General features: G+C 45.4%; 4 protein-coding genes and 1 long non-coding RNA gene across 8 annotated transcripts in view; 2 read left to right on the top strand and 3 right to left on the bottom strand.

Moving 5' to 3' along the window:
• The window catches only part of LOC120759944 (centrosome-associated protein CEP250-like), a 36,708-nt gene extending 19,480 nt beyond the window's left edge, over nucleotides 1-17,228 (top strand). The window contains exons 26-34 of one of the 2 annotated variants that reach the window (XM_040079689.2): nucleotides 311-465; nucleotides 1,844-4,360; nucleotides 5,909-6,064; nucleotides 6,439-6,552; nucleotides 6,713-6,763; nucleotides 7,788-8,074; nucleotides 15,290-15,430; nucleotides 16,264-16,422; nucleotides 17,108-17,228. In XM_040079689.2, coding sequence (XP_039935623.1) covers nucleotides 311-465; nucleotides 1,844-4,360; nucleotides 5,909-6,064; nucleotides 6,439-6,552; nucleotides 6,713-6,763; nucleotides 7,788-8,074; nucleotides 15,290-15,335 — 3,326 coding nt within the window. In that variant the 3' untranslated portion in view covers nucleotides 15,336-15,430; nucleotides 16,264-16,422; nucleotides 17,108-17,228. Of the gene's footprint in view, nucleotides 1-310; nucleotides 466-1,843; nucleotides 4,361-5,908; nucleotides 6,065-6,438; nucleotides 6,553-6,712; nucleotides 6,764-7,787; nucleotides 8,664-15,289; nucleotides 15,431-16,263; nucleotides 16,423-17,107 lie in introns of those variants that run through there. The other variant, XM_040079690.2, reaches the window with a different exon arrangement.
• An 18,504-nt stretch (nucleotides 17,229-35,732) lies between these two features.
• On the bottom strand, nucleotides 35,733-52,981 carry MAP1LC3A (microtubule associated protein 1 light chain 3 alpha). The gene is made up of 4 exons (XM_040079898.1): nucleotides 52,869-52,981; nucleotides 43,013-43,068; nucleotides 37,254-37,360; nucleotides 35,733-36,726 (listed from the first exon to the last, which is right to left on the bottom strand). The coding sequence occupies exons 1-4, from the start codon at nucleotides 52,906-52,908 to the stop codon at nucleotides 36,564-36,566; spliced, it is 366 nt and encodes a 121-aa protein (XP_039935832.1). The 5' UTR covers nucleotides 52,909-52,981; the 3' UTR covers nucleotides 35,733-36,563.
• Nucleotides 52,982-57,603: 4,622 nt separating this feature from the next.
• On the bottom strand, nucleotides 57,604-63,494 carry DYNLRB1 (dynein light chain roadblock-type 1). Its single transcript, XM_040080223.2, has 4 exons — nucleotides 63,379-63,494; nucleotides 60,608-60,683; nucleotides 59,169-59,336; nucleotides 57,604-58,105 (listed from the first exon to the last, which is right to left on the bottom strand). The coding sequence occupies exons 1-4, from the start codon at nucleotides 63,379-63,381 to the stop codon at nucleotides 58,062-58,064; spliced, it is 291 nt and encodes a 96-aa protein (XP_039936157.1). The 5' UTR covers nucleotides 63,382-63,494; the 3' UTR covers nucleotides 57,604-58,061.
• Nucleotides 63,495-66,087: 2,593 nt separating this feature from the next.
• Nucleotides 66,088-123,975, bottom strand: ITCH (itchy E3 ubiquitin protein ligase). Of its 3 annotated transcripts, none has more exons than XM_040079831.2 (25): nucleotides 123,838-123,975; nucleotides 99,078-99,168; nucleotides 96,504-96,642; nucleotides 94,567-94,691; nucleotides 93,211-93,348; nucleotides 91,079-91,121; nucleotides 88,885-89,054; nucleotides 87,533-87,767; nucleotides 86,257-86,352; nucleotides 84,275-84,449; nucleotides 83,335-83,401; nucleotides 81,742-81,826; nucleotides 80,132-80,260; nucleotides 79,422-79,494; nucleotides 77,966-78,037; nucleotides 77,230-77,318; nucleotides 76,417-76,576; nucleotides 76,003-76,136; nucleotides 73,781-73,921; nucleotides 71,945-72,065; nucleotides 70,900-71,004; nucleotides 70,578-70,674; nucleotides 70,129-70,201; nucleotides 69,320-69,458; nucleotides 66,088-68,558 (listed from the first exon to the last, which is right to left on the bottom strand). In XM_040079831.2, exons 2-24 carry the CDS (start codon nucleotides 99,145-99,147, stop codon nucleotides 69,359-69,361), a joined length of 2,637 nt encoding a protein of 878 aa, XP_039935765.1. In that variant the 5' UTR covers nucleotides 99,148-99,168; nucleotides 123,838-123,975; the 3' UTR covers nucleotides 66,088-68,558; nucleotides 69,320-69,358. The 3 variants fall into 3 exon arrangements, with proteins under 3 accessions (XP_039935765.1, XP_039935766.1, XP_058278673.1); XM_040079832.2 differs by having other exon boundaries at nucleotides 66,088-68,500; XM_058422690.1 differs by having other exon boundaries at nucleotides 66,088-69,458.
• A 3,268-nt stretch (nucleotides 123,976-127,243) lies between these two features.
• Nucleotides 127,244-130,840, top strand: LOC120760166 (uncharacterized). The gene is made up of 3 exons (XR_005703327.2): nucleotides 127,244-127,337; nucleotides 128,926-129,105; nucleotides 130,411-130,840. It is a non-coding gene; the product is annotated as an uncharacterized LOC120760166 (long non-coding RNA).
• Nucleotides 130,841-142,775: the final 11,935 nt, after the last annotated feature.

Raw genomic sequence — 142,775 nt, 5'->3', positions numbered from 1 at the left:
GGCCCTGCCAGAGCCTCCAGGCTATTGGCCTCTCTGCAGCAGGGCTGTGCAGGCATCCCGGCTCCTTTGTCTTTTTGGATTGCTCCCTCTGGACAAGCCCAAGGGCAAATGCACTTTCCTGTTCCTCTGAACCTTGCCCTTTTCATTCCTGCTTTTCTGTCTGCCTGGAAGTTTTCTTCATTTCCATCAGTTTTGGAGCCCTTGTGGGCTTAGGGCCTGGCAAACACCAGCAGGCAAAGACAGTGCTGTTGTGTCTGCAGGATGCACATCAGTTTGCCTTTGCTTTTCCCCTTCTCCTTTCCTGCTGCAGCAATGTGGAGAGCAGAGCACCAGAAGACCTCTCTAGAAACTGCCCTGAAAGAAGAGGCCATTGCCCTGAAGCAAGAGGCTGTGACTTTTCGTCAGGAGGTGGCATCTCTGCAGGGGAAATTGGAAAACCTGGAGAAGGAAAGGAATGACGTGCAGGTGAGATTGGCAGATGCCACAAAGGGCCATTTCCTGGCTATGATTGGACCTTGTGTTACCAGTTCTAAGGAGCACCTTTTTCCAGTTTAACTTTTCTAATTTTATTGTTCTGATTAAGGGGGAAAAGATGTTGTAGTCATGACAAGGCCAGGTAGTGCTGGGGCTGCTGATTTTCCTCCATGACAGAGTTTTGTGCCCTAGAAGCTTTAGTTCTAAATGTCCCCACTGTCTCTCTTGACACTGAGTGATTTGGGCGATTCCTTGTGTCCAAACCCATGTTCATATTTCTCAATATCTGGACCTGGAAGGAGGGGTGTGAGAAGACCAAGTTTACTGTTAATAGAAAGGTGTCTGGCCTTGGCCATCAGAGAGCAGCCAGTGGGGAGAGAAGAGAGGAAAGCCAAGTGCTGATCCAGCTAAGGACGTGTGCGTGCAAGGGGAGAACTCGTGCTGAGTGGCAGCAGAGAATGACAGACTGATCTGGCCATTGCTGCTCTGAGAGGGCAGTGGGGCTCTCAGGGATGGTGCCATGGAAACTCTGGACAGGAGAGGTCCAAAACCACTCCTGTTGGCCCAACCCCAGGGAATGAAGTGCTGAGGGTGTTTGCTTTTCCCTTCTTTCCTGCTGGAGAGCACAGCCTCATGGCACTGCCAAATCCTGTTTAGCGTGGACTTGGAATCCTGGCTGCACTTTTGGCAGCTCCTCCCCAAAGGAACACTGGAGTGGAGCTGCAAGGGGTCATGGAAAGGCAGAAAGGAATCTGGGATGGGCTGAGTGATCTGGGAAAGATGCAGCATCAAGGGAGGGCCCAGCAAAGGTCTGCAGCATCCTGAGGGGCAGAGAGAGAGGGGCAGCGCGTGCCTGCCCTGCAGCAGAAGTCCAGATCTGGTATGAAAAGCAAACCCAGAGAGGGAATGAGTTGTTGGAATCCTAGAAACTTAGAATTTGGGGGTTTGGTGTATAGTGGTACATGTGAGTCAAGATGGAGGATTTGGGGTGTTGTTTAAGTCCTTCTTCTTCACCTTCTTCTTTCTTCTTCTTCTTCATGGGTTTGGGTGGTTTTCCGTAATTGGGTGAAAAAGGTCCGCATTGCAGGCCTTGGATGGTCATTATTGGGTGAAAAGTATAAATAATATAAATGTCATCTTGTTATTGGGAGGTGATCACTTAAATAACCTTGGAAAGAGTTAGAAGCGCTCCGGTTTGTCTTCGTTTTCTAGGAGCTCACTGTGCATGAGCCTGTAAATACTGTATATAGATAAAATATAATGAACATTCCAAGTCTGAACTTGAGTTTGATGTTTCCTGAGTGTTACTCATCCTGACCTTGGCAGAGAAGAAGTTGAAACCTTTACCCTTTTTCTCCCTGTTTTGCAGCATGAATGGGATAGGCTGCAGGCAGATAAAGAAAAACTGGAGTATGAGATAAAACTTCTGGAGGAATCAGTCACAGCCTCTGAAACCCGAGCGAATGCAGCAATAGACAAGAATCACTCCCTTGAACAAGAACTCCAAACTGCACTGTCCATGTTAAAAATTAAAAATGAGGAAGTGCAAAACCAGGGGAAGAAAATGGAAATTCTTCAGAAAGAGGTAGCAGAGAGCAAGGCTTTGCAGGAGCATCTCACTCATGTGACTGCAGTCCTGTCAGAGAGGGAGGGAGAAATGAAGGTGTACCAAGAGCAGATGAGAATGTTGGAAAAGCAGAAAGAAATGCATAAAACTGCTCTTAATCAGGTTATTAAGGACATAACAGAAAAAGAACAGAAGACAGAATCCCAACAGGAACAGATACAGGAGCTGGAAAAGCAGCAAGAAAAGCAAAGGATTGTTTTAGGCAAAATGAGCCAAGAGCTGGAAGAGAAGGACCAGGAGATCAGATCCCAGAAAGAACTGATAAGGGAGCTGGAGAAGCAGTTAGAATTGCAGAACTCTGCTGTCAGCAGGGTGAGCAAAGAGCTGGAGGAGAGACACCTGGAGATCAAATTCCAGGAGGAGAAAATAATGATTCTAGAACAGCATGGTGCAGTACAAGTCAGAAATCTGCTTGTGGATCTTGATGCTATGAAAGGAAACCTGAAGGAGAAAAGGTTGGAGCTTCTTTCTCTGACTCAGCAGATTCAAGAACTGGAAAAGGAGAGAGAAGATGTGAAATCTCTAAATGCTAGCCTTGAACACCTGAGGACTGTTCTTAAGGACAGAGAGAGTGAGTGTGACACTCAAAGGGAAGAGTTAAGGCTCTTGCAGCAGCAAAAGGAACAGCAAGATGGGCATCTGCAAGAGCTTCTTGGTAAAGTAGAAATCATGACACTTTCTTTATCTAGAAAAGAACAAGAGCTTGAGTCGCAACAAAAGCAAATGCAGGAAGGTGAAGAAGTCATGGAAATGCAGTTAAAGACTGTCCGTGACCAACTGGAACAGACCATAGCAACCTTAAAAGAAAAAGACAGACTTATGGACATCCAAAAGCAACAAACAAGGAGCTATGAGGAAAAAACAGAAGAACAGATGAATGTCTTGCACAGAGACTTAGAATACTCTAGGACAGTACTGAAAGAAAAGGATTTAGTGATTGAATCTCAGAAGGAACTGATTGAGACCTTCCAAAAACAAAAGCAAGACTCCGAACAGCAGAAGCAAATTCTGCAGTGTCTTCAAGTGGAACTAAAGGAAAAAGAGCAGGAAATTTTGTCCCTTAGAAACCAATGTGAGGCATGCAAGGAAAAGGAGGAAAAGCACGAAGCTGAGCAAAGAAATTTCCACACAACATCACTGACTCTGAAAGAAAAAGAGGAAAAGATTTGTGTTCTGGAGGACACCATCACAACACTTCAACAGCAGAAGGAAGAGACAGCGGTGCAGATGAAAGCCATACTGCAAAAACTAGAAGATGTTGAATCTTCTCTTAAAACTAGAGATCAAGAGATAGCGTCTTTGCAAGAGCATGTCCGGGACCTTCAAGAGCAGAAGGAGGTGGCAGGCAAGCAGGCCAAAGGTCTAGAGCAGGATCTAGACAAAGCAAGCCAGATGCTGCAGAAGAACCATTTGGAGTTCCTCAAGCAGACAGAGCAAATGAAGGCGTTCCAGCTTCGTGAAGAAAGCATGAAAGTAGCACTAACATCATGCCAGAAGCAAGTGACTCTGCTTGAGGAAGTGATGAGGAAGAAAGATGAAGACAATGATGCTCTTAGGCAAAAACTCCAGCATGCAGAAGAAGAACTGAAGACTTTGCAGAATCTCCAGCTTAGGCTAACTGAGAAGAATGAAGAGGTTAGACATGATGGAGAGCAAGAGTTCCCAAAAGAAGCCTTCCCTGAGAAAGAAGGAGAGATTAAGGCTCAAAGTGAGCAAAAGCAGTTAGAGGAGGAGATAAGAGCTCTTCGGGAAGATCTCCAGCATGTTCAGCAGACTCTGACAAAGAAGGATAAAGAGATCAAGTACCAGACAGACAGAGTCAAGTATTTAAAGGATACTCTGATAGAGAGAGAACAAGAGCTTAGGAGGCAGAGTGAACTCCTGAAAGAATTAACATTGGCTTTGCAATGGAAAGATGAAGGGGAAACCCTAAAAAAACAAATCCAAAAACTTCAAAAATGGGAGGAAGAGGAAGTAGAGAAGAGGAAAATTCTCCAGGAGAGAGACCATTTCTTGCAAAGGCAGAAGGAAATTACCCAACAATTGGAAGCTGAGAGGGAAACCAATGGCAAAGAGTTGGAGCATGTGGCTGCTGCTTTGAAGCAGAGAGAAAGCAGAGAACACGCATGGAGAGAGAACACTCAAGTCCTGAGTGCTGCACTGAACAAGAGTGAAATGGCCAATGGGAATCTGAAGAGAGAGATAACCATCCTGCAGAGAATGGTTTCAGAGAGAGACACAGACCGATTTCATCAACAGGTAGGCACTGGCATTGACCTTCAGTCCACTGCAGTGTCCCTGATTTATCCCAGTGATGTTTCCCATAAAGAGGTGGGACTCTATATCCCTCTCAGCTGGGCAAAGCAGCCTGGGCTGCAGCAGGCAGCCTTGTCAGTGTGCCTGGCTCCAGCCACAGACCACTGAGTGCCAGATTGTTTCCTGGCATGCCCGGAATGACTGATACAACTCTGGAGCTTGCTGCTCAAATCAGCTCCAGGCCAAAAGCTGGGCATGGGGAGCTGCTTCTCCTGTGCCCACACGAGGGGTGGCGACATGTGGCGATTTGGTATGAGAAGGAATGGAGCAGGTGAGCAGAGTGATGGACTGAATGCAGCGGAGTTTTGTACCGAGGGCTGAACAGCAGCTGCACTGCTGGTGCTTCAAGGATGATTCCTGAGATGGAGGTTTCTGAGGGACAGCTTTTCCAGTGTATTAAAAGAATGGGATTTCTACTATTGCCTGGTCAGGTTAAATGCTTAATTATGCATTCAGGACATGTTTGTACTGCCATACAAAAATCATGGAGGCAAACTTGTATTTCTCTAAAGTGAACTGATTCAGGTCCAGCTAGTGAAACACCTGCAATACCTGTGCTGCAACTTTGCCAAGAATCTGCCTGTATTCTAGTGTCCAGTATTATATTGGCATGTATAAAAAGTGCTACTAAGGAAACACAGTATTTATGCATTATACATTTATTTATGACTTGAAGAATATTACTTGCATTCTGATCCAGGATGCTGACAAATATATAGATCTGTTGATGAGAAGTAAAGATGTGACAAGGGCAAGGAATGTGAAAAGAGCTTGAGATTTCAGTTGCATCCATGTAGGTCAGGTATGCAAGAACATTCAGTCAGATAATGTAGTTGCAGCCACACAGACAGGAGTAGGTGGCTCCTGACTAAATTCAGAGCAATGCATATGGCCTGATTGATAATGTGATATTTTCAAAGAGCAGTTCTGTAGGAGGATATAACAGGTGAGGAGAATAGAGAACAAAACTCTGTGTTTTATCACTGGAGAAATATGTGCTTCACCCACATCTTGCACATTTGGTTGTCTAAGGACAGAGAGTAGAATTGCAGGTAAGAGAATTTACAGTGATGATCAAAGAGGATGACCAAAGATGATAAATAACTTCCCTAAGAGGAAGATGTAAATGTTTTAAGTATACGCAACTGACAAGAAATGGCTGAGAGAGAGAAAGATGGAGACACTACAGAGCTTTGTAAAACCATGAAGTTACTGGATAGGAAATTAACACTTCTAGTCTCTCAAAACCAGAGTGGGGAACACTGAACAAAACTAGCAGGAACCAGATGCAGAACAAATGACTCAGTTCTCCAAGGGGATTTGGAGGAGGGCCCCTAGAGAGAGGGCATCTTGTTTTGGCAAGAAGGAGGAGAAGTAGATCCTTAGCACCATCTATTCCTGCTGTGGTCACTCTCCCTGATGTATTGATCTTGACACCCTTCTAGCATTTATGTGGCATCAGCTCATGGAATCTTCTCTCTGAATGCCCAGCAGGCTGTTGCTGAAGGGGAGCAGCTGTCATGGCTGTCAGAGAAGAGGCTCATGTTGCAGAGCTTGGAATGTCTGCAGCGAGCAGTAGCAAAGTTGGAAAATGAAAGCGTGGAGCTCAAGCAACAAAACACTGAACTTAGGACGACTCTTGAGCAGGTAAATTGGGCTTTTGCTGCCTGTGCAGAGCCTCAGGCTCCTCTGGCACACAACATGTTAGCCCAGAGGTGCTTTGGAGACCTCTGCTTGTTCCCTTGCCTCTCCCTGTGCCTGCTGTGGGCACACCCTTTTGTTTGTTCTCTCTCTTGTGGCAGCCTGTGGCTTTCACAAAGGCACCTTCACTCTGTTGCCTCCCTCCCTGGCCCCGTGTCCCCAGACACACACAGCCCCCAAAGAGAGATTTTTGTCCCCAGTGTTGTCTGGTGCAATTCAGGGTCTCAGAGCAGAGATCTCCTTGCCTTGATGCCCAGAGTTCCTTTTGCTCTGTGTTTGCTGACTGGTTTCTCTCACCCTGTCTCCCATCCAACGTGCAGGTGGAACACGAACGGAGGAGACTGAAGAGATGTTTTAGGGGTCGGTTACTCCCAGATGCCTCTGGAATTTCTCTCTCCGAGTCTGAGCAGTGCAAATTGCCCACTTCTAGAGAGGTGAGAACAACATTTTCCTTGGTGTGAGAAGGCTTTGGTCATACAGAGGAATGATGGGAAATCCCAGTGGCAGCAGCCCTCGAGTAGAGACCTGATAGAAGTTGAATATCACCTGTGGCCATGACCAGACTGAAAGAACATCCTTTCATTTTCTTCACAGGAGGAGTCTCATGCTCACTGCAGTCAGCGCTTAGCTGACTTACAGAACCAGGTGAGCAGTAGGAAAACTTTCATCAAAGACTGCTGTGGCTATACTCATGGGCACAGCTGTGCTTGCTGCTACAGTCCAAGTTGTGTTTGGCTGTCAGGAAATGAATACAGCAGGTATTGTCAGTCATGCACCTGTTGGCAACAACCAAACAACATCCTTTACCTTGGTCTTATCTCTGGCTCATCTAAAGATCAGGCAAGATCGGGAGAGATAGGATGAAATTCAGAACACTGGAAGTCACTTAAAAATATCAGAATCATAAAATGCTTAAGGTTGGAAAAGCCCTCTGAGATCATCTAGTCCAATTACTAAGCCAGCATTGTCAATTACAACAGTAAACTATGGCCCAAAATGCCACAGCCACATGTTTTCTGAACACTTCCAGGGACAGTGATTCCACTACTTTCCTGGGCAGTCTGGACCAGGATGTTCTCCTTTGTTGCCTGTTTCAATTTTCCCTTGACTCTGTAACAGTGGACCTTGCATCTTAGCAGGAATCCAAGGATTGAGGCAATGCCAGAGGCTCATTATTCCACTGGGCTTAGTTGTCCACATTGTGCTCTGCCCCTACGTGGAATGCTCTGAAGTTTGGGAGAGGGAGAGTTTGCTCCCTGGCCCTAAGCTGCCTGTCCAGCAGCTCAAGTAGAAGAGTCCTCCAGTAGCTCAGGGGAGCAGTAGCCCTCATGCTGAGGCACAGCCTGTGGAGAAAGGGGTCAGTGGCCCAAGTCTGGGCTTTGGAAATCAGAGTTGGGTTCCTACATGCTGTTAGAACTCTCTCTAATAGACCTGTGGTGGCTGAGGGATGTACGTGGGAAGGGTTTTCGAGCCATGAACTGAGCTTGTTGATCATCTGAGCTCTGTTCAGGGGCACTCTGGGAGCCTGTTCCTTTCCCCTTCCCCAAGGGCAGAGTGTTGGTGAGGGCTGGAGCTGGAGGCTGTGTCTGCCCCGACAGCCGGTACCGTGGGGCTGCGGCTGCTCCTGCCAGCATGGGCTTGTCTGAGCTGCGCCTTGTGCCTCTTTCAGGTGTCCCTGCTGCAGTCACAGCTGGCCCGGGACCGACAGCACCGGCAGAACTACATTGAGAGCTGTGCAAGGACCAGCCAGGAGCTTTCAGACCTTCACCAGGAGCTGTCCTGCTCCTTTGCCGCTGTACTCAAGGAGACCAAAGCTGCTGTTCTGGAAGCAGAGACTCGGAAGCTGGATCGGTCTCTGAGCCTTAACTCAGCACTAACATCCCTGGACCGTCAGTCTCTGGGGAAACAGCCCGAGCATCCAAGAGCCAGACCTGCCAGAATCGATCATGACCTGAGGTAACAGCACCTCTTGTCTGCATTTGAATGGAAGGATTTCTGCTAAAACAAAGAGCTTATGGATGTGAGAAATGGGGTCAACTCCTCAGCGCAGGGCTGCTCTCTGCCTTTAACATCTGTTGGTCTCACATTCAGCTGGTGTCAAACCTCACCTTATGCTGAGGATTAGGATCTATGAAGCATTATGTCATGAAGTAGATGACTTCTGATGCCAAAATGTGAATATGTGAGAAAAATGACATAGGTAAGGAGAGAGAATGATGTATGGAGAAGGAAGCCCAAACAAGTAATTAGTAACTCCTGAACAGTAAGACTTGCGGGTTTCATCTGTCTGAGGGCAGCTACTTAAAATAAAAGGGCACAGGGTGTCCTACAAACAATTAAAGTAACGTAACAATTTGTGATGTTTGCATTTGCAAGCATATCCTAGGAACAGACATTTTAATTTTTTTTAATAAAATCTTTTTCAGAAGAAAATTATATACTCATTTTTACTGGACAGTGAGGCTATTGCGAGCTCTTACACAATTTTCCTTCTGGAGGGCAGAGGTGTTCCTGCAACAATTAATGAGAATTTGAGGTGTTACCAAACAAAGGGGTGAAGAGCACACAGCAGGGATTAAAGTTTAGTGAGAAATGAGGCTTCCCTTCCCCTCTCCCTTTTCTTCCCTTTTTCCCTTCAAAGCACTGGTAGCTTTGCCCCAGCAGCCTGCCCAAGGGACAGCTGGGCTGCTCTCCACAGGCTGTCAGTGCCCAGCTCCAGCCCTGCCACAGCCCAAGGCCATGGATGCCGTGGGGAGAGGATCCTGGTCAAGGGGAGGTGCTCTCCACCAGCAGCTGAATCCCCTCCCTCTCATGCTGCCCATGCTGCCTGGGGTTGCAGCCATGGGCTTTCTGGGCCACTGCAGGGCAAGGTGTCCTCTGACTCTTATCCCCACCTGTCATGCCAGCAATCCTGTATCTATAGGGTCTCTAGGTCATCTATAGGGTTTCTGAGGAGCTGGCCAGTCACACAGCTGAAGGAAGCTGGAACCCTCTGCTTGGTTCCCTCTTACATCTGCTTCCCTGCCCTAAATCCTCTTTTCTAGCTCTCCCAGCTGTGACAGACTGCAGGGAGGAAGAGCAGAGCAGGATGTGGCTGGGGGGATGTCTCACCTCTCACCACCAAGTGCAGGGTGTTGCTGACAGCAGACCATTCTATCGAGGCGTTGATGGTGTAGCACTGGCAGCTGTAGCGGCCGCTGTCCCCTTTCTGCACGTGGGAGAGGTTGTAATCACCTTGTTCCCCTGAGAGAAGCTGGGCTCGGCTCTGACCCTCCAGGTACAGGTAACAGCCGGTGCTGGGCTGTGCAGAGGTGCAGCGGAACATCACAGCAGCTCCAGCAGTCACCTCGTGCCCAGGCAGGACAGAGAGGTCGGGTCTGGGCAGACGGAGCTCTGTGGGGACAGGAGAGGGAATGAGAAAGTGGAGAGGGCTTTGACGTGGTGCCAGAAGCACCAGGATCTCTGAAGCCACAAGCAGAGATGAAAATGGTCCCCACCTCTCCAAGCCAGGGAAGAAGAGAAAAATGCTGCCCATCATGTGGACATGGAAGCCAAGTGGCTGCGTACATGCCGGTGTGCCCCTGGGGCATGTGACCCCCCAAGTGGGGAAGCAGCACATCCCTCACCTGCATCCACCAGCATGGCCATTCCCTATTGCCAGGTAACCCCACAGCTGCATCCCATGGCTATGGTCTGATGTCCCTGGGCCTGTAACCATATACCCATGCCCCTGCCCCATAGCCATGGTCCCCTCACCACCTCTATATGTCTTCCTGCTTCTCTGCATCTGCTGTTTCTGAGATAAAAAGCCACATTTTCTGTGAGTGCAGCAGGGAATTGAAACTGTTGGGCCAAGGAGGTGCCAGGGCTTTTGTGCAGGGGGGCAGAATTGGGCACCAGGCACTGGGCAGCAGCAGCAGGCAGGGGTCTCCCTGCAGTGCCCATCATGGCCCTCAGGCAGCCAAAGGCATGAGTGGGTCTGGGGGTTTTCACTGGGGGTTTGTGGGGGGACACAGGGCATGGCTGGAGCATTGTGGGGGTCATGGGGATGTTGGTGGGCAGGGGGCTCCAGGGGTGGTGGGGAGAACTGAAGGGTGACTGAGGGAGGTGGGGACTGCGGCGGTCAGGGCTCACAGGGAGGGGGGTTCAGGGGCTGCTGGATGTCTTGGTTTTGACTGGGAGAGAGAATTTCCTCCCCAGAAGCTGCTCCAGGGCTGTGTTTGGGATTCAGAGTGAGAACAGCGTTGGTAACGCACTGAGCTGGAGCCCTGTCGAGCTCACTCCAAGTCAAGGACTATTTGGTGTCCCATGCTCTGCCACCGAGGGCAGAGAATGGCCAGGAGACCCGACACAAACTGCCCAGAGGGATATTCTGGACCACAGAACTTCTTGCCCAGAACAGAAACTGGGAGAGAGTTGGCCAGGAGCCACCAGTCACTGCTGGGGGATGGGTGGGGCATTGGTCAGTGGGTGATGAGCGACTGTCGGGCACTGCTGGTTTCTCTCGGGTTTTATTCCGTTCTCTCTCCTTTTCATTACTATTTTTAATAGTAGTAGCAGCAGTAATGACAATATATTTAGTCTTGTTTCAGTTATTTGACTATTCTTATTTCCACTCATGGGTTTTACCTTTTCCTAATTCTCCTCCCCATCCCACCAGAGCAGTGAGCGGCTGTGTGGGACTGAATTCTTGGCCGGGGTTAAACACGACAATCCTTACTGGTGCTCAACTAGGGCACAAAGAGTTGAGATAATAATAGATCAGAGTGTGTAAAAGTTGTTGTAAGCATGTCTTGTTTAATAGCTGTGGGTCACAGTTTGCTCTCGGAGTTACTGCCCGTGCGCTCACGGGTGCATTTTATAGAACCTTCCTGGTGTGTGTGGTCCCGTGGGAATGTTCATTCTCCCTGGCTCTGGGCTAAGGTTATTCTGTTGTGGTTGGTGACACCGGGCTGTGGTACGAGAGAACGGCTGGAGCGGAATCCAATCTGCCGGCTGTGCTCAGCATTGCCGTTCCTGCTGGCTTCGGGAGCCATCCAGTGGGAACTGTCAATAATTGCACCTTTAGGATTTTCTCCGGCGAGAGCCAATGAGACGAATCTTCCAGCGTGGCTTTACCTTTGCCTTGCCTTGCCTTGCCACCCTTTCCCAATGCTCTGTGCATACCCAAACCCTGAGGTGAAGTCCAAGAGGATGGGCACGCAGACAGAGGGGTCTGACAAAACTGGGGGTGTGGTTTAAACTTGTTCCTTTTCCTTTTCTGCATAGCTGCCTTCCCCTGCCCGGGTCACTCTGCTGCACCTTGCCAGGTTTCTTAGGGGCAGAGCCCAGCAGGTGCATGGCCTGGGCTGTGCTTCAGCTCTCAGGCAGCATTTTTATTACAGAAACTTCCCTGTCTGAGCATCCCAGAGGCACTGTGGCAGTCACACTCCCACCACCAGACTGTTCCTGCTGGCACCAAATCCCCTTTGCAGTGGGCAGCTCAGGTGAGCCAAAGGGTGCCCCCACTGACTCCCCCCACACCCCCCACTCTCACACAGTCAGACCAGGTTTCCCACAGCAGGGTCTCACAGGTCTCATTCCACAAAACAGTTTATTCACAGCACAGGAACACAGAAACAGCTCGAGCCAGTGCCTCCAGGGAGAGGCCTGGAACCCCTGGGCTGTTACACCTTCACAGTCCAAGCACAGCAAAGTCTCAGCATTTCCTCCCGAGGCTTGGCATCTGCCCTGTCTCTGAGTGGCCACTGACCCAGCTGTGCCACAGGTCCCCAGGCTCTTTGTCCTTCCAAGGATCAGCAGATCTTGGGCTCTTGCCTCGGGCTCCTGCCAGCCAGAGCTCAGCCTGGAGCTGGCAGTGCAGCTGCACCCCGAGATACCTGCCCAGGTGTATTCCTCAGGACGTGTGCTTTGCAGCTGCCAAGGAACTGCACACAGGGACTTCTACTCGGCCTCTCAGCACCGAGCACCGCCCCAGGTGCGGGTGTGTGTGAACGCGCTGCGGGACTCACGGCCCTCGTGGCTGAGCAGGACATGCGGCACGGGGAAGCTGCTCCAGACCTTGCCAAGCTGGAGAAGAGCTGCAGCTGGAGCGTGTGCCAGAGACTGCTTTGGGAGGAGAGGAACACCAACCCTGGGCTGTGCCAGACAGGTTGCTCTGCCTGTCTCTTGCCTTTGTGCAACGAGCGAGGCTGGCAGGGCTCTGGAGTGTAAAACCTGCCCCAAAGAACCAGATGGGCTGGAGGAACAGACACCGGAGACTTCGCCAAATCCAGCCAAGAAGGGGTAAGGAATGAGAGTGTCACCAACTGGGACAAAAAAGCCTTAACCAATACCAATTTGATGTGAATAAGCAGACACTTTTTTATTCAGGTGCTGGGGAATAACTCCTCTGGAAACATGTTCCACTTAACAAACAAACCCCACCCATTTGATATACTTTTTCTGCTGAATCATTGTTATGTACATTCTTTTACACACTATGCATACTATGCACGCTCGTAAATTTAACCTTGACATTGATTGGTTCTAATAGTTAACAACTTCATCAATATTCTTATTCTAAAACAATCATTGGTCATTTTTCCTGAGGTCTACTGATTGGAATCCTTAATATTAAAATCAAGATGGGAAGGGCAGTGGGTTTCCAAGCAGTGTTACTGGTGAGTGTGACCACCACAGAAGGGTCCAGTAACTTAGGGGGGGTGGTTCTACTGTTACACATTCCAAACGCAGCACTCCTGATAGTTCTATACCTTATCTTTCACAATTTTCTACTTATAAACATAGCTAACCCTTTTATATTATTTGATTACTTGATCAAAATATTCATAATAAGGAGCAGCAGAAGCCAGGGCAGGGGAGACTGGCAAAGGCGGCAGAAAGGTGTCTGGGCTGAAGGGGAGCCTGAGGAAAGGGGAGAAGAGGACTTTCCCTCAGCCCATGCTTCTCTTCTGTTGCTCAAAACATGACCAAGGGATCTCACGTTGCCAGAGATGGGCCAAATATCCAGTTTGCTGCAATTTCCCCAGTTGTGCCTGCTTGGCCACGACAGTGAAGAAGGTCTAAAAAAGGAAAGGGGGCAAAGCAGAGCCCAAAGTGGGCATGTTTGGAGTGGCAATTCCTCTCATTCCTTCCTGCTGACAAGGACACTCTGCCTCACAGAATGACAGGACAGGAGGAGGGAAGGGGTCTGTGGACAGGAGTTGTCACAGTGTAATGGTTTTAATTTAATAAAACCAGGCAGAAACACCAATTAATATAGGGGTTTTAGTATTTATTTTCCTTTTGTGGGAGGGAGAGATTAGGAGGAAAAAATACCAAAGCAGGCTTAAGCCTAAAAATGAACAAAAAAAGTTTTGTAAACATACACTAAAAGAATGAAAAAAAGTTGAGAAAAAAACCCCTAAACTAAAACAGAATGACACTTTAAAACACACTTCTCTCCTCTTACAAACTATTAACTTTCTTATTGAACAACATAGAAAGACACAATTTAGGATTTTCAGTTAGTTTCACTATTTAGACATAATTACTCATTACTTTTTAGGAGAAGAATCTCTCTAAGATCTTTTCATGAAGACATTTGCCACAAGACAAAATAGTCCAGTGCTCCCAATGTCACACATCTGCTGCTGCCCGGAGTTTTCGCAGACAGCGATGTTCTGTCAGCAGAGCTTCTCAGTGTATCTGGGGTACTATTTACGGATACTTCTTCTAGTCTAAAATCATCTTTGTCTCAAAGATTGAGACCTCCTTTTAACCCAGGAGCAGGGGCTATAAATTTCCTAAATAAATCCCAATTACATCAGTCCACACTTTTGATTAGAATTAGCATTCTCCCCACCAACACTAAGATGCTGCAAAGAACAGTGAATTTCTCCATAATTTACCTTAGAGAAGTCTGGTTAAAAATGTCCACTTCACCAATCCTATTCCAATATTATTAGTTCTTTCACTTCTAATCTAAGCGACTTCATTCAGTGTCTGTTTTACGTACCCTTGTGTTCTCTTTCTTCTTTCTCTCAAGGAAGAATTGTGCTTTAAAAGTTCCATGTTGCTAGGAAAGGGTTAAATCTGCCCGGGCCTGCAAGGGCCATGTGCAGGCCCCAGGCTGCATGAGGCTGAAGGAAATGCAAAGCTGTGCTGATGGAAGAAGCTGGTAGACATCCTTTTTTCCACCCCTTGGTTTCATCCAGGGCGGCTCAGCTCAGAGTTGTTATGAAGCTGCCGGCTTTTTCTTTCTCTGCTGCTAGAGGTGATTAAGCTGGGCCATGGCTTGGCCCTTTCTGCCACGGTCCGAGCACGTGGCCAGCATTGCCAAACTGCAGCTGATTTCTTCCCTGCCCGCAGCGGAGGAAAGGGGCTCAGCAGGCCCAGGCGCTCTCTGTGAGGGCAGCGGCCCTCAGAGGCCCAGCTGGGCCCGGCCCGGCCACCCAGAGAGGCAGCAGGGCCCAACCCGGGCCAGCCCGCCGCCCACGGTGTTACCTCATGGCTGATTGCAGAGCGAGAGAGAGCCTGATCTGCTGCAGATTAGTTTTAAATGTCCCCTCCGAAGTCTCATTGACATTTCCCATTGGTCAACCCAGCTGCCAATATCCTGGCCAGCTTTTTGATAGGTCCTTGTCCTCCCCCCCCCAAACCACTGCACAGCCAGGGCAGGGAAAAACATTTCACATTTTTCAATAACCAGAAAAAAAATTGTGCCAACCCATGATACACAGCCAGGTCACACGGAGGGGGTCCCACAGGGCTGTCCAAAGGGGCCTCCAGGTGGGCCCCCCTCCCCCCCAGGTGTGGTGGGCTGTTTCCATGTGACACAATGTCAGCGCCGTGATGTGACAATGCAGTGATGTGACAGCACCATGATGTAACAATGCCCCATCACTGGGAGACCTCTGGAGCACCAGGAGTCAGTGTGGGATTGTAGCACTACGAGAGCTCTTGGAAGGAGCTGTGGAGCTCCATCTCACTGCTGGTGTCCTGCCAAAAGGCAGAGGCACTGCTGAGTGCACCTGGAATTGGGGGGAGGAGAGCAGTGGGCTGATAGAGAGAGCTCAGCTGGTGAGGCTGGGGCTTGCGGGGTCTTCTCTAGGACCCTCAACTCCTTCTCTTGCACCTGCTGTGCAGCAGGCTCATTGAGCTAATGCCTGAGTGTCTGTGTCTTCCCAGCTCAGCCCCTGAACTCCACACCTGGGAGACTGAGCCACCAGGCTGATGGATTCTAACCTGCTGGACCTCCCACTCGAAGTCAAGATCTATGTGAAGCCCAAGTCCAGCACTGTCTTCTGCAGGGGAAAGCTGGGGGAAAAGGTAAAGGAAGTAAAAGAGAGCAGAAAAGCTCTCCTCTTTCATGGGGTCCCTATCCTGCACAGTTCTTGTGGCCACCTCATCTACAGCAGGAACTGCAGCCCTACAGTCAGGCAGGACTGGGCAGCGGAGGGAAGCTCCAGGCTCCCTGGAACACAGAGAAGAAGCACTTGTCAGTGTCCTCACTGGTTTCTAGCACTGTGCATGTGTGTGGCCAGGTCCCTGCCTGCAGCAGGTGGCTGTGTTTGTCCAGGTGCCACGGCAACGAGCCCTTCCAGCTCATCCTGCCATGTCCAGCCAGGCTCTGGTGCACCTTTGAGGGAAACTCCAACCTTCTCCTGCTTATTCTGTTGGCATATTTGGAACAGCTTGGGTTTCCCTGGTTGGGGAATGCACACACTGTCCTCCTCCTCCAGCTTGCACTGCACCTTCCCAAGGCAGAGACTTGCCAAAGGCGAAGGCAGAGGCAGCTGACACAGCCCTTGCACCTGCCTAACCCAAGGAGACTGGGTTCCTCTATTCTCTCCTGGCTGCATTCGAAGCACTGCGCTTGACCTTTTCAGATGGACGGTTTATTTGTGGGTGGGTCAGCAGTTCTTCCTGGTGGCCTAAGGTGTCTATTTGCTGGTGGAGTTGCTGCTGGGGTTTGTCAGCCCATCACAGCCCAGACTGGCCCAGCATGGCCCCACATTCTTTCTGTGAGGGCCTCCGTGCCTTCAGAAGGATGGAGAAGACTGTTGGTCTTCAAAGTACCTTGCTGTTTTCACAAGCACCACATGGCACCTCTCTGCTGCTCCCTCCTGCCTCCTTCATACTCTGGGAAATGTCTCTTACAGCTTCACGGGCCATGTCTTTTCAATCTTGATGATCCCTACATCCGCCGCATGAGCCTGCAATACAACTGCCTGCATGACCCTCACCTTCAGGACTACCACAAGCGCAAGGACATCCTGTGGATGCTGAAGAGACAGGGCGTCATCACCAGGGACAACAAGGTAGGTTTGGATATCAAGTTGATCAAGAGCAGCCCTCTTCAAGCGGGGCTCCCACAGCCCTTCCTGCAGCTGCCTGCTGCTCTCAGAGGCCAGGGCCGTGTGCTGGTGTCCCTGGGAGCAGAAGCAGCGCCAACATCCCCCAGTCCAGCCCTTCTCAGCCTGCCCCACACTGCTGTTCAGCCCTGGCTGGGGGGACATCAGTGCCTCCAACACCAGGGTGTGGGGAAGGGCTTGGGGGCAGCTCCCCTCCCACTGGGGTCGGGCTGTTTTGGGGAAGGCCGTCTGCACGGCTTGACAGGGCTTGGGGGATTCTGCCCTCATCCCTCCACAGGTGGTTTGCACTGTGAAGGAGTTCAATGAGTACAGGCACTACCTAACCAGGATCAAGCTGCAGTCAGAGCAATTCTTGAGGCAGCAAGAGGTAGGCAAAGTGTTGTGTTCAGGGGCACGGGACTGTGCAGGGCTGTGCTGCTGGGCCGGGCGCTGGGGCGGGGAAAGGACTCTGCGGCTGGGCGCTGAGCTGGGCACGGGCAGCAGGGCCATGTGCAGGCACACGCGGTGCTGAGGGAAGCCCTTCTCTCCTGCCCTCATGGCCTGGCTGAAGCAGGGTGCTGGCCTGGGCCCTGGGGAAGCCTCAGCATGCAGGGGCCCAGAAACATGAGCACAATATGGTGTCACCTTTCAGGAAGGTCTTCTGCCACTTCTGACCAAATCAAAGGATAGTCCCCAACTGCCGGGAGCCACTGACACTTCCAGCCAGGCGGAGCGGTGGCCACAGGCTCAGAAACCTTCTTGCCCATGTCCACAGAAAAGTAAAGAGAGCCCCCTGAAATCAGGGAGATTGAGAAGAGGCAAAATAGGTTTGGACAAGGGCCAAACCTATTCCAGAGCTGAGCTGGGCACTGCTGCTGACTCCCAGAGGAAGCTGGACAACACTGCTGACAGCCTCTTTAAAGCTGTCTTTGAGCAGCTGACTGCAGCAGAAGCCCAGAAGCTCCAAGAGCTGGTTGAGACTGTTGTGCACGAAATCTTTGGGAGGCTCAGAGTCCCCCTCGAACACTATGTCAACTTTTTAAGGAGGGCTGCTCGGAGGATCAGAGGAATAGTTTTTAGTGGCTGTGTGAAAACAGAGACATCTCTAGACCACCGTCAAGAAATGGAAATGGTGGGCAAAGAGCTTGTAGCAACGGTGTTGGAGATCTTGGGGAATCATCTGGAGTCCAAAGCTTCTGAGCCAGGGAGGGCAGCCAGGCGGAAGGAGAAGCCTTTTGATGGAAGAGCCATCCGAGCAGACAAATCCAAAGATGCTGAAGCAGACAGAGCACGTTTACACACTTGCTTTGATAAACTCACCAGACAAGTGGTTAAGAATGTTCGCTGCCTCTTGAAATCCATGGTGGCTTCTCAGTTTGAAGGAGGCTCCTGCTGTGACTACACTGAAATCCTGAAGCTTCCCAAGGGTAAGGTCTCCAACAGACAGATGCAGTCAAGATTCCATGGAGCACCTGAAGAACAGAGCTGGGAAACAAGCACAGGAGTAAAGCTGCCTCCCTTAGGAACACAGCTGCAAGCAAAAGGGACTGGCTATGCCAAAACCATGGAGACCAAGAATCCTGCAATGGTGAAGGAGAGATTGGTGAGAGAAGCAGATCCAACAACCTCAGGCAACACTTTGGATATAAGGACCATGGCAAATCAGATTGTTCAGTCCATATTAGAGCGCCATGTTTGCCATGGGCCTGCACCAACCTCCAGACAGAATTTTCAAGGACCTATCCCAAGTCCAGCCACATCCCAAGGTGGAGAGGAGAGCTGTGCTGCTGAGAACACTCTCCCCTCCGTGGACCCAAAGTTTTCCCAACAGCCCATCCCTCCAGAGGGTCCGAAGCCCCCTGCCCAGGCCGGAGCACGGCGCAGATCAGTGCACCCAAAGCTCATCTGAGGTGAGCGAGGTGTGTGGCAGGAGAGCTGTAGGGCTTCTAGATGGCAAACCTGACACCCTTGTTCCATCAATAAAGACTTTACTCCTAAGGCTTGCTTATGCTTCCTCCAAACCAGGTCAAACTGCATCTAAGCGTTGCATTTTCCCTGCTGTAACTTGTCCCATCCCCTTCCCTTCTACAGCCTCAGCCAATTTTATAGGGAATCTGAGCTAGGGAGGTGAGGAGTAGCCAGCATTTTTGTCTCACACAGCAAGCTTTGCTGTTGGGCGAGTAGAGGGACGCATGGAGGCAGCTTGGGTTTCACTCGTGTGAAGGACAACGATGTCTTTGTCTTGCAATCCTTTTTGTAGGGCCCTTTCTCCTCAGACCGAGCTGCCCCAGAAGCTCTGCATGAGCACTTGCTGTTGCTGTGCTGGGGATCGACAGCAGCTTCTCTGTCTGAACACTGATCTGCACCTTCGGGTCTTGCCTGCCAGGGGAGGGAGGCAGGGAAAAGGTGGAGGCCCAAAGTTTGTCCTGAGTTTTTTCCTTTTGTTCATGTCCTGTCCAGGATTGGAATGGCCAACCCACATCCCCTTGGGATAGCATAATGCAGCTGCTCAGCAGTGGTGGTCTGTGAGCAAGGGCTGGTGGAACAGTAGGGGGGTTAAATGGGCTGGAAGACAGGATGCGAGTGTACAGCTGCCATCAAGGGCCTGTCTTTCCCCAGGTGATGAGATAAGGAACAGATGGGGACCTACAGAAGCTCTCGCCGCTGGGGCTGGGCCTGCCCTGCAGGAAGGGCTTGGAGCCTGTCTGCAGCCCTGGTCTGCGCCCGGCAGGGCTCGTTCCATCTCCTGCCTCAGGCTGCGCGTGGGGTCACTGGGGAGAGTCGCAACAGTCCCGGTCCTGCCGCAGCTCCAGAGCGGAGGGGCCGAGGTGCCTCTGTGGGCGCTGCTCCCCTCGGGGGCTGGGCAGGGTCTTGCACAGGTCCCGCTCCTGCCGAGGCTGCCTTGTCTCGTCTCTGGCTGCAGCCCGGGGTCCCTCAAGGCAGGCGTGTACCACATTTACCTCATCAAAGTGTGTGAATATCTAAAAAGGGGGTGCCAAGAGGCTGGAGCCAGGCCCTGCTTGGCAGTGCCCAGCAATGGAACAAGAGGCAATGGGCAGAAACCCTTAAGCAGTAAGTTCCACCTGAACATGAAGAAGAATTTTTTCCTGTGTGGAAACTGAGCACAGGAACAGAATGCCCAGAGAGGGTGTGGAGTCTTCCTTATTGGAGATTTTCCAGAACTGTCTGGACACAATCTGTTGTTGTGTATTATTTGGGTTTATATTGTATTTCATTTTTATATTGGGTTTTGTAATGGTTTCTTCTGTACCCCCCTGTTCCCCTGGAAAATGTATCATCCCGAAGTTTGTCCCTGCCCCTTTTCCCCGCCCATCCTCTCACACTGGAATGTAATCCAACTCTGTTCCACTCCCACCTTATCCCCGATTGGGTAGTGGCTTGTTCCCACCTCTAGCCCCTTCCACCTGGATAAAAGGCGTGAAGAGCATGTGGAATCTTTCTTGGCTGGGGAACAGGGGCCGGGCTCCTGACCCAGGTAGGGGCAGGACCACAGGAGAAAGACTGAATAAATCCCTGATTCCCTCCGGATCAAGTGCAGAGACCCTTCTTTTTGCCATCGACGGTGCCTGTTGTCTCTAAAGGGAAAGGTTCACAGCTGCTCTGGGATCTTCAGGGCCCTGAGGAAAAATCCTTCCAACTGTGGTTTGTCTCTCAAGCTAGCCAAGGCAAGAACGGAGCCAGAGCGCTCTGTGAGAGAGAGACTAGCCACAATTATCAGCAGAATTAAGAGGGTGTCATCCTTTAGCTTGTAGTCACTGTTACTGTATGGTAACTTTAATTCTGCGTTGTGGTTGTTGCCTTAATATCTTTTGGAGAGAGCACATTTCTTAATAGATCTCATTGTGTTTGTTTGGATTGTTGTGAAGTTTTTTAGTCAACAGACATTTGTGCAACATTGTAGAGATTATATTGAGATTGATGGCCCACAGAATTTGAGAAATTGGATGCCAGAAAATAGAGATGAGATCATTCTAGCTATGTTAAAATGGACACTCGACAAAGCATGTGGTATTGTAGAAGTAAGCTTATGTACCTTTTTATTGGGATGGTCACATGTCTTTTGTGTGCAAACCAAGTTGCAACCTCCATCAAATAGATGAGCGTCAGAATGTGTGGGTTACATGGGCAAATGAGACAGGCCAGAGTTCTTTCTGTTTATGACCTCTGCAGGGAACCCTTTTTGACCTTGTCTGATAGGGATTCCTGGGATAAATGTGTCAAAGTTTAAAAATTATAGCACAGGCAATTGCAGAAAAGAGATGTCAGATGCGCGTTGTGTGGCTGAATTGATTTCCAAATTAACAAAGCCATTGCCATGGGGCCCACAAGAATTGGACCTTTTAGGGTCTCAGCCCATTTGGCAATTCATCAAAAAATTGGACACAAACATGTTTTCGACTTGGTGGGCCTACATTTGCAGGTGTTCAATTTAATAACTCACATAAATGGTCAGGATGGACAAATGTGACTTCCACGTTACTGTGATACACATTTAAAGGCACAAACAGCTATTGTGGAAGTAACACTACCTCCAAATCACCTCAGGATTTTGGATGCCTTGGAATGGAAACTATCAAAAGTCAGATGAGTCTTTCGAACAAGGGCACTCCCAAAGCTCTTCCCCCAAATGTGTTTTTAATTTGTGGAGACCGTGCCTGGCAGGGAATTCCCTCAAATGTATTTGGAGGTCCATGTTACTTGGGGAAACTAACTCTGTTAGCCCCTTCCATAAGGCAATTGCTTAACATGATCAGGGCCAATCAAGTGCAAAAGAAGAAAAGGTCATTAGGATTAACACAAAAATGTAATGATGAAGTTAATTTGATGAGTGTTACAGCCAGAACCCTATTAGCTATATTTACACCAGGTGCAGCTGTTGGAAATCCTTTGAATAATTTAGCATGTTTAGCTTGTTGGGCTAAAAACCAAGCAAATGAAACTACTATGGTGATAGAAGAATTGTTAATGGATCAAAATAGCTTGAGGCATGCAATTTTACAAAATAGAGCTGCTATTGATTTTTTGTTGTTGGCACAGGGACATGGATGTGAGGATTTTGAAGGAATGTGTTGTATGAATTTGAGTGATCACAATGAATCCATACATAAGAAATTGCAATATTTACGACAGCACATTCAGAGTATCCAACAAGAGCAAGGCCTGTTAGATAGCTGGTTGACCAACTGGTTTGGCAACATTCAAGGTTGGCTGAAAGAACTAATTAAAGAAGGCCTGAGATTTTGTGGATATTTGCTAGTATTTGTTCCTGTTGGATGCCTGGCACTATCTTGTGTGAAGAAAAGTTTAGAGAAGGTAGTGAATCAAGAATGGAGTGTTCAAAAAGAAAAAGGGGGAATTGTAGAGGAGTTTGTGGAAGAGCGAGGCCACAATCTTGTGCTAGGAGGTTTGAACAACCCTTGCTATCAGAGAACAGTATGAGACCTTGTACTGTTCCTGTGCTGTTCCTGCACTGCCTGAATTAGCAAGAAAGTAGCAAATGTAATAACTTGTTGGTACTTCTCAAGGATGCTTTCTCAAGGGTGCTGAAGACATGTAACAACTTGTTGTTCCTTCTCACGGATACTGAAGACAGAAATGCTGATCACAAGACAGAACAAAGTGACCATGCAGCCAAAAGATGTAGACCAATGGACAGTCATTTAGAGCATCTGAACATGAGTTTTTAACCAATCAGCTATTGTTTAGCAGTGCTTGCTTTAGCCTTTAACGGCACAAATACAGGGTTTTTAGAATAATAAAGATATATCAAACCTAATAATATTGATGTCCGTTTGATACTCGGCTCCTTTCTTGCAAGATCAAGGATCATGGATTGTGTTATACGGGGGTTCATACTAAGGGGGAACATGGTGTAGGTGGATCAGAAAATCTGTACTTTCGAAATACCTCAGGCAATGGGGAAAGAGAAAGGGTGTGATAAAGCTGGGAAATTAGAATAAAAGCAGGCTACTTTTTTCAACTAATTGTGAGAGATCCTGTTGGACACAACCCTGATGGATTCTCTCCCTTTCTTCATTAATAAAGTATCTACTACAGGACCAGAAGATCCAGCAGAAAGACTTGCAGAGTAAGTGCTATCCTTTGCCATGGTGTCATTGCAGGATTGCAGGGCAAAGCTGGAAGAGCTGGGGGCAGGTGTCCTTTGACTCACACAGGTCTGCCCAGTGAGGATCAGACTCTGAGTTTGGGCAGCAGCCTCCTTACTCCTGCCCTCAGTTCAGTTCTGTTCTGTAAACTTCACTGCATTTCCCTGCAGGGACATCCTCATGCTCTCAACAGCACAGTGTTATAAAGTGAAAGGGCAGAGCTTAGACAAGTCCCTGCCTTTAACAAATTTCTGGCTTTTAGACAGCAGCTTTATTGAGGCAGCCAGCACCCCAAAAACCCACTATTCCTTGCAAGTTCTTAATAATGACCAGTTAGGCCTATTACAACATGGATTATTTATTGAGTAGACCAAGGAAAAAAGACCTAAAACTTTAAACAGAATACTTATGACACAAAAGGAACTCCTAGTAGATAAAAATACAGTACATGATAATATAAAGGTACCTATATTACAGCTAGTGAAGAAATAGTATAGATTAGGAGTCAGTGTCACTTACAAATGAATGATAGTGGTGTGCAGAAAATCTCCTAATTCCAATGTCTTAGCATCGAGGACAACTCTCCAAAAACTCAGAGAGTGTATAAGAGATTTCTGATTTCATGAAAATCATAGTGGTTTTTTATAGCTGTAAAAAGGGCTTCACTGTCAGTCAATAAGTTTGGTTTATCCTTTTCTCACAGCAAGACAGGATGTTTATTGCTGGCTAAGGAGGTTTTCAGCTGAGATAATTCATCCCATGACAAATCATTCTGGTCTACCTTAGCCATATGGGACAGGGAGGTAAGCTTTTGCTGCATCAGGGGGTGAAAGCCCAGCAGGTGCACGGTCTGGGCTCTGCTCCAGCTCTCAGGCAGCATTTTTATTACAGAAACTTCCCTGTCTGAGTGTCCCAGAGGCACTGTGGCAATCACACTCCCACCACCAGACTGTTCCTGCTGGCACCAAATCCCCTTTGCAGTGGGCAGCTCAGGTGAGCCAAAGGGTGCCCCCACTGACTCCCCCCACACCCCCCACTCTCACACAGTCAGACCAGGTTTCCCACAGCAGGGTCTCACAGGTCTCATTCCACAAAACACTTTATTCACAGCACAGGAACACAGAAACAGCTCGAGCCAGTGCCTCCAGGGACAGGCCTGGAACCCCCGGGCTGTTACACCTTCACAGTCCAAGCACAGCAAAGTCTCAGCATTTCCTCCCGAGGCTTGGCATCTGCCCTGTCTCTGAGTGGCCGCTGACCCAGCTGTGCCACAGGTCCCCGGGCTCTTTGTCCTTCCAAGGATCAGCAGATCTTGGGCTCTTGCCTCGGGCTCCTGCCAGCCAGAGCTCAGCCTGGAGCTGGCAGTGCAGCTGCACCCCGAGCTGTTTCCCAAGGACCCTGTGGTAATCAATCACTGCACCTCCAACAGGTTGCTCTGCCTGTCTCTTGCCTTTGTGCAACGAGCGAGGCTGGCAGGGCTCTGCAGTGTAAAACCTGCCCCAAGGAACCAGATGGGCTGGAGGAACAGGCACTGGAGACCCCGCCAAATCCAACCAAGAAGGGGTAGGAAATGAGAGCAGATGGGAACACAAAATCCAGGGCAGGGGAGACTGGCAAAGGCGGCAGAAAGGTGTCTGGGCTGAAGGGGAGCCTGAGGAAAGGGGAGAAGAGGACTTTCCCTCAGCCCATGCTTCTCTTCTGTTGCTCAAAACATGACCAAGGGATCTCATGTTGCCAGAGATGGGCCAAATATCCAGTTTGCTGCAATTTCCCCAGTTGTGCCTGCTTGGCCACAACAGTGAAGAAGGTCTAAAAAGGGAAAGGGGGCAAAGCAGAGCCCAAAGTGGGCATGTTTGGAGTGGCAGTTCCTCTCATTCCTTCCTGCTGGCAAGGACACTCTGCCTCACAGAATGATAGGACAGGGGAGGAGGGAAGGGGTCTGTGGACAGGAGTTGTCACAGCCAGGTCACACAGAGGGGGTCCCACAGGGCTGTCCAAAGGGGCCTCCAGGTGGGCCCCCCTCCCCCCCAGGTGTGGTGGGCAGTTTCCATGTGACACAATGTCAGCGCAGTGATGTGACAATGCAGTGATGTGACAGCACCATGATGTAACAATGCCCCATCACTGGGAGACCTCTGGAGCACCAGGAGTCAGTGTGGGATTGTAGCACTACGAGAGCTCTTGGAAGGAGCTGTGGAGCTCCATCTCACTGGTGGTGTCCTGCCAAAAGGCAGAGGCACTGCTGAGTGCACCTGGAATTGGGGGGAGGAGAGCAGTGGGCTGATAGAGATGGCTTAGCTGGGGGCCCTGGGGCTTGGGGTGTTGCTCTAGGGCCCAAGAACCTATGCTCTCTTGCACCTGCCATGCAAGATATTGAGCTACTGCCTGAGTGTTTGTGTCTTCCCAGCTCATCCCCCAAACTCCACACCTGGGAGAATGAGATATGGCCGAAATGGATTCTGACCTGCTGGACCTCCCACTTGGAGTCAAGGTCCCTGTGAAACCCAGATCCAAGACTGTCCTTTCCAGGGGAAAGGTGGGGGAAAAGGTAAAGGAAAAAGAGAAAGGTAGAAAAGCTATCCTCTTTTATGTGGTCCCCATCATGCAGAGTCCTTTAGGCCACCTACAGCAGGAGCTGCAGCCCTTCAATTAGAAAGGTCTGGGCAGCAGAGGGAAGCTCCAGGTTCCCTGGAACACATAGAAGAAGCACATATTTGTTCTCTTCATTGGTTTCTGGCAGCTTTTCACAAGCACCACATGGCACCTCTCTGCTGCTCCCTCCTGCCTCCTTCATACTCTGGGAAATGTCTCTTACAGCTCTACCGGCCGTGTCCTTATTTCACTCTGGATGATCCCTACTGCCACCACCAAAGCCCGGCATACAACTGCCTGCATGACCCTCACCTTCAGGACTACCACAAGCGCAATGATGTCCTGCAGCTGCTAAAGAGACAGGGCTTTGTCACCAGTGAAAACGATGTAGGTTTGGATATCAAGCTGATCAAGAGCAGCCCTCTTCAAGCGGGGCTCCCACAGCCCTTGCTGCAGCTGCCTGCTGCTCTCAGAGGCCAGGGCCGTGTGCTGGTGTCCCTGGGAGCAGAAGCAGCGCCAACATCCCCCAGTCCAGCCCTTCTCAGCCTGCCCCACACTGCTGTTCAGCCCTGGCTGGGGGGACATCAGTGCCTCCAACACCAGGGTGTGGGGAAGGGCTTGGGGGCAGCTCCCCTCCCACTGGGGTCGGGCTGTTTTGGGGAAGGCCGTCTGCACGGCTTGACAGGGCTTGGGGGATTCTGCCCTCATCCCTCCACAGGTGGTTTGCACTGTGAAGGAGTTCAATGAGTACAGGCACTACCTAACCAGGATCAAGCTGCAGTCAGAGCAATTCTTGAGGCAGCAAGAGGTAGGCAAAGTGTTGTGTTCAGGGGCACGGGACTGTGCAGGGCTGTGCTGCTGGGCCGGGCGCTGGGGCGGGGAAAGGACTCTGCGGCTGGGCGCTGAGCTGGGCACGGGCAGCAGGGCCATGTGCAGGCACACGCGGTGCTGAGGGAAGCCCTTCTCTCCTGCCCTCATGGCCTGGCTGAAGCAGGGTGCTGGCCTGGGCCCTGGGGAAGCCTCAGCATGCAGGGGCCCAGAAACATGAGCACAACATGGTGTCACCTTTCTGCCATCCTGGGCCAAATTAAAGGATAGTCCCAAACTGCTGGGAATCACTGACACTTCTTGCCCAGCAGAGCAGCAGCCACAGGCTCAGAAATCTTCTTGCCCATATCCACAGAAAAGCAAAGAGAGCCCGCTGAAATCAGAGAAATCGAGTAGAAGCAAAATAGGTTTGGACAAGGGCCAAACCTACTCTAAAGCTGTGCTGGGTCAGGAAGATGCCAGCACTGCCACTGAATCCCAGAGGAAGCTGGACAACACTGCAGTGGAAGCCCAGAAGCTCCAAGAGCTGGTTGAGGCCATTGTGTACAAAGTGTTTGCAAGGCTGGTGGTTCCTCTGGACCAGCATGTCAACTTTTTAAGGAATGTTGCTCAGGGGATCAGAGAAAGCATTTTCAGCAGCTCCATGAGAACAGAGCCTGCAGAGACAACTCTAGACCACCGCCAGGAAATAGAAGCGGTGGCCAAAGAGCTTCTAGCCATGGTGTTGGAGAGCTTGGCAGACCATCTGGAGTCTGAATCCTCTGAACCAGGGAGGGCAACCAGCCAGGAGCAGCCTGTTGATGGAGGAGCCACCCAAGCAGACACATCCAAGGAAGCTGAAACAGCCTCAGACAGGGCTCGTATACCAGCTGCCCTTAACAATCTCACCATCCTAGTTGTTGAGAATGTTCACTGGCTCTTGAAATCTATGATAGCTTCTCAGTTTGAAGGAGACTCCAGCTGTGAGTGCACAGAAATCCTGGAGTTTCCCAAAGGTAAGGTCTCCAAAAGATGGATGCAGCCAGGATTCCCTGGAGCATCCAAGCAGCAAAGCCAAGAAGTGAGCATGAGACTAAAGTTGCATCCCTTAGGACCACAGCTCCATGCAGAAGAGGCTGGCCATGCCAAAACCATGGAGCCTGAGAATCCTGCAATGGTGAAGGAGAGATTGGTGAGAGAGGTGAAGGAGCAACCTCAGGCAACACTTCAGATACAAGGACCAGAGCAAAAGAAGATTGTTCAGTCTATATTAGGGCAGATTTGTAAGAGTCTGCCTGTACCGCCCCCTGAAAAGGATTTTCAATGACCTGTCCCAAGTCCAGCCACGTCCCAAGGTGGAGAGGAGAGCTGTGCTGCTGAGAACACTCTCCCCTCCATGGACCCAAAGTTTTCCCAACAGCCCATCCCTCCGGAGGGTCTGAAGCCCCCTGCCCATGCCGGAGCACGGCGCAGATCAGTGCACCCAAAGCTCATCTGAGGTGAGTGAGGTGTGTGGCAGGAGAGCTGAAGACCCCCCGGATGGCAAACCTCACACCCTTGTTACATCAATAAAGACTTTACTCCCAAGGCCTTGCTTGTGCTTCCTCCAAACCAGGTCAAACTGCATCTAAGCATTGCATTTTCCCTGCTGTAACTTGTCCCATCCCCTTCCCTTCTACAGCCTCAGCCAATTGTATAGGGAATCTGAGCTAGGGAGGTGAGGAGTAGCCAGCATTTTTGTCTCACACAGCAAGCTTTGCTGTTGGGCGAGTAGAGGGACACATGGAGGCAGCTTGGGTTTCACTCGTGTGAAGGACAACGATGTCTTTGTCTTGCAATCCTTTTTGTAGGGCCCTTTCTCCTCAGACCGAGCTGCCCCAGAAGCTCTGCATGAGCACTTGCTGTTGCTGTGCTGGGTGAATATCTAAAGATGGAGTGCCAAGAGGCAGGAGCCAGACCCTTCTTGGCACTGGCCAGCAATGGGACAAGAGTGTTATAGTTAGGTGATGTGATGGCTGGCCCTCATAATTAAGGGATGAATATTATGTGCATGTGTCTTGGTTTGAAAAGACAGGTATCTGCTAGGGAGAGGTGGGATCTCTCTAGGAATGGGGGATTCCAATCCCTTCCCTCCAAGTTATTATAATTTGGAAGATTAAAAAGGCTTTTTCAGCCAGAGCTATGGGGAAAGGAATAACAGTCCTTTACTAATAAATATAACAGGACAGACAAACAACAACAGCAATAATAATAATAATAAACAGAACCAAGAATCCCGAGGGGCTTTGTCTCACAAGCCTGGGGCAGTCTGATCTCTTGGGATCCCAAGAGCACCAAGCCAAAATGGTGGAAACTCCGGGGCTGATGGCTGGAAACGGTGGGTTGTCCCAGCAGGCAGGGGGGTGTCCTGGCAGGCAAAGTGAGCAGTGCTGAAGGAGTTGCGGTGGCTGGACCTGGGCTGACCCAGCTCCAGCAGGGCAGGCGAGGAGCTCCAAATTCCTGGGCGCTCCAACAGATGATAGAATTCCCAGGATCGGACCCTCTGTTGACAGTGGACTCCTCACGCAGCCAGCAGTCGCCTGACCGTCCTCTCCAAAACCACCCTCAGCTCTCGAAGCCCCCAAGCCTTTCCCTCCTCTCTAAACTAAGTGATCTACTTCTTTTGTGTGGGTCAAGCACCCTTTAAGCATCAGTATTTAGTCTCCTAGCAACTTATGAGGGGGAAAAATTCCACAGGAAAATTTAAACCCCCACAGCATGTTAAGAGAAGTTTTATTGATGTATAGTTATGTTATTGTGATTTGGTTTTGGACATCCTCTGTTATCTCCATGGCTCCCTTTCCCCCCATATGGTTGCCAAGGGATGGCCTTTGGGTCACTGGGGAGGCAAGTGGTTTTGTAGAGAATTCTGCAAGTGTGGAAGTGTGAGAGCCCGCAGGCAGTGGGAGCAGGGACTGGAGAAGTGGCCAAGTGGGGCCTTGCAGGAATTGGTTAAAAAGGCACCTCAGGTATATGATTGTTAAGGGTGTCAGGATCTGCTGTTGTACCGGGAGCTCACAACACTGTTTGCTGTGCCCTTGTGGAACTGAGAACTGCATTCCCTAGTAGACATGGGAACTTCTCTACCTAATTTGAATTCTATGCCAAAGGGGGAATAATTGTTCAAATGCTTTTTTTTTTAAGTGGGAAAGATGAATAGGTGCATTTTTTTCAACCACTACTGGAGAATGTATGTGTGTATATGTGAATTGCCTCTCTGTGTGTTAAGTTTTGCTGGCAAATAAGAGTAACATGGGGAGCTTGCTAAATGTGTGAGATGGGTTTAAAAAGCATGAGTTTCTTATTATTCCTAGTTGTGATTGTGGTTTGCTAGGAGGGGATTTGATGACTAGAGTTGGGAATACAAGTTGGTGTTGTAAGGGGCAATGGGGAGGCTAGCAGTGTTGGAATATGGGAAACTGGATGTGGTGCCTCTCCAGATTACTTTGAGGTGACCCGGAAAACAGGTGTCTAAAAACCAATATCCTCTTTCAAAGGAAGGAAAGAAGGGGTTGCAGCCTGTAGCTGAGCTAAAGGTGGGTCTTTTGAAGCTGTGTATGTCTCCCTATAACACTTCTATCCTGCCAGTTATGGTGCAGGACCTAAGAGTAGGCTACTAAACCCAGGCACTTCACCATCCCAGATCCTTGTACCATCTTGAGCTGGGATCCCTGCCCACACTGCTAAGGGATGCTTTCTGGGGATACACACTTACAGAGCATAGTAAACAGTAATTTTTTGCCTTTGAGTGAGAACAAGAGGGAGAAGACGTTAATTTTTTCCATCCTTAGGAATGAGGTTATTGCAGTATGTGAAGGACTTGCTCCTGTTGGGAGAATGGGAGGAGGTGTGTCATGATTTGACACTGGCCAAACACCAGGCACTCAGGAAAATCATCCACTTAGCCTCTCCTGCTGCAGTTGGGCAGAGGAGAGGGAAAAAATTATTGAAGGGCTCATGAGCTGAGATAAAGACTGGAACTAAAAACACTGTAAGGGCAAAACAGGTTCAAATTTAAAGGTATAAATTTATTATTAACAGAGTCAGAGGAGAATAATGAGAAGTAAATTAAGCTTTTAAAACACCTTTACCCCCCAGCCCTTCCTTCCTTCCCACCAACAGTGCAGGGAGATAGGTCATAGGGTTTTGGGTCAGTTCCTCACCCAGGACCTTTTTCTGTTCACTCAGGTAATGGACTCCCCCCTGCTATGCTGTGGGGTCCCTCCCACAGGCAAACAGTTTTCCCAAAACTGTTTGGGGAGGGTCACTCATCCGCAGGTTGTTGTCTTTTAAGGACAGGCTGCTCTAGTTTGAAGCGAGGACACTCTATCTATACCTGGGAGCAAGGGCCCTCTCTCTCTATTTGGGTCTCCCACTGGATCACAGCTTTCTCTGCAGTCCACCCACTCTGGCGTGAGCATGCTTCCCACAGGCTGCAAGTAGATCTCCACATCCCCCGTGGACTTCATGCATTAAAAGACAACAGTTTGTCTCACCACAGTCTTCCCCACAGCTTGCAGAGGCATCTCGACTTGGGTGCTTGGACCATTTCCTCCCCCTTTCTTTTCCACTGACCTTGGTGCCACCATATTGTTCTCCTTCACATGTCCTCACGCCTCCTCTTCCCTGCTAGAAGAAAAACTGCTGCTCATAGATACCATTGCCTACAAGTTCCACTAATTCAAAGATTCCTGCAGCATTTCACACCGCTGAGAGGTTGATCTCCTCTAGGTTCTGCATCAGAGAGTTGTTTGCCATGTTTCTGCCCCCAGCCAGGCAGCCCTGCTGCCACTGGGTGGGCAGTGCCAGCCCCGGCAGCGCTGGCGCTCTTTAACACCTCTCTTCATGCGGAAAGCTGGGAAGGAGAAGGCGCCGCTGCTCCTGCCCTTCCACCCGCAGCGTGACTGGCTAGGGGAGCCAGGCAGGCCAGGCTCAGTGCAGGCCACGCCAAGATGACGGCAGCCGCGGTGGCAATCACCGTGGGCTGTGCTGGGATCACCCCGGTGGCAGTGCCTCCCTGCCCCTGGAAAAAACACTGCCTGGGCCCTCTTTTGATTTCCTTCTTAAATACATCACAGAGGTGTGAACAACCTCTCCAATTGGCCCAGTAGTATGTCCATCTTAAGAGACACAAGAGACTGGCTCTGTTTGATATTGTTATAAATAAGTTCTATTCGAATAATCTATGTTTTAGTTACTTAATTGTTAAGTAATTTCATTAAGATTGTTAATGCTAGTTCTGTATAAAGAATTTGCCTTATTCCTGTTTTAATATTGATTTATCACCTTATTTACTTGTTTGTTAATTAAGAATTCACCTTATTACCTGTATCTCTGCTCCCATTCGCCGGATAGTGTCTGAATATGCAAATAAAAAGAACACTGGAATTCTGGGAACAACTCAAGAACAAGAGACTCTAAAAAGCAGAGAACCAAAGTAAAATCCAAGACTGAAGTCGCACTTTAGACTAGTGCAAAAGGTACGGGAGTCCGCCGAAGCAGCTTTATTTAGTCGCTGTGACCTGAGAAGGAGTCCCCCATCGCTGGATGACCCCTGATCAGTGAAGCGAAACGGACTCCCCGGCATGGGAAAAAGCCCGTGAGGGGAGGTGGGAGTCCCCAGCTTTGCTGTGAAACAAAGCTGTGTGTACCTCCTCCTCTGCGTTGCCAAGAGAGCAAGCAAGCTCTCCCCCAAGGCCAAGCTTGATAATAAAGAAACATATAAAAAGAGCAAAGACTCTCTCTTTTTTTTCCAGAACAATATGGTGGAAGCTTCTAGCAGCTTCTCACAGAAGCTACTTCTGTGACCCCCCCTCATTACCAAAAACCAGGCTGTGCCAAATCAACACAGTTTTCCACCCCAAGTGTCCTTACCTCTGCTGTTCCAGCCTGCTGCTCTGAGGCTATTGCTACAGTCCAGCTTGCCACCCGGAATGGCACCGGGACTGGCTGCCCCCGTGAGTTTCACAATTTTCCCTCTCTCCCACCACCTGAGCCGCCATTCCCGTGTGGAGAGAGGCGGCCGAGCTGGCGCCACAGCGCCCCCTGCAGCCGCGGGGGAATCATCGCACCCACCCTGCCCGGCCGGGAGCCACCAGCGCCCCTGCTGGCTGTGCCCGGAACTGCACCAAAGGGGAAGGTGCCTGCAGCCAGGAGAAGGCTGGGACTGGGTCTCTGCGTCCGTTCGTTGTTGCTGCCGGGGTTGTTTGTTCGCCTTGTTACACACACACAAGCAAAGAACTGCTATTCCTTTTCCCATATCTTTGCCTGAAAACCCCATAATTTCAAAGTTATAATAATTTCGAGGGAAGTGGGGGGGTGTGTGTCATACTTTCCATCCTAGGAAGGTTCCTGCCTTCCTTGGCAGACGCTTGTCTTTTGAACTGTCTCAGGTCACCTCCTTGTCTATCATGCGCCTTAACATTGCTTCCATGATCTTCCCAGGCACCGACAATGACGCTTACTGGTCTGTAGTTCCTTGGGTCTTCCTTTCTCCCCTTTTTAAAAACAGGAAAATTATTTCCCTATTGCAGTCCCCAGGGGCTTTGTGTGAGTTTTAAATAGGGTTGGGAAGGGCGTGGCAGTGCCATCATCCTGTTCCCTCAGGATCTTGGGGAGCATCTCATCAGGCCCCACACACTTGTTCCCAGTCAGTTCCCTCAGGGGATCCTGAACTCTGGTAGTGAGAAGGGCTCTGCCCTCCCAATGCCCACCTGGAAGTTCAGGGTTTTGCCTTTATACCTTGTTTTGTTCACATCTCAGCCTGCAAAGTTTATTTTTATTTTTCCCAATCTCCTGTTCCCCAGGAGAGAAAGGAAGAGGTGGGGGTGAGCAAGTGGCTGTGTTTAGTTACCAGCTGGGATTAAACCACAATGGTGGAGACCCAGAATTGTGTACATGAGCTGCTTGAGCAGCCCATGCCAGGGCTCACCCAAAGCGGGGCAGTGGCAGGAAACTCTTTCCAGCAGGAACTCACTGCCCTGCTGTGCCACAAGCTTGGTGTTTGGTGGTTCCTCATCCTGGAACTTCCCACTAACAGCCACAGCCATCCCAGATGCCTTCCTTAGGGCCACAGCAGCAATGTACCTGGGCAGTGAGGATGGTGGCAACTGACCACATGGCATGGCCAGTGGATGGAGAGCAGCGCCCTGCTCAGCTCTTGCCCACCACATTTCCAGCTGGGCCTGCAGTTGAAGCTCCCTCAGGACAAGAAATACAGTGCTAAACTGAAGCCAATCCCAGGGACCCCCAAGGCAGAGAGGGTCTGGTGCACGCAGCTTGTAACACGGGGCTGTGGGACCCTGGCTTACCCATCCTGGAGGCCAGGGGGCTCAGGTGGCCCTGGCAGCAGCACTGCTGTTGAGAGGGGACCGCACAGGTCAGCATCAGTCACAGTCTGCGCCAGCAGTCACCAGGTGACATATTACAGCCTCATGGCTCTGGTTGCTGGTGGGTGCCGTGTAACATGCGGAGGCTGAGATAACTGAGTGAAACTGTGAGGCACAGCCTCAGTGCAGTGCAGATTCACCCCAGGCTCTTACACAACATCACTGTGGGTGGCCTCAAGATGAACAGACCAGCATCAAGATGTGTAGCTCTGTGCTGAGACAGATGGGGGACTGAAAGTGCCCTCTGAAACTGTCATGCTCATCCTCAGGTCTTTACCCTCTCCTCTGCCATGAGGGAAATGATCAGCATTGCACTTGTATCCTTCCTAGCTAGTGCTCTGCCCTACCTACCCTTGTCCCAGGCTTACCTGTGTTCCACTGTACGCAGAGAAACCTCAGCTTCTTCCTACCCTGGTGGTTCCATCATTTGGCATCAGTCATACAGCTGTGCCTCAGAAGACGCATGGCTCAGCTCTGGATGAGGCTAGCTGGCTCCATCAGCTTTGGTCAGTCCTTAAGCCAGTCTGGCACCTGTGACACCATCCACTAGTCAAGAAATGCCCAAGCCAATGCCCAGAGGCATCAGCCCACACAGAAAGCCCAAGCAGTCTGGTGTGCCCAAGCAGTTGGTTGTGTCAAAACACACAGCACTTCTGAAGGTCGCATGTGAAAGGACATCAGAGCAGGGGGGACAAGGAAAGGGCCCATTTTCATCTCCCACATGGAGAGGAGGGGACGAGACAGCAGCATTCCCCTTCAGAGACCTTTGAAAACCTGCAGGTTTAAGAAGCCAGGCCTTGCAGATCCCAGCTGGATGGATAAACACAAGTGTGCAAGAATGAGCAGGGCTGCTGGGTGCCCCTAGGGAGAGACTCCAGTCTCACCTTTATTTACAACTCACTGAGAGGTAAGGGCAGAGTGGAAGAACAGAGAACAACAAAGAACTGCCTGAAAAAGAGTAAGAGGAGAGATCCTGGAAGTGGTCAAACCTCAAAGGCAGTATCACATGGGAAGCAAGAAGCGCAGCTGGGAAGGAATTCAGGATGCTGGTGGTTGTGAAGGTGGACATGTCCTGGCACCCAGAATCCCCTCCATGTCCTGGGCTGATCCCTCAGCATGGGCAGCAGGAGCTGGGAGGATTCTGCCCCTCTGCCCCACCTGCAGAGCTGCCTCCAGCCTTGGGGTCCCAGCACAGGACGGACGTGGAGCACATCTTCTGGAGCACATCTTCTGGAGCACATCTTCTGGAGCACATCTGCCACTCCTTTAGCACCTCCCACAGACTGACCTGGGGTTGCTGGTGCACAGCCCCATAACCTGCAGCACTCATCCCACAGCGAGCTGGATGGGAGAGGACCCTCCCTTAGGGGCTGGAGTTTAAATGGCATGAGGCTGGTGCAAGGGGCAACATCCACAGCTCCTCCAGGTGCCAGGGCCAGCAGGGCAGCTGTTCTCGCCTACACTCTGCTGGGAGCTGTACTCCAGCTGGCTTCCAACATCTTCCTGCAGCGCTCTGTTGGATCTGACCCTCACACCAGCTCCTTTCCTGGACAGAGGATTCCCTGCAGGTGTAGAACAAAAACAACACAGTCAGCTGCAACTCAAGCAAGCCCTACGTTTTTTCAGTGCTTAAATCCTTCTCTGCTGGGCAGGGCAAACGAAGCAGTCAGCTGAGAAGCAGGGAGACACTGATGAGCCAAATGACCATCAGACCCTGCCTGTGGTTGGAGAACAAGTCTGATGGAGGGCTCAGGATGAGCCACTGCTCAAAGCTTCCCTTAAAAACAAACTTTACAAATGCCTCCACCTCAGGTTTTTGTTCCCAGATGAGGAAGCTTAGTCAAAGGACAAGAGACTCTACCCAGGTAGGGCAAGGACAACCATGTTTCTTGTGTCACCATCCAGTGCTCTGTTCTCTAAATCAGTCTTTTTCCTTTGTCCCAGCCCCTCAGTCCCAACCAGCTGCTTTTCCACAGCTTGGATTAACCAGCTCAGAAGCCTGGGCAGGTACACACACACACCAGTGAACATGGGGAACACACATCACACTTGATATACCAGAGACATTAACATGGACAAATGAAATGGGAACAGAACATTCCTATAAGACACAACTTGAATTTATGTTTATTTTATATATATATTTATATATATATATACCTTTGTATAGATTAAACTGGGAGGGATTTTATCATATACATTTTTTTGGTATAATACATGAGAAACAGGGACAGGAACACAGCAAATATAAATCAGTACATTCCTTCAGTGAACTCCTTGGCACACTGAGACTGAAAAATTGCGTGCAATGGGGAGACAGAGAGAAGGGAAATCAATTTTATTAGAAAAAAAGAAACAAGATAATCTACATACAACTGTCAACAGAGGAGCAGCACTATAGATGGCAAACCTGTATAAATTAAAAGAAAATTCCACTCTGAATCTACTATGCTTTAAAGTGCAACGAAGCCTGATTTATTTACCTACAGAATACAGGAAAGTTTCCCCCTCTCCCCATTTCAATCTACCCCTAAAAAAAAAAAAAACAAAAACAAACCAAACAAAACCAACCGAACAAACCAATAAAATAAACCTAAAGGATATACATTATCCACAGTCCTATAGAGACGCCTACATCTACTCAGTAGCACCAAGAATCTGATATGGGTGTAATTAAAATCAATTAAAACTCGGGAGCAATGGTAACATCTGTCAGCTGCTTCTGCAGACCTCCTGCCCTTTCATGAGTGCCTGGGGGAGACGTGGCTCTCCCTGTGCTGGGGTGACGGTGGCCCGGCGGGTCTGGCAGCAGCACAGCACACACAGCACAGCGAGAGCAGCGCGGGGACGGGGGGACACGGGGCAGGACCCCTGTGGGGTCTGCACGGCGGGGTGGGGGTGTCACACACCTGGGCGGGCACCTGCGGGGAGCGGGACTGACCTACACCGAGAGGGGAAGGGTTGTGCGAGTCCAACACGCGCCACGAGCCTCTTTGGTGACAGGGTGATGGGAAGAGGGAGGGAGGGAGGGAGGGAGGGAGGGAGGGGGTCAGCACAGCCCCCCTCTTGTGAGCCTCTGGCTGTATTGTCTTCCGAGGCCAGAGGCCTCTGTGCCACAGTTCATCTGTCTCCACATGCCACCTCTCAGCAACCCTCAGAAGCCAAAGGTCTCCTGGGAAGCATAGACCATGTAGAGGAAGCCATCCTCATCCTTCTCCTGCTCATAGATCTCTGAGATGGGGGTGGACACGCTGACCATGCTGTGCTGGTTCACCAGCAGGAAGAACGCCTGGGTGGGATTCAGCTGCAAGCGGCGCCTGCGGGGGCAAGGGCAGGAGAGGCAAGGTTAGCCCACCTGGGGTGGGTGCCCTGAGAGCCAGTTCCACCTCCCCAGCAATGCTACTCCCTTGGGGCCAGGTCTGCACAGCCAGGGCCTCCTCAGAACCTCCTCCCACTGCTCAGGACATGGTATCCATGAGTCCAGCCAAGCTGCTCAGGCTCCAAGGCCTCCTGAGCCAGGATTCTGCAAAGCCCTCTCCTCCAAGTGCTACTGGCAAGGGCAAAGCAGAGGGGCCTCTTCCCTCTGAGCTGAAGAATAAAAAGAGGGGATGGGACCCCTTCATTGCTTGTGAGTGTCCCCTTGAGGGAGAGACCCCAGACCACCAAAAGGTAACAAGAACCTGCTGTCCTCTGGCACCCCACAATAGTCTGCACCACACACAAGGATGCTGAGGCTGCCACATTCCCTGCCCTCAGCAGCTGCCTCTGCCTCACCCTCACCCCACCACCCTGCCTGTGGGTGAGGACAGGCTCACAAAATGCCAGCTGAGGCCACCCCACTCACCGGATTATTTTGACCAATTCACTCATGTTGACATGGTCTGGGACAAGGAACTTGGTCTTGTCCAGCACTGGCAGCTGTTTCTCCCCTTTGTAGCGTTCGATGATGACCTGGGGGGAAAGCCAAGGGTAGGATCAGTAATGTTCATAGTGCCCCACATGCTGGTCCCAAGGTCAAATACAAATCCAGCTAGCATGGGTAGAAAAGCTGAGGTGAAGCCTCACTTTGCTTCACCCACACAGGAAACAGAACAAAAAGAAGGGACATGAGGAGTAACCACCAGGCTGGCTGCAGGTGGCTCTTCATCAGACCTGTGCCCAAGCCAGGCAGTGAAGAGTGTCCAAAACAATGAACTAAAGCATCAAGTGCTCTGACTGGCTGAGAAACAGTGGGCACCACTGCAGTGATACAGATTCTTGTCCTCTGGCATGTAGACCAGTGAAGTATTTTAACATCACTTTCAGGCTGACCAAACCCACAGGTTTTGCTGGCTTGAGCCACAGACAGCTCATGGTGCAGTCTCCTTCCCCTTTCCTTTCTGCTGCCATTCAGCATCCTTCTGCCTGCTCAGGAACAGCTGTGGATATTCCCAAGCAAGCAGTTTTTAGAAGTCCCAGTGAAGCCACCCAGGCATTCCTTCAGAAAGGGGATGTTTGGATTCCCCCAGTCCCGCTCCTTCCATTAACAGTCAGACACACTGACTCCAAGAAGGATCAGAAACCCAGGGCCACCCCAGCTGTGCCCTGAGCTTCCCAGGCACTCCTGCAGGGTGTCACCACAGGGACAAGCCAGCCCACCCTCTTCCACCAGACATCTTGCTTGGAAAAGCTCTTACCATCCCTACATTCTGAAATGCCCGAATGATGATTTCTGATCCATTTCCCTGCTATTATAATTAATGATTTCCTTCTGTGAAGCTGTTTGCTGACAGCCACAATTGCTGTTCTAAACCAGCCTGGAAAGGTACCTTTTGTGTTCTGAGAAACAAAGTGGCAGGCAGTTAAAATAGAGAATGTGCTTTTAAGTAAAATTAAAGTAAGTGAAGAATATACAGATTAATATGTTCCTATTACAGTGATGCTCTCTCACATCTCTCCAGCAACCTGATGTTTTCCCCACAGAGAGACTCATCAGCCCATTATCCTCTCCTACCTGAGACTGAACACTACTTTTCACTATAAGGCAAGGAATTGCCATAATTTATTTTCCCAGGTCCTTCCCAAAAATACTCAAAAGTTTTCAAACGGATTTTGGCAGCAGAGGGAGGGAGCAGCGTGCAGAGAGGAGGATCCCCAGGAGATGGCTCTGTGGAGCCAGAAGAACCAGGGAGCCTCTGGGAACACGGATTTCCCTTTCCTTTGATGCCTCGTTGACACATCAGCCTCTGGCAGCAGCAGCAGCAGCAGAACTCCTGCCAGCCTCTCCCAGAGGTGGATCAGACACCTCGGCTGCAACACTGTGGCGTCACCAGCGAGCTGGGACTGTCTGGGGAGCCCCCCCAGGTCATGGGGCTGATCTGACAGGGCTGGCAGCAGGCAGTTCCTGGAGGAGAGAGGGGTGTGAGGTGCCTTGCTGGGAGCTCTGCGCCAAAACGGCCTCAGCAGAGCCCACCCTGGACAAACCCACCCAAGGAGAGCCCAGGGCCCGGGCAAGCAGCACGTGAACACCGGGTATCACCCCTTCGGTCTCTTTTGCAAGGGAGGATCTGATTAAAGAACCATTTTCTGCAACAGACTAAACCATGCTCTGGGACCTTCCCCACCAACCTGTTAATGGCCCTGCCCTCCAAGGAGGGCACAGGGAGGACAAGAGGAGCAGAACCATCCTACTACGTTTAACTCAAGCCTTAAAAGGACAGGTGAGTATTTTGGCTGTGGAGAGAGAAGTCTTGAGGGGCTGAGCACGCACTCAGGATGCTGCTGGGAAACACACAGGCAGCAGTGGCCTTCAGCTTTTCAGTCTGCATGAAGGAGCAGCTCCACAGCAGCTGTTTGTGCATCCACCTTTACCTGCAAAGAGGGCCCTGCACACCTGGATGATGCCTCAATTCTTACAAGAGCAGGACCAGAGCCTGGTGTCTCTTATTACCTGCCAGTCCCATCCCAAGGAAAACCTTTAGATTAATCCAAGAATGGCATGCAATGGCTGTCTGGGCTCTTTGAGCAGCAGCTGCCTTGTGCCCTGAGCAGACAGAGAGCCTCTCATGTAGAACAGCTCCAAGAGTTTCTGTTCCCAGAACATGAGCTGCTATTTGGGTAACCCAGCTATGAGAACAGGTGGCCAATGGACAAAACGTTCTTGTCTAGCTCTGGAGGGAAAAGCATGATCAAATGCTAAAGTTACATCCCTGTGGCCACAGGGCAAGTGAACACAGCCACCCCCCATTCTGTATCCTCTTCCAAGCTGCTGCCTTGAGCCAGGGGGTTCCTCAGGGTGGGACATCTGCTCTTGCAGAGGGAACCCACCACAGATCTCTGCAGAAATCAGGAGTGGGCATGGGTGGGGAGAGGAAACGCTCAGGGCAGAGCCTGAAGTCCTGGTCCTACTGCAAAGGGGGCTTGGACAGTGTTTATAAACACAGCCTTTGTTGTGGGGCCAGTCTGGAGAGATGGGAAGGGAGTTTGGTAGGGAATATGGCCAGATGTGGTGGTCAACAGAGGCAAGGTCCAACCAGGAGTGAGGCTGGGAATGCATTCCCAGCAGGCACAGGGGCTCAAATGTGTGTATGTAACATCTCCCCGACATCACTGGCCAGGCACAGAAACTGACAGAGACACACACAGCACTCAGACAGACACAGCACAGGCTGCAGCAGCCTCATTCCGTCCCCCTCTGGCAGAGCAGGGAACACACCCTTTAGAGGCAACAGACACAGTAGCCCTCAGTCAAAAAGGTGCTTTGGTGTTGCTCCATCCAGAGTCACGTCAGCGCTGGACACTGGATCTGCAACTCCCCAGAAGAGTCCTCCCAGGAACCCAGAGAAGGTTGCCCCTTCCTCTGAGTTCATAATTTGGGTTTCCATCCACCCCTGTGCCTGGGCAGGGCATTATGTGGGATCTCCCACCTGCCATTGCCTCTCCATGCTCCTCTGTGGGTGCTCAGATGAAGCCAAGAGAGCCCTCTCTGCACAGCCCAAACACCCCTCAGCCCTCCCTACCAGCACGAGGGGTGGCCCTGCCCTCACCCCCTCTTACAGCCCATCACTCACCAGGCCTGCCTGAATTCAGCATTGCAGGGCTTTGGGAAATGGTTTGCTCCCGGTGCTGCCCAGCACAAGCTGTTCCCCAGCAATTCCAGACTCTCTGAGGGTTCAGTCATCTCCAGAAAGATCCCTGAGGCTGAGAGCAGGCAGGGACAGTGCGGGGACACAGGCTCCCTGTCCTCTAACAGTACAGAAGATGATTCTGAAAACACGTATTGAGGCTGTGGATGGGGGTTCCAGTGAAAAGGCTGGAAGTTCTCTCCTTGCTCTGACTGCCCAAGGAGGAGCTGCCCTGCGAGGAGGATCTGGAGATTCCTCCCCAACAGAGCTGGGTGTGAACGGCTCCTAGTGCCAACACAACCATCCCAGCAGGAGCTGCGTGTGCCTGTGGTCAGCACTTTCTACCAGAGCAGGCAGCTCTGGGAAATGCAGAGACAGCAAAGGAGCCCCTGGCATGAGGTGGACAGGGGACCTGCCTCCTGCCTATGTCCTTATTACATGTGCCAGTGGAGCGTCCTGGGATGTGACTTCCCTTGAAACACAAGCGAAGAACTCCACGCCAGTCCCTTCCTCAGCTTTCCCTGCAAGTACACTCATGGAAACAGGAGAGACATGCTCTTCCCTGGGCACACAGCCAGGCCTTGCCCTCTGCAAATCCTCCTGGCCCCCTCTCAAAGCGAAAGGGATTCACCCAAGGACTTCAGCTGGAAACTGGAGATGCAGGAGGGCAGCAGGTGCTGCACAGCCTTGCTGTGGTTTCTGTCAGAAGGAAGGGTGTGACCTTGGATCTCCCTTGCTCCCCCGGGCTGTGGGCTCAAACCCCTCTGCTAATTCCGAGCACCTCCCCAGGGAAGCCAATCACTTGGAAAACACAGCTCCTGTCTTTCACAGATGACCAAGACCTTCCTACAGCCGATGAGCCTGCAGCGTTTGGACCACCACAGTGCCCACACCACACTCCTCCTGCACAAGGCTCTGAGCACTGCCCAGCACTGAAACCTGCAGGGGCTCTGCCTTGGGAGAGAAGAGAGACAGCACCAAAATGGTGTTGGGGCCTATCAGGAACCAGGCCTTTGAAGACACCAGTGACACAAAACACGGCTGAACCCCACAAGGCCTTCATGACCCTTCTCACCTCCTGATTCTTTTTACCCCTCCAGCAAAACTTGCATTGTGGTGTTGACCTCCACACAAAGAGCACTCCAGCCATGGGAGCTCTCCCACATGTCTCAGTAATGCCATAAAACTCTGCCTGTGGATGCACAGCTCTGGCTCCTTCTGTCCATTCCCCAAGCAACACACATTTGTGTGCAGGCATTTGATACGTGCAACGTGTGTGCATTTTACGTACAACTTATTTCTAGCCTGGCCTTACTGCCAGAGCCTGAATGCACTGCAATCAGCTCTGCCACAACTCTGGAGAAATGCAGAGCCAGTCTAATGCCATTAAAACCACGATAAAAGCAGAGGTGAGCCAATGTGTTGATGACCTGGAGTATTGGTAGCCAGGGTGCTGTGAGGGGCAAGCCCCACTCTGCTGAGCTGGAAACACGTGAACACCACAGTGGTGGTGGGAAAAGAGGAGGAGAAAGAATTATTCTGGCTAGAAGACACTGTGTTAAAAACAAAACAAGACTGAGGCAGTAGTGGACTAAGATGGGCCAAGAGCAATTTGAGACAATCAGTCATGAAGGCCAAATACTGACAGTCTACAATTTTAAGACAAGGTTGATATTCATCCAACACCGAGAGGGAGCTGAACCAGGAATCCTGTCTTTTTGGTCACAGACGCTGTGATACTGCAAAGAGTAAGCTGAGCAAGCTCCAAGTACATAATTTCATAGAATCATGGAATGGTTTGGGTTGGAAGGGACCTAAAAGGTGAGCAGGTACACCTTTGACTAGACCAGGATGTTCCAAGCTCCATCCAGCTTGGTCTTGAACACTTCCAGGAGTGGGGTGTTCCTCTAAGTTCTCCATCTTCTCAGGAAAAGAGTCAAACACTCAGGTACAAACTCAAAAGCACACTCACAGCCAAAGAACAACTCAGCATATTAGGTGTGACGTGGGCAGGAAGAACTGCAAGTTCATGGTGTCTCACCTGTGCCTGTCAACTACAGGTACTGGGAAAGCACAGAACAGTTATGAATGATCCTAAGAGAGACTCTGTGCTTTCAATGCAGAGAACATCAGCCCACACATCCTCCTCTGGGCCAAGAGAAATCCTTACCACGTCATCCAGGAAAAATCAGGTAGCTACTACAGCAAAAAGAAAAGCCATTTCAGAGTCTTCTCCTACTGCACTAGCTTAGAAATAGATTTGAGATCAAATCAGTCCCCTGCCTCCAGGGCAGCATGGAGCTTTAGAGCAAGATTGTCCTTTGCACCGCAGAGAACACGTCTGCCTTTGAGGAGCTGGCACCCACAAGACACTGGAGGCTCATGGGGCCCATCCTGTGTTGATTCCATGGAGCAAAGTTTTGCAAGCTCCATGGAGGCCACCCAGGAGCACAGAGGGGTCCTGAGAACAAAGTCTAACAAAGTGAGAACAATCACTTACCGGGATTTTGTTTGGATGCTGCTCTCGGATCTGCTGCACTTCTTTACAACGATCCGCTGGAGAGAAAGAAATAAAGAAATGAAGTTAGAAACACCTGTGGTGGCAGGGCAGGCAGAACTGAGATACCGACCCTGCAAGCCACAGCCTGACCCAAAGAGACGGACATTTCCCCAGGAATGCACGTTCTGCTCACCAGGCCTTTTCTGAGCATGGTCTGCCAGATGTCAGCTTCAGTGACCAACCCTTCATGGCTTCCTAGTGCCCCAACCATCCCCCCAGGCTGGGACACACCACTCTGCCTGGCTAAACTGGGCAGCACACCTGGAAATCAGGAGAGTGAAAGGAGACCAGAAAGATAACAAAACTAACTTTAATCCACCCCAAACAAATGCAGCTCCTGGCAATGGGTGCAGGGCAGCAGCACAGCTTCGGGGGCTGCAAGCTCAGGCTCTTTGTGTTCCCAGGATGCTTCCCCCAGGGAGACAATCCTCCAGCTGGGGCTGGGTTTTAGCCATTTCCTTCTGCCTGTTGCGCACTTCCAAGCACTCTCTGGCACAGTGCCCTGGTTCCAGAAGAGCTGCACCTTGCCAAGAAGGTCTCCTTCCCTAGCACAGATTTATGGAGTAGCTACAACAGCTCTTGGCCTCACAGAAAGTATTTCTAGGCCTGGATGCAGGAAGAAAACCTTAAGCAAGGAGATGACCCATGTACAGAAAGACTTTTCCTGCAGTTGTTCTCCCACTTTCTATTTCTATTCCATTCTCCTCCAGAGTTTATATTTATTGACACACACAAGAGGCAGCACACAAAGCTTGTAGTGTCCTCCTGGGACACTACAGACCTGCACTCCTGGAACTGCCACTACTCTGGGAAGTGCTTCACAGCCTACCATGGCCCATCTGAAATGCCCAGAAGTTAAGGGTGTGCAGGGGGGCAGGTCAGTGACTGAGCACTGCCTAGAAAAGAGATCTGGCTATTGCAGAATCCGTCACGGGACCATGCTGCCACACCAGCACCGCACCGGCTCCAGCCTGACTCCCATCACCAGCTTACACAGCCCCAGCTGCTCATGGCCCACTGGGATAATGGAGGGCTGGATAAATGCATGTGTTTTGAGTGTTTTCTCCTCAGAAACACTGAGAATTTCTCCTCTGAGCGTACAATAAAACGTTATTGCTTTTATGTTGAATTTAGCTTGATACGACTTTGGGAAGAAACTGGAGTTTCTTGAAAAGCCAAAAGACTACAAATCACTAGATGATAGAAAGTTTTGAGCACCATTTCTGCCTTCTCTGAGACGAAAATATCACTCTGCTAGAAACTGTTAGACCTTTTATTCTGTAGGACTCTAAAGGTAAGCAACACAGAGCAAAATTATTTGGATTTCATGAAAAAATCAGGCATATTTGGTTTGGGATTTGTGACTGAAGATGCAGCTTCTCATGTTTCCTTTTCATCCAATCCAGTGCTCCAGGGATCCAGAGTCATCCTTGTGATACAGACAATTTTCCCCTGAGGTACCGATCAGCCAGGGAGTCACGCAGACATCAGCACCACACGTGACACTGGTACAGAGACACCTCCCTGGGCATGCTGAAGGACACAGTGCCAGCAGCACCCAGCCCACATCACCCAGCTGGAGCAGAAGCAGCTGTCCCCTCCCACAGAGCCCCATTCCCACATGTTCACTTGTGTCCAGGATGGAGCATCCAAAAGGCTGGAGATCCAGAGCTCAACTGGGCAACGGTGATCACCATGGAAATTCCAGCAGCTTGACTGCAGCCAGCTCAGACTTCTGGATGTTAACAGAGCCTGCAGAGCTGCGTCCTCACGTTTGCCCAGTCATCCTGGCTTCAGTAGCCACCCCAGCCTGCTTCTCTCTCCATACTACCAGATGGCCATGTGGATGAGCTTCCTAAACACCATGTGCTGCCCTGCAAGGGCACAGGACTGTTTGCACAGGAAGCCCCAGCAACGCAGCTAATTGTGAGAAGGGTCAGAGAAGGAAATTTGCTGAAGGCATGTTATCATGGCTAGTAAATGAAGATAATCTTGGAGCATCCAGCTATCCCAAGCTGTGTGTGCCAAAGGGCAGCCACACGCCAGACACCCCTTCCTGCTCCCTGGAGGCATCACCAGCTAGAGCACAAGATGACACAAGCCATCACCACCTTCATTTACATAGTGGAAACAGAGGTGCCTCCTGCCCATTACACTGAAAAAGGCACCACACAGAGGAAGAGAGTCCATCATCACCCCAGCTGCACATCAGTGCCTCAGGATCCCACCCCTGGGACCACAGTCCTTTGCCCCCCAAGGGGAGCAGAAGGGGTACCTTGGAACAGAGGTGGCTGCTGCAGAAAGCTCCTTCCAGGCCTTGCTGACTCTGTGCTCAGGAGGAATCAAGGGCACGAGACACCAGTGACAGAGCTCTCGGCTACCCTCAAGTCTGCTGGGCCACACTGGAAGCTCTCCTGTCCCACCCTTTAAAACCTGCCACATGCCCAGGACCTGCTCCCCATGGCCAGCTGGACCCCAGGGCTTTCGCAGCCTTCCTGACCTCAGGGCATCCTGTGGCAGGAGGCTGATCTGCAGGTTACCACAGTAGAATGGCAGCAGGTGCTGCTTTACTCTGGGGGCTGCTGGATCTCTCCTGCAGGTCCATGGATTGCAACTACAAGCACCTCAAGCACTGCACTTCTTCCTCTGGCCTGGAATGGCTCACTTCAGAAACTTCTTTGGGAAGGCAGTTGGGAGCAATCCCACCTAAGGTGCTCAGGGTCCTGAATATACTGGCAGAAGTTTCCTGGACACCTGAAGCATTGCTGAAGAGCACACTCTGTCCCATCTCAGTCTTGGAGAGCCAAGGAAGCAGGCTTGGCAATCAGGAAAAGCTGCATCAATCCCTGGACAATTTCTGTGCACACAGGAGTTCAGGCACAAGAGATCTCCAGCAAGAGATAGTGATGGTCACCCACACCCTCCTCAGCCTGGGGCTGGGAGTGAGAGGCTGAGCCTGTGACTCATGAAGGCATCAACATCACACAGCAGGAAGGGCTATAAATACCAGCCTTAATTTAGTGTCTATACAGTCTAATCTAAGTCACAGGAATACAGAGAAAACGGTTAAAGAGCACTTCAGAGAAACCTGGCTGGAGGTGCCAGCACCCGAGCCCCCACGGTGCTGAGGACAGGCAGGATCCCCCCAACCCCAGCAGTGTTTGCACACTCAGGTTTCATACACAACAGGCCTGATCTTAGAAGCTTTGTTCTTCTCCTGCAGCTCTCCCAAACTATGCTGAAGTTGAGACTTTCCCCTTTCCTGCAGCACCTGGCTGCCATTAATCCTTAGCCAAAGTGCCGAGCAAACCAGAGCTGTTACACAGCCCTGTCCCCGTCCGTGTTCTCCTCCTCTGGTCTCTCCCCGCTGCCAGGGGAGCAGAACACCACACCTGCTGCAGCAGCTCAGGGGCTCCAGCCTCCTGCTGTTCTGAGGAGCTGAGCAAGAGTGATGACCTGCACAAGAGGGAAGAGCCCCATCCCTGCTCCAGCTGCGGGCACCACACCTCTGCCGTGAGGGAAGCCAGATTTCTCCCCAGGGCCAGGATGTCGGACCTCAAGATGCAGCGTGATAGAAAACACACAATTTTATTGGTTATTCCCAGAGAAACTTCTCTGCTAGGGCCTATTGAAAGACAGGAGTATTTTTGTAGCATTGCATATGCCAGAAAATTGCCTATTTCTCCTCCAACTGCTGTTTCAACTGTTAAGTACCAACAGCAAAGCTTGCAAATTGCCCAAAACACCAGAATCTTGGCTGTTTTCTTGACTGAGGTCCTTCCCAAGCTGTGCTCCAAAAGATGCGAGCACACAGTGTATCCCATGGCAATGCAGGATGAGATCATTATGGCAGTTGAGAAGAACAGTGGAAAATTTTAAGCCACACTTTGCAAACATCAACCTTTTTTATCAGCAGTGCCCAGGAACCCTGGCCACAGGAGCCAGGTCCCTGCTGTGCTGGGCGCTGTGCAGACACGGGATGAAAGGACAGTCCTGGATGCAAAAGAGCCTCAGCAGACAAAAGATACAGATGGTGGGACAGAAGGAAAACACATGGCAAGTCCTCCAACAGCGCTGTTGCATAAGGGGCACCGTTTTTCAGATTCTAGACAAGCACTGCTCAGGCACTGGTGCTGCCCCAGGGCAGCAGATGGATGATAGGGAGAGGCCCTGCTGGCCGTGATCAGCAGGAATGCTGTTAGGAAAACACCAGTAAGAACAAATACCACCTGGAAACGTCATCAGCTACCAGATAAACAGCTCCTGAGCTGAGCAAGGGCTGTGTGTTGAGAGCAAAGCAGAGACCAGAAATGCAGCCGTGAGCTACTGCCTGTCCCTGTGTCCCAAAGGGTACAGACATCTGTGGCACCTCCAGCAGGCTGCTGGCCCTGTGGCTTCTCCCTGACATCCACACAACACCCTGCCAGCCAGCCCAGAGAGGGATCTGCCTAAAATTTGAAGCATATGCAAATATGAACACGTTTCTTCAAGAAGCTGCTGCGGTCAGTCCCAGGGCAGAATGCTGCTAGAGCATGGACTTCTCTCCGAGAGATTCTTGGAGATCCTTCTCTCCAGGAGAGGAGGAATTGGATGGTTTGAAATCAGGATATGTGTGGGATGAGCTGGCAAGTGCTGGAGACACAGGCCAGTTATGCAGGTCATTCCAGATGAACATCAATGACTATTTCTATAACATCACACCACCCTAAGGCCAGACACCTCTAACCACCAGGAAACACTCCCAAGAATGTGTCATGGCTCACCCAGCACCTGGCCTGTCCTTGCCCAGGGCTCCTTCTCAGGCCAGTGGTGCTGCGGGATGAGCGAGAGGAGACTCCCACATCCAGGAAGGAAGGAGGTCGTGCCCAGGGCAGGTGTCCTCAGCACCCCAAAGGGTGTTTGTCCCAGGCTACATAGGACAGCAGCACTGCAGACACCTGACAGTGCTTCTGATCATCACGTTTATTTTATTTGTCTGTCTGCAAAGCTGGGTGATCCAGACAGGACAAATGACTCAGGACCAAACCCACACTGCTCTGAACCCAAAAGCTTTGAACTGATAAAAAAACATGTCTGTGCATCGTGGAATAGGTGGAGTCTGGGGCTCCACTGTCCCTGAAAGGTATTACCAACATGAACATAGAGCAGTGAACGCTCTGTCTTCATGACTCTCCATCCCATCACTATAGCTGCAATACCAGATGTGCAGTGTCTGAGAGGATTTCCGAATGCCAGGTTCTTGGGGTCCTGTGACTGCAGAAGGATCTCAGCAGCTTTGTTCATTTGCAAAAGTTCCAAATCTTCCTGGCTTCAGAACAGACCTTGAAAATGGATTTTAAAACACCAAGAGGAAACAACTTCATTTTTCTTAGCAGTTTAAAAATGTAACAGGAGTAGGATCTTGAGTCTGGCTCCAGGAATGAGCATTTGCATCTGGCAAATCATGATAAGAGCTCAGCTCGTGATCAAGCAGAGCCACACCACAACTGTGAACTTTAAATACATGTCAAGACACTTGTCCTCCAGTTGTACACTGGAGTGATAGACAAGGAAGAATGGCATTAAACTGACAGAGGGCAGAGTTATGTGGGATATTGGGAAGGAATTCTTTCCTGTCAGGGCAGTGAAGCCCTGGCACAGGGTGCCCAGAGGAGCTGCCCCTGGATCCCTGGCAGTGTCCAAGGCCAGGCTGGACGGGGCTTGGAGCAGCCTGGGATAGTGGAAGGTGTCCCTGGACATGGCAGGGGGTGGAATGGGATGGACTTTAACGTGCCTTCCAAACAAAACCATTCTGGGATTCTGTGATCCACCCCTGCCATGGGCTGTGCAGGATGAGCACTGGACCTTCATCATCCAAACAGCTTAAAACTCACTGCAGCCCCCGAGCACGAGGGGCAAACGGGCAGCACCTCCCGTGTCATGTCAGGAGGGCAAACGGAGTATTTACATCGCAGTTTCGGATAAGGAACTGATTTTTTGCTCAACATTTAATCACAGTTTCACTATCCTTGCTAAAGGAACAGCAAGTTCCCTCTGTACAAGTCCTCGGGAAGCTGCCGTGCCAGGGTTTCCCTCTGCCTGCTGCGTGACCTTCCACCTGGACAACCTTCCCATCTATAAGCCTCCAAGACAGCAGGAGCACACGCAGATTTCTCAGAACTCCTCAGGACACTTGAAATTGCTCAAGGAAAGACCCGGCACTCCCGGCAGGACTGGAATTCGGTGCAGCCCACCGTGCACCTGCATGCAGCACGGGTCACCGCTATTTGTGCACAAACAGGCCTGGACATGCACAGATGCTTTGGGGACACGTGCCAGACACCAGAGTCTTGAATTCATTCCTGCATTTTCTCTCACAGCCTTAAACCACCTTCTGAGGACAAAAGGCAGCGAACAACAGCGTGACAGAGCTGGTAGTGTTTACACACTGCCAGTCAACCATGGAATGTCACACGAGCAGGTGACACACTGTGAGACCTCCCAAGTGACTCTCCTAGCTGTGATCCCTGCGGGGACTGGCCACAGAAGGAACACCCAAGCCAAGGGACATGACTTATCCATGGCTCATGGCTACTCGATGACAGAGGTGGCAAGGGCCTACCAGCCTGGCATCCCCTGGATTCACCAGCCTCCACCCTTCTGGCTCAAAGGAAGATCTGAGGTTTTTACAGTGGGGAAGAAAAAAAAAAAAAAAAAAAAAAAAAAAAAAAAAAAAGTAATGAACAAAACACACAGGTTTTATTATTTCTGGCTGCCAGTCAGGACCTTGTGTTATATAAAAGAATAATAATAATAAAAAAATCAAAATCTGTGGTCTACATCTCAGGCTGGTATTTGTTCTGGAAGCCTGATAATTACCCCCACGTTCAGTCACGTCACAGAATGTCCTCGGTAATTAATCCAAGACACAGGCAGCTAAGCAGCAGCTTGGAGCAGCATCCTCCTCTCAAGGAATCCCATCTCTCAAAGCACAACTGCCAGAGCACAGACACCCTGAGGACCAGCCAAGGACAGCCAGGGCTCAGGGACTGACCCCTCATCAATATCCAGATGTTTTTCCAAGCCACCAACAAGCAGAACTGTTGTGATAAGCACAGGATAGTGTGTGAAGCAGACAATTCAGCCACTGCTGGTCTCTCAGTGGGTACAGGCATGGCTGGCTCACACTGGATGAGTTCCCAGGGACATTGCTCCCCAGAGCCACCGGGTTTTGCTCCACACCCACCGCTGCCTTTCCTCTGAAGAGGAGTGGCTTCCCTCAACCAAAGGCTGATCTCCCAGAGGATGGAACCTGGGATGGGAACACTCTGTCCACAGAGGGTGAGGTCAAACCTCGGTGTTTGTCACCAAGCCAGGGGCTCCAGCTGAGCCACGGACACAGGAGGTGTGTTCCTGCCTTCGTTTTGGCCGCCCATGGGGGCACAGCACCGAGGTACTTGTGGGTCAGTCGGCCAGGATCCAGGCCCATGTCCATCACCACGCTGGTTTTGTGCTGCACTGAAAACACAGCTGGCAGCTGCTGCCAGCCCAGTGGAAACCCCCGCTTCAGGAACAGTGGGACAATGCTCCCAAGGGCTCATGTTCCTTTCGGGAAGTGCAACGGTGTCGTCAGGCTGCTGCACGCTCTCGCTACTGCCAGGACAGCCTGTTCCTCTGACACAGACCACAGCTTTGTTCTGGGAATTGTTTTGGACTCCTGCAACAGATCTGAACACGCCTCAGCCTCTGGGTTCAGCACATGGATGCAGAGGTGCTGCCACATTTTACCCCCTGCACCCATAGCAAGGATGTTCTGCTGCCAAGGACCTCACAGAGGTCACCCGCCCACCAGGGACCACACCTCAGATCAGGGAGCAGTCACAGCTCCGTGCCCTCCACACACCTTGGATCAAAGCCCTGGTGCTTCCCAGCCAGTCCCCTTCTCAAGTCCTCAACAATGATGAAGAGAAATCAGGAAATTTTACTCAGGAGAGACCCAAGACCAAGCAGATGAACAAACATAAGAAATTCACAGAAAAAATTCAAAAATACAAGAAGGGGCAACACAAGCTTTGAGGAAAGAAGAATCCTCACTGAGGAGCAGCAGACCAAGACCTAAGGCAGCCACTTGCCATGAAACTGGAGCCTGGGTGCCTTTTGTAAACAGCCATAGCCCTGACTCTGCCTTTTTGCCTCTTTTTTGGAACCGTTCCATTTCTGTAAAGTTTTGAAGCCTCAAAAATTAAGCCATTCTGAGGGCACAGAATCACTGGACATGTTTTCCACCAGCCCTCTCCAACTGCACTGTAAACAATCGCTTCCTGCTCCTGTTGTGTAATGATTCAAAGACAGAAACAAGCTGTATTTACTTTCTCCAACAGAATAATTCCAGCCCTGACCCAAAGCAACTGTGGGGGCTGCCAGGCCTCCTCCTCCTCCTCCCCTCCTCCTGGCTGAGCTCTGCAGCCCAGTCAGCTGAGAGAGCAAAAGGGCAGAGGAAAGTACAGAGAAACAAGGAGCACTTGCAGTTGCCGGCACAAACTCCCTCACCCCTCTGTCCCTCCTGGGCTATTTTAATCCCGCTTTCTTTCAACTGCTCTGAGCCTCAGATTTTGTTTTCCTTCTGGCTCACGCAAAGGCTGAGCAATCCACGAAGGCGAACCAGTCTCCTCTTGACCATAATAAGCTGATTCTCACTAGTTTAACAGTAGGTAGTTACTAAGGGGCCGATTTAGGACTTTATTGGTTTTAATACGTAGCTTAGGAGAACACAACAGAGTCCCAGCAAGTATCCCAAGCTCCCAGGCTTCGGCTGGTTCCTGTTTGTGCGTGTTCCCTTGGCTCGGTCCTGGGGCAGGGGAGGGCCGGGTAAGCATTCAAGGCCAGAAGGGTTGTGCTAATAAAATACCAAATATTTACAGTTTCCAAGAGAGCAGCAAGGGGCTGGATCAGCAGTTTTCAGCAGGCAAAAGCTCCGATTTTAAAACTCATGGAGGAAACGCCCTCACCTGCATTTGGATGGTCACTGGCACAATATGAGGTTTTTTTATGGCATGAAAACACCGATTTCAGCATTATAGCCAGTAAAGCTCAACTGATACCCCTCCCCAGGAATTTAACCTGCCGGAAACACACACCTCTCCCTGTGCCAGCTGGAAAAGGGCAAGAGAAACAGCAGCTGATGTTTCCTCGGATCCACTATCGGGTCTGGAGATAAAATCGGGGACTTTCTACAGTCACCTCCTCACCTTCTGAGCCTCCCCACCACGCACCTTTGACAAAGAGGCGGGGAGGACGTGAGCATTGACTGCTCTGGGTCTCCACAACCATCACAGAGGGCGTGTGGCAGCCTGGAACAACAACCGCCCTAACGCTGGCGAGACGGGGAGCGCGGAAGGCGATTTCTGAGGAGGTCTTTGTGCTCCGACAGTCAAAAGGGACACCCGGCCAGCACCCTCGTCCTGGGCATTCCACGGCCGCCACGGCGCCCCAGCGAGCCCGGTCCCCCGGAGAAGCGGCGCCACGGCGGGGACGGCGCGGGGCCATCGCGGCGCTCCGGCCGGGCGCGGTGCGGCCCCCCCGGCGCGGAGCGGGCCGGGATGACATCACCGAGCGGCGGCTGCGGCACCGCCGCCCCCGGCCCCTCCGCTCCCGCGGCCGCGCCCGCCGGGGACCCGCGGCGGCCGAGCCCCGGCCCGGGCGGGGCCGCCCCGCAGGGCAGCGCGGCGGGGGCGGCGCGGGGCACATCCCCTCGTCCCTCCGTCCGTCCGTCCCTCCCTCCCTCCCGCGCGGCCGCTCCCGGCCGGTCCCGGCTCACCGAAGGTGCGGCGCTGCTTGAAGGGCCGGTCCGAGGGCATGGCGGCGGCACCGGGACGGCACCGGCACCGGGCGGCTCCGTCTGCGCTGGGGCTGCGGCGGAGCGGCGGTGACGTCACCGGGCCCCGCCCGCCGGGGGCGGAGCTCGTCCCGCCCGGGCCCCGCCCACCGCCGCGACCCCGGAGCGCGGCCCCGATGGGCCCCGAGGGGAGCCGGGGCCGCGAAAAGCGTGGGGCCGCACACGAGTTTGGGCTGGAAGGGAGCTGCCACGGGCAAGGACACTTTCCACTGTCCCAGGGTGCTCCAAGGCATGTCCAGCCTGGCCTTGGACACTTCCAAGGATGGGACAGTCACAGATTCTCTGGGCACCCTGTGCCAAGCCTCGTCACCCTCGCAGGGAAGAACTCCTTCCCATTATGCAATCGAAATCTCACCTCTTTTAGTCTAAAACCATTCCCTCTTGTCCTATTGCTCTCTGCGCCTCTTTTTATTAGCCGCAGTGTGAGAGAGAGCAGGTGGTGACATGGGGACAGCCGTGCTGCAGGAGCACCGTGGCAGAGCATCCCCATTTCCCAATGGCACATAATGCTTTATTCAGAGATGACCCCTGACAAGAGCATTTTTTTCCAGTCCTGATGGAGCAGAGCACCGAGGGCCTTGCTTAAGGCAGCAGAAGTACACCTGTGCTGGGATTTCCAGAGGTGCTCAAAGGACAGATGTGTCCATGACTCCAGCCTGCAGTGGCTTCTTCTGGACATCTCAGCTGGAAACACGTTCCAACGCTGCCAGCTTTGGGCAGCAAACGTGGCTGTTGTGAGGAGAGTGGAGGAGAAGGAAGGATTATGTGAGGATGAAGACACAGCAGCTCAGACCACAGATTCCAGCCAACAAACCTGGACAAACTGCTCTCACACAGATACTCAGACATTTGCAATTCCCACATCTACCCCAATCATCTCCCCGCTAACGAGCCTGTTGTTTTCCCTGCTGCATTCACAGCCATGGCTATGCTGAATATATTAAAGCCCGCAGCATGACTACAAATAGGGCAGCTATTTCTGGAGCTGGTAAATGAATCAAAACCAACTGCAAACAGAGCGTCAGTGTTTCACCAGGTCTAATATCCCTCCTCACTGCTCACCACAAAAGGAGCTGTATCGTGCTGGAGCAATGTCTCATTGCTACAGTGAATTGGCACAAAACAGGAGCAAAACCAAAATGTTAAAGGATTAAGTACAACCTTGGTAAAAAAGAACACGTGAAAGATGCAGTTTTGAAAGAACTGCTCCAATTATTGTGTCACCAATTAAAACAAATATACATTTAACGAGAATTTAAGAAATTCTTGTTTCCTTGTTGAGTTTACCCAAGAAAGAAAACACTTTCATGGCCAATATAATGCATTTCCCTTGAGCAAGCAGTAGTTAAACAAGTACATATTGGTAAGGAAGTAGAAACTCTTCAGATTCACTTTCATAATTAAGGTACAAGCAGAGATATTAACCTCTGATATAGGTCCTGTTAATCAGAGAATAGTGTGGAGAAAGCAAGAATGTTGAATCAGACATGGCAAGTGCTGACCCTTACAGTCTTCATCCTCAGCAAAGGAGTTTATTACTGTTGCTGTAAAGTGTGAACCTCTTTTTGATGAGGGGAATATGGAAGTCTTTCCAGTTTAGTGATGTGGCCCCTGGTTTTATCCATACAGACCTCATTGCAGGACTGGGGCCATAATCTCACAGACTATTATTCAGACACCTGGAGAGGAAGAAAAAAACATATTTCATAGGAGCTCTGGAGCTCCTCAGCATGTTAATGTACTTCCAGAAATAGGATCTGGATCAAAAAACTTTGATTTAATTTATACACTTCAGCCCTCAGCTTCACAAACAATCCTGCACACATTAATGCCTCTCTTGCCTGGTCTTACTGATGTCACTGGCAAAACTCCTTATTTAAGGAGGTGCATTTCAGATCCAACCCCCCTCCCCCAGATCAGTCAAAGGTTTAAGGCACCAGTGAGCTGTCCTAACATGACCTGGAATCAACAAAGAGCTTCCCGAATGCCAGCATTCCAGTGTAGCACCACTGATAATGATCACTCCTGGATCTTGTGAAACCATGGCAGCGAGGGAGATCTCCCTGAAGGAATCCTGTAATTCTGGTAAAGGAAATGTATTTCTGTCAACAGAATTGTGTTGATGCTCAGGCTCCTGCTGGCCAGGGCAGTGTCTGAGCTGCTGCCCCTGTACCCCCAGCTGCTTCTGCTTCTCCTGCAGCTGATGGCTCCAAGGAGGTGCTGTAGCTCTGCTCACTTTAGTCCAGCCTCTCTTGGTGTGAGACTTTTGCCTTTGTCCCCTAGAGAAGTAGCTAAGACAAGATCAAACATAAATCACAGACTGCTTTGGGTTGGAAGGGACCTTAAATCTCATCCAGTGCCACCCCTGCCATGGGCAGGGACACCCCCAGTATCCCAGGTTGCTCCAAGCCCGTCCAATGTGGCCATGGACACATCCAGGGATGGGGCAGTCACAGCTCCTCCATGTCCTATATGTGAAGGACACTGTCATCAGCCACCTTAGGCCGGGGAGGAGTTATTTGGGAGGGCTCTGGAGCCAACACAAATCCACAGAACGTGTCTCCAAGCTCCGCTTTTACAGTGTTACCTCCGCTCCTCTGTCAGAGCCTTATCTCAGCAGAAACAACTCCAGAGACACATCCCTGGGCCTGAGGTGCTGCTCTTCCCAGCCCAGAGCCATGCTCCAAACTCCCTTTCATTATCTTGTTAATCCGTCAGGGTATGTTTTTGCAGCAGCAGATGCTTCAGCCTTCAACAGGAATCCACCAAAACCAAAACTGACTTTTCCATGACAGCAAACCAGGCCAACCTCTTGCCCCAGCACAGAGCAGCTGCAAGGTGCAGGTGGCTACGAAAAAGGACTGGAACCTTAATGCTCATTCTTCCACTCTTCCTCAGTTTGGCAGTAGTTTTACCATACAAATAACCACGCCCAGACTTACAAAGCACAGGACCAGAAACTGAGCTCCATCCATCTTTTTGTTTTGACCTGTTTATGATAACACAGGAAAATGAAACCCTCCCCCAACTTTCATACATGGAAATTGCTGCCAGTTCTGTGACCCTCTAATGGTCTTGATCCAAATAACCTTTAGTTTAGTTTATTAATTTAGTTACTATTTAGTTTAGTTACTTTGTTCCATAGTAACTAAATGGAAGTTGTTGTTCTTCGGCTTCCTTCACCCCAGCCAGTTTCAAAAACTAAATCTCAATTAACTTTGGATGCTGGTATAAAGGTGACATTACATGGCCTAAGCAAGGCTCTGCCCAGACAGATCTTACAAGCTCCTTGACTCTGAACTCAGCTTAAGAGCCTTTCATTCGAATTCCCAAGTATATTTCATGCCAGGCTGCTCTCAATCCCTGAAAAAGAAAACCCCATACCAACCCCCAACCAACCAGCACACAGAAGGAGCTCCGTCATTTCACTGCAAGTTTATGATCTTTTGTTTTGCAATAGGTTATTACAGCTTGTTTTAAGTAAAACCAACATTCAACACTCTGTCCCAAGCTCCTGTGACACAAAGCTACTGGTAGGACAGCTGTCCTTAAGGAAGTGTCCAGAAGAACGCAGGACACTGCAGATTTTTCACTGTTCAGAGAAGTAGCACTGCCATCTACTTGGGAAAGCCAAAATCCATAAGCAGGCCACTACCTCCAAGGAAGTATTTCTCTGGGTTACAAACAACAGAGAGAGATCACTGAGGTCACATTTTTCTTCTGCCTTGCCTCACTGTTCAGTTATTACCCAGACTTCAGCTTGCTGGTGGTCATTTTTTTGGGAGGCAGCATTCAATTATTGCAGATCACAGACATTATGTAAACTGCTGTGTATCAGGAATTGCTCCAAAGGCCAAGCAGTATTCCAGACTCTTTTCTCTCTTTTGATGGAATGGCTTAAACCCAATCTAGTATAAAGAGGGAAACAGCTCAAGAACAGCAACAACCAACAGCGAGTCCCGGGGCCAGCTGGGACACGCCAAGCACTGATGTTACAGGGCTACAGACCCCAAGAGGCATTTCTGACCTTCAGTGTCACCACGTAGAAGATTAGACGGAGTCTGAGAATTAATGTCCAGGTCTGCAAAGGCACAGAGAAAACCCTGCACGTGCAGGTTACCTTGGCTATTTGAGTCCCCACACACACACCCTTCGCTGCGCTCTGAAAGCAACAAGTGCCCAAGTCAACACCAACATTTTTACCAAAATCTCCAGAGCTGCACTTTCCAGAGCGCCCCCCAACGCTGCTATTTTTTAATATGGAGAAAAACTCCACCAAAATAACCCCTTGAGCATTCTGGAGTAACCATGTGGGTTTTTTTTGTTTTTAATGGCATCAATAAAAAAAACACTAAAGGAAAAGTAGCAGATCAAAGTGGCTGCTGAGCTGTGACAGTGTGAGCTCACCCATGGGTGGCCTCAATGTCCTTCCTTAACCATGAAAATTCTGTCTGGAACAGAAAGTAGTAGGAAAATACTGCAACACAAGAGCCACTTGTGAGTGCACTGCACATGCCTCTGGGCCAAATCCTTGTTCAGAGAAAGCAACAGACAAACAAAAACAGTCCTAGGAAGGTTCTGTGTTTTGAAGAAACACTCAATCAATCATGAGAAAACCTTAAAATCTTGAGAAGAAAAATACGTACGACAAAACCAGTTACTGGTGACACTTTAATTTTTTATGGTCAGACTTTTTTGAAGTAAAACCAACCGAGTAAGACAGAACTAGAGGACAGGCAGTCATATTTACAGCCATTCAAAGCAAAGAGTGTAAAAGCAGAGCTCAGTGGTTAAAGAAGCATAGAAGCATACAAATAATAGTCTTTTTTTTGTTATTATTAGAATTTTATTAATTATCTTAGCTGTTTATATTATCTGTTGCATTTTTTACTGCCCAATTCCAACTCACCAGCTCCCCATCAAAACGACTTGTGATAGAAAAAGCGCCATTTTTTCTGTTTGTAGACAACAAAACCATCTGCTTTAATTTTCCTAAACCCTACTGAAGAGTCACAGCACAGTTAACACTAATGCTCTATTCTTTACCATTAAATAAAAAATAAATCAGGGAAAATAAAACAGGCCAAGGGAAAAAAACAGACTGAGTCAGTGTAATCATTCAGTTGGATTCTGGATGACAATCAGGAAGTAGTCTTTATCTGGAGAGAAAAAAAAAAAAAAAGAAAAGAAGATTATTCTTTCACTGCTGGTATTTGTTCACAGAAACAGTAAATTCCAACATTATTCACATCTCTCTGATGTGCTGTGGGAACTCAAGAGCCCTGACATTCATTCTCAATGAGCAAAACAGGCTCCAAGTGTCAGCTCATTTATTTTATGGGTTTTACTGAGAAAAACTCTCAGCTTTAGAAACTGCACGTTTCCAAGGCAGCTGAATTTAACTCAGTTTGTGCCAAGAAACTACAGTAACTGGCATGTACCACACTGGTGAAAGGTGGCCACTGCCCTTCTCCCACAGACACACTGGGGTCATGGCTGTTTCTCTGGAGCAATGCTTATTCCTCTTTCCATCCTTCCTGTGGAAATCTGAGGCTGCCCCAGCATGAACCAGAGCCCGTGTTAAGATCTGCCCTGACCCATGCCTGCCTAGGATCAACTGCCACCCCCTGCTTGGCCTCTCCACCAGCCCCATGCCAGCAGGGAGCACGCAGGGACAAGGCTGAATTCCTGCCACATGAGGGACCTGCACTCATCTTGATGCCTCCCAGTTTGGAATTCAACAAAATACTGAGGATGTTTCCTGGTTGCTGTTGCTGCATACCGTGACTGATGATTATACAGCTATAGTGTGCCCTAATACTTTTCCCAGAATTGCAAAGTCAGGACTGTCTCATCACTCAGTCCACAGTTCTGAATGGAAGTTGCTCTCAGAACATGCTTCTTTCCAAATCCTAGGGTTTTATACTGAAAAACAAAGCATGAGAGGGTGCAGCACTCTCTCAAGCATTATGTAATACTTTCTACTTTAATCGACCTAAACTGAGGGAAGGGGTTTGCCACATTCTAACATGACAAAGTAAACTTAGGTCAGTGATAAAGCTTTCAACTCTCCAGAAAGCAGAGCAGCTTCTTGGAAAAAAAGGATTATCCAATGTGAACACAAGCAGCAGGCAAACTCCTTCCAGGCTGCCAGTGTCAGTCTCAAGAGAAAACAATCCTGCTGGATTCCCAGATCCCCGCTTGCACCCTGCCCTCTCCTACCTGGAGCAACCATGATTTCGTTTTTCTTGGAGCGGATCCGCAGGAATGTGAGGTCGTTCTGGGGATCGATGTCCCGCACGGTGCTCCTGGCCTTCATGATGAAGCTGTGCATGAGGCCGGCGTACTGAATGGTGGTGGAGTTGTCTATGGTGCTCTTGATGGGAATACCTGCAGGAGAGGGACAGTAAGGCTCAGTGACAAACCTGCAGAACCAACCCTGCACTGAGCATGACCAGGTTACACCTCGGTTCTCACTGCACCAGGGGGTTAGGAGTGCTCTCTTCAAAGGCAAGAGGAAAACATGAAGAAAAACAAGATATGAAAAAGCTGACATGTGGGACCACAGGTATAGGTGAGAACTGTTTATCTCTACTAGCATCAGTGCTTTACTTTTGCATTTTGAGAGTTAGAAATAAATTAAACAAAAATAATTATCTGTAGAGGAGACAGAAAATACCAATGTTGCAGTTTTTTTCTCCTGACTGGGGACACCTTTTTTACTTCAGAAAGACTCCCCAACACCAGTTAAATGATATTGAGCTAGGCCAGGCTGGGATCCGTGATTATGGAGGACATCAGCTGCTGTACCACAGAGCTCCAAGGCTGAAGCTCCAACATTCAGTCCTAAGAGGTGGTGCAGACCTGGGAGGTCCCTGGTTCAGTGATAACCAGCCTGGAGGGCAGACATACTGTTCAGCCAGAGTTTTCCCTCCTATACACTTCAGCCTCCCGTTAGATGTGTTTTCCCACCAAAATCCAGTCAAACCCCAACTCCTGGGTCAGAACACAGCAGCCAGGTATTAAATTCTGCAGGACAGAACGAGATGTGTGTTCCAGCAGCTGCAGCACAGAGAGCACAACCCATCAACCATCACAGAAAAGCAACAAGCAGGAGCCAAGCTGTATGATCTGATCCTCACTATATTCACATGTAGCTACTGTCATCTTTTCTAAGGATTATTTCTAGGAAATATTCAACTTTTGGGCTGCTCACAGTGTATTCAGTGCTCTGAAGGAGTTCCTCTGTTGAATTCTTCAGAGACTCCAAAAAGAGACAACCTGTGAGACCACAAGCACTAGACAGTCTACCAGGCCAGCAATGCTCTGGACAGGCCCAGCAGCAAGATTTACATCTTGTGAGAGCCTCAGTGCTACTGATTAAAGTTTTCACAGACTCAGTTTCAAACATTGCCATAACTCAAATATTACGACGTTTCTGCACATTTTAAAAATTTATTTCCTAAAATAATAAAGTGAGCTTGCAGGAATTGGAAACCATTTTTCTCTTGTAGCCTAACTACTGTCTGTCTCCTTGGACTACCAGAAGATCTCTCCCAAAGCCAGACTCTAAGCTAAGCGCAAGGGGTACAAGCAGCAGCCCTCAAAGTGGGTGGCTGTAGAGTAAGTGATGGGTCAGCAAAGGGAGGCAGACACAGCACCTTCCGAATTAACCACGATGATTCCCTGCACTCCCTTCTGGCTCTGGATTCGCTTCAGAGTTTCCTCCACCTCAGCCTGCAAGACAAAGCACAAATCAATACAGGGTTACAGCAGCTCTTTGCCTCCCACCAAAGCTTTGGGATAACGCGGCAGAAAACAAAGCTGCACAGGGATGATTAAACAGCCACTGCCTACACTGGTTTACCCAGCCAAGTGTCTGTACTTTGGTGCCACCTTTTCTGCATGATCTTTCCAGTTATTTTCCATCTGCCTTTCTTCTTCACTCACTTGTGATTATCATCCTGGAACTCCCCTCTCTCCTCCTCCCCAAGCCTCCTGCTGAAGGTTTGCAGCTGGAAGCTGCAGTCAGACTGCTACAGTTTAGGTGTCAAACAATAATAATCCTTGAAAATGGACATGGAATTTATGAAAAAAAGTAGGAAAAAGATATATTATGGGTGCAAGATGACATTCCCTTTTATCAAATGAATGCCAAAAGCAATTACAAATGCGAGAAGTGAGGGGAAAAACAACGAATGAACAATCTTTGTAATTCTGATTTGTGCTGGGATGGCTGCAAGGCTGTAAGCACTGCCAATAATTTACAACTCAAGAAAGGAAAAATGCAATGCAGGCCAAGACAATAGTCCTTTGCTCCATAAAAACCATCAAAAGGGGTTTCATTACCTTCTGCACAACTTTCCTGCTACAAGACACCCATCAAAATGTAACTATGGCATCTGTAGTAAGGTGGGAAACTACGGTGTTCGCTGAACCATAATGTGAAGTGCCACATCTGCTTGTTTTTTGAACAATTCCAGGCATTGTGACTCCACCACTTCCCTGGGCAGCTTGTTCCAAATTTTGACCACTTTTTCAGTGGAGAAATTGTTCCTAATATCCAACTTGAATCGCCCCTGATGCAACTTGAGGCTATTTCTTCTTGTCCTATCACTTGGGAGAAAAGACAGATTCCCCCATCTGGCTCCACCCTCCTTTCAGCTAGAACTGGCATTTTTTATTCACATTAAAGGAAACAGAAACAAGCAGCATCTTTCAGATCTGCAGTGCAGAGTCCCCCAGAAATGGTTTAGGAAGGGAGACAGGGATGACCTGAACCAGGACAGGTGAGACCTACAAGGGACATTTGGCCAAGGCTGTGTTCCCTGGGCACTCTGAACAACCCTCTCCACTTCCTTCCACAGCAAACGGGCACAAAGACATCACATGCCCTGTTACCTGGGAAGAGACACTGTCCAACAACAAGCACAGCACAACATCAGCTCAGCATCACCAGCACCTTCCTCGGGGTGCTGTTGGTAACACAACCTGTGGCTCATAAGATATGGGACCCCCTTGAGCTGGTCTTTATGAAGCACAAGTTTTTTTGTGTGATCCAGTACAAAAAAAATCAAGTATTTTCAGCAGAACTCTTGATTATTTCTGAATGCTGGACTATTCTCAAATGGAAGACAAGGGAAATTAAACAAACTATAGGGTGTACAAATGCTGAAAAAATATAGTGGTAAAATGTTAAATCTATCAATAAATTAAAATCTGATTTCCTGCCTTCTTATTAGCACTATTTAAGTCCTGATTAAACACTTTCCTCCACAGGACCTTAACAAACCTTTTCAGATGCAAAGCAGCATCCATAAAGAAGGATACCAGTTTTTAATTTCCTGTGACCCTTTCAGCTGATCTAAATCACAGGTGTGTGATCTGCTCTGCCAGTTCACTGCTGCTGATGTGGGAAGGTCCTGCTCCTCCTATTCCCACTCTGGGACTGGTCCAGCACCTCCACAAATCAGTGCAGTTCACCAGACCAACAAAAGTAATACTGAGAAAAAAATTACATATTTAATACATGAAGAACACAAACCCCGTTTTAATGAAGGGCTGAGTAACTACAAGAGACGGCACATGGAGAAGGAGAGATGCACTCTACAAAAGGAGAATAAACACTCCCTCCACACCATTTTGCTGCTAAATATCCTTCGCTATATGTACAACAGCAGCCTGTATCTTCCTGTTTTCATTTGGAATACCTGAACTCCTAGGTTTGCCTAAAAAATACATCTTATTAGATAACCTCAATTTCCCCTCTGCAACTTCAGTCAGCACTTATTCCTTTAGAAATGTCGATATACATTTTGATCCCCAGTTTCATCAACATGCAATAGCCAGCAACGCATCTGAGCAGGGACAAGCCTCCAATACAATCACAACAGAACCAATACAACCCTGGTTACCAAACATCCAAACCCAGTCTCTTTTTCCTGCCTGCTTCCAGCTTTAGGGACGTGCCCTGGCAGCCGCAGGAAATGCAGGTTTCGCTGTGAGCGTTTCCCCGGCACAGGGCTGGACCGGGACCGGGTGAAGGTTCGGCCTCTCCCCGCAGCGGCTCAGGGCCGGGCAGAGCCAGTGAAGCCCCTCGGAAGCAGCGCCAGGACCCGCAGCGCTCCCGGCCCGGCGCCGGCGGGATCCCCGGGCCCTCCCCTCACAAACGCGACCCCATCCGGGGGCCTGACACAGAACCCGACACAGAACCCAACACGAACCGAACCGGGCCGGGCGCTCCCAGCCCCCGCGGCCCGCAGCGGGGTCTCGCCTTTACCCGGGCCCCGCCCGCGGGGTCTCGCCTTTACCCGGGCCCCGCCCGCGGGACAGCGCCTGTGCCTGAGGGGAGCCGGGACCGGCACCGGCCCGGCCGCAGGAGCCCCCGAGGGGGCACAGGGGCCCCGCCGGGACTCGGCCCGGCCTCACCCACCATGATCGAGCCGCCGCCTCCGCCCGCGTCGGCCCCGGCGCTGCCCCGGAAGCGCTTGGAGCGCGGGGCGGGACCGCTCCGGAGACGCTCCCCGAACCCTCCAACCCCTCGGAACCCTCACAAATCCCCCCCAAGCTCCCGAGGCCGCTGCCGGGGACGGGGTGGGTCCCTGATCACGCTTTAAGGACATCAGCGTGAAACCCCAGCCTTCCAGTACCTGGAAGGGACTTACAGGAAAGGTGGGACGAATCTATTTACAAGAGACTGGAATGACAGGACGAGGCGGGGATTGGTTCACATTGAAAAAGAGGTTTAGATGAGAGAACAGGGAGAAATCCTTCCCTATGAGGGTGGAGAGGCCCTGGCAAAGGTTGCCCAGAGAAGCTGAGACTGCTCCATCCCTGGAACTGTCCAACGCCGAGTTGGACGGCGTTTGGAGCAACCTGGGCTTGTGGAAGGTGTCCCTGCCCATGGCAGGGGATGGAATGAGATGGCCTTTAAAGGTCCCTTCGCACCCAAACCATGCTGGGACTCTGTTTCACTTCTAGCAGAGCCTGAGGTCAGGGGGAAAGTCCCAACTGCTGCTTTTGCGTATGTAGAACAGAGCTCGATGCAGTTCTTCGGTGTGTTATTTTGCCGTCAGATTGTGGATCATCCCCAGTCCCTTCCCCCAGGGGAGCTGAGAACTCTTTCTTTCTCACTGGCAGGGGCAGCACACACCTTTACTGGCAGGAGCCCCGGGGCTGTGGGATCTCATGCCACCCCCTGCCATGGGCAGGGACACCTTCCACCATCCCCGGGTGCTCCACGCCCCAGTGTCCAACCTGGCCTTGGACACTGCCAGGGATCCAGGGGCAGCCACAGCTCCTCTGGGCACCCTGGGCCAGAGCCTCACCATCCTCACAGGGAAGAATTTCTTCCCAATATCCAATCTTAACCTACTCCCTATCCATTTGAATGCTCCTTCTTTCAGGACCACGACCTCAGAATCACCAAACAGACACTGGGCTCCCACAGCAGTCACTGAGAGCTGGTATTGGGTGAAATGTAAAACATCCTCACAGTGTTTTTAGGTTTGTTTGTTTGTTTGTTTTCCCTCTGAAAGCCAGCTCACTGGCCTCTCCAATTTGTCAAAGTCTGCATTCTCCTTAGGGACAACAAGATTTCTCCAATGAGCCCTGTCATTTGTGCACTGCTGGGCTGACAGGGTGAGAATGGACACCGGATCAGACATTACCAGAGATCAGGAAAAAATTCCTTCTTTAGGATCCAAGAGATATGGCTATTTCCTCTTCTAGCAGCTATTTACAACTCTGCAACCTAATTCAGTTGATTCAGTTAAATTCTAATGTCTCTTAGCAGTCCAGCAGCAAGTTTTACAGCTTGGCTACAAGAAGTCATTTTACCATGGATTCATTTAACTTCTAGTCTGTGTGACGGTAAGATTTGGGCAATAGTGAGGATGTGGTGGATAATTTGGGCAACAATAAGCAGTGCACAGCTCCCATCAGACATCCAAACCAAACACGGGTTTGTTTAAACAACCATTCCCATCCTGTCATGAACAAAACCTTCAACATCCCCACCCAGGGCCGGTGCTGACATTAGCACCCTCACCATCAAAGCAAACAGAAAAAAAAAAAAAATAAATGGTGCAGCTGAGATGTACATTTATCATACATTGCATCGTGATTAATTTTTGCCTTTTTACAATAAACTTCAGATGTATGTGAAATACCCTTGTAGCTGTACTCATATAAAACTGCCCAAAGTGTCAAATTTTGGGTTTACACAACTTAGTAGGATGCTTTTAAGTGGCTCCATGCAAAGCTTGGAGGAAGTGACTCCACACCAACCTCCCTGCTGCAGAAGAAGGCAGTTGTTATTGCATGTGTTTGCCTGGCACAGGAAATCACCCTTGGGATTGATGACAAAATTGTGTTAACCATGCCTGTGGGAACACCTAGGAAAGTCAGCAGAGGGAGAAGCCAGGGAGAAGGTCTGCAGCAGGGAATATCACCCTCAGGGAAGGATGACCACTTCAGGGACCACTTGACCAAACTGGACAGAATCAGGCCCCTGAGACAGAATCACAAAATTAACTAGAGGTTGAAAGAGACCTTTGAGATCATCAAGTCCAACCTGTGACCTAAGACCTGACAGAACACCCCTGTGAGCGCTGAAACCTCACTGCAAAGCCCATCTCGATTACCTGGGTAGGTGTGTGGCCAGCAGGAGAGGTTCTGATGACAGGAAGAATCTAAATCCCAGCTCCCTTTCAAGGAGGATCAGAGACACTACAAGGCTGGTTGGTCTCACTGGAATTTTTCCCCCCTCCTTTGTGGCATTCTGTCAATCCAAACCACTTGCAGTGTCATTCCTCCTTGGTGTCCTTGCAACAGTGCTGCAATGAGATGTTAAAGCTGTGGCCCCTGCAGAACCTCCCTCCACCCCCTCACCCAGCCCTCACCAGCTCCTCAGGGCAGCATCCACAAGCACTAAAAATCCACAAATTGTGTCCAAAATCTCCTGTTCAGTATCCAATGCAATCAACAAGGGTGGCCAATGTCTTGGGATAGACTATGCCTAAAGAATCCTGGTGGAATGAGAAGTCCAGGCAGCCTGACCCTCATCCCCAAGAGCACAACAACAATTCATTTCCACCTGGATTTTCTGTCACACATAAGGAATAAGGACCAGACCACCAGCTCTTTAAGTAGTTTTATAAAAGTATTTGACTTACTGAGATACTGTTACAGTTACCTGAGTATTTGAAATTACAATGCAAGGAAATATCGACAATGAATTTCAGTACAGTATTTTACAATCCAGTGCTGCTGATCCCAGTTTCTATATGAGTTCACTAGAGCACATATACACAAACAGTGATTCTTGAAGAAAATTAAAAGACACCACAAAAAAGGGGGCTGGAGATACCAATATAACAGAGTTGAGATTATAAATCCAGTGCAGCATGTAATAAAATAAAAGTTAAAAACAAAACAAAACCCTACCTCCCCTAACAATTTTTTATTTTTCTCAAAATAATAAAAAAAAGTTGTTTTGGTTTTTTTTTAAACACAAGCAACTGGATTTAAAAAAACCCAAACTGCCAGAATAGATTGGATAAAGACATGGATTTACTGTGCATATCATTAGTAAATGAACAGTTCCTGAGCTACTCGTAACAATAAGGCTTTGTTAATTCTCAGTATTTCATTCTCTCATGTCATTCTCATGAAGGAAAATTCTAAATAAAGTTTCTTTTAATTGGTAATTAGGATCAGTGACAGTTGCATATGAATTTACATTTGTGACATACTAAGAATTTATGCAGCTCAGGTTGCTAAAACAGTTGAAGCAATGGGAGACAAATTCATTAATCTCTACTGAAAAATCTCACTTGTAAATCCAATCCACAAAAGCCTGTTATCTGGGACAGCAGCTGCTCTGGGCTCATCCCTGTATTGCTTCACCAGATCCCCAGAAAGAACTGAAAAGTGCACCAGTGGCTTGTATAATTCCTTTTAACTTCTACACAACATGCTGTAAAAATTTAACAGATTTGTTAGCATTCACAAGTCAAACGCCTAAGGAATCTGAACTTGTGCCTTCAGAAACATTGTCAATGTAACACTGTAAAGTTGCTTTAAACTTTTTATATTTGGGCAAATCTGATGTTTCACTGATTATTTTCCCCCCTCAATGAATTCTTTATTTGCAATATTTTTAAATCATATCTGGTGTTTGGGATATCCAGCCCCCTTTCTCCCATCCTGGTACAGCAGAAAAGACATATAAACATGCCATTTAAATTAAAGAAACAATGGAATAAGTGGAATTCTGGACATCAAAAATATATACAAGCAGGTATGTTTTTCCTGAACTAAACATTTCAACCATAAAAATATTCAACAGCCAAACCCTATAGAACTAGGGCTAAGGCTATTTCAATTATAACTATTCTTTATTTTAAAAATATAGGGCTGACAGCCTTTTGGGTGATATTTATACATGAACAATAGTTCTAGGTTCCCTACACGAATCGTAAAGCAATATGCAGAACATAGACTATTTTTCATAGCTTAACCTTGTATTATCTTGCTTAATTTAATCTCTCTTGCAAATATGTTAGATAACTACCTTTCATTGTAAGAATTAATATAAACAGAAAATATATATAAGGCTTCTTTTTTTCTCATGAGCTGTATACCGTGATAGAGCCAAATGTTGTGGAAGTTGGCAATTCTCCTCCCAGTCACACCTGAAGGTGAATTCTCACCATCAATGAAACTTTAAACAAGGGGCATTTCTGTATCATCAGCACTTCTCCCCAGGCCTTCCTTCGATTAAGCCTGACAAGTCCCACCCTCCTGCCTTCCCAAAGCATTTATCACTGAACCCTAACACACTTGTGAAGTCAATTAAAACCTGTAGTGTCTCGGCTCTTCTTAGGCCTGAATCAGTTTTTCCCTCTTGCAGTTTAGATGGATGAGACAGCAGGAAAGAAATACTTTTTTCCAGACTGAATGTTCAGTTTTACACTTTCCCGCTGTCCTGTTTCAGCTCTGTCATCTGAAAGAGTCTTAAATGCAGCTCCTGCCTCAGTGCTCTGAGCTGAAGGTTTTCTTTAATATGTGCTACATGTTATTTCAAGTGTCACATCTCTCACTGTGGCTACAAACTCATTTCACTGGTGTCTGACTTCCTCCCTTCAAGGGAAGGGAAAGGGGCCGACCAGACCCAAAAAGTGCATTCAGTCTAAAGGAGCAGTAAAATGCAAAACATTATTGTAAACCGGAAAAGAATTAACAGATTCTAAAAAGAAATAAAAGATGTTAATTCAACAGGAACTTGCTACAAAAGTTACTAGCTGTAAGCAGCTTAGGGTGAATTAGCTTAGAAACCTCCCCAAAAACATTAGTTTCAAACTTTAAGAACTATTTACTGATGCTCCAACTCCCAAAAACCTGTAATCCGCGTCTGAACTTTCTAATCCTCTTGGCCTCAGCCAGTGTCACACATCAGTTCATCGGCAGAAATGATGAGTAGGATCATTTTCTGAATCCAGTTGTTTTGTGCCTCTTCCTGAGAGCCAAACGAACTCTTCGGAGCAAACTGACTGCAACATGTAGGAAAAACACCGAGGGTAATGTCCATTAACACTGCTGACAAACAGCCTGCAAACAGGAACCTCAATGGAATCAGTGCAATCCCAGCTGGGCTTGTCTTTTGCAAAACAAGTGAAGTACCACAGTGTTAATATTGATTTCAAAGTTAGAATGTATTACACAGCAAGGGCTCAGCACCCTTCAGAGGGCACAGAGCAGTGCTCCAACAACTTTGGGCAGGTGTCTCTTTTGCTGACAGGAGCAGGAGTGGGATAAACCAAAGCGAAGCTAGGCCCTGGTTCTGTGCCACAGTTTGACATCTCCTTAACAGCAGCTTCAGTCCAGCTGGCATGTGAGCAGACTCCAGGCAAGGAAAAACAGTCTGGCCAAACTTGAGTTAGAAAAAGGAGCTTAAGGAATGGAGCTGCTCACGGCACAGAGGTGGATCCAGGCTGGCTCTGACACCGCTGGTAAGAGGCTCAGGATGCTGCTGCAGCATTGCAGCCACCAATGAACTTCCCAGTGCATCAGTAGCAAAAAGGAAAGACAAAACTATTGTTAAAAATCTGTCAGTCACTAAGGACACATTCTAATTAATGAATGGTAAAACAAAGCAGAGCCCAAAGCTGTATTAAACCTCTACTTCGGTCATTAGTCACTCGTAGCCAGATCTGATTGCGCATTTGATTTCTGAAAGTGCTCAGTAGAAATCCAGAGTTAATGTGGATAACCTCAGGATAACATCGATTTATTTACACATTAGTACTGTTAAACCCAAGTCATGTCTACTTTACAATGAAGTGTGCAACAAGCAGAAGTGAAGCACATACATCGTGTTGGGTTCACATTCTTCAAGGTGCAAATTTCAGCTACTCTTGCCCAAATCCTTCTGTTTCTTCAATTGCAAATAACAGCTTTTCCTTCAACTGCTCATAATTTTTATATGGTGGAAGGTCTAAGCGATTGAAACTGAAAAATAATAATAAAAAAAAGTATTAAGTACTGATAAAGAATTCAATAGGAACAAAAAATGTATTATGAATATGGGTGATTTGAATTTTTGCTGTGGAGATGGATACTGGGATTTATACCCCAAGAAAAGCTGACTACTGATATAAATGTATGTTATTTCTGAGGGCAGAGGTTAGGATTAAAGTGCTCATGCTGTGATAGTTTTCATTAACTTTTCCTAGTTGGAGAAAACCCAACCTCTAGGTGGTTAATTAGAGTCATCATACAGATACGAATTTTTCAATTTGTGTGCTTTTTGCCTACCACTAACACCCAGAGAAAAGAGTAGAAGTGACCTTTTCTCTGGAAGTGTGTGAATGTGGCTATTTTACTAAGGAGAGCAGTGATGACAAAAGGTAGTCCCAATCTTCTTAGTACTGTAAATTACTTTAATTGTTCAGTAATATATTACACAAATCCGTGGAATTCACAATGGAATCTATTCCTTGCCACAAGAGCTTTTCAGAAGTTCAGCTATCACTTAACAACACAGTCCCTTGGTGTAATTTGTGTTTGCTTTCACAGTCTCAACCATTTCAGCATTATAACTCATTTACTAAAATGTCAAAGCAGACTGTGATCACCAAAACCAGAACAATAGCAATATCCTGATTTGTTATGTACTCACCAGGTATGACTTCTGGGTAACCAGTTTTCCTTTCCAACTTTTTCAATACAGAATTTTTGGGGTCCATTGCTCCCTGTAACAAATTGCAACAGACAAGGCATAGGTCCAGCTACCTCTGTATCACTATAACACACATCTGAAGCGTGCAAGGCTTAAATAAAGACAGGATTACCATTATTTACACAGAGAAGGGACATGTGTCTCACTGTACAGCTCTGCCTGGGTCAAAGTATGCATGTGGAGAAATGCATCAATTTGAAGTGATTTTGAAGTGCAATAAAGAGGTGTAAAACAGTCCTTCCATCTTTTTCCATCATAGCTCAAGTATATGCATGGCTTACAAAAGAGCATTTAATATAAAATTCAATTAAAATGCCAAAAATATATGATTTGGATATTTTAGAAGTATTTCCTGCATTAGTTATTAATTAATAGTTACTGATACATACCCATGAGGTCAGCAAATCCTCCCACTGGCAATCTGCATGTTCCGGTCACAAACTGCAAGAGTCTCATCCTCTTCTCATTATCTATTTCTTTCACAAACTGAAAAACAGTCATTGAAATAAACATTTAGGGATAGATTCAATCTTGGCATTTTCATATCATCACCATCCAGAGACAAACAGTTACATGGCTGTTGGGAACAGCTGAATTAGCAGTAACAGTTTCTATCTGCACTCCGCAGGTGTGCTCAGGGTTCTGACTGCCCTTCACTGAGCTGTGCTCTGTAACTTCTACTGGTCTGAAAAGAAAGCAAAATCTGCAAACCTGCCAGAACCACACAATCTGCCTGCTGGTCCTGGTGTAGTGCCTGTAGATGGTGTGTCTCTGCCAGTCGTTCAGGTCGATTTCTTGCATTCCACAGAGAAGCACCTTTGGGGCAGAAAAAGGGAAATAAGCAGAGGAGTAAAAATTGCTACTTTCCTTCAGTGACCTCGCACACAGCAAAAGAGAACAACTGGATCCCCACTTAGCAGCACCTGTAGTAACAGTTCACCTGGTTTTAATTTTAAACTTCATCCAAAACTTCTATAAACAAAGACTGGTGATGTTTCGTGAAACATATTTGGAGAAGCCACAAATTAGAGAGCATATCTGTTGTGAAAAATGGAATAATTGTTTGCAATTTTAGGAAGAAATTCTTCCCTGTGAGAGTGTTGAGGCCCTGGCACAGGGTGCCCAGAGAAGCTGTGGCTGCCCCTGGATCCCTGGGAGTGCCCAAGGCCAGGCTCGACAGGGCTTGGAGCAACCCGGGCGGGTGGAAGGTGTCTCTGCACATGGAAGGGGGCTGGAAAAAGATTATTTAAGATCCCAACCCAAACCATTCCGGGATTCTACGCAGACATTCAAGCTGGTTTATCTTTGCCCAGCTGTACAATTCTTCACTAGGGATGTTTTGTTTTGTTTTCACCGTTTTACTTTTCAACCTGAACAGATGCTTCAGAAAGTGTCGTTTTGAGAGATAAAACCCAAACCAAGAACTTGGCCCAATCTATATGTAGGCATCCATTGCATATCTGGTTTTATCTCTCATTCTGTAACAGGCAAACAGGAACACAGGCAAATCAGAGAATCACTAAAACAAAGTAAGTAATTTCTGCTGACAGAATGTTGGCATTTAGAAGCATCTAAGTTGGCTGCAAAGAGGAAAGTTAAGGAAAACACATTAATCTAATACTATTCCATGAAGTTTCCCCCATATTCCCTATAAAAGAGTTGTCAGCCTCAGTGAGTTCTGCTCTTCAGATGTACTGACTGGAGTTTATTTTATGCATAATGACCTGGATCCAGCAATAGCTAAGTAACCCTTTACCTCCAGTTCCTTTGCATCAAAATACTGCAAATACTGTTGTGGCAGAATTTCATTGAAGCCTTCAAAGAAAGCCTGTGTCTGCTCCTCAACACCTCGGGATAGTCTCCATTCTGCTACTAGCCTGGAAAAGAAGACACACCAAGGTCATTTAAATGACCCATGCTAACCCACGTCTTCATCTTTGCCTATTTTGAGTTGAACTGTAAGCTAAGTTAAAAAAAAAAAAACAAAACCATGGAAAGTCTGGAAAGTTCTGGGGATAGAGCACTGTGTAATTTTATCAGCAGCCTTTACTCTGTGCAAATGATTTAATTTTTTTCTCTGAATTACCCTAAATGTTCAACTGTTCTGCTACAGAAGTATTTTGGACTCAAAAAGGAAGCAGCGTCTCTTCACTGACTACATTAATGAGAGCACAGCAGTCCCAAGGTATTTTAAGATTTTGTCTGATATTCTCCCCAGAAATCTCAGTTGTTATCCATGACAAGGTAAAAAACAAGTCAAGTTGTACTGGTGAAGAGCAGCAGGACTGCCAGCTTACCAAGCAGTGACTATGTCCATTTGGAAAGTTCCTTATTTGTTTCTGTTAATCATGAAACTTTGCTCTGTGGCAGAAACTCCACTCCATTAATAAAAGGGTGAAAAGCAGGCAGAAGACCCGGAGAACCTGAACCCAGGGAGAAGCAGATATTATGCTGAATTCAAGCCTAACCTGTCAGGAGCACTGGAGTCTAAAGGAGAGGTGACTATTTCTCAATTCAGTCCTAGAAACTTGGGGGGCTTAAAGCAGGACTTGGAGTAAGACAGAAGAATCTGAATCAAACTGGAATCCGAGCTCTCCCTGGGCTCCTATGAACTAGAGAAGAGTGATTTTCTGCAGATCCTCCCTCCTCCTGCCAAATGCCAGTACGTTTCTTGTGCAAACACCACCTCTTTTGTGAATCACTGAAACATCTGCAAAGTTCTCATGTGATAAAAACAGAGCTCACTCCCGACTCCCTCGCCCTGCCCACAGAAAAAGCCATCACAGAACACATCAACACATTGTAACAAAGAGGGAAATTCTCTGTGATTCAGTTTAGTTTGTGCCTGCAATGCGTGATGACTTTTTTATTTTTTTTTTTTTTGCAAGCACATTCTCCAAGCTTTTATGTTGAAGTTCACAGGTTAAACCAGAGCTGCTGTACTGCTGCACACTGAGGAAGAAGGGGATATTTCAGGACAAAGCAGGTCAGTGTTCACGTTTTTATTCCTTAATCACCCTTAGGTTCATTCACTCTTAATCCATTGCTTTAAAACATTTTGGTGCTGCAAGTATGATCCTTACTTTATAACAATACAACAATCATTCATAACACTTACAACTACAAGACCAGTTCAGATAAAACTAATAGCAATTGTCAGTATCTTTGAAAAATAAAAATCTTCACAAAAACATCCAAAAATGTTCTCAAAAAGAAACCCACAAAACCAACCCCTCAAAACCCCAAATGAACCAGAAATGGCTGGCTAGAACATGAGCAGGCTATGAAGCAATATAATTATAATAATAATAAACACATGTAACATTTCATGAAATACATGACAGTCACAATTCTTGTCACGGTATTCTGCTGAACTGAGATAACTCTAGGAAGAAAGTGGACTTTCTTCTAACCATGATCTTTAGAAAAAGTGGATTTTAGAAACTTATTTCAAATATGAGATCCAAACATTTGCCACTTGTTGCCAGCATCAGCAATTATTCATCAATGCTTTAGATGACACAGACAGTATTGTTGCTAGAACTCGGGAAAGAAAATAACAGAGTATTTTAAAGTCTTCACTTATTCTTACCTGATGTAGTCTTCTTTGTTTTCTTCTGTGACCAGAATGTTGCTACCATTTGGCTTCAAATCGTGGCTTTTGATTTCACCTAATATTTCTTTATCCACAGAAAAAAACATTTCCAAGCCACATTCTTCAATATCATTCTCTCTGGAAGGAAAAAAAAAATAGTTTAAAATCACTGTGTTGAGAAGTTGCACACAACAGAGGATATGAGTATGAAGAACCTTAAGGTAGAAGGTTTGACGTAAATAGTCAAGATAAGGAAATGTTCCTTACACAATAATTATGGCCTTGCAACAAGTCCTGGAGTTTATGTGCTGATTTATGCTTTTGGAAAGTGAAGAACTGCCTGTATATACAGAGGTTTTGATGCTCATTCTCCTCCAAAATAAAGTGCAAAATCCTGATATTTATCCTGACCCATAACACAACAATGCCAGTCTTGAAAACATGGCTGTGGTTTATTGAGCTCCATGATGCCACTGCACTTCTGAACTTCATTTTTCCAAAACACATGGTACTGCATGAAACCTCGGATGAGGAAGGAAGGCTTCAGATGAAGGACCGATTTTATCATCTGTCCCTTTTAAAATGGAAGCTACATGCTCCAGCTCAGTTCGAGCACAGAGGTTGGGCAGAAGACCTCTAAAAGTCCCCTTCCAAACTCAGTCAATCTGTGAAATCCTCAAACTTGTGGGAATGAGAAAAACAGCCCCCCGATACAAGAGCCAAGGAATGCTTCCTGCAAAGTTAGAAAATTTGCTTTTTTGTGAGGAACAAAATTACATCTGTCCTGACAGACGTGGCTCCTCTCCCCCTGTAAACGTGCACTCCTCTCCTCAGGGGTACCTCAAGCAGCACGACAGACAAACAGGCTCAGCTACACAGAAGTGTGGGTCTGGACTGAGAGGACTCTGCAGCCCTTGAAGGTGAAGCATTTTTGCCAATTTTCACACCCTTAAGTGTTTTTTGTCAAAGGGCCAAAGCCTTTTCTGGACTCCAGCCTAGAAGATTTTTATCACTACAGAAATTGCTTTGAATTAAAATGAAGCCACATTAGCAGCACATCCATGGAGTGCAGAACAGACTACTCTGAAAACCAAACAAAATTCCTACGTCAATTCTCAAACATCTCAAATGTTGCTTTCTCTGCTCCTCAGTATTTAGGATAAACCTTCCAAGACTCACCACTTCAGGAGATGAATATCCTGGCTTTTATATTTAGTTTTGTGTTTCAAAACCCATTCTATTCTCACACCTATGAATTTTTCAAATCATGTTTCAAACTATTCTTAGTGCGATTCTTAAGTGAAATGTTTTGTCTCTAGTCACGAGAAAGAGTAACTTTTTTGCAGAATTGTTTTTACTATAGCTGAAGAAAAAAAAAATTAACCCAGTTTGTCTTTCTTTTTCTTCTAATATATTTGTTAACATTTTTAACTGAAAGAAAAAAATCTGTGTTACTGAAACAAATGGTGCACATCAACCATGGACTAAAACATGTGGCATCCTCCTACAATGAAATCAGTAGAGAAATACAATGTTTTAGATCAAAGGGGTTTTAAAAAGAGGAATTTGCAAAGGAGTGGAAGAGGAGGACTCCACAAAAGCATGGAGAGGTGTGTGACCATGCAGACATGGAAGGCTGCAGATAGGAATGGTCTGGAATCATTAAGCTTAGGGCAAAAATACCAGGACTGCTAGAACTTCTTTAAAGCATTAAATCTTCAATACCAACCTTGAAGTCAAATTTCAAGTGTGACTAACAAAAGAATTATATAGTAGTAAATAATAAACTACATTTGTTAACTTTGTGTTATTGTAGCACTAAACAGTTTGTTTTCAAACCAAACCTGGTACTAGAGAAACATTAAATGGGTTTTTGCTGATTTCTTTTAATCAGTTATCTGAGACATCTCAGTCAAATTTACTCAAGCCATTTTATCTGTAACCATGTTCAAGACTACCACATTTGTATGTCTAATTAGAATTAATAACAGCCAACAAAAACACAAGACAACATGCTGCATGGAATATTCAATGAACCAGCTTTAACAAAGCATTCTTTGTATTTCTAAAGTCACAGTAAAAATTCCACACTGCTCTGCAATGTTAGATTATATTTTTCTGTGGGGTTGTTACTAATAGATTTATACCTACTTCCTGGCAGAAGTGAAGACCAAAACCACTGTATTGCTAGTTCAAGAACAAAATGAAGTCAAACTCACTTTACCCAGATGAGAGAGTTGTAAAACTCTGGGTCAACAGATTCTAAATCCTTGAGTCCTACTGCTTTGTTCAGGATACGTTTATAGAATGGCAGAGAGAAACCAGTGTCAATGAACTTCCCATGGAACAAAGCCTGAGGAACACAAAAACAGACAAAATAATGCAAAGGATCCTTCAGCACTTAATTGGACAACATTATGTTCTGTTCCCATTAAATCTGACAGCCAAAGAATTAAACCAGCCTGAGTACCGTGATTGCCAATATGCTGAAGTAGCTTTTACTAACAGGAGTTACAGCCAAAACACCTGATATTGTCAACTCAAAAATGGATTATTTAATTATCCATCTGATGACACAATATTTATTTATTGGAAAATTACAGGACAGACCTGCTTCCTGCATTAGAACTTACCATGGCAATAAACCTCCCAATGAATCTGAAATATTTCAGGTGGTCTGGGTTGATGTAAGAAGCTGGGTTTATCTGTAAGCAGTAGTTATCTTTTCCTGCATATTCAAACAGGCAATACATGGGGTTCAAGACTTCATGTGACAATAGAAAGAACCACTCTCTGAAATCACACAAACAATAAAAACACATTTCAAAATAAATCCCAGCAGAAATTACTGTAGCTAACTCATATTGACTCAGGCTTTTGCTGGCACAGTCTGCCTCCTTCCCCAGAGAGCAGCTGGCCCACACTGACACCAAAGGGAAACTACAGCAAATTACAAATTAAAATGCGAAGTTGCAATGATACACAACTGTCAGTGGCTTGGATAAAACCCACTCTTAGCTAAATGAGCACATTGCAAGTCTACCACTAATCTTAACATCCGGAGTTGGGGAACGCCAACTAACATACACACTTCTCAGTTACATTCCTGTCAAGACTTTGGATTTAAATGTAGATTTCTGTTCACTTTTTCAATAAACTCCACTTTGACATTAACAGTTGGGTCAAAGGCTCACTTTAGTTCAGTAAACTGCATCTCTTTAATTGTGGAGATGATTAAAGTCATTCCTAATGCAAACTGAAAATAATTTTATACAGTTTTAAGACATGTAAACATCTTGCAGAACTGCCTTCCTCAGATGTTCCAAGATAAGGAATAAGCTTCACTCCTATTGTGAAAGCACTGCAGTTTAAGTATCTACTTAGGGGAAGCTTCCACATCACCACTTGCAGAACAAGTTATTATCTGCCATTTTAAAGTAGTTTACCTTGCCACACCTCCATAATCTAAACCTTCTTCACCAGGGAAAATAACCCATAAACGTCTCCGGAGATCCTGAGGGCTGAAGCTCATTATCTTAGTGAAAGAAAAACAATCAATTCTTTTTAAGAAAACAGCTATAAGCAGTGGTTAGATTTATTATTATTTTCTAACAAGCAATAGAGCATTTAATAATTTGGAAAAATTTTAATCAGGGTCTACAGACCTTAAAAAACCTTAACATTTTAACCTCAGGTCTGCAGAGATTAGTAAGAATTTAACTCCTAATAAAGCACATAGAATTAATAACTTTTGTTTTTAAAAAAATCAATTGCTCATTTCAAGACAACCAGACTCAGATCAACTTAATATATTTTTTATACATAGCCCACGCTAGTACAACACATCGTGAGGAAAAATGCACCAGCAAACATAAGCACAACACAAAAACATCCTTAAAACTGGGCGCTGCTCTGCCCCAGCACTCTCCTCAAAATTAACTCAGATTTTAAATTATTCTGGGGAAAAAAAAAAATCATCTTTGTAAGATAAATCAGTGCCAGAACTTCATATTTTCGATTGATCTTGTAAGTGTGAATGCAGCCTAACTATTAAACTAGTATTTTTTGTTAGTCTGACTTAAGTAATATTAGCAAGATATCAAAGGCTCAAAAAGAACATGTGAGAATGAATTTGATAACTCCACTTCTCATGCCCGTTACTCCCATGTTTTAATACAATACCTGCTGAAATGAGTCCTCAAATAATGTTTTTCTGCTCACTGTGATCTTTATGTGCTGTGGCATTGCCAGTTGCTGAAAGGAAATTTTTTAGAGGTGAAGGGTACAATCACTTACAGTTTCTACTGTTGAGTTTGGACTGATATTTGTTGTATATATTAAAAGGTACAGTTGAATTTCATTAATCAATATAAAACAAACTCAGCAATCAATCTGAATTATAATTTAATCCAAGAACAGATTGGTTCCAACATTGCTATCTACAGTGACATGAACACATCTCCAGATGCTGCTCAGCACAGGTTCAATATTGGACTCCTACAAGATACTGGAAAATGTGAAGATCAACAACATATCCCAGCTCAGGAAGACTTTCTACCCCAGAATTGAAGAGACACGAAGTACCTTCCCTATGAGAAAAGGCTGAAAGAGTTGGCATTGTTCAGCCTGGAGAAACTTCAGGGCTGTGGCCTTCCAGTAACTGGAAGGGACCAACAAGAAAGATGGAGAGAGACTACTGACAAGGGCCTGGAGCAACAGGACACAGGGAATGGTTTCCCACTGCCAGAGGCAGGGTTAGGTGGGATATTGGGAAGGAATTCCCAGCACCTGTGAGGGTGCTGAGACTCTGGCACAGGGTGCCCAGAGAAGCTGTGGCTGCCCCTGGATCCCTGGAAGTGTCCAAAGCCAGGCTGGATGGGGCTTGGAGCAGCCTGGGACAGTGGAAGGTGTCCCTGCCCATGGCAGGGGGTTGGAATGAGATGATCTTTAAGGTCCCTTCCAACTCAAACCATTCGGTGATTCTATTGATTTAATTAAAAATTAGAACATTCAGGCTATACTGCAAAAAATTCTGAGTGAAAAATGAGGCTAATCTCTCCACTATTTTCAAAGGATAATTCAGTGCCTCTTGAAAACTGGAACATTTAAACCAAAGACTTTTTCCTAAACACTGAGTTACTTCATCTCTTGATATAAGGATCTTAGAGGACCAAGGGTGACATGATGGAATTTGGTATCATGTCAGAGCACCCTAACCTGCACCACAGTAAATCCCTCAGTGCTTAGACATGTCTGTTGTGTCACAAATGCCCTGCATTTTCTGTCAGAAGAGGGTATTTATATAGAAAGTAGATCTTGTATTAACTCTAAAATACTGTGCCTCCATATATTCATGTACTACCAGTAGCAAGAAAACACTATTCAGAAACCCACAATTTCAAAGAAAGCAGGGAAATTGATGTTTTCCTTTATTCTAAAACATTTTGAAACCAAAAGTTACATTGCTTTAAGCTTACATGAGATTATACAATTTCTGCACTTAATCCCTCCTAATTTAACTCACCTTTAACCTTAGAGCAGTTTGATTTCCTTTACTGGAAAGCACTGAAAAAGGCACTGAAAGCATGTAAGCAAAACCAAAAGTGCAAGCAAGTATTTCCAAAAAATTAATCCATACCTGACACCAGAATCTGAAATAATGGACCTTGGCCTTGAAATCACGCACATAAGCTATCTGGGGTCCATTGTCTCTGCAACCAAAAGGAGGAAAAGAATGAATTTCAAAGTGTTTTTGTAACCAAAGTAAAAGCCTGCAAATGTACTAGTTATACAGCTGTAGGATTTAGCTGGCTATCTAGGCACATTTTTTGATATTGCGGTGTAACTTCTTGTTCTTAAATTAAAAAGAAAAATCTTCCTTTGTAAACTGTGGAATATTAATCAGTTCATTTAAAACACTGCCTGACCATTAACAGTAAAAAAAAGATTCTAACAAAGATGTTACGATATTCAGTTAACTTGGGAGGTAAATTCTGCTTTCAATTTCATTCTGGTGCCTAAAATAAAAATTAAAAAAAAAAAAAAAGAAAGAGTTGGGTCTTTTCTAAAGAGAGAGACTAGTGACTCTAAGGAAGGGATCTGGTCATCAACAGGACAGATGCAGCTCCTCCATTACTCTCAAATCTCATACACTACGTGGTAAGAAGGATTCTGCAGTGTTCAGAACTCTGCCTTCTTCAGGGACTTTCAGTGAATGAAAAATCCCAGGTAATTAAGAAGCAATGCTCCATGTAAACCTTCCTGCATAATAATGTAGTACGAGGAAAAAAATAAAATTTCAAAAATGATGCGTGCTAAACTGACTTCTGAAACCTTAAGAACACTTACAGAGCAGACTTGCCCGTGCGGGGATCTATGTACGTAGTGGTTCTTCTATTGTGATCCACAAAATAGGGAATTCCATCCACAGTAAATCGCATTTCCCAGCCCTCTGGCAAGGGCTTTTCATTTAACTGACTATGGATACAAGAAAATACACAGTAACTGAGCAACTTAATCGATTAAGTCAATGGAGTAATAACTGCGACAGTAAAAGCATTTTGGAAAATCTAGAAAGTCTACAGATTGAGAAGGTTTTAATTTGGATTTATTTTAGCTTTATCCCCCCTCTCCTAAGTTTGCAGTCAGTTCTCAATTAGACCAAAATGATTGGTTAAGTAATCATTAGCTCATTTGCTTGCACTACCTTAAATAAAAACAAGAAAAAACCTTAGGGGAAAAGTGTAAGCAAGGTTTATTGTTTCCTTCACAAACAACAGAATTTCATCTTCTAACTATGAGGCTTTTGCTCAAAAACTGACATAATTTTACTAAGCAGCTTTTGGTACCTCATGTATAATCTCAGCAGCCAAAAACGTTTCAGAATGACAAAAATAAAAGAAAATGAAAATACCGATCATGTAGAATTTTTTGACAATTTCCAACTCAGTTTTGCTATACGCAAAAGTAGATCTCAGTATCTGGAAGACCTGAGCAGCACCACTGTGAAGTGTTCCCCAGTGGTTTTCCTCCATAAATACCTTGTCCTGACTGTGCAGCCCAAACATTCTGTTGGGCTGCTCCAAGAGGAACTGCTCTCCCCAGATGGCTGCTGCAGAGATGAGTGGCTACAGCTGTGACCCCTCTCACACAGCCTTGGCTGTCCCCCTTCCCCTCCTCCATGGAGGACAGGTGAAGTTGCTTCACCAGATATTTTCAGCTCAAACAGCAGCTGGGACTGAACACACTTCACCCTCAACTTCCTGCCTCCATTCCTTACCTCAAAGACTTTGCAGTGACAGAGCCCAAAATAAACAGAACTCTAGTGTTTCTAGTAGTGCCTCAAGTTCTCTGTCTCCTTTATTCCTCCTTTTTTGAAAAGGTGTGAGGAAAGGTGCTACTGGTTTTTTGGGTTCTGTCTCCTACCTGTCCCAACCCATTTCCCCAAGGCCAGGTTGGACAGAGTTTGGAGCAACCTGGGATAGTGGGAGGTGTCCATGCCCATGGCAGGAGGGTGGAACGGGATGGGCTTTAAGGTCCCTTCCAACCCAAATCATTCTGGGATTCTATGACTGTCTGGGAAACAACCAAGGTCTTATTCAAACTCTGCACTATCTCATCATCATCCAAAGGAAATAACTCCTTCCTCCAATGACATGAATGTTTAGACAAATTTAATTGATTACTTATGAAAAGTAGAGGCTGTCCTGGGAAATGAGCTTATTGCTTACTGTTGACCAAGGCTTTGCTGGCCAATGTAGGATGATGAAGTAATAGCCTGACAGTTTCCATTTTGGCCAATATCTCAACTATTTATCAAGCTCTCTCATGTTTGCATAGCACAATCCATGCCTCACTTGTGGGAAGCAATTCCTGGCTCTACTCTACTCTCACTACTTGGCTACATTTTAATTTCATTTACATTTTCATCACACATGCAGCTGTAACTGATTTCTTACCCCTGACTCCTGGGGTCCTCCCACTGAGTGATTCGTGTGTTGTGATTGACAAAATACACTCTGCCATTGCTGTCAGTTCTCTTTTCTGAAAAGATGTAAAAGGAGAAAAAAATCAGTTCCCTCTTTAATATATTGCTGAGACTGTATCAAATAAATAACATCAATCACCAGACCCTGCCACAGCCTGTCCTGCTCTCAGGTTTCTCTGTACCTCCTCTGACCCAACATACTTTCACTTTCATTGACATTATTCCTTACTACATATTTTTCAATTGTAGGAAAAATTAATTGGAAAAAGGGAAAACCTTGAGCTATTTTGTCCACAGGAAATCTCAGCTGTGTCAATTATTGTGATATGCCTGACAAGCAACACGGAAAGCAAACACAGAGGAGGGAAGAGATGTACACAGAAGTATCAAGAAGGTACATGGGGGCTTCAAGTTCCAATTATAGCAGGGAATAAAAAATGGTTAATGCAGTTTCCAAGAAAACCCATTTATATTTTCTCTCAGATGAGCAATGGACATACACTGCCCTAACACTGCCTATGAGAAATGCCCTGGCTTCCTCCTCTGTACCATTCTGCAGCTCTTCATACCATTTTTATTTAGTGTTGCAAGAGAAATTAATTACAAAAATGGATCAAAATCTGACTACCACAGGTCAAAAGCTTCAGTTTCCAAGGGAAGTCTGTAAGTAGGCATTTGCCTATGATACTGACAGCAGAATTCCACACGATGTGGAGACTCAGTTCACCATTTCCTGGACAATGCCAGCCTAAAGACCTTTCTGTGAAATATAAGTAATGTATATGTATTAATATATATATGTAACGTAACTAAGCACAAGTGTGGGGAATGACAGTTTTATGGCACGAAGTTACATCAATACCAGGACTAAAAATCCAAATAGTTCTGTCTGAAAAGCAGATGAACCCAAAAACTCAGATCCAACTCTGCCAAGTAATTACTTGCTTCAAACTCCACAAGAGAATTCTGAGAGCTTTCGCCTACATATCATAAAACTTGAACTTTTATATCTCCTTGATATTCACACCAGAAAGCAGTTTTACCCTTCTATTTTTTTATTACACCCTGCCAAAATTTGTATTAATTGTAAATTCTCAACCCTGTAAAGTACAAGAACCGATTTATTCCAGGGAGAGGGCCAAATCAAGAAGCAATTAGCTGTCACTATAAAAAACATTTTCAGACCAACAAACTCTTCAAAAGTTTTCCTGGAGAGAGAATTTGGCAGTTTGATTTAGAGAGGATTTGGAGCCTGATTTAGCAGGAGCAGGATGGTGGGAGGGAACGAAAAGGCTCAAAAGGATGACAGTGTTAAACAGCTATTACACTTGTTACCAGTGGAGTAAACCAGAACACTTTATAGTTTCTAAACCACTTTGAAATGATATAGCCTAGTCAGGATTTTGTTTTAATAGCACATTTGATTAGATCTAATTTAAAAATATTTTTAATCCAGATTTTAATTTTTAAAAACTAGCTTAGAACAGCTGACAAATAATTTGGCAGAAGTATGCTTTAATGTTTAATTACATTGCATTACAAAAGACATTCAAGTTAGTCTTACCCCATCCATGTGGCAGAGGGCCAAGAGGATCAAACTCTTTGTTCTGTGTGGATGAAAAATCCTGGTTCTGCAAGTTACACGAACAAATGAGGCATTAATGACGAGTCATTTGCTTTCCAGGTGTTCTACCATAGCCATCCTGAATTATTGAAGTAAATGCATTTTTGTTCATGTTACACATAAGCAAAGATGCCAACTATTTCTTCTTCTCCACAGAGAAAGCCTGTTTTACTGACCTTGGCATGCTTAACTTAGCTACAGTGCCAAGAAATAATTATTCTTTGTTTTGTACCCCTGCCTATGCAGAATGAAATTAGTACAGTAGCACCCAAAACAATCAGAAACTTCATTCCTGCACTCGGTACAGCTCTCCCTACCACCACTTATGGGCTCCATTCTATTTTCACACATAAAGCAAATCAGAACTTACAGCGTTCTTGATGAGCATGAGTAGTGTGAGCTGGAGTGATCTAACGTCTGCTATTCATCAGAGGCAAACAATGAACTAAAAATGCTAGAAGGATTATTTTCAATTTCCCTGCTTCTCCTAACATTCATTGTCCATAATTCATTTTACCCAGAGCAAAAATGTATGGCCTGTGAGCTTGCTTACTTCCCAGATGTTTGGCCAGGGTAACACAAGACACAACACAAATAAACCAGCTTATTACTAAGCTGTAGCTTGTTTTGAACCAAAGGCTTTATCAATATTGTATATAAATTTTATCCAAGAAGCCAAATATTGAGGTGACAACTAAACCCCATCTGCTGACTGCAAGGAGATGAACTAACATCACAATGTGCCCTCCCTGTGATGCTACACACAGAGATACATTACCATAAACCATAATAGTTTGCTGCCTTTATGGGGAAAGGTCACCCACAGGCATGCCCAAACCCCAAAACCACCCTAAGCCTCAGGTACCCGTGCATTCCTCACCCCATATATAAACCTCTGGTTGAACTGCTGCATGGCTCCCTGGAGCTGGCTGCGCTGGAGCTGCCACTGCTCGTAGTTCCGGACAGACTCCAGCGTTGGCCTCTGCCACGTCGTCGTCCTGGTGAAGTGGTCAACGTAATAAATCCTCCCCATGTTGTCAACTCGGCGCTCCCAGCTTTGGGAAAAAAGACAAGCCACAGTTGTCAATAGCTGGCAGTTTCAGGGCTCAGAGGCACTTGGAGACCAATGTGGTGGAAAGGAACAGAAAGCGTGGGCTCATCAGCAGTTTTTTCTCCTTGTACCCACTGCTAAAATTATGCAAGAGCTAGAATTGTTTTACAAGAATTGTTTTTATTTGTTGCATACTATAAGAAGTTAGACCCATTCCATTTACCGTATTTTTAGGGTTTTTTGAAATAGTTTTCAACAGCTGCCTAGACACTGTCCATACTGTCCAACTGCTGCAGTTATCCAACCCAGCCCATAACACAAGTCTGCTGGTTTCTCCTAAAACACAGTGAACCCCCTGACATTTTAAGCTATTCAATACAAGACCTCCTCACACTCGGATTTGTCAGAAAAGAAAGGTTTGGGCATGGGGTTTGGTGTTTTGTTTTGGTTTGCTTTGGGGTTTCTTTTCTAATTTTCAGTTCATATGAGAACAATTCACAAAACTTGAAAGAAAACCTTTCCTCCTGTTCCTTCTTATTTCCTCCTAATTCCTATTCTAAGTAAGCTTAAGCAATATACAAGTTCATTTGCTCAAAAAACTCAACTGGAAACATGACAGGTGGGCTCCATTTATGAGACTGCCAGTTTTTGTTCTTTAATACCAAGTTCTCTTTACTATCCCACATTTTCGCTTTGTAATTCTTTACAGTGTGTGAACCATTTGAGGACGAAAAGGTGCAACAGATCAACTCTTGCATTTTTCTTATATTGTTAAAAAGTAAGAAACAGAACCAACATCACTGGCTGTTCTGATGCCAAGAGCTGGAGAAGTTTAATAATGAAAGCTGGTTTCTATGTGCATAATAAATTGGCAGCTGGGAGCCTTGAGACAAGATCAAAGGCCTGCAAACAGTACCATCGGGATAAGAGGTAACCAAGAGCATTCCTGCTCACGCTGATAGTTATGTCAGTCCCAAAACACTTTTCTGTGGTTTTGACTCTCTTTTACTCTTGGGGGTGTGTAGAAATATGCTTCTTGCTGCTGAGGACTCCAGGACGGTGTAGATGAATGTAGACGAGAGATCTCTGAAGTTGGGTTTTAGAAGAAGGGGTTTATTGTATAAGATGGGAGGCCTTGCTCAGAGCCGCCAGGCGCAGCTGTAGCATGGCCTTGGAAGGTGGGGGTAGTGAGAGATAAGGAAATTCCAAGAGCAAGATGCAAGAGGTAAACAAAGAGATAAGAGGAGAGAAGAAACAGAAGAGACAGAAGAAACAGAAGAAGAAGAGTGAGGCCCACTCTCGCAGCCCCCTGATAAGGGGTCTTGAGGTGGGCTGTAACAGGGTTGTGCCAATGGGGTTACAGATACTTGATACTTCAGGGGGGGTTACATGTGTGGGATGAATCATACATTGGGGGTTGTTTTTGCAGGCATCCAGCAGCTAGGACATCTCAAACATCAAAACTTACTTTCAATTCTATCTCAGTTACAGGTTTCACATTCTCAGAATCTAAGCAATCATATTTATAGGGCTTTCTGGCTTCATCCTTCCCAACAGGGGTGTCTACTGTCTTTAACTGAAATCTGTTTCTCGCTCAGTAAAGATGTACTTGCTTAATCTTTGAGAGGAAATTCAGATTTGGTTATTTTTGACATTCAGCTCTTTTCCGTATGCACTCCTTGGAGACAACCTGGAGCAACTGGGTTCACATTTCTATACTCAAATATCTGTTCCAGCTTTAGCAAACTCTCAGGCAAATAATTCCTGAAAAATCCAGACATCTGAGATGATTATGGCTGATCCTGGCTCACCTTGGAGGAAGAGGCTCTGGCCGATCCCACGTTGTTCTTTTCTCAACGTGATCCACATAGTACACTCGACCATGCTGGTCTACTCTTTGCTCCCAACTGAAAACATATCAAAAAGTTTAAGCTTCCTCCAGATCAAATTAATCTACAGCATAAAGATGAGAAACATTTGTTTTCATAAAATGCTTATTTCTAAACAAAATGCTTTAAAACTAACGCTAGGCTCATAAGATGCACTAGAACAGGGTGCAGCATAGAGTGGTATCATTCATATTAAGAGTGATTATACGTCAACTAAAATAAAAAAAAACCCCACCCATTCTACATGACCACATTTCTCAAAAACAGAAGCTCAAGTTCATGCCTAGATGTACAATTTTAGCAAAATTTTGTATTCAATATCAACTGTATCAATAACCTGTTGAACAGAACCAACTCCAGATCATAATCCCCTTTTAGAGCAGCATTAATCCAATATATGCATATCCTCATTTTTCAGTGATCAAGTATATGCAGAGATCACCATAAGGGCACTGATCACATTTTCTGCATATGCAGCATTTGGGATAATGACTTATCCCTGGTATTTGCTTCACAGAGGAAAAAAAAGAAAAGCTATTTGCCATTTCTGTTGAAATCAAAATGATAACTGATGTTTTCAAGACCACTTTTTAATTTCTGTTATCCTGTGAGGTAAGTCAGACTTCTCCTACCTTTGGTTTAACTACCTGCAAATCAAGGCAGGTAATCCACCAATTACACCATTCACATTGGGAAGTTGTTGATTTCCCTCACTCAGAGACTCCAGAAACATTTTTGCTGTTGTTTTTTTTTTTTTTAAGTCGAGAGCTTTGAGGCAACATGCCAACCACCTGACAAATTCCACATGTACCAAAAGCACAGCAGCTACTCTGAGGAGATGCAGTATGAAATCCAAGTCTTCAGGACTGCAACAGCAGCTTTTCTTCTCCTTACCCATACCAATATTTTCCTACCTGACTTTATTTTAATTTGAAGACAACAAGCTGCCACACCATTTTAAACCTATGTTTCACATACACGGGAACATATGATAAATAGCAGAAGTTATTCTTTCCTTGAATGCTTGAAGACTGACCATACAAAACAGTAATAAATCCTCCAAATTCATACTGGAGGGTTATTGTGAGGCAGCAAAAGGCAGATGTTATCAATGATTTCTTACACCTACTGTAAACAAAATAAAGTAAAACCAGAAAAATCAGCACACACGGGGAGAAAGAAGTCATTAAACCCATACCCAGGTGGAAGAGGACCTTGGCTGACTGTAGTAAGGGCCTGAGGTGAAGGATTTACTGGCTGGACTTGTCTCGACACTGGAGGAGTGGTGAGTGCAGGAGTGGCAGGAGCTGTGGTTGCGGCTGTTGCCCCCTCAGGGCTCTGCTCTGAAGGTGTATTTGAGGCTGTACCTGCCAGTGATCCTGCACTGGCCCCATCACTTTCTATGGAGGTGGATGAAGGACCATTTGCACTTGCTATGATGTCAGAGAGAGAAGAGAAAAAGCCTTTAACTGACATTTATCATCAATCTGTTGTAGAAGTTACACGTTACAAAAGCAAACCTGCCAGAATTGCTGTTTCCACAGCCACGTTTTGCAGATCAAATAAAAACTAAACAGCAATTCTGTTTCACTGTAAAAACGCTTCAATCCAAGAATGGTCATCAACAGCATTTTGACATTTCCGATAAATATTTACCTTGTCTGCATTCTGTAAATATTAAATTATGATTGAAAATTACTTCCTTGCACTACTGAATTAATTATTTTCCCTTTATTATTTGGAATAATAATTTCAGTGATGATAAGCACAAAATTTTCAAGATGAGATTTGATATTGCATGGAAAGTAACAATCACAATGGTAGGAGAGGACAGACAGTCTTTAAATGTTTTCGGTTTTATCTTAATGCCATTTGGTGGGTGGGGTTAGAAGTTGAACATGGGTCAAATCTCATTAACTAATTGCACTGGAATAATCTTTTAAAGTAATTACTGCATTGCAGGACCCATCCAGACCCAGCATTTATCAACTGTAACAATGAGACTATCAAAACATTGCATTGTATGGGGGTAAAGGAATTACCCCAAAAACACCAAAAAACTCTTCAGAATTAGTGGCCTTCAGGTAGTTTTTAAGTAACTAGATATAAAAAGTCTATCAATTTCAGCAGAGAAGAGCAATGAATGTTTTAAGTGCTGCAACTTCACAGAATCTAACTGCAACTGTAGAAAACACTAACTTGTATCTCAGAACCCAATATTATCAGCTTGAGGAAGTTCTGTGAGTCCTTCAGTGGATTTCATGTCACCCTCAATGGGTGCCTTAATGCAGCAGCAGCACATGTGCTCTCCTGGTCCCAGCTCCACTCTCTGTAGCACCGCCACTGACTGCCACCACCCCATCGTAGATGCGGGAACAAGAAATTTCCAGTAACAACGGAAACAATGATTAGCAACAGGTACCGAATGCAAGCTAAAAACTACTCCTTCAGAAATGACCTGCCAAAGAATTTACCATCAAAAGCGCAGTTAAACATTAAGAGAAGAAACAGTTATGTTTGCTCAAGGAGTGCCCAGCCCCATGGACGTACCGGCGACCGACGGGGGTCTGCGGGGAGTGGGGGGCGGTGGCCTGGCAGGCCTGGGAGGTCTCGCAGGTTTGCAGTTTCCATTTGTGAGTAACGGAGAGTCACTGCCATTAACAGTCTTGTTTTCACTGGAAGCAGCATCCTCACAGTTTTCAAGGCCATTCGAGTTAGTCCTTTTGTAGGAAAAGACACAGACAACTGCTCTAGTAGTGCATGGGTGACATGAAACTTTGCAAGTCACAGAATCATGGATGAGTTTGGGTTAGGACAGCCCTTAAAGCTCATCTTATTCCAGCCCCCTTCCACTAGACCAGGTTGCTCCAAGCCCCATCCAGTCTGGCCTGGGAAACTTTCAGGGGGGTTGAAAAGACACATGAAAGACACTAGGATGCAATAGTTACAGCTAGGTGAGATTCCTAATATTCACAGTAATTCCAAGTATCTACACATCTGTATAAACACACTCAGAGTTTATCTCCTGAGGTACTTGAAACCTCAGTTGATGGAAACATGGTGAAATAGATATATATATATATAACACCTGTCACCAAAATCTCCCCTTTCATTTCCCAGTTTCATACACTTGCCCTTAGGTCCAGGCTCTGGATTTTGCTGCTCAGCTGCTTCTGCCCATGAATCCCTGATGAGATGAGAAGCTGACTAACACCTGAGAACAGCCTGTGTGCCTTTATTCCACAGGGTTGGCATATGCTCAGAACACACAAAATGCTATGAATTTTTAGAAGTCTTACTTAGCATACATATTTTTTCCTCTAAACTAAATTCTGGAACAGGCTGGAGAATTTAGGGCTAAGCATTAAAGTTCTGACCAACAGTTATGAATATAAACTGCTCACAAGAATTAAGAAACTACAAAGCAGTACTGACCCATGCTGTGCTGTTCACTTACACCTAGCTGAGTATTATTCTGATATATTTGTAGCTCCCTAAGCAGAGTTAGAGCATTTTATTTCCAGAATATGTTGGGCAAAGCAAAAAGGTTGCCAGCCAAAATTCTAGTGGATTTACAGGTCGAGCACATAAACCATCAGAAATAAAGGAGGAGGTTACAATTTCATACCAATACCTCTAAAATCACATTCCTTTAAATGTACACAAAATAAAACCCAGTAGGTAAGGCTAAGTAAATCACAAATCATAAAGGACCAAGTAAAATCATATTCATTTAGCTTCAATATCATGGTCAAACACACTTTTGCTCTATACCGGGTGTGGTGCATGTAATTCATACTATGCCAGCCCCAAAGTAAATGACTCTGAAAGTGGGTCTAAATCATTAGTGACCTCAAGTCCAAAAGAGGTTCAGCCCCAGTTTTTCAGCCATTTCCCCCTGGTCTTTCACGTCATGCCCTTGTAGCAAGTTGCTTTCCTGATCATTTACATGATTCTCACCATGACCACCAGATGCCCCCTGGTTGATACCAAAACTGAAAAATTACTACTACTGTTGTTATTATTCTAATATACACTCAGGTATTCTGAATATCCAGACATCCAAACATTCTTTCAAACACAAAAAGGAAACAGAAGAAAAACAAACTTTCATGGGAAGCCTTCAGATAACGTAGCCAAGAATACAAACTATTAAAAAAAAGTGAAATTTAGCCTGGCTACTCCAGATGTCATCCAGAGTGCTGTGCCTTGTACAGATCCTTAAAATACTCATGCTGGGAACTAATTAAAGTAACATGGTGCTGGGCACACTCTTATCCTACCAGGCAGGAAGGTTCATAATCCAATATCAGCCTTAGTGCACTTTAAGTGCCAGATAGCTTTTGGGATCTTCTTAACAAAGCTAAATATAATTCTGATACCTCCATGATATAAAGCAAACCAGGGTAAAAACAACCAGTGCCATTTGTTTGGGGTTTTTCAAATATATAATTTACTCTGGGTGATCACTGGGAGAAGAATGAGGAACACAAAGGGAAAAAACCAAAAAGATCAGTCAGGTATGGAGGCAAAACTGAGGCCAAACAATGGAGCTGAGCAACACTTCACAGTTCAGTATTTTTGTTTAAGGCATGCTCAGATCTTAGCAGAGACTGCTGCAGGGCATATTCAAAATTTTTTTATTGTCCTCTTTACAAAACACACAATTCCTCTTTCAAAACTGTGAATACTAAAAGGCAGAATAAAAAAAAAAAAAAAAAAAAAAAGAGGAAAAAAGTCTTACCGTGTATCACTCCTTACTCTGGAGCTTTCACTCTGTGTAGGACCTTAAATACCAGGAAGAAAAAGACAACAGAAGCATAAGCAACACTGAATAATTTCCAAGGAAAGCAGCAGCCTTTTAATGCTCACACTTCTTTCAAGTACGGAGGTGAGACACTGTGTGCTGCTTATCTACTGGGTTTCAAAGCTGTACATATTTTGCATGTCTCTATTTGTGTGAGTGAGTACAATTTTTTTTAATCACTGCCACTGTAATACTTCCACCTTATGGAAGATGTAACAGGACATTATTTGACTGTATGAATATTCCCAAACACACACACAGTTTAATAACACTGTCTTTCTAGTAGTACAAAGCAGTGTTCATTCTTTTAGGTGGAGCTGGTTTTTCATACTCTCTCCCTTTCAGTGATGGCAGGCAGAGCAGAAAGGGCAAAAACTTCACTAAAATCTCCTCTCTGGTTGGCTGAGGGCTTTGTTTTCTGGGGCTCTCTAGCCCAGACCCTTCCACTTCTCAGTAAATTATTAACATAAAGGCATTGAAGGAGGTACAAAATATGGCTGTACTCCAAAAGCATTACAGCAGCTCAGCCTAGATTTGCAAATGTTTTGCAACTGCTTATTCAATCAGCTTGGAAATATTTGCCTTTTGCGCCAGCATTTGCAAACTTTGAATACGCAGCACAGAACTGCTCATTCATGTAGATAGCACCAATACTTTATTTCCATAGACTTAAACAAATGTCATTAATAAAGAAATCAGTTTTCAGTTCAGGTGGGTACTGTGGACAGACCTAGGCCAAAGACAAGGATGTAGTCACAGTAAGGCTTAGGATAATGTGCTGTTAGTGGACTGTGCAAGGAAGGAATCAAATCCCAACAAGAGAAAACTTAAAAGCAACTCCATAAACAGTGTGTTTGCCTGAAGTGCCTTTAGTCTGTACAATGTGCCAGACTACTTTAACATTTAACTCCTTCCTTATGAGCTCCAGTCCCCTGATTATCCAGTCATCTATTATTGAACTTGGGGCTTGCTGTGTCCAGCCCAACCCCATAAATAATACTCAATTCCACTACCTGCGTGACTTTTCCCACTTTTTTCTCAGAAGGTGAACTTTGGGGAATCCAAGAAAGCACAGATGAAAATCAAGTATTGCATAGGAGGAGAATTTGGTACTTTCACTAAGTAATTCTATCCCTACACCTCAGCCCTGCTCTGTAAGTCCCACAAAATCCCAGCATCTGGTTTTTACTTACAAATAAAATTCCACACAGTCTGTGCAATTGATCCTTTTACAAAATGCAAAGAATATGGACTAAAAGCTTTAAGAAATAATGGTTACAGAATTTGTGTATTAATTCAATTTTTCTATGATACTCAGATGAAATTTCAAAGCAACTACCTCTAGAACTTTAAAAGCTCCTCCACAACCCAGAAACCTAGAACTTGCCAATTAAGTGTCCAGCTGGTCACTACTGCAGATAGTCTCTCTTGCTGCTTTCTAGGAAAATAACTCTTACCTAGTTCTACTTCTCTATGTACAGTATTTCAGAAATGCTCCACTGTCCTGCTCCAAGTGAATTAAAATTACCTTTTTATTTTACTGTAATTAGATATTTTACATGTATTCAAGTTTTCAGTTTAAGAAATTGTACACACCAACTAAACAGAAAGTGGATCCCTCTCTGCAGTTTTCCACAGGGAACTAAATCTAGGAATACATTTATTTAAATGAGTGATTTTAAGAAAAATTAATATAAACCCATGTCTCCTAGTAAGCAGAATACTTATTACTAGGATGATGATGAGATCAAACCAACTTTATATTTTTTCTTTTTATGATGCTATTAAAATTCAGGGAAGCTAGAGGCTTTCATTAACATTTGGGATCAGTAGATAAAAGTTTGCAAAGTCCTGAAAGTAAAGATGCTGATCTGGTTTTTGTTGCAGTAAGGCTGAAGGTCTTCCCTGTGAACTATGACTCAAACAAAAATTCATGAGATTTCTGATCTCTATAAACAGAAAATTACAGAAACTGCTATTATTGGGCTTTTTAAAAGACTGTGTTAAAGCTTCCCCAAAAATGGCTTTGCATAGCAGACCTATGTAGATTTGGACTGAAAGTTACTTACTTCTTGTACTTGAGGATTCCCCATTGGTCAGGAGCTCGGAGTCGACCTGCATCCCATCCAGACAGACTGACAGATCTCCCACCACTTCTGCTGGCTCCCTGTCACCAACAAGGTGCAACGTCACCACTACCTGCTCCACTGCAAAGAACAAGGAACAAAGGGAGCTCATCTTACAGCATGAGAAAAAAGGGCCTTTTATTCAAGAAGCCAATTGCAAACCTCAATGATCAGGGGGGAAAAAAAAACCCAGACACCCCTCGGAACTACCAGCTCTGCCTCTCCATTGTTTTTTATGTGGTAAAACTGAGCATTTTCACATATCATTAGAAAGTTATTGTTTCGACAAAAAGGGCAAAGCTGGAGCATCACCTTGTTGCTGCCTAGAAAGGATTATCATTACAGCAGAGATTGAGTCTCACATTTCTACATGAATTAATGCACCTGCCCTCAATATAGAGTTAGGAAGTGTAATTCACTTTATCCTTGATTAAGAGCAGATATTATTTCTGTCCCCTGACTAAAAAGCTTCACATTTACCTAATGACATCCAGATTCACATACAGAATGTGAACGTTTTCCATCATGCCCCCAGACCGACGGTATATTCAGAGTTTTCAGTGAAACAGAACTGTAAATAAGCATTCTTGCTGAAAGGGTTTGAAACAAACCCCAGCGAGCTCCAACAGGTGCCTGGTGTCAGACAGCAAATGCACTGATCCACAGGGATTTTCACCCAGATTCAGCAGGACAGAGACTGCCAGGAGAGCAGCTCTCACTGCTGTCAACATTCTCCATCTGCAACACCCCTGTGTGAGAGCTGGGGAGCCAACACCCCTTTAATAGACGGAACAGAAGGACAGCACAGAGCTCTGTGCTGCAGCCCCATGAGTGCTGTAATGGCTCTGTAGAATTCTGTATTTCTCCTTCAAGCTTCCCGGGATGCATATACTGCCCAAAGCCTAACGAGTTCCAAGATCAATGAAATAATACAACACACCCCTGTAGCATTATTTAGAGCAAAAATAACTTTACACATTTCCTGTCTAGCACCAGTCCCAACCAGTTTTAATTTTTAAGCTACGTAAAAGGAAACTCTTCTGTTTAATTAGCCTTTCACTCAGTCTTGCACACACCAGCAAAGTGAAAAACATCTTGCTTCCAGGGATCATAGCAGCCTGTGTACAATCAAAAAAGATTACTCTGAAAAAGTAAGAGGAAGCTCATAAAAGCAACCAGAAGCACCAAAAGGAACCCTCAAGGGCCATTTCCAAAGGTGCACACAGCATTCATGTCCACTAACAGATAAATCCGAAGGTAATCTGTGGCATTCTGAGGTACCCTCCCCCTTGGACTTACATTTCATACTGTTGGATTTCAAAGTCTCATGGATATCCAGAGCAGCACTTCCCAGAAGGACGTCAGACTTTAATGTTTGATGGCTCCAAACTCGAAAGTTTAATTTACTTACAGGAGTGACAATTCTGAAAAGAAAAAGTTGAACACTGTTAGGGCATTTGTTGGTGGGCAAGGGGTTGAACTGAGCCATCTACTTCCACTGTCACTAGAAGTTATTTAAAAACAAAGAAATAATGGCGGTAACATCAAACCATTTCCAATTATCACATTCTCATGTCACCTGGATATATCATGTCAATCAAGACTGTTGAAAGACTGTTCATAGACCAAATATATTTTGTATTATTACTATTTTAAAGGAAATACAGAAAAACTATCAGCACCTCCATAGTAATACACAGTAAGTCCCGTGACAGCAACTTCAAAGTAATTTTTAGTACTGATATTCTTTTTCTATAAGGAACACTCTTACATTTATATAGTTTTAAATTATTTTTCATTGTGAGAAATGGGTACAAATGATTGCTTATTTTCTCAGTGGATAATTTCAGTTGTATATGGTTGATAAGACCAGACTTTCACAGTCTTCCCTTCAGAAGATTCACCTAACAAACTCCAAGGAGAGGAACCCCAAGAGAATCCACCCTGATTTGCAGAAGCCACTATACTTTTCCTTTTTATCCTGAATCTGAATATAGGCAGCTGTGCTAAAATATTTCCTAAAAACCAATTTACCTCACTAAGCTTCATGCAGCTTTAGTGTAATTTTCAATTAAGTTGATATACAGGGGGTGTCTGTGCTCTGCTCTTACTCAACAGGAGCAAAAACAGCCCATGTATTATTGTGTGCATTTGCACAGCACAAACCACAATCATTCCCATTAAAATAAGAAAAAGGCAAGCTTTAAAAGGTAAAAGAAAATTCTGCTCCTCTACACTTACATGCATATAAAGTGCAAAGTAAGGTAGTAAATAGTAGCAACTAAAACCTCACAGTCTACATTACAATTCGATTACAAAAGCACAGATACAAAAAAGGTTTTCCTCAGGCAATGTCCCAGGTGCTTCAACAAGAATAATCTACAATTCAAGCAAATAACAGAATCACTGAATGGTCTGCATTGAAGGGACTTACAGCCCATCTCATTCCACCCCACTTTCCACTGTCCCAGGCTGCTCCAAGCCCCATCCAGCCTGGCCTTGAACACTCTCTGGGATGGGGTAGCCAGAGCTTCTCTGGGCAACCTGTGCCAGGCTTCAGCACCCTCCCAGGGAAGAAATTCTTCCTGATATCCTATTTGGCATGCCCTTGTGAAAAGTCCCTGGCCAGTGTGCAAGCACAGACTGGTCTTTATCCCAGAGTTCCACGTGACATTAGGAGAAAACTACATTTTATAGAACTTGTGTACCTTCTTTATTCACAAATACTGGGCCAAGCAAACATCAACAGCTGTATTCATCTTTAACCTGATGTTAGTTTTGTACTAACAATTTGCATAAATTAACTGGGAATTCTGGATTTGTGCTTGAATTTAGAGGTGCACAAGACAGAGCCAACTACCTGTGTTATGGCATGGTACACCACAGTGGGACACACAGAACAGCCACACTTCAGCCACAGAACTTTTGAAAACTAACTTTAAATATGACAACAAAAATGTGCATGAGTTTTAATACTAAATTACTTTACTGTCCTTACTACTCACAGAATTAGAGCTCCTTTGACATCACACATAGTAATACAAAATATAAGCACAAGCAGTGTAATAGTTTGTAAATACCCGTTTCAGACTGCACTATATTTACTCTAAAAATTAAACAAATGTCACCACCTCATGCAATATTCCACTCCTTGCTTAAAATAAAAACACAGTCTTCAAGCTCGCTCATTTATTTTAATTTAGTTCATATAAATTGGAAAACAAAACTAAACCTACACTGTAAGATGCTGTTTCCACTTTGGACTATTTGTATTGTTGCATTTTTCTGTCTTCTTTGACTGTCCATCTACTGAGACTTCCACATACGGGCTAGGTCCAAACCATTTATTCTTTTCTTTCAGTTTTGCTGAAATAACTGTTAAGAAAGAGGAAAAAAACAGTCATTTTCTCAGGAAGATTTCAATTGCAAATAGTATTTTTCAGTCGGGTGCTTCAGTATTCAAGTGTCAGGTCATTGATGCCTGACTCAAGGAAAAAAAAAACACATTAGAAGGGTAAATTGTATTCTTGCATTCCAGTTCATTTAGACAATGCCACAGCTCACACAAACACCTAAAACATGCAACAATACTTTTGCAACATCAGACACTCTAATTAATCATAACCAGTACAAGATCCACAGAAGTGCTCAGGTGTTGAAAGCAGAAAATAACCTCTACAATCTTCTCCTGTCTATCCCCAGCCAAGAGAATTTCTGCAGTTCATGACATTGCTTGTTAAAAAGCTCAAAACATGATCTGCCTCTAATCAAGGCACTGTGGGAAACTGCCACAACTTCTCATGAAAAGAACATCACTGAGAAAATGAATTTTGTGTAAAGTTTTCTGTAGCTAAGCAAGCTTACTGAAAAGCTGAATCCAAAACCTGGGTTCCAGTAACTACCTCCTGTTCTAGCAACGACAAATCTGGACAGGACTTGCAGCTCTAGAGCTTTAATTTTGGTGGGGAGGGGGTGTGCTGGGTGTTGAATGGGGTTTTTTTTTTCGTGTTTGGGGCTTTTTTTAAGTAAAAAAAAGTATTACTGCCTGCAGCATTCCCATCTTTCCAAACACCATTGCTATGCCGCCTCCTTTACAACGTCTTCCCTGATGTCTGAGTCCCAGGTGCTCTTGGATTCAGTGGCAACACTGAACTCACAAAACAGTACTGAACACAAAGATATTATCATTTCCAGTTGGCCCCTGAATTCACTGTTCTAACAAAAACCAACTTGCTCTTCTGTGTGTTTGTTACCCGCCACAGCCTCACTACATCCTTAAAAAAGAGATGACTAATTCAGGCCCATCTGGCTAATCTCCCCAGATTCCCTTTATAGTCTATGCTCCTTTAGAGATTTAGAGAAGTAGCTTAGTATAAACTGTTCTGAACTGCTCCCAAAGAAAACTCTCTGTGTATTACAGACATCTCACAGAATTTAACTAATTTATTTTCACAAACAGCTCCCCATCCTTCCTCTCCTGCCTCCAGTACTTCTACGCTATAGCACCTCATACCTCAACATCTCTAATTATCTCAAAGACCTGCTTTGGAGCAGCAGAAACCAGCAAATTTCTACCTACTTTCAAGGTCTGTTCCTACCCAGACACGCTGAAAATTCATTTAAAACTAATGAGGGCAGCAGAATGAGGGCACCACTGAGGGTAGGGCAGGTGGGAAGTAACACCAGCAACAGTTTGCTGCAGATCATGGCTGAAGATCTACAGAAATTCAGACCTGAAATTCAAATACCTCAGCAGTCTCAATTCTAAACACTAAGGCATTTATTCAGCTTCACTGTCTTTGTGTGAGTCTCAGGCCTTTAATGGGGAAAGCCTTGGACAGCAATCACCACTTCAATCCTTGGCTCTGCTCTCCACCCCGGGGTGAAATCGTCCTCCAATTTCTCTCCAGTATCAACCTGTAGGGACAAAATTTCTCTACAGCCTCCCAACCTACTGAGGAAACACAAGCTTGTGACCTCAGAGGGACAGCTACAGCCTCTGTAACTCAGTGAGATCCAACCTCCTTTCTAGTTTAAAGCTTTCCCATCTATTTTTGACAATTCTTTTCATCCTCACAATATCCCTCTTCTGCATATACCCACAAATCTTCATACTGAGAGTGCAAAATTTACTCTTGATGCTTCTAAACGGAGACCTGCGCACACCCCTGGATCGCCCATTCAGTTTTGATGCCTCAGTTAAATTTCCAGACAGCAAAAGTAAGGAAACCTTGGTAATTAAGTTTCAACAGCTGCTCTGTTGGTGAGGCACTACAAAAAGCAAAGCCTGTAATGTAAATCCATTTCCAAACAATCCAGAGGTGTTCAATCACAGTGATAGTCTCACCAACAATTTATTAATTTTTTTATCATTTTTTTTAATCCATTTCAATGGTGGCGATAAAAACATGTAACAAGGGAGAAGCTTTAAGTGAACTTTAACAAACAGCAGTATCAGGAAAAAGTGTTAGATTTGATATTATGCCAAGTTTCAGTTAGTGCAAGCATATCATAATGCACTATTACATTTGCAGGAGGACTGCCTCTACAATTTAGTACAACAACAGCACCCAAAAAGAATTATTCTTTTCTTTTTTCTTTTACACAAATATGTATAATTTCAAAATGCATTTTAGATAAAATCCAGAATAAAATAGGTGCCAAGTAATGATGCCCTAACATCAATCTTCCCTTGGGCATTTTACAATGCAAAACTTCCTGAAACGCAACACAGTGAGTTTTATGTTTAAATGTGGAAAAACACTGTCACACTTCTAACCAGAAAAGACAGATAATTTCAGAAGGCTCACCAGTGATCTGAAGCTGTGATTTCATGGATAATCCACTGGCTGGTCCTGATCTGGACCCACTGCCAGCCATAATATGGGCTGGATCTTGAATCTGCATGAAGAGAGAGAATAAAAGCATTTCAATACTCAGAAGCTCAAAAATTCATCTTGTTTTTGACATGTGGATACATTAGTGAAAACAAACCCACCAAACTTCTTTTTTTCTCTAGCTCCTTTCCATTTCCCCAAAGTACAGAAAATCCTTTAAAAAGGGCTCAGTCTCTATTACGTCATCCAGGTTCTAGGCAAAAAAGTTCTTTTGATTCTGTCACTTCAATTTGTCAATTAATGAATGAATGATGTTCTAATTCCAAAGTCTGTTGTACCTCTTATGTCTAAAACATCTGCTTGACTTAGTGTCATAAATCCTGGAATAAGTTTATCTTTCTGCGTCAAGTACTACTTGGTTTTAAAAAATAAACAAACACCACAATCCACAAGCCCAGCAAAAAGACTGAAAATAAATTATTAAATTAAAAAGGGAAATTCAAATTTAGAGAAACCAGCTTTTGTGTCTTTTTTGGTTTTTTTCCTGGTCAGAGCAAGTCTATAGACAGGGGCTGTAACTCTGCAAAGCACTTAAAAAAGGAAATATATCACTTTTGAAAGAGAGCAAGACAACTTTCAGTTACTGCACAACTTTCCTTCTTGGCACATCACACCAAGGCTGGTCTGATCCTCGCAGCCCAAGGCAGCACAGGCTCCTCCTTGCAGTACTTGGGCTGGGAGGGGGGAGAGCAGACATAGTGGACAATGTGCATCATAGAGCTTCCAGAGAAATTAAACAGTGTACTATTACATTAAACACAGAGATCACACTGGAAATACCCAGATAACCCTGTCACCTGTTCATTTTAGAAACACATTTCACCTCAGCACCTCTTACCAACTGAACTCCACTGCAAAACGAACAGCCTGCAGGATACAACTTCCAGACCACTCACTGCATCCCTGTCATGCCACATTCCCTCCTTTGTGCCACTTCCACACCATCTCCCTGCTCAGAACCCACTGTAAACCATTGGTGCACCTTTGGGTGACCCCCCTCACCCCTAGGTGGGGCTCAGCTGCTGTGGCCAAAGAGCTGCTCATCAGCCCTGAGCCCCCACTTGGGGCAGCCCCCAAACGGGATCCCAACGCAAAGCAAACATCCCATGCCAGTTCTCAAGCACTTTTCTGCACACATTACTTCCAACAAGGAAAGGAAAATGTTAGCTCAGGCTGCTGCTATCTGTGAGTCAAAAGACTCCATTTATGAACCTACAGTTGATAACACCACAAGCAGTTTATCTAACCCAAAACACATTCAGCCACACCAAGGAAACCGCAATTTCTACAAGGAGATCAGGTCTCGATACGGCAGCTTTCTTTTTGGAGGCTGTGATCTGAAGCAAATGCCTGCAACAGTGCCTGTGGAAATTTTAATTCCACAAGTATTTGAAAGTCGTAAAATGGGTAATTCTTGCATTCTGCAGCTTGCTGATGCCAGTGTTCCCTATTGCAATGGTGACACCACCAAAAAAGGTACCAATGACTTGCTCAAATAGTATTTGGCGTTATTAGTAGAGTTCAGTGCTGTGAACTAAATTTCAGATGTGAACCACACAAATTTAAATCATGTTAGAGTGAAAAAGATTTTGATGTGAGTATTTAAAATGTAGTCTAAATTTAAATGATTTAGAGGGCATTTAGACTGGTACAACCAGTCACAGGAGCAGAATTATGTACCTCCTTGGGTATCCTTTATGCTGTATGAAAGCAATCAGATTACATTTAGACCAACACAGACACATTGGATAGTCTGAAGGAGTTTGGATTTACAAAAAAGCTGCCAGTTCCCACCTGGAGAAATAACACTGCACAGAATACGCCTGGGATCCTTGAAGGGGATCACTCTCCACTAAACTCCCACACTAAGCACTTACACCATACGACACTCATTCAGAAGCACGTGTAAGAGCCAACTTTCATTTCTACCCCAGCAAATAGACTCATTAAATGATTTTAGTAACAATTGATCATTTTCATTGAGAATATGCAAAGAAAATCTAGCAGCTTAACCACATCTGAAATGAGTGTCCCGCAAACACCTGCTGAGTTAACACATGTGGATGTATAAATATGTATATTGGGAGACACAGCCTTCACCAACAACCAGCTAAAGGAAAATTCCAGGAATATACTACCTGCCAAAACGTCTAAAAAAAAAGAAACCGTACTACACATTGTTTAGTTCTCTCAGCTGCTAGAAAGTTTCTAATTATTTTTGAACAATAAAACTGAAGTCTTATTTATTTTAATCTTGCTAAAATCTAGAGGCTGTTCACTTACAGCAAGCTCCATTAATTAACCAGGAAAAGCAGAGTTCCAGAGGAAGAAGCAGGAAGCAACAACTTACCTCTGCCCTGCACTTCAACATCCCTACCTCTCTCTCCATGTTTTCTAATACCTTGACTCCAGTGCCTCTTCTACTCCCCTTAAGTGCCTGCTGAGAAACACTCCACAAGCAGAATAGCCGGTTCTATGCCAAGCTTCCAGCAAGGAATAATCATGGAAAACACACTGCAGCTTTTCTCTCAGCTGGGCACTAATTTAATTCCCTTCCCTATCATGTGTATGTATACTTTATCTGGATTTTTCACAACTCAGAAATTTTATCTACCTCCATCTCCATTAGTTTTTAGCTGGAATGAAAAGTCTTTAGTGCAACACACAGGAAAATGGGAAGAGAGCTGGTGGAATTATATGCACCTCCCTGTGTTAGAAAACAAAGATAAAATATATTGATTAGCCAAAGAATAATCCGTGGTGATTAATGAACTAGATTTAGAAAGAAGCAAAAGACTGCAAAAGGCAGTAACGCCATCAGTCACACATATTCAGCTGCTGCCTATTTACACTTAATTTTTAACATTTTATTCCTCTTTAGTTATGTAACAAATATATCAAACTGATTTTGTTTGTGTGTAAAAAAACTACTCTATTAGAAGCTGCAGATGATTTCCACTTGAAATCAGCCTAGGGCTACTTGTAAGCCTAATCACAGAATGAAAAAGCATACACTCCTCAATCAGTGTTAAAGTACTTCCATCTAGTTTTATTATAACAGAAATGATACTTAGGAAGGTGAAAAGCAAAAGTCTATAAATCCAATGCAATGCTACAAGAACTTTCACAGGCTCAAACTGTCATTCCAAACCTGAGAATGCATGCTCAGTTTTTTTTCTGCAGTAGAAAATGAAACACATCTTCATGGATATTTAGGGATTTGGTGAGGTTTGGGTTGGGTTTAGAGGTTCTTTTTGGTTGGTTGGTGTTTTGCTTTGTTGTTCTGGTTTAGTTTTGTTTTAAATGACAGTAAACTCCTATTGCCATTTTTCTCCCAGGTGCTGCAACTGACTTCCAAGAAACTGTCAGAATGTGAAATTTAGGAACATTAGCTGAACGGTTTGAGAGCCGTGACAGAACGTCTGGGGCAGTGTAATGGATGTTCAGAGCACGATCAGGTAAGCGTGATTTTCTCAGAAATGAACAAGACAAATTCTTTGGAATATAGAAAATAGAACAGAGGAAAAACAACTTCTTGCCATTAAAAATAAACCATTAAAATTGCTGTCTGAATTTCCTCAGTGGCTGCATACCTGCTCCAAGGGAGGTTTGGTTCTATAACATCCTACCATAATATGTAAATTATTAGATAAATTATACTCAGCTTCATAATTGCATGCACCACTGTTGGTACTCAGGCAGGTTTGAACAAACACTGCTTAAAATAAATCTGCCTCACAGCAGGAAACTCGGACCATGCATCCTTTTGGTCTTGTTCTCTGAATCCCACCTGCAGGGCTTTCCCAGCAGCTTCCCCTATGGCCTGACCCGGTGCTGCTGGGGTATTTTCATGCAAGACAACAAATTTCCACCACAATTTACAGTGAGAGGGGTGTGGAAGAAGGAGGAGAGTGCAGCCCAAATGCTACACTGGGAAAAAGGAAGGCAGCAAAGGAGGATCCTCGGTTATTTTTCTAAGAAATCGTGAGAAAGCTGCTTTGCTCCCCCATCCTTTTTAGTGCTTTGTGGTTAAAGCAAAGGAAGGGAAGAGCTGGGGAGGAGCTCCTCAACCCACAAAAACAGGGAGCACAGACAGAAGAAAAATACTATCAACAGGAGGAGACACCTTCAATGTCACACCAATTTAACTCAGGTGATGACTTTATTCAGCACTGGAATTCATCTGGAAAGGAACCAGGTTACTGAAGAAAGTAATTGTGCTCTGTATTTATTTGAAAGAACAGAAGACACCAAGGTGAGAATGAAACCCTGTGACTATATTACACACACATAACTTTGAAATATGTTGGCACAAGCTCTTTAGAATTTAAAAAATAGCGAAATAATTGCACGTTGTTGGCTGCTTTAAGTCTTATGTTAAGTAATTAATTTTAAGAATAGGCTAAACTGCTCCTTGCAGGTGTTCCTATTCAGAGTGCATTTGCAATTTCAATAATGGAGAAAGAAAACCTGCATAATGAGAAAAAATTCTTATATACTTAGTAATTTTAAAAATGGTTTTGAGAACCTCACTATGTAACAGGAATACAAACTTTTGGAAAAAGCATAAAATATACAAAATTTTGTTTAAAAAATTGCATGTAAAATGTAACATGCCCCTTTTATCAACAGGTATGTGATAAATACATGCACATTTTTGTGTGTGAGAAATCATAGAAATACTTCCTCTCCTTCCCCCCAAACACTAAAGCCTCTCTTTAACTGAAAGCATGCATATTGTGGCAAAGGTTTTTCCCTTTTATGTTAGCTATAAATACACAGTGAGCCCAGGCAGACAGGGAGTTTGGCAACTTACTTGCTTAGCAAATTTGCAGTTACTTTAACAGTTCAAGTTTCATCTTTAAAGTAAAACGTGGTTTGACAAAGCTGGTTTTAGTGGTTTACACTTCTTTCCCCCTAAAATAAGTTCTAAGGACGTGGTCAGGTTTGCTCAAACAAGTCAAAAGACAGAAATGCTGAGTAATCCACCAGGGAGAAAAGAATAGAAACAGATTATAAGAGTGTTGAGTACACATTGGAAAGGGAAGCAATTATGAGGTTTGCATCAAGGGATATTTATACAAGGAATGGAAAGGAGAGGTTTAACACAGAATGCAGCTTGGCTCTCTTTGACGATTACTTTGTGAGCAAGCACTACATCCATTCACCAAGAAGTCTGGAAAATCCGAGCAGTCTGTGCCAGAATACAACTTGCTGGAATTTAAAATGCCTGAATTGTCTTCTGAGCAAATGTGAAATACATTCTGGGTCTGAAAACAGGCTGTGGGCTGGATTACTGAGCTGTGTGGTCCTGTCTCCCCTGCCATCAGAGTCAGCACAGGCACAGCTCCCTGCAGCCCCCATGCTCAGGTTATCCAGGTACAATCCAACACCCACATGGCTGCTCCAAGAGCAACAAGAGAGATCCCAACTGAAAGATAAGACTGGAGCAAATTCAATACACAGGCTAAAAATGTATTTGTGGGGAATACAATTTAACTGGTTTGGGAAGCAAACCAAGTAACATGACCTTCAGAGGCTGCAAGGAGGGACAAGTAAGATATATAAACCACAAAACTAATGAAAAGAGGTGCCCAGCTTCTGTCCTGGCCCTATAGTAGACTTGGTAATGAGAAATCCTTGACACTGCAGTAGAAGCTTCATCTATTATTCAATCTTAAAATTGTGTATTTTATTTTTTTTATATCTGATCCATGTACACAGTATATATGATCTACTGTACTCCTGGCTCAACAAAGGAATCACTTTCTTGTTACATCTCCTTACAGATGAACATTTCTTCACCCTTTCCAAGGACAATGGTATATCAAGAGTCAGAAGTCACATCTTCTCAAAATCAACAGGTCTAATTCTACAAGTGAGATTATCTGAATTTGTATGAGCAAACATACCTCATAGAGAATGTAATGAAGATGCTAAATCAAGATAAATAAAGTAGGGATGAAAACATGCATAAATCAGCTAAACAAGAGTTAAAATGGATTTGACTAATAACAAAGGGCACTTCTTGCAGGAGTTAAACTGAGGAGTGTTTGTGTCAAGGCCGGGATGCCTTCACTCTGATAAGACTCCAGCACAGATGCCTGACCAGCAAAACAGCCTCTGCTTCAAAGAGGAGCGTGCCAACACAGTTATGTCACATCACATATGTCATTCCATTTCCTGTCAGCCCAACAGGAAAACATACTGTAGCTTTAAAGAGATGGATATTCCAAATAAGGGGAAAAAAAGCAGCATTAGCCTCCACAGAAGATTTATGGACGCTTCAGTAAGCCAGATTCTGAAGGAAAAGACTAGCGAAAAACAACTCTTGACTCCCAGAGGATATAAAATACCTGTACATGAAGTAGTTTGTTGTCACCGAGAGGAACCTGAAGCACAATTAACAGTGACAGATACCATTAGTTCCATCCTCCACAAAGCATAAAAGAGACACTGGCTAGCCCACCCCCAACACGTGGCAATGTTCTGGTGTCTGAGAGTGAGAGGATGAGTTAATGAAATGTGTGAGAGGGTATAAGTGCTGTGAGGTTTAAAAATAAATACCACATTCTCCAGGGTAAAGTGACTGCGAGACTTTACCCTCTAAAGTCTCATACTGAGTTTTGTTTTACTAATTTCCTGTGACCTCAATGCAACATGAATGATAATGAGTGTGATACTCTATTGATAGCCAACAACAGCATCAAAAATGATTGTAACAAACAGATCTTAAATTACAGCAGCAAAGACTAAGATATTGCATACTATCAACCTTAAACATCTTTTCTAGAAACAATTATTTATGCAACAGGAATCCTCAGTGCTGATTCTTTCTTGTTCCTAAATATCAACCGCTTCAAGAGAGAACTGAGCATGGAAAACTGTTCTGAATCTGAAGGTTTTAATTGGAAGGGTTGAGAAACATTCACCCTGCCTACCAAAGCAAAGACATTGTGCAATGAAAGGCAGAATAACTCTGGAAACGTTGTAGCCAGACACCCCAGTGATGCTCACTTTAACTTTTCCCTGAATACCTGGGATCACGAGGGAGCGTTCCTTGTGTAAATGGCACCAGTTAGAAAAACTGGTCTATCAACTTCAGTCTGAAGAGAAAAATGCTTCCAACACTGCTTGCAGTCCAAATTAAACTGTCTTCAGGCCTCCCAAACTGGAGACTTACAGCAAAATTATAGAGAATTCAGTCATTAGCAATTTTCTGCAACGAGAAGCCTGCCTGTAAAACCTGCACCTCAGCAGAAATAGTTCACATAACCTTTTTCTACACATACGTGGCATTTGATCCTGAATAAAAATATGGGGAAGAGACATGTAAAGAAATAGAACTGCAATATAATAAATTCCAAGAAAGACAAGTGTAATTTGACAGATTTTCACGCTTTCAGTAGTACATCAGAAATTCCCAACCACAAGCCATTCTTAGACTAAAACTGTGGCAGGCAGGACAAAAGGGATAAAATTGGCACTGCCACCAACTCACACAACTTCCCAATGGATTTCTTTCCTAACTAGGAGGATGCTAGCTTTTACTAACTTTTAAGAAATGCTCAAAGAGAGGGGGGAAAAAAGAAAAATGTACATGAACATCATATTCCTTTTGCTTACTTTCCAAAAGCCTGGCAAGAGCAGCCACTGCAGAGAGTTGCACAGGATAATTAAAACCATTTGTGAAAACAAAGACATGGTCTATTTTTATTTCAGCCATTTCCTTCTCATGGTACAATCCATTTCAAAGAGGACAACAATTCATATATGCAAACCACTAAGCTAAAACTGCTGTAATCTTCAAAACAGAGCACATGGCTTTACTTAAAATGGCTAGTTCTTATATGCTGCCACTGGAAAACATCATGAGACTTGGGAGGCATGGTAACCCCCAGCACAGAGAATAAAACTAAGATGACAGAGAAGGTAGTGAAACTGGAATAGCTGTAACTACCACAAACTCAAACAAATATTTGAATTACTGGATCTACCCGTATTAACTGGACATTAACTGGATTAACTCCTGCGTTTTTACAAACCGCTGCTTTTAGCAATTAATTTTGGCCTTTAAAATTCTTTGCAAAAAATATTTGGTAATCACACAGTTTCAATACAATACTGCACTGACTCAGAACCGTTTCTTTCTAATGCTTCTGTGATGAGGTTTCAGGAAAATTTCCCAGTGAGAGTCCACAACCAGAACAAAGTTACAATCTGTGAAGTGGAAGGTAAGCAGTTACCTTGTTGCCAGCAAAGCAAGACAAATTGCTTTTCATTCAAGAAACCAGATATTCAAGCCTGTTCCTTTATAGCTGAGAGTTCCCAGGTGTTACCACGGGCTGGCAACACACAAAGTAAAAGCTCATTTATAGAGGTCTGTGCTCTTTTATCTAGTTCATGATGGACAAAATTCTTTTCTAGGTCTCCTTTTCTGGAAGGTCAAGTTTTAATTCACTGCTTGCTGCCTTTTCTAAATGGACACCCCTAAAATGTGTGAGCACACAATAGCATTTACTTATCAAACACATCTAATCACATTCGATTGAGGAGGAAGAGTGAGCATTTGGCAGCCAGCCATGGTTAACCTACCCCACTGCTCTGCTGTGACCATCACATTTCTTACAGAATGGTTTAAACGAAGTTCATGTTTCAAAACACAAATTAAACTCATAATCTGAAACCCACCAGGCGACAGTATTGTGAACAGAGAGTTTATGCCCTTAAAAGGTGAAAGTCCTAGAACTGGGAATGAATTGACTATATAGTGAACCAACTTTTCAGAATGAGCAATACTCTTCTTCCATAAGGAAATACCCTTTTAGCATCTCCAAAATCCCTGACCTTAAATATTCCTGCTACTAGGACTTTATGATTGTTATTATAGATCTCTAACAAAAAAAGGCATCAAATTCTAGCAATCAGAACTCTCACATCTTGTAGAAATTAATTACAGCTTCTCTCTTAATTCTTTCACTTCTTTGTGAACCATGTCCTGCATGGACTTTTGAGGAAACAGAGGTTAAAGAAATATTCTGCGCGGTAACTTCAGGGATATCTTTCCTCAGAGATGAAGACAGACTGAAGCAATGTAATCAACAGCATGTGTTTCTCTAACAGGCAATGAAATACTCTATATCTCACTCCTAAAAAACAACAACAGTTACATTTTGACATTTCTATAAAGAAAGTACCTAGAAAATATAAACAGTATTTTTCCAGTGGTAACCTTGGAAGAGAATTTTCTCCCGGGAAAAGCACACAGTGTGGCCAGACACTTCCAAGCAGTCACTGTTAAACTGCTCTGACATTAACCTGACTAGGTATTTGAGAACATTTAGTGCTTTCTATAAACTGCAGCTGCTTGATAAACGCAATATCCTACAGCACGAAGCATCAGTTATGGCTCACCCAAATAACATCCCACTCTGACTGTAGAAATACCCCTATCTATTTTGTAATTTGGAGATCAAGTTTCCCAACTCAACTCGTTTTATCAGAAAGAACCACTTTGAGCCCGAAGAAGCACTGAAGAGAATTACCCAAAACAATAATGTTTTGTTCCATCTGCCTCGTAAAAGCTTATTTAGCCCTACAGCATGTTTAGCTTCCGTTGGCTCAAAAGCAGAGAGGCTCCTACAAAGCAAAAATACCAAGCTTGAGCATCTTAGTCAAGTATTCATGGTGCTGTTCACAACAGGTTATTTTAGACCCTACCATGACAGCATGCAAAGGAATCTTCTGAAGAAGTTTACCCAAAGTCCCTTCCTGCCTGTTGCTATGGGAAGGGGAAGGAATGAATTTATCTGGAGGCCTCTGCTTATCACTGCTTCAGCTGCGTGACACAGCAGTGAAAAGAGATAGTCACATAAATTCACAAGCTATAAGCTACTTATTCAATTAATTTTTGATTAGGGCAATGAAATAATCGTAATGCAATCACTCAGAAGCATTAAGTCAAAATTTTACATTATTTCCCCCCCCACCGCATGCAATTTTCTTACTTATAATCTATTAACTGATGACTGTCTAGAAGAGGTAATTCAAATAACCTTCCTTTTAGGCATCTTTTTGCAGTTTCAACAGTTTTTCTGCAATCCAAGAAGTTAGTAGGAGCAGTCAGGAAAAACACAAATTAACACTTCTGTATTTAAAACAAAGGCATTCATGGATTAAAACCATGCAAAACATGACACATGCACAAAACTTGAAAAGATGCAACAACACCAGAAAAAAACCCCAAAACTTTGCCTGTTATGAACCACCCAGAAAATTAAGGACATGGAGATACACAAAAATAACCAGAATAGGCACCGACTTTGAAGTCAGGGTACCTAACCTTGTGAAAATTTTCACCGAGGATGAGAAAAATGTGCTTGGTTTAACTCTTGGAGATTTCTGGAAACAGTCTAAACAAGTGGCAAGCGACATACATATCTTTACCTCTCAGACCTTTCCATGTATTTTTGCTCTTTGCTATGTTGTGCATTTAAGCAAAACACAATCTAAGAATGATCTGAAAATAGTGTACATGAAAATGGGTTACTGAAAGAGCATACAAGGATATCTTAAAACAAGAACATACTTCTAGAAATTGCTGTCAATTTCTTCCTTTTATTTTTTTTAACGAGAAACAGCAATAATTTGGGCTAGAAAGGGCCTCTGGGCGGGGGTCATCCTGTCCAACACCCTCCAAAACAGGGAACATCAGTGTTAACCCAAGCTGTTCAATGTCTTGTAGAAATCACTTCACTACACTCAACTAGGAGCAAAATACAAGTTATAATAAAGGCATCTTAATAGATATTCATGTTTGCAGATACAATGACAACAAAGTGAGTGGCTCTGAGGCTTTATACAAAAACATGCAATTTTACTAGGGCATAAATGTGCATTATGCCTTCTATCCTTAACATGTCAGCCTTTCACACCTCCCTGCCACACTATTGCTGGAACCTATCAAGGAAATGAAAACATATTAAATATGAAATTACAAAAATATACATTCCTTAGAAATTTTATTCCTCTTGATATCAGTAACAGTATGATAAGAGATTGCTCACTTCTGCCAGAACTTCCTACCACAAATCAAACAGCTTCACTAAAACCTAACAGGAAAAACCTAACAGTTAAAACAAACAAATCAAACATTGTATACGACAAGATTTATTTTGTTACATGACTTAATTCTTAGAAGTGCAATCAATTTTTCAGTGTATGTTTGTATATTCATTTCAGATGGCTTTCAGTTGAATGACAGAAGAGTTTCCAAGCTAACTCCTTTGGAAGGACTCTCCTGCTCAGTTTTTCAGCTACACCTTAGGATGTATAATTTAGGTGGTGGGGTATTTTTTTGTTTGTTTCTTCTTGAAGACTTCCACTGCTTCTTCATTTTTAAAACTTGTTCAAAGAGTACACATTCAGAAGGAGAGGGGGGGGGGGGGGGAAGAAAAAAAAAGAAAAAAAAAAAAAAAAAAAAAAAAAAGGCAAAAAAAAAAGAGCTGTATTTAAGAATAAGACTATCACCCTTCAGCTTGTACCAGCTAATTGCACTGTCATGTGGCTTCTAAGCTTCACTGCTTAGAATTACTTGCCAAAACAGACTCCTATTTTCTTACAGACCGACTTTTACCCCTTATACTGTAATCTTCCTAAAAACTCTGTGCCCACACCTTTCAGAATTACTGAAGTCAACCTGTCTCTTTTTTGCCACAGCCCCTTTCACAATGGCACAGCCTTTTCCAGTGATGGTCTCTGGACTCTCCGTAAGGATTTGCTGTGCCCACACCCACAAGCAGTGAAGCGCAACACGAGTGGGGCCAGGCAGGAAGGTCTGCAGACCTGAAATTCATGTGGGATATGTTCTTGGGAGTTTTACTTTGGAACAGTTCTACTGGAATCCCACAGTCCCACACTAGAAGGATCACAGCTTCCAGTTTAGTTTCATCCAAAAGCAATTCAACTTCCTTGATCCAAGATCATTTCACAAGTCAAATCAAGCACAGTCTGTGAGAACATTCAGTGGATTCATTTCCAAAGTGCCCTCCTCATCCAAATTAAAACAATTAAACTACTAATGAAGATTGTTTCTTTTCCTGTTCTCTCTGTTATGCATTCTGGCCCTGAGGAAAACCTCCACAGGTCTCTCTCACATCCACTGACTCAAGTTCACTCTTTTTGCATTACTTCTGTTCTCCTTTAATTTCCTGCATATGGACAGGAGTATTTTCATGCATGACCTTGCTTGGCTACTTTGTTTCTAGACTGCCATCTTTCATTCCATTTCAACAGTTTCAGAGGAGATTCCTTTTCAGAATATCTTCCTTTATAAAATGATAAAAAGGAAATCTCAAAGTTTCTCACTTGCCATCAGTGGGACAGGTGTGCTTTTTCTCTTCTTCTGTGCAAAACCAAGGCTAGAAAATTGCTTCTGCAAAACTACTAAGAAGTTCTACTTGCTATGCTCTGGTCTAAGTAAAAATCAGAGTATTTTGAGTCAAATAGATTAAGATTACAGTATATGTCAATTCAGAGTATATTTCTATTTAATACAAGTGATGAATGCTGTAAGTAAAAAACAAACAAACAAACAACAACAAAAAAAACCTGTCATAAAGCACAACATATTTGTGTCATCGAACAGCGTAACAGACTGTCTTCCTAAGGCCTAAGTGATAAGCCAGACCACAGAACTGCTTGTTTCGTATGGAAGGAGGAGCAGTAACTGAGTGCCACTATCTCTGTAAGCACAAATGGTTTTTTTCTCACAAGGAGGGTAAATTTCCAGAACTATTAAGCATCTAGAAAGATGCTGAAAAACTGAAGTTTCTCTTCCTGCTCATTCTATGCGTTAGAAAAAATCAGTGAAGCCCACTCTATGCCACATTAAATTGAAAAGTACAGCTCCTGTGAGTGACTCTCCACATTCCTGGTACTGAAAAAAACAAATTACACTCCTTTCTTTGAAAAAGCAAGAAGGATGATCCGAGAAACTAGACTGACCAGTGTCATCTCAACTCCAGGGAGGTCAGGGAGCAAATTCTCGCAGGAGCCATTTCCAAACATAATGTGGACAAGAAAGTGTTTTGTATTAGTCAGCATGGATTAATAAAGGGGAAATAAGTCTGATCGACCTGAGATCTTTCTTTGAGAAGATGACTTGGTAGCTGGGACAACACCATGTCCTACTCATACATCCTCATCCTCATACTACTCATCCTCATACAAGGGGATGAAGCAGGGGCCAAGAAGGACTAGGGGGCAGACAGCAAGCCTGGATGAAGGGCAAGGCTCCTGGGATTGGGATCAGAAGCGCAGTGTCCAGTTAGAACCCAGGCATTGGTGCTGTAGACCAGGGGTAAAGACTCGACCAGCACTGTTTAACTTCCCCATTTATGACCTGGACCCAGCTCACCCTCAGCAAATATTCTGATGGAACAAAAATTCCACAAGAGGAAGTGCAAAGTTCTGCACACAGGGAGGAATAAACCCATGCACCAGTAAAGGCTGGGGGGGAAGCTGGGCAAGAAAACAACTCTGCAGAAGACCAGTGCTGTTGTACATGAACTAGCAATGCTTCCTCACAATAACAACAAATAAAAGGGTTGCCAGCATCCTGGATTAGGAAAAAAGCATCATTAGCAGCATGAGGAAGGTGATCCTCCTCTTTCATTCTAATTCTAGCCTCCTCAAATCAAGAGTGACACAGATGTACTGATGTGACACCAGCAAAGAGCTATGGAGACAAAGTGATCGAGAAGAGGCTGAGAAAACTGGGACTGCTAAGCCTGGAAAGGAGAATGATGAGGAGGATCTTATCAGTGTATATAAATACTTGAAGGGTTAAAAGGTTGAAGGCAGACTCTTCCTAGCAGTACTCAGGGATGGGACAATAGCCAGAAGGCACAAATTAAAATACAGTAAATTCAATTTCAAATCAGGGGATGCAGTTATTTTTCTGTGGGGTGGTTGAAATTTTCAAGAGAGGTTAAATCACCATTCTCACAGCCATTCCAAACCTGACTGAACATTAATGACTGCCCGAACTGGCCTTGCTCTAAGCAGATGAATTTGGATCAGGCCATGTCCAGAAATCTCCTCTAACCTCAAGTATTCTGTGATTCTTTGAGTTGCCTAAAACAACCCCCTGTCGTACCTGTCCTGTTCCTCTTGTTCTTTTTGTGTCTCTGTCCTGTAGCAGATTCCTCCTCTAAAGAGACCTCTATCAAGCTGGTCATATAGGCTATCTTTTTCCAAACTGAGGATCCCTTTCAGTGCCCAGTTATTAATACAGCTTAAGTTTTACTAGTTTGAATAGAAAGGCATGGATTGCATAAATCATCATTGCACTTTCTTCAGGTTCAGTAATGTTCATCTTGAACATCAAGATTTTCCTTTCTACAGCTTTTCCTAAGTTGTAAACTAAAATTCAATGTACAAGTCCACACTAGGACTCACTTTTAAAAACTACTTCCATTTCCCTTATTGCTGCTGTGTATTATTGAGTAAATTTCCTACATGTCCAGCACTATACAGTCCCAAGTGTTAGACAGCTACAATTAATTATAATCAGGTAACAGTAAACTGAAAAATATGCAAAAGTCAACTGGTTCAATTGTACCAACATAAAGATGTTACTGGACACTTCATATGCACACTGGTTTCCTAGTTTATTTTCTTCTGCCCTAATAAGAAACTCATTAATAATTCACATATCACCACCTTGGAACCAGTGGTATCCCATCGTTACAAAAACAACATCAGCGATGAGAAAGTCATTAAATGTCACTGCTGGATACTCTTTATTCAAAAATGTATCATGATTTGTTGATGCTTTCATATACTTCCTTCATTTTAACTCATATGGTTATTATTTACCCAAGCAAATCTGGACAGTTACTCGTGCGTTGTTCGATATCTCTCCCATGCTTCTTTAAAGCTGCTGTCCTGGTACTTTCAGTCAAACTAATTACTCTCTTTTACCTGAAAAACATCACATCTGTGACAAATTTAGGCTGGAGAGTCACTTAAAGGATGCTGATCCTCTAACAGTATCTGAAAGCTTCTCCTAAGTGTCTATATAAATTAGTCCAAACCTCAGTGGCAAAGATTGGCATTGAAGTTCCACTTATGATACTAAAACCAAACAAAAAAGATGCTGCCAAAACTTCCCACAATGTCTATATAGGTAACTTGATTTCTGAGGTATAATATAGCTGCACACCATAACATAGCTGCCTTTCCCATCAATGTGGTCTCCTACCACTTTGGTCTGGTGATTTTCACATATCCACTGACTTTCCCTCATTTTCCAGTATCTACATTTATCTTCCATATCTCATTAGTACAGACACACCCACACAGCATCACAGCTCACATTACTGCTTTAAGTTATTCTCCATTTAACAAGGTGGAAATAGTCATGAGCAAATTTCAGAAACTGCAGAACTTAATCTGATGCTTATGGGAAGAGATAAAATACTGGTATCACTGGATACATTCAGAGAACCACTTGGACTTCAACTAATTTGACATGTTATTTTGTGACCTGTCATCAGAAGAAAATCCATGTTTTTTGTATTACAGCTATTTTTGAATGTACTTCAAAGGCATTACTTTTGAAGTGTGTTCTGCCAGTTGATGGGGGCAATTTAAAGGACACAGACACCAACGGAAAGAATGGTCTTATCTGACTAGGAACATTAAGGCAACACAAAAGTAAAATAATACATTCAATAAAACAACACACTTGGATTTAGCAACAAGCAAAAAGAAGCAAGGTAATGCACCTAAAAATTGCTGTATGAGAGACAGGATAGTAATTGAGAAAGATACATCACCAATTGCCTAAATACTCCACCATCATCCAGAGTCCACAGTCTCTGGGGAGCCCCATTTCGCAGCGAGGACCTGGAGAACCCTTCCCAGCAACTGGGAAAATCCCATGTGGTGCATCCACCCAGAGGTGAGGTCTTCAAATTCACCTCAAAAATGGGCCCAGCTTTTATAGGCCCAAATAAGTAAGTCAAAGTGACCTGATAATATTTTTAGCACAGAAACTCCTGGATCTGATGACACTTTTCCTGACCAGCAGGGGCCAGAGTTTGGCCAGAGTCCAGGCCTTGGTTGGGTGGGTTTTCCCTTAAAATACCCTACAAACAAACCTCTATTAGTGTCAGTTGAGAAAGTTTCTTAAAATGATAAATTTCTTGCAGACAACTACACAAGGTTATGAGCTAGCATAAGCATTTGTGTCATTTATTTTTAGCTAAAGAATACTGATGGTGTTAGTCACATAATGCCCAGGGTTCATCTTGTAATTCAGCTCTGGCTGAGGCCTGCTGCTCAGACCTAAGCACATCAAAGTGTCAATAAGAAACACTTTCTCTACTCTAAAATAGCACAGGAAAACAAAACAGGAGGCCACCGCCTTCTGTTTTATCAGCTACCTTGCATCTTTGGAATAAGCCCCTTCAGAAGCAGTTACACATTCAGTTATTAACAGAGGGCAGCAACTACAGAGGATTTCATAATCTCCAGCCATTAGTTTTACTTCTTATTTACAGCTCAGTGCTTGCTTCACATCATTTCCCCATTCCTTTCTCAGAGCTACATTTCATTATCAATGGTTCGTACACACATCTAAACAAACCTGCAAAAGGCTTTTAACTCTGGGGAATGAAAAAAAAAACCCAGAAAACGCGACCATAAAATTACCCAATTACCTGTAGTCATTACTGAGAATGACAACCTCAGCAGCCATTAGAGTTGTTGTACATGTTTATATGTTTGTAAAATTGTACAGTTGCAATGTCTCTAAAAGTAGCTTCTGGAAAGACTGCTGTCTACCAGCAAAACATCAGCCCTGACCATCTCACCTGGAAGTCTCAAATGGAGCAGATAAAATTTTCAGAAGTGCAGTGCTGGCATCTACATGAACCTAAACATGATTTTTCAGGATGATCCATGCAGGACTATCCAGCACACAATGCACCTTGTTTTAAGTTTCCAACAGCACTGATGAAGGTTTAATGAACACAAAACTACCTCCACCTGTGGGTACAGCAATGAAGAGAGCCCCAGACACACCTCAACTCCTTTGCTTCTGAGAACACAGATAAAAAGGCCTGTGGAGCTTTCAGGAGATACTGCCTATAAAAACTTGCTAAACACGTCGTCACTGTAGGTACCCGAGCAATAAATGAAATCGAAACAGACTGCACAGCTCTGCAATTCAGCCTGGCAAAGCTCAAAGAAATGATGAATCATCCCCTACTACCAGCGACAACCACACATCTGAAATGTGCTGATGACTTGAAATCTCTTAAAAAAGAAAGCTCTTTGTCACTTGCTGCTTGTACCTGCTTCAGCAAAGTAGATGGTGTAAGACAGATCCTGTTGATTGGCCCAGCTGTGGGAACAAGAACTGCTGTAGACAACGCACTAAAACTCTGACAGGTAACTCATTACCAAGGTATGACTACACATACGCTTCCCCCTAAGAAAAATAAGCTGCTTCTCTGAGTATTCTTAAACAGCAGAATCAAAGAAACTGGAATGCCAGTACTGGCAACAAAATGAAGTAATATTGCTGTGTGCAAAATTCCGTGTCAGCTGAAAACAAAGACTGCATTTTTCCAAGCTGTTACTAAAGTAAATCAAAAAAAAAAAAAAGTAATGGAAATTGCAATTTCAGGGAGGGGAAAAAAAAAAAAAAAAAAGAGATTATTTAAGTCAACCCTGAGGTATCTGAAAGTCTGCTATGAGTCACTGTCTTTTCCAAAACTGCAAACTGCTGCAAGCAAAACTCTGAGTTCCAAAGGAGTCGTCCTCATGTTTCCTAATTTCAACAGAATTCCATTACCTGCTTCCTAGGTAGTTTTTACAAGTGACCAGATGGTAACATGAAAGTACAGCCATGGGTGGACAACACAGCCATCCCAACTCTGCAATATCTGACTGCTTGCTACATTCCAGCTCATGCCTCTTTGTAAAATAAAACAGAAAAACAGAAACTATAGGAGAAAGGTGGCCTAGGTGTACCACTATTCCAATATACCCAACACTTCCATTAAACTTGGGTTTTGTGGGGCTGTCCTAAAATTCCTTTGACTTTTATCAAAAGATAAAGCAGATGACAGAAATCTTAATTCTTTCAACTAAAGTAATAAGTAAAATTAATAATCCTTAAACAAAAGTTTCAGTCTTTACATCCTAGATCTTTCTGTGTGAAAAACTGGCAACTGCACATTAAATAAAAACAAAAGAACAAGATCATCTTCTAACAAGAAACGCTGACTGTATCCTTCAATTTTAAAGGACTTGATTTACTGCTGGGATACAACTGGAAGCTCACAGGTTGGTGGAGAAGCTTAGGACTGGCTCCTAAACCAAGACTTGCAAGTGAACCAGAGGTAACTACACCACCCACACGTGTCAGCAGTGCAGACGAGGAACTCTCCTGCAGCTGGATACTGCCCAAGGAATGGGCCCTCCTTCCCATCTTTGTGTCAATTCTAGTCATAAACTGACATTCATTGACCTGTTTAATCCAGGAAATCTTCAGGGGAAAAAAGCCTAGAGCCCCTGGTAACAGTGAAACAGTGTATTTATTAAAAACAAAATAGGCACACCTTGCATGCCCTGGAAAAATATTCTATGCAGTAAGAGTAATTCATTGTGAACACACTACACCACATATCCACCCCTTCATGGCTTCCCCTGGCCATGCATCATGTGGAACATCAAAAAGGAACCCACATACTGGAGAAAAGAACAGGCCCATAGGGTTATAATGCTGTGCAATGACCACCTCAATCAGCAAAACATCCTTACAGACGAATAAGGAAAACCCTGAGTCTGAACTGTGTGAGGAGTTCTGAGTTTCCCTCTAAGTCCTATTCAGATGCTTTATCTAGTTTGCAATACATTAGAACACTACTGTGTGTGAGATTAGAGGTCATGAAGGCAGAAATATAGAATATGAAGTATAGAGTTGACTGTTTTTAAAACAGGAAGTTTAATTCCAGCTGTGACACAGGCTCTCTTAGAATAGATCTCATCCCTATTATTACTGTCTGTAAGTCCCCTCCTCTCTCACCTTCCATATCAGCCACCCTTAACTATGAATTTCCCTTTGTTGGTATCTCCTCTACTCGAACACAGAGCGCATTGGCAGCTTCCAGCCTCAAAATGAACAGTCATTAGTTGGAAAATATTTTCACCTCTACTGTCTCCCTCAGGACAATATTATTTTGTTCACATTGCAGATGTGAAAGCAAGATGTTGCTTAAATGTTATTTTTTTTCTTTAATAGCTCAGGCTCTCACTAGTGCCTTAAGTCATGTAGTTCTGAGTGGAAAAGAAGGGAAAGGAAAAACAAGTCATGATACACCATGCTACACCTCACAGGGCTATGTTTAAAACCTTTAAACCATGGAGAATATCAAATAAACCACCAGCAATGTCAACAGGTCTCCACACAGAGCAAATCCACCTGCCCAAACCAGATTTCACGACAGGAGTTAAACACCCTGATTCAACTGGTACACAGAAGAACAATGAGAACGCCGCTGCCTCACGATAGCTTTTTCACTGACCTGAACTCAGTTTGGTTCAGGCAAATGTTTAATAAATGCAGCATTGCTCTGGAAATTTGTCTATTTAATATTCCCAAAATGCCTCATTGGTATAAAGCAAAAAAAAGATATTCTAAAATCTTACTGGTAAACTCATTTGAACATGCACAAAGTAGAACATGCTAATTACATGCAGGATTACTGCAAGTTTTCCTCTGTATCTTTAGGTGATGAGCACTTAAATGGAATTAGAAATGTTACACGTGGTGAGTATCCACCTGAAAAACACAGGTCACAGCTGTTTAGTTTGGGTAGCTGTGGAAACTTCTTTCATGTAGAGTGAGGTGATCAGAGTGTCCTCCTTTAGCATTTCCCTCCTCTTTCCTGTTACCATTATATACATGATTCCCCTTCAAAGAGCTGGAATAAGAAACTGCTCTGAAGGCTTCATCACAGAAGACATCACATGTACTGGGTCAATCACATTTAAGAATCAAAGCAGCTTTGTGATCTTTGAACTGGTGTCTTTAATGTTCCTTCCAACCCAAACCATGCTGTGATCCTGATACCAAAGCAAATCAGTTTCACAAGTCTCACTTTATCTTCTAAGCTCTCAAATTTTCTTTTCTCTCATTTCCTTTATAAAGTGCCCTTCATGTGCAGGATCACCCAGGAAGTCTCAATCTAGGACTGAATAGATAGGAAAGGGTGCTGAGGTAAAATCTGGTGCAAATATGCCGCTCACAACCTTCACAGAAGTTAGCAAGCCTGGGTAAAGATTAGACTAAATACATCATCATTTTATGAACAATTTTATATATCAGTCACCACATTTCTTATCTAGTCTCTGAAATTATATACTTAGAGCAGTAGGGAGTACACTTTACATATATAAGGCATACATACTTGTAGAGACAAGCCTATTAAGAGAAATTAATCACTGATCCACAGATCACTTCATTCAGGCTCTGACAAGCCAAAGCAAAAAAACTCCAAAGCTTTAAAGATGAGGAATCTTTATACAGAACAAACTCGCTCCATCTAGGTGCTCTGCAAATAGATGAAAAGAGCAGCACTGACAGAGCAAAAACCTCAGAGGGTCAGAAAAGTAGAAGAGGAGTGTTCAGAGCAGTAAGTCTTAATCCATTCAAGTGTTTATGAAGCCAACAGTGAATAAAATAAAAATCTGGATATCTGAGCACTCTAACTGTTAAGCAAGAATAGTGGTTATTAATATATAATCAAAAGTTAGCTAGCACTGGGGAGGCACTAAGGATGGAGACTGACCAAAAGCATGTTAAAAATTAACACCCTTCTATGTCTCAGTCCATCTCTTCAGCTTGCTCAGCACTGAGCTTTCCCTCACTTTTTCCACAGAATGAGGCTAAAAAGGGTAGTAACTTATGAATGACTTGCCCAGGTAAAAGTTCCATCCCAATCACGTGAAACTTAAGGGATCAAAGAACCTATTCTATTTTTCAAGAAATTAACACGCTTCCAGTTAAAAATTTTACATTCCTGATGGATATTTCACTGCAAACGGCTATTTATTTAATGAATTAACAAATAAATCAGAAGCAGATTGCTGACCTGTCTTACCATGTCTTTTTCTGTTTCAATATTACCTTAATCTTTCACTTGATCTTTCTTAGTAATAAACTTCAAAAAGATTACTAGGTACCCAACTAATACTTGAAAAAGTATGTGTAAAGGCTACTGTTGAAAGAAAAATAGACCTATAAAGAATTGAAAACTGAGAACATGAAGATTTTATAGAGGCTCATGCAACACATCCCTCTTGAAGGCTCCAGCATTCATATCATAGGCTAACGAACCCAGAACCTGAGATCTGCACATTTCAGATAAAGGCAAGTCACCTAACTTTCACTTCCTGATTAGAAACAATTCTCCACACAATCAAACTGCAACAATTCCTCTGAAGAAAACAGGCCTTTTTTTGCCGAGCAACAACACCATTGAGGCTGAGCTCCAGCTTCGGCACCAATGATATAGATGCAAACATGACAGGAGTTCTGTGCCTGACTGAAACAATAGGCCTCTCCCAGCAGAAGAGTTGAGAATAGCTCCAGCAGGTGGGTGGAAGGCATGAATTATCAGTTCCTAAACAGGAGGACTGTAATAAAACTTTTTTTTTTTTTCTTTTTTTTTTTTAAGAAGAGCAACATACTGCCAAGTTTGAAAAACTATTTGAATAACCAGCACAACAAGATCTGGTATGGTGTTTCCTCAGAGGGGAGGAAAAAAAACCTGCTGTGCTTTGATATAGTAAAAGTAGAAATTCCAGGCATAACTTGAGAACTGCTCATATGAAACAGGGGCTTGGCTTCTTCAAAACACTCTTTCCCAGTTTGCTGCAATACTTTCCTTTCTATTATGTGTAATTTGCAATTCTTATGAAGAAAAATATCAATCCTTCAGCTCCAGCAACCCTGCACTACAGTAAAACCTGAGTGTCAGTCACTTAGAGAAAATGACCAAGTCTCTATTGCTTCAGTCTTCAGAGAAAAGGATGAAGGACCAAAATGTGCACACAGAATTAGCTCAGCTAACAGTCCAACCAAGCTCAAGAAGCACTGCCTGAAGTCTTCAAAATTACTCAAGTTATGAGACAGTAAAACTAAATATCTAGAATACTCCCAAACTAGACTATAATCATGGCTTGTCTACTTCCTCTTCTGAGGCGAGCACTCACTTCAAAATGCTTCTGCAGCTGGGCAAAGTACAGTTACACTAAGGAACTGTGGCCAGCACTCCTCTGGGTTATGCACCCACCTTCATTTTCTTAAGTTGTGAGGGCACAAAGAAGTTCCAGCAATTAGATATAAGTACAGCAGAATGACAAAAACTAGAACATTACATGAATATAACTGGACACCCAAACAGAAAAGCTTAAAAATGAACTCCCAGAAGCTTCACCATTACCCGGTGCAAGGGGTTTCTCTTCTATTCTCACCCTGCAGACTCTTTTCCTTGCTTTTAAGAAGAAATCAAATTGGTTTTACTGCTTGAAAAGTACTTCACTCAATGTGGCTGAATACATTTATCACTTTGTTTAAACAGCTTAAACTCACAAAAGATGTTTATTTAGATGCTATAATTGACTGATACTGATAATGTTGCTAACAAGGTCTTATCTCTTTCACGTGTTGTAAAATAGGAGAAAACTACTTTGTAAATCTCTCATGAAACATTTTCCAAGCAGTCGATGACAAGCTTTCTTAAAAAAAAAATTATAAATCTAAACTCCTCAAGACAAACACCATGCTACTTCACTGCCTTTCTCCCTATTAACTTATTCTGTAGTTTTCCCCAAACTTAAAAACAAAGAAATAAGATAACTCATGTTTGAGGTCTGTTTCACAACAGAAGAAACAGAACTTTAAGAAGGGAGAGAAAATTGAGGGAAGAAAAAGAGGTAATAAATTCATATAAATAATCTTCTCTCAATCTCTCTTAAACCCCAAAATAACTTTAATCTGTAAGAAGCTTTCAAAGTTAGCACTCAGAAGTCTCAGTTATTTTCCACTCCAAAATTATCTTTCACATCTACTGTGTAAGTCCTTATTTTAAAGACAAGAAAACTCACTTTGGGTCTAAATGCTACATATTATTCTAAAGATCACTTAGAGGTGAATGTATTCAGTGCAGTGATTAAATGTCAGCTATATCACATCAAAGAATGCACACTTCCAGACGCATTTCAGACTTAAACAGCTGTAGTGAATGGAAAGGTAGTTGTAATTAAATTAGAACTGCTTTGGACTTTCACTTCAAGAAAACAGAAAATAATTTACTGTCAAAGGCGGCCTGTGGTTCATTTTTCATTCTTAAATGCCTGTGCCTTTTCTCAGGTAAATACAAGCAACTGCTGGATCTACTGTCACTCTCTCAGCACAGAATGCCTTCTTTCAAATACCCGTACAGATTTCACTCCTCTTTGAAAAGGTTGACAGGCAGGGTAGGAGCGACCAAGCAAAACAATGAGAAACTCACAAAAATAAGCAGTAATATATTGGGAAAATATGTTTTAAAATACCCTGGTTTCTGACTTCTTCAATTCTATCTAAGCTGCAAAGGTAAGTTTTGCTGGGGATATTTCCTGAAGCATCAAGGGTAAAGGCTGCCACAACACGGGTACCCCAAACACTACACCTGCTCCTTTCTCTGCATCACGCACAGATTGGAAGGTCTTCTGCCAATGTGACATCACAAATTACAGCGATTAAAACAAGCTGAATTCTCGAATATCAGAGCAAATTACAGAAACCCTTTACAGAACACCTTTGTCTGCTTTTATCTCAATAGCACTGGCACACAAGGTCAAAGACGACCTGCGTGGGAGCGGAAGAATTAAAAGCCAGAACTTGTTCGTGTTTCCAAAATAGAGCGGTGGCACCAACGCTGCCATTCTGTCGTGTTTACAAGAGGGAACACAGTTCGGGATAAACCTCTGGCTGTAGTTACGCTTAATCGCTAAGAAACATTTCCTTCAATGTCCCACTGTACCCGGCCGAGACAAAGACATCGAACCCTCGTACACCTGGCAGGAGCCCCGGGACAGGGGGGACACACACCGGGGAAGGAGGCTGTGCTGGAAGGGCTGCGGAAAGCATAGCCCTGAAGGGAGCGAGCCCCCGAGAAGGCGAAGGTTTAGGGTGAGATCCTGGTGACCAGGAACCGGGAAAGGCTGGCGGGGTCCGGCCGGGCAGGGACGCAACACCGCCGGGGACGACTGGGGAAGGGACGTGGAACTGGAGGCACTGGGGGTGCGGGCAGGTGCCCTCGGCAGCCGCAGAGGGGCGGCGGGGCCGGGCAGCGCGGCCGTCCCGGGACCGCCGCCGGCGCCCCAGGGAGGGAGCGGCGCTGCCCTGCTCCCGGAGATGCCCCGCGAGGCCCGGGGGTACAGAGCGGCGGGTCCGCCCTCAGCGAGCCCCTCTCGAGCCGAGTGGCCCCTCCAGATCCGGGCCCGACCGCCGGTTCCCGCGCCCCCTGTGTCTCCCCGCCGCTCACAGGATCCCGTCCTCACGCTACCCCCGTGCCCCCTCTCCGCCCCCAGGCCCCGCTCCGCTCACCGGCCGCAGCTCCCCCGTCCCTCAAGTCCAAGATGGCAGCGCGGCCCGCCCGGCCTCCGGCAGCGACTTGGCAAAGTCGGGCGTGACGTGCGCAGGCGCCGAGTCCCCCCGCTGCCCCGCAAGGACTACAGTTCCCACCGTGCCCCGCGCCGGGAACTGCGCATGCTCGGTGCGGGCCACGGAGCCGCCCGGCAGGGAGGGGCGGGAACGGGCCGTGAGGGGTCTGTGAGGTCCACGTTAACGAGCAGAAGTCCGTATCCTATGGAGGTAGGCAGGGAGGGCTGGGCGTGTTCCCCCGGGGAGGAGAAGACTCCAGGGACAGCTTAGAGCGCCTTCCAGTGCCCAAAGGGGCTCCGAGGGAGCTGCAGAGGGAATTTGAACAAGGGCCTGGAGTGGCAGGACAAGAAACAATGGCTTCCCACTGCCAGAGGGTAGGGTTAAATGGGAAAGAATTGAGGAGAAATTCTTCCCTGTGAGGGTGGTGAGGCTCTGTCACAGGTTGCCCGGAGGAGCTGTGGCTGCCCCTGGATCCCTGGAAGTGTCCAAGGCCAGGTTGGACAGGGCTTGGAGCCACCTAGAACAGTGGAAGGTGTCCCTGCCCATGGCTGGGGTTGGAACAAGATCTTGAAGGTCCCTTCCAGCCCAAATGATCCTATGAATCTATTCGGTATGCCGAGCATATATATGTGTAATAAATGAAAATGTTTCATGCTAATTGTCACTATATCAATATTTTAGAAAGTATTTGTTATAAAGTAATAAAGGAAAAGTATATGTGATTAGTGTCACAAAGCAGATGGGCCCCTTGGCAGATGTTACATGTGAAAAATAAGATACAGGATGTAGTATGAGATAAGCAAGAACTTCAAAGCTGGATTGGCCTTGGGATGGACAAACTTGGGACTATTCCAAGGCAGGGAGTTTAGGTGGTGGTTTGATGTATGAAATGCAAGAATTATTTTTTGGAACATAATGCTTAGTTATATAACACAAAACTTAGTGCACATGCACAAACAATAAGGTTATTTAGAGGACATGAGGAAGATGAGCCTTCAACTGAAGAAGACCACCAAAAAGCCAAGAAGACCCCCTAACAACAAATGGAGCATGCGCTATGCAGTATAGTGACGTAGATTTCAAGAATTGAAAATAGGAGGAGATTTATGGGAAATATTAATGAATATGCATCAGCATACAGTATATAAGTTTAGGTCAGATCACTTCGATTTGTATGTGAGGTAGGGTGAGAAGCCCCCTCCGTACCCCAGTCGGTTTTGCTTATGCTCTATCCAAACCTTAATTACCTTTAATTAATCACTGCCAAATTTTTTTGTATATGCTTGATTATAAAATGCCACTCAAATAAAATTGCTTCTAAGTTCAACTTTGTTGTTTATTAAATCAGACATACAGAACTTCATTTATAACGTGTGTGTGTGTGCATATATATGTGTATGTGTATGCACACACTACAGTAAAATTCTTGGATAATGAAAGCACCCCTGAGGGCTCAGCTGGTACAAGAACACCTTGAGGAACCCACAGCCATCCTTGGCCCCACGTTCCTGCAGTGATACCAGTCACAGGAAATCTCTGACAGCACAAAGAGGCATCCTGGCTAACATGAGTCTGTAACAGTCAAGCAGCTTGGACATCACTGCTGTCACTGTGGGCTTTGAGACACAAAGCCCTTCGTAAATAAAATCACTTCTGTGATTTTAAAATATCTGATGCAGGTGCTTAAGCCATTGGTTTTATTTAACCTTTACATAAAATCTTTCTTGTTTCAAGTGTATTTTTTCTTAACCTGGACACACTATTGCGTAAGTGAATGCATAGAAATTACAATATACCTCCTCTTTTGACAGTGAGGAATGAGAGAGTCCACACTCTGAAATCAGAGGAAAGACTATCCAGTCTTCAGAGAGTAGGAGAATATCCTCAATAATTCTTCAGAAAAATTATACACTTTACAAGTGCGAAGCTTAGCATTTCCTTACAACTGGTAGGGATGTGAAAATCCATCTTGTCTTCCATGCATAAACTCTCATAAAATCTCACAGCCACAATTAAGTGACTGTTTCTGTTGATAAGGCCTAAGCAAGAAAACAGTTCCAACTGTTTCCCCAACAGACCAACACGCACGTTTTGATGCCAATCAGCCATCTGTGGTTCCAACACACGTGCACATCACTTCAGGCACAGAAATCACTTTAATTCCAGCACAGAACAATGCATGCTGCTTAGGAGAGGCTAAGTATGGGAAAGTCAGGAGCGTGTGGCTTTGTCAGAGAGGTGAGTATCCCTGGGAAGCAAGTTTGGAGCCAAGGTTACGACCCAGTATAAGGACAAGCAAATTGATAAGCTGAAAATAAGGTCTGGAGGGGTTTTTTGTTTCAATGCACCTTTAAGTCTTTATGTTCCTTTAGAGATTTTTGAACACATACATTTAAAGTTCCATAGTTAATGGTCTATTCAAATTAATAATGATAAAAATTAGTTCTGTAAGTCTTGCTTAACAGAGATTTCTGCCTCATGCATCACCTATATAAACAGTGGTCTCTTGTCCAGTTCCTGTCCTGGACAGTGTCGCTCTAGCTGACTGCAGCTGAAGTTCCACATCTGCCCAGCTGGGCATCCTTTGCAATGGATTTGTTGTCTCCCAGCTGGCACATAACACTGTTTGCTGTTGCAGATTGTCTGTGGTTTGATTCTCAATGGTGGGAACATTGCACTGTATCCTTCTCCCCAGCCACCTGGATTAATTTTACCTTCAGCAGAGCCGAGTGTTTGCAGGAGGAAGCCGGATGTCCCCCCAAGGACACATCCCTGTAGCCCCTGTGGAATCCAGCAGATGTGCACATACCCATCCCTAGGGCAGTATGGGCATTTGCAGTCTTTGTCTTACTGGGTTTTGGTAGGTAAAGTTTGCTAAAGCAGATATGAATAACACTGTCTCTCTTTTTAAAAACATCACATCACTTGTCTTCTGTGTTACTGTTTTTCCGCTCTTTTTTTCAACTGGCATTTCAAAGTGCTTGTTTTTCAACCTCAGCAGCCCTAATCTCTTTGTTTTCCAGCTTCTGATGCCTCCAGTCAAGTTTCATTGGTTCCATCTGCTCTGTAAAATTCATGAGAAAAAGAATGTATTTCAGGTGCAGAGTACTGATCAGTTTGTGCTTGCCAGGACAAGAGGAACACAGAGCAATCCTCACATTCACTCTCTTTCAGATATCATTTTCCCTGGTAAAAATTATGACCTATCAGTGAACTGGAAGAACAAATAAATAATTAACACAGAATACATAGTGAGTGAAGATGAATATAATTGAGTGGCAGAACTGTGTATCCAAGATTTTACCTTTGGGGAGAGGAGTAGAATGCTTGATTATTGTCTTTTTTCCTTAGGCTTTTTATTATTACAAGATACTCAGGGAGGATGGAATTTTCTTGTTATTCCCTGTTGTCACTGTTGGACATGAAAGAAAGACAAAAGACTCGTAAGTATTTTTCAGAAGGCAAAGAGTATAGAAGGCTTTATTGTCTAATTTTATTCCACCTTTTATGAGGTGTTCCAATACAGACTTAACATGATTGATGAATAGGAACAACACCTCTCTAATTCCATTGGTGAAACTAGAGAAACAGCAAAACATCACCTAGAGAAAGATTGTTTTGGGAAAAGCTAGTTGTTTTGCCAAGATTGTTTTGAGAAGAAGCTTTCTCAAGAACTTTTCCCCTGGGAAACAGTTAGCACTGCTAGCAGGCTAAAATCCTTTCAGAGTTAAAAATGTTAAGCCCACACCTGTCATAGCTTTCTTTTGACAAGGATAAACCCCAACAGATAGGAAAGTCCCCCACAATAGTGCAGGATGATCTTGTGCCAAGGCTTTTCAGGAAAACTGAACGCTTAGTAGATTTGCATGTATGTTGGGTTTGATATGGTGAAGATGTGCTTCTGGGAGACAATTTCTGAGAAATAATATTTAATAATTTTCATAAATTTTAAATTTTATTTCTCAGTCCGATCCAGACTGGTCAGTGGGACAGAGATTGGTGCTTGTGGCAAAATACATGTAGCATTTATTCTTGGCTGGGCTAGTTTAAGCAATAATATTCACATCCCTAATGGAAATTTATCCTGCTGTAACAGAATTGCCACACTCAGAGAATACTGTTGGTGCTGAGAGCTGACTGGGAAGCCTCTGAGAATAAGGGTCTGTGTGGCAGAGTGGTGTACGATTTCCATATTTGAACCTTTTGTGTGGTAATAAAAAAAATCCTGCAAGATCATTAAAATTTTGGGATTTTATTGGATATTTGAGCAGAATTCTGCAAATGGGGATTGCTCTCTGATGTCTCTGGGCCCTGGGCTCTCTCAGCTAAAGGGCTGGGACAAGACTGTGTAACAGAAGCACTGAACACTCTTACTATTCTCCCATCCCTAGAGTACGGGATTCCCTTTCCTGAAATAGACCCTGCCTTCATTCCCTCCGTTTTTCCACTCTCAACCAACTCCATTGACCTCACACACGACAAACCTCTTCTTTCCAACGTTACATAATTTCCTAAAGGTTGCATAGCAAGTCTCTTGTCATACTTGGAAACAGGGCTGGGTTTTTTAGCTCCTTGACAAGTGTTTAATGATATTTTAGTTTAGTGGTGTGGGTTTGGTTTTTTTTGTGTGTGTGTGAGGGGGTTTGTTTGTTTGTTTGTTTGTTGTTTTTGTTTTTTGTGGTGGTGGCAGTGTTGTTGTCGTTTTGGGGTTTTTTGGGTTTGGTTTTTTTTTTTGTGTGTGTGAGACACACAAAAGTCTTGACAGAATCACTTAAATACAAAATAATTTAGGTAGGAAGTAACCTCTGGAGGCCTCTAGGTCCACCCCATGCTTGAACCAGAACCAACTTAGATAATGCTGCATAGATAAGAGGTAAATACCTTCAAGTCTGGAGATCCCACAGCCCCTTTGTGCCCTGGTCAAGTGTTTGATTTCCCTCAAAGTCCATTTTATTTCCTTATATTTATTTGTGATTTCACTTCACAGCTCTGCAAAGAGTACAGTTCATCCTTCTCGCATCTTCCCAGCAGGTAGTTGCAGGCAGCAGTAAGGTGCCCCTTTGCCTTCTCCAGGCTGAACAGATCCAGCTCACTCAAAAGCTGCTCATGTGTCCTGTGCTCCGTCCCTGACAGCGTGGTGGCCTTCTCTGGACTCTGGTACATCTGTGCCTATAGAGCACCAGGAGCTCACACTGGTGCCAGCACTCACAGGTGGGTTCCTATCACTGCAGAGTAAAGGTGACCTCACCCCACTGGCTGCACTCTTGGTGACAGAGCCCTGAATGTCCTTCTTTGTCACAGGTTGCTCAGTTGGGGTCCTACTCAACTTATCAGGACCACAGCATCTCTTCCACCAAAATGCTTTCAAGGCAGCACCCCATGTCTTGCTGAATTTGAGTCACTCCCTCCCAGACCCAGAACTATCTTTGACCACTTGCATTTGTCTTTGCTGAGTTTCCTGGGGGTTTTGTCCTCCCTCCTGTAGGACCTCAGTCTCTACTGCTGATTAAATCGACAACATGAAGCTGGTCCTGGTACTGGGAAGACCACAGTGACATCTCTCCATGAAGGCAGTTTTGGTAGTGTGGATGTTTACCTGTGCTGGGATAGACACAGCCCCGAGCAAATATCACACAATGACTGTGGAATAGTCATCAGGTGTCATCAGCATGCATTAGCTCCTAAGCAATTGCCAGTCTTTAACTATGGCTTAATGCTGCTGTCTGACTTAAGGCTGTGTAAAGTTGATGATTTATAAATGCAGGAGTACTTTGTTTTCGCATCATTTTTCTTTACTGGTGTTAAAGCACTTTATAAGTACTATAACATCAATCTTCCTATTCTTCTGGAGCATTTTGTTAGTTGGATAATTATTCCAGGAAGCGGTTCATATTTAAAATCTGACTTGTCTCGTATTTGTCATCCCTAGAAGGAGAAATTTTGTTAAGCTGCCTTGTAAGGAGAGTCTGAATTCATTTCACTCATGAAGATAATGGTGTAGTGTCAGAGTGTACCTATTTCTAATTGACTTTAAAATCAGAATTGATTAATTTTATTTAGGAATTAGAAAAATACCTGTAGGAAAAGATAGATTACTTCCTGTTATCTGCAGAGGGAACTAATGAACCCTTTAGGTTGGTGAGAAACTATTATTATTTCCAAGTAATCTAATTAAAGGGTATAACAAAGACGTGGCTATTTAATTAAGTGTTTTATTACTCAATTGCTCTATAGTGCATAATCAGAAGTGGGAGGGAGCGATTATGTGTCTTGAGAACGGAAATGACACAACCAAGATATGTAGATGTTTTAAAGGAAGGAAAAGCTACAGGGAAAATTGTGCCTTTCTTCCCCACACAAAAGACTAAAGATTATTTTTCCCTGGGAGTGAAGAACATGACACTGTAAAAGTGCTGGGGGGGTTTTAAAAGCAGACATGAGATGCTGGTTCTGGGAAAGGTAAAAAACACCAGGCACTGCTTAACTGAGGGATCTGTCCATCTCTTGTCTCCACAGGGGCCTTGCAAGCAGAGTCAGCTGGGCACTGAGGAGGCACCACAGCAGATCTGCAGCATGTCCACAGGCACCACTTGGATCCCATCACAGCTTTGCCCTCTGGATGATGCACTGAGGATGCACAATGGGAGAAGATGCTCAGTGTCACTGTGAGTTGAATGCCTGCTTCTGCCAGGCTCTTGGAGGAGAGTTTATGTCATGCAGATGTTTGTAGAGATGGAACTTTTTGTTTAGACCCAGGTTTATTCCTGTCCCACCCTGATCACCTCCCTCATTTACAGAGTTGTGAATTATCTGCATCTGAAAGGCTGACTCATCCCCTGAGCAAAGCCTCCTTGCAAATTGCTCTGGTATAAATCAGCTTGTGTTTCAGAGTAGAACAGGTGCTGATAAAAAGCCATGTAATATCAAAACTAATACAAAAGGAGGAGGTATGATTTAAATACCTGGAGCTTGATCCAAAGCCAAGTAAAGCTAATGAACTGGTTTCCAATAATAACTCCTTAAGAGCCCTTATCAGCTTTAGGGGTCTGTACCTTCCTTACCTTGTGTAGCACCTCATAATAGGATACCTGAATGTCCTTCCCTAAAAATTAAAGCCCCATGCAAACTATCAATTCTGATGAGTGAGAGGTGGAGTTGTGTATTTCATTGCACCCCTCTGGCCCTTGGAGCTGCAGCATTACACTTGTGAATTCTGAAAAAGGCCTCTGGTCTTGGACTTAGAGTCCAGATTTAGGAGATCCCTGGCTGAGCAGAAGTCTTTCTGATTCACTTGATTTCTTTCATCCAACCTTTCTTACGCTCAGTGTGCAGTGAGTAACTGAGTAACTGAATTGCAATTTGAGGGTGAGTAACAGCAGGGGCAGGAAGGTTGCTGTACCAGTCCCATCACATGCCATTAACATGACAGTTGTAGTGCTCATGATTTCCCAGACTGGATTAAGGGAGCATTTACTTGGTTAAACTTGCTCTGCAAGGCCCAGGGTTTGGTCCTCAGCTGATGTTCTGTGCATGCCTGCTCTGACTGGAGAGGGAGGAAAAGGTAATGCACTTGACTTATCACCATCCCAGAGCCTGGGGCTCTCAGGGCCTGAACCAGCCTCTTGTATAACAGGCTGGCCCCAGGGTTCCCATAAGGAACAAAATGTTCTGGTTTTCCTCTTGTTGAGGGTATAAGGAAAATAAGAGGCAAAGGGTAATAAAATTAGTCCAAGCTTCTCTTCACACCAGTTCATTTGTTACCTTCTGGGTCTTGCTTCAGTTTCTGTAGAGACTCCAACCTCCCCTCGGCGCTTCAGTGCGGGCAGTGCAAAGCAGTGCCCACACGCGCTCAACGCACGTGGCAACGTACCACGGCAAAACTCCCTCCGTGAGCCCCAGTGGCCGCCGCTCAGCAGCAGCCGTCTGTGCTCGAGGGATGCCAGGCAAAACCTCCTCAGAGCTCTGGGTGTCCGCTACTGAGTAATGGTCCTCGTGCTCAAGGTTTTGCCCTCGGCAACTGTAAAGAGCTCCAGCCTCACGCTGCTCAGCAGCGATTTGCTGTGCTCACGACACCGAGTAGCGTACCACTAGTAATTTAGTTACCGTCCATGGTGAAGTCTCTCACAGCTTGAAAGGCTGGGTCCTGCATCTTCCACATTGGGCGCCAATTTGTAGAAATATGCCTCTTGCTGCTGAGGACTCCAGGACGGTGCAGATGAATGTAGACGAGAGATCTCTGAAGTTAGGTTTTAGAAGAAGGGGTTTATTGTATAAGATGGGAGGCCTTGCTCAGAGCCGCCAGGCGCAGCTGTAGCATGGCCTTGGAAGGTGGGGGTAGTGAGAGATAAGGAAATTCCAAGAGCAAGATGCAAGAGGTAAACAAAGAGATAAGAGGAGAGAAGAAACAGAAGAGACAGAAGAAACAGAAGAAGAAGAGCGAGGCCCACTCTCGCAGCCCCCTGATAAGGGGTCTCGAGGTGGGCTGTAACAGGGTTGTGCCAATGGGGTTACAGATACTTGATACTTCAGGGGGGTGTTACAAGTGTGGGATAAATCATACATAGGGGGTTGTTTTCCTAGGCATCCAGCAGCTAGGACATCTCAAACATCAAAACTTACTTTCAATTCTATCTCAGTTACAGGTTTCACATTCTCAGAATCTAAGCAATCATATTTATAGGGCTTTCTGGCTTCATCCTTCCCAACAAGTTTCTGCCTACACTGGGTGTACACACAGCATATTCATGAGTAAATAATATCTAGTATTCTTGAAACAAAAACACAGCCACCTTTTAACCTGTGGACTAGCTATGCTCCTCTCAAAAGGCACCAGCTCAATCATACCCAGCTTTTGAATGTTGCTTGTCCTCATTCCCAGGGAAGCAAAATGAAGGTTCTCTCTGCCCTCAGTTGGGCAGTTCATGGTGGGAAGGGATGGTACCATTACAGCATCAGGACCTGGCATGGTGCAGAAGCCTTTAGGGAGGACAGGGTGGGAGAAAGCTGCAGTAAAGCTGGAATGTGTTAATATCACTGGCACAAGTGGTATAATCATCATGATGCAAATGCTTGCTACAGTAATATAAACATTTCCGTAGATGGAGACAGTATTACTGAACTGGATCCCAGCCATTCTGCACTGCTGGCTAGGGCCCTCACAAGTGTGAGGCTACAGAAAAAGCCCTTTGCTTAGAAGACACCAGTGATGGCATCACTAGTGTCTTCACTAGGCACCTTGTGACATTTGCCATGGTGTGATGTGACTGGATCATCAAACACTCCATGGGTCCCTCTGTACATAACAGCTGTGCTGAATGGAACAGCAATTAGACACTGTCTCTTTCATCTGCATCATTCACCATGGGGGTTCTTCACTCCTCACCAAACCACTCTGCAAGGTAGAACAACACTAGTTTCCTAACCAGGGTCTCCTGAAGGCCACCACCACAATATTATAGTGCCTAAAAGGCAGAATTGAATTTGTCTTTGCAGATGTGCATCTGAGTTTGTAGAAGGGTGAAATTATTGCAGTTTGCATGCAAGGGCAACCTGAAGTACAGAATATAACATTACGTGATTTTTTTTCTCTGTGGGTACCACTTTGAGACATGCAGGGAATGCTCTGTCAGAGTATTTGGCATTGTGCTACATTTACTAAGGCCAGTGGTATAGTCTGTACTTTGGTCCATGCATCCTGACAGAACATTGATCAAGAAATCAGAAAGAGCAGAGGGCACTTGTCATGGACACTCAGAAAATGAGTACGAAGTTAAGGATCACTGCAGAGACTTTCCTAGGGGCTTGAGGCAGCACCACAAGGGAATGATGTGCTGTGGTAGGATAGAATCCTGTTCTCCAGGCTCACACAGCACTGCATTAATTGCCAGACCATCCTTGCCATTCTTTGGTGCCCATCTTCTGCCTGCTGTGACAAATGAAATCTATTATGTTAGTGGTTGTTGGCTGGAGACAGAAACGACGTGAACTTACGGAGGTTCATCAACAAACAGCCAAGAGTTTATAACAGTAGCTCTTTTTATAGGGGCTTTGAATTTTCTGGGTTTAAACAGCTGATTGGTCTGGGTCTTAATACCGCCCAGCTCCTTGATATGGTTGCACTTAGGATGCAGTAGGATTGGCTGAGAGTCCCTTATATGTGTTCAAATCCATCCTATCATCGCTCACCCAGTGACTTGTTTATCAAACTAGGAGAGCCAAATTGGGTTTCTTATTATGGCCAGATTTATCTGTCCTGGTACAGACCAGCTGTACTGTGACAGAAATCCTGTGAACAACAGCCTCATTTTCTGTGTGTTTCTAACTCACACTCATACAGACCCTCCCAGTGTCCTGTCAAGTGAAAATCCTGCTGAACAAATAATTCTTTTTATAATAAAAAATCAGATTGCACAAAATCCTTCTCATACTGTTTATAGCATATAAATTGCCCCAATCTAGCCACTAGCTGGCTTTATATGGAGCACCTGTGTCAGTATCACCTGCATTACAGAGGCTCAGACTGATGTTTTCCTCTAGGTCTTGACACCTACAGCATTTCCTAGCCATACCAGTAAGCCCAGGTTTTTTTTTGTTTGTTTGTTTGTTTGTTTGTTTTTAATATACTTCTGAAGAAATGTCATATTCTTAATTTTAAAGCAGTGGGGTGTGGAGGCCTTCCATTTTAAGGAGGCTGGAATCTGATCTTACTCTCCTTGTGTTAACTTCTCCCTTGACCCAAACCCTAAAACTCCTCCCCTGCGATGCCCTGTAAAATCCCACAACCCTGCCCCTGCGAGCCCTCTTCATCTTTACCCCCTCCCCAGCCCTGGGGGAAATAAATCAATTCTCAAGCTTAACAAAACAGAGACTCATCTCGTGTGTTCACGTGCGGGAAGCTGTAACCTCCCTGGACACAATGAACTCAGTAGCCATGCGATGCTACTGTGGGACTTGACCCCCTAAGTTCCACAGCATTTCAGTGACTGTGAAATGTGTACATTTACATCCTGGAACTTCCCTTCTTGAACTCCTACAGTAAATGAAACAGTCACAGGATATATAACATGAATAACATTCTGCTATTGTGTCATGGACTCTGTTGGGTAATAGGGTTTTGTACTCTTTTTCCTGTCCTTCGTTTTCACTACGTCCCATTCTCTTCCCTTCGTGACTATCTTGTGCCCCCTGGTGTCCCAAATTCACCAGTGACAGCAACAATGAAAGGACCAGGATATACAAGAGCAGTCGGCATGAAATACTTACATGAAAATGTAGTGAAATACTGTGTGCTGTGAGGTATTAATCTCCTAAATTAGAGGGTCAGGATGAACCATGCAGCTAGAGCGGCTTCTCCTTAAGCATTTCTTATGCACCCAGAAACCACTGAGAATGTTTTGTCGCTGGAGCACCTTCACACCAAGTGGAACTGACCTGTCCTCATTTAATAAAACAAGTGATTGTGAAGGTAAGAGAAAGAACATGTGAACGCCAAAGGAGAGCATGACCCAACACCACCATGATCAAAAAGATCTGTTGTTGCAGAAGTTTTTCCACTGCCTGTAATGCATCCAGTGGGACCTGTGCAGCTGGCAGGGCCCCAGATCCCCTGTTCACACTGTAGAGCACATACCTCAGTAGTTACAGCTCCCTGTGCAGCCAGGCCGGGCACAGAGCTTCAGCAGCATCCTTAAAACACAGACTACCTTGGCTGCCCAATACTATTACTGTGGCTTTCTAACATACCCAGAAAATTCTTGCAAACATTTCTCTGTTCCAGATACTTCTGTGCTTGTACTGAAGCTGCAAAACTAACAATGCTCCAAGCCACAAAGGAGACAAGGGGAGACTGCTGATGAGCAAGAGCCAGCACAAATAACTTCTGCTGTGCTGTTGTCTCTACAACAAAGTTCAGTACTCTGGAATTACGCACTTCTACCCACAGAGCTGCTTACAGGTACCTTGGGGAAAGCTTTAAAGCAGAAGAGATGCTATGAATCTCTTTTGTCCTGCTAACTTGACAACACTCCCTCTCCCCCCCAATATTTTTGACCTTTATGTCCTTAGAAAAGGGATTTACACATACACAGGAATTACTCAGAAATCCAGATGTGAGCAAGAGAAGAAGTCATGCAACTGTGATTATTCTTCAGCTGAGGTTTCATCATGTCCTCAAAGAAAATAGTCCAGTGCAGGGTAGTAAGGTCTCCCATCAGTCTGTGACAGGAGAGACATCATTCCTTCCACCTCAAAGAGCAGAGCTAAAAACACCCATTTATTTTCAGGGCCAAATCAAACACTTGGAGAATTATCTGTTAGAAAGAGTAATGAAAGTAAACTGGTTTCCTTCCGGTAGCCATGGAAGAGTGCAAAAGAGTCTAGCATTCATAATTTTTCTAGAATTTATCATTTTTTTTCCCAAATCCTCTGTCCTGTATCTACAAATTCCCAAATTTGCCACACAGATCAGTGCCTTCAGCCTTTAGCACCAGACATGCTGAGCATTCCACAATGCTGCAAACAAAGGCCCACCATGTCTCATTCATCACTTTCTCCAGGCTTTTTCCAAGCAAAGTCTAGGGCAAACAGGAGCACAAAACACAGAGAAGGACAAAAGATCCGACAGAAAATTGCAGCTTTAACTGAGGTATGGGCAGGGCAGGAGGAGTAATCCACTGTGTTCTCATTAGAATCATCCCCATTCATCTGCTGGCTAGTGCCTGGACAAGTAGAAGCTGTTCAGTGGAAAGAAGCTTTTGGGAACCACCAAAGAAAAACAAGAAAGGCACAGAAAACCCACACTTCTGTGGGAATAAACCAGAAACGACTCACTGAAGACCCCAGGCTGCTTCCACTGTAGACAGCAATTTGAATTTTACTTTCTCTTTCATATCCAGAACTAGGACAAGGCAGGAAAAAACCCCACCAGAAGTGGTTCTGAAAACTTAGCCCAGGAGAAGACTCTCTCAGGAAGAGCACAGTGACACGAGATCCTACCCATCCTCACACATTGCAGCCAGCTCCATGGGATGACCCCATGCTGCATTTATCCAGAGCACTATCCAGACTGCCAAGGCTTTATCCCTTCCCTGAGCACCTTCATTATCTTTGCTGAACAGCGTGGTGGCCCTGAAGAAGCTGTTTTTCGGTTGTTTCCAGTGAGCTCCCCCACTCAACATACTGGGCTGAGAAGGGAGGGCTGTGCTCCAGCTGTCTGGGGTCTAGGACAGGCTGGGCCCTGCCCCTCTGTTTGGTGGGGGAGGACCAGAACACGCAGCTAACTGTTTGGGGGTTTTTTTGGCTCTTGGCTATGGGAGGGCTATACTCTACTGTTACCCTGGTTTTTCGGAGTTTTTTATAGCCTTTTGAATTTTCATAAAAATGGAGTCAGATCTTTTTAATTACTGTACAATATTAAAAGCAGTTCTACCTTTTTCCCACAGAAGTAACATAAACAAATCCTTTGTTTTTCATTCTCTGTCCTTTGTTTGCATATTTCTAACCTGAAAACAATTGTAACTGACGGCTGGTCTGGCCAGTTAGCTTGAGAGGTGAAAACTCTAAAAGCCAATCTTCTGCTAGACCCACAAATGTATAAAAAGTAAGAAATAAAACAAAGAGGCTCTCTCTCCGCCCTGTCTCAGCTTTGAGCTGGATCAGAGAAGGACCTCTGCCCTGCGAAAATCTCTTGTCTTGTGTGACTGCTTTGTGTGTCTCAGTGACACTCTACCATATGCCTCAAACCTGCTGTGGGACAGGGAGGGCATGCACAGCCCGGAAAGTTCTGTGTCCTCCTGAGCACATCTGTTAGTCCCAACACAGCTGAAGTCTCTTTTTCATAGGTACAAATGCACAAAAAACCAAACCAAACCAAAACAAAAAAACCAAAAAACAAAAACCAAAAAAAAACAGGAGCCAAAGTCTTAGCAAATGCCAGAGGAAACTCTCCAGAACAAAAACTTCCCCAAGAAATGGATAAGGCTTTGTGCCACACTTGCCGTGAACCATCCACAGTGACTTCTTCCTAACAGTTTCTTATACCCGAAAGGCAAATCTTGGAAGCAATGCAAGCCGTGATGCCGGACAACAGGGCAAGGCGGGGACAAGCAGGAGGCAGCACCCCGAGTCCAAGCACTGTATCACAAAGGGCCCTTGCACACACTGCCACCTGCCCTGGGGCTGCCCCCAGCCCACCCAAAGTCGCCCAGGTCGGAAGGATGCCTGGGCCCAAGTGTCTCAGACAGCCTGACAGGCTCTTTAGGAACGGCTCAAACCATAAGCAAACGCTGCCCGGCTCTGCGGGCTCAGGGCAGCAGAAGGAGCGGGAAGGTCATGGGGCCTTCTGCAGAAGCTGGCACGGCCTCCCTGGGACACGTCCTGCCTGGTGGCCATCCTAAACGCGGCAGTGTGACACCGATGAGGAACGTGTGGGCCAGGGCAGGAGTGCTGCTCTGAGCCCTGGGGCCCGGGGAGCACTGAAATCTGCAGGTGTGGCAGAGTGCCCCAGAGCCCTGGCAGCGCTGGTGCCCGTCTCCTGCCCCAGAGACCTGTGCCCTGCCGGGGCTTCTCTGCCAGAGGGCAGCCAAAGCCAATGTGCATTGGGGGCTGTGCTCCATCCTACAGGGGCAGTTGGCAGGAGTGCCTGGAGCAACTGGGGGCAACACTTGGTATGCATCAAATGATGTTGCTCCTTCCTGGAATGATTTTTTTTTCATGGAAGGGATTAGCAGTAGCACAAAAATACCAACAGCTACTGAATTTCACCAGATAAAGATACTCCACAGAGACACTGCCATGTTTCCTTGTGCTTTTCTGTCCTTCTTGCATTTGGAAAAATAAAGAATTGGCCCAGCCTCTGCTATTTAGTGCTCCATTTGCTGTGTATCTGCCTGTGTCATGTCTGCCAGCTCATGCCCAAACACAACTGGTGCCTGCTGAGCACAGCAATGGACGGGCACAAAAAGGGAGGTCCCCAGTGAACATCAAGGCAGACACCTGGGAAGTGCAGAGGATAGGGATAAATCTGAGGGGAGAAGCTGTTCCATTTCTCTGATGATGGTGCTGATGCCCAAAAACTAGGGAAGAAAACAGTAGCCTATAATATAAGGCCTATAGTGCAGGTATTTATTTTTTTACGCCCAGAGTGAGAGGGATAACTCCAGCACAAACTCACTCCTCCATTCTTCACAGAGTATTAGCTTATATATATATATATATATATATTATTTTTTTTTTTAACTTAATGTGCACATTATAGTTTCCTAACCTTCATATTTCAACCTATTTTCTAAACTCATGGTTATGTAAGCCCTTTTAGCATGTGTGGTTTCTGCACAAGGTGGTTGTCAGCCTCCTGGTGGCGTTTCTGATGAAGGCCCCGACGTTTTCCTCAGGCTTGAACTTTTCAGCCCTGCTTCCTGAGCACGCTCTAGAAAATTGTGTGCTGAAATAACTCTGTTATTTATTTTTAATTGTTCAGCTTTTTGCAGTTAGCTTGCTTTGCTAAGTTTGCTAACAAGTCCTTCATTCACATACTGTGTTACATAGTAACTATGTCTTTCTGCATAGCTCAAGCATTATCTTCTTGCTTCAACATCAGGGTGCTGGGTGTCCGGCCAGTGTCAAACCAGGACACTGTAATAAAATGGAACAAGCCTGTGTTGGTACCTATAGCACAATAGTGTCAGTAGAAAAAAGACCCGTTGCCATCCCAAGCCAAACATTTGTGTATCCACTGGAGTCACAGAAGCACTTGAGCATTTCTGCAGCTCCTTTAGGATACAACAAGGAGGCTGGTGAGGAGACGGGTCTGTGATGCTCGTGTGCAGCGAAGAGAGCAAGAGCAGCACCTTTCCAGGGTGTGAAGGCCAAAGGGAAGCAGGAGTGCAACACTTTGCCAGGAGCTGTAATGACAGGACAAGGGGGAATGGGTTCCAATGGATAACAGGAGTGGATATGATGTTAGGAAAGTATCCTTTGGTATGAGGGTGGTCAGGCCCCGGCCCAGGCTGTGTAGAGAGGCTGTGGATGCCCTGATGCTGGGAACCTGACTGAAGGCCAGGCTGGACGCGGCCCTGAGCAACCTGGTGGCGTGGGAGGTTGCTCAGGGCTGAACAAGAGGACCTTTATGGTCCCACCCAAGTGAAACCATTCCAGGATTCCATCATTCCAGGCCCCATGGAAGTGGCCCCAGGACTCCTGTGACATCACAGCTCCCAGAGTTGTGATATCACAGCCTGTGTTCCAGCAGCAGGAACGAGTGCAGGGCAAGGATCCCCTCGCTTGGCTTTTGTCTCTTGGACAATCTGGGCACAGGGCAATGCAAAGCAGGGTGGCAAGCAAAGGCTGAAGCCTTTGGGGGCTCCGAGCCTGTGGCGGTGGATGTTTTATTCCATTGGTTTAAAGCTTTTTATACTGGAATTTGTATTGGTTTATGCCGATGTACCCCCCGGTTTCTTCAATGATTCCTTCCCCACTTGTTTGTTACAAAACCACCAGTAATTTGTCAATCATCCCTCTCCCTGACCTGTCCCCGTCAATCCCCTCTCTCTCCTCTTGGGCGCCCTGTCTGTCACTTTGGGGCCCCTCCCTGACTTCTGGAAAGCTCCAGGGAGGGCGTCAAGTGATAGGCGGGTGCCCGGGAAATCCCCCTGCCACCTCTTGTGATTCGTTTATTGTTAAGAAGTTAACTCCCCCAGTAACACCCTCCTAAACCCTAATTGGCTGACCTGTTGTCGCCACCCCTTGAACCTTCCCCGTTTATAAGTTCGTGTTTAAGCTCTGTTTGGGGGCTCTCTCTGGGCAGCAGTGGTCTGCAACGGAGCTCTCAGTCAGTCTCCTGTCCAATAAATCCTAATTAACCCTGTCTGAGAGAGTCGGCTCTTTGCTGCCAGCGTCGCCATACCATCTAGTCCTATCGCCGGCGTGGGGAACCAAGGCCCCCCAGGGAGGGGGTTGCTTGCCTTGCTTGCAGCCCCGACCTCACTCGCGTCAGCCGCAGTGCAAAGGCTGAGCTAGCCCACGGTCAGCGCCTGCCAGGCGTGCAAGGACACTGCGACACGAGCCTTTAACATCGGCCCCTGCCGCTGCAAAAGCCGCTTCTCAGATCCTGGCTCCTGTAATTCCCAGGGCTGTCACGGCCTTCAGAGCATGAACATGGATTTTGCATCCCTGTGGCCTGATTCCGGCTCTCGGCCCAGGAGTCCCTGTGGCTCCAGCAGGAAGAGTGGCAGAAGGTTTTCTGCCTGCTTTGGTGGCATCACTGCAGGGCTGCTGCTGTCAGAGCTCCCTCTCTGCTGCTGACAGCTTTGCTCTTGGGTGGGGACACCACTCTGCAGCAGCCCAGGATGACGAGCAGTGCCCAGTGCCGGGAGCGGTGTCAGCGGGACCCCCCGCACACAGGGACCTCCAGCCCGGGGGTGGCTGTGCCAGCTCCCCCAGGGACCTCCAGCCCCGGCAGCCCTGAGCACGTGGAAACCACCACTGTGCAAACGCTGCCTGTGCCCAAAGCAAATGCAAAGAGAGCTGGGGTGTGACAAACAAGGACGATTTATTTCCAGAACCGCAGAAACAACAATAAGCTATGGAATGCATGTACAAGAAAGGATTTTTTATAACAACAGCAATCTATAAAAAATATTTACCGTTTAAAGGCCTGTCTAAAAACAGTAATGTAATAAATATATTTACAGACTGAAGGACATATATAAAAGCAACAGTCTCAGAAATGTAGTTACAGTATGGGGGCCCTATAGAACACCTGGAATCTAATAAACATATTTACTGAATGTCTTGGTTTGAAAGACAGGTATCTGCTAGGGAGGGACGGGTCCTCTCTAGGAATGGGGAATTCCAATCCCCTCCCTCCAAGTTATTATAATTTAGAAAATTAAAGGGGCTTTTTCAGGCAGGACTATGGGGAAAGGAGTAACAGTTCTTTACTAGTAACTATAACAAGGCAAACAAACAACAACAACTACAGCAATAATAGTAAAACAGAACCAGGAACCTCGAGGGGCTTTGTTTCACAAAGCCTGGGGCAGTCTGATCTCTTGGGGCTCCGAGAGCACCAAGCTGGAAGGGTGGAAACTCCGGGGCTGGTGACTGGAAAGTCAGGATGTCCCCGGCGAGGCAGGGGCGGGATGTCCCGGCAGGCAGGGGGATGTGGGGCTACAGCCCAGCAAAAAGAAAAAGTAGTGCTGAAGAAGCCGGGACTCTCGGGAAGGGCTGGCCCAGCTCCAGCAGGGCAGGCGAAGGAGCTCGGAATTCCTGGGCACACGAGCAGATAGGTGATGGTAGATGTCCCAGGACCGGACTTTCTGTTGACAGTTCTCCCGCAGCAAAGAGCAGTCTGGCCGTCCTCTCCAATGCCCAGAGCAAACAGCCCCCACAGCTCCCCCAGCCCTGTCCTTTTCCTGCCCCAAAACTTGAGTGATCTTCCCCCTCCTCTGTGTTGGTCAAGCACCATCTAAGTACCAGCGCTTTGTTTCTTAGCAACTTATGGGGAAAAATTCTCTAAGACAAAAAGGAACAAACCTAACCCCCATCACAGAAGAACCTAACAGTTTAGATACCTAAATCAGAAAGCTTAGTGTCCATTATCTCCATCAGTTCTGGAAGAGAAGGAAGCAGCATGGCCACTCCAGCCCGGCCCTTAGGGCTCTTCCCTGTGCCCCAGGCTGGCGCACGCTGGCACAGCGGCACTCTGCCACCAGCACGGAGTCCAGCTGGAGCTGGGAGCCACACCCCAGGTACTGGGACAGAGCTTGTGTGGCCCAAAGCAAGCATAGGGCAGGCCAGGGGTGGTCCTTTATGCTGCCAAAATCCAGGTCCTCCTTGGGGTACCGTGTCCCTGAGCAGGGCCACCCAGCCCAGCCCCAGCCTGG

Source organism: Hirundo rustica, chromosome 16 (assembly GCF_015227805.2).
Source record: "Hirundo rustica isolate bHirRus1 chromosome 16, bHirRus1.pri.v3, whole genome shotgun sequence".
NCBI classification, from domain to species: domain Eukaryota; kingdom Metazoa; phylum Chordata; class Aves; order Passeriformes; family Hirundinidae; genus Hirundo; species Hirundo rustica.
Note: the sequence above shows the minus strand (reverse complement) of the source record. Positions and strands in the feature narration are given on the sequence as shown.

What these genes read in the sequence shown, in the direction of transcription:
- MAP1LC3A (XM_040079898.1), bottom strand. Translation starts at nt 52,908, where the DNA reads ATGCCCTCGGACCGGCCCTTCAAGCAGCGCCGCACCTTCG. An exon ending in CAAGCAGCGCCGCACCTTCG is followed by an intron (nt 43,069 to 52,868) that starts GTGAGCCGGGAC and finishes CTTTCTCTCCAG; the next exon opens with CGGATCGTTGTAAAGAAGTG. An exon ending in GAATTGGTCAAAATAATCCG is followed by an intron (nt 36,727 to 37,253) that starts GTGAGTGGGGTG and finishes TTGCCCCCGCAG; the next exon opens with GCGCCGCTTGCAGCTGAATC.
- DYNLRB1 (XM_040080223.2), bottom strand. An exon ending in CATCGTGGTTAATTCGGAAG is followed by an intron (nt 59,337 to 60,607) that starts GTGCTGTGTCTG and finishes CCTCTCCTGCAG; the next exon opens with GTATTCCCATCAAGAGCACC. An exon ending in CGAAATCATGGTTGCTCCAG is followed by an intron (nt 58,106 to 59,168) that starts GTAGGAGAGGGC and finishes TTTTCTCTCCAG; the next exon opens with ATAAAGACTACTTCCTGATT.
- ITCH (XM_058422690.1), bottom strand. Translation starts at nt 99,147, where the DNA reads ATGGCTGGCAGTGGGTCCAGATCAGGACCAGCCAGTGGATTATCCATG. An exon ending in GAGGACCCCAGGAGTCAGGG is followed by an intron (nt 80,261 to 81,741) that starts GTAAGAAATCAG and finishes TTGTATCCATAG; the next exon opens with TCAGTTAAATGAAAAGCCCT. An exon ending in TTGATGCAAAGGAACTGGAG is followed by an intron (nt 71,005 to 71,944) that starts GTAAAGGGTTAC and finishes TCTGCCCCAAAG; the next exon opens with GTGCTTCTCTGTGGAATGCA.